The sequence below is a fragment of the Lutra lutra genome, chromosome 5 (assembly GCF_902655055.1).
Source record: "Lutra lutra chromosome 5, mLutLut1.2, whole genome shotgun sequence".
Classification (NCBI taxonomy): Eukaryota; Metazoa; Chordata; class Mammalia; order Carnivora; family Mustelidae; genus Lutra; species Lutra lutra.
The window spans coordinates 164,669,389-164,813,567 of NC_062282.1; the positions used below are offsets into that span (position 1 = coordinate 164,669,389).

The 144,179-nt window shown below is 48.9% G+C and overlaps 2 long non-coding RNA genes and 4 pseudogenes across 2 annotated transcripts; 2 read left to right on the top strand and 4 right to left on the bottom strand.

The window, feature by feature from the left end:
* The first annotated feature begins 1,730 nt into the window (after nucleotides 1–1,730).
* LOC125100400 (cytochrome c oxidase subunit 1-like) lies at nucleotides 1,731–3,426 on the top strand (annotated as a pseudogene).
* Nucleotides 3,427–43,187: 39,761 nt separating this feature from the next.
* On the bottom strand, nucleotides 43,188–44,118 carry LOC125100410 (cytochrome c oxidase subunit 1-like; annotated as a pseudogene).
* Nucleotides 43,246–44,983, bottom strand: LOC125100408 (cytochrome c oxidase subunit 1-like; annotated as a pseudogene).
* Nucleotides 44,984–48,644: 3,661 nt separating this feature from the next.
* On the bottom strand, nucleotides 48,645–61,977 carry LOC125100418 (uncharacterized). The gene is made up of 5 exons (XR_007127546.1): nucleotides 61,965–61,977; nucleotides 60,819–60,825; nucleotides 57,993–57,997; nucleotides 55,683–55,685; nucleotides 48,645–48,906 (listed from the first exon to the last, which is right to left on the bottom strand). It is a non-coding gene; the product is annotated as an uncharacterized LOC125100418 (long non-coding RNA).
* On the top strand, nucleotides 49,942–69,883 carry LOC125100420 (uncharacterized). The gene is made up of 3 exons (XR_007127547.1): nucleotides 49,942–50,144; nucleotides 69,239–69,250; nucleotides 69,873–69,883. It is a non-coding gene; the product is annotated as an uncharacterized LOC125100420 (long non-coding RNA).
* On the bottom strand, nucleotides 51,424–52,577 carry LOC125100403 (cytochrome b-like; annotated as a pseudogene).
* Nucleotides 69,884–144,179: the final 74,296 nt, after the last annotated feature.

The following is a 144,179-nucleotide window of genomic DNA, read 5'->3' on the forward strand; positions in this document are numbered from 1 at the left end:
TCATACATTTATTGTGAAAAAAAACTTTCTCCCCCTGACACTAGCCCTATGCATATGACATGTAGCCTTGCCCATTATAAGAGCAAGTATTCCTCCCCAAACATAAGAAATATATCTGATAAAAGAGTTACTTTGATTATAGAGGTTCGAGCCCTCTTTTTTCTAGAATTATAGGAATTGAGCCTCATCCTAAGAACTCAAAAATCTTTATGCTACTAGCATCAAATTCTACAGTATGGTCAGCTAAATAAGCTATCAGGCCCATATCCCAAAAATGTTGGTTTATCCCCTTCCCATACTAATTAAACCCCCCATCCTTACTATCATTATGTCAACTGTCATTTTAGGAAACATTATAGTACTAATAAGCTCTCACTGACTGACAATCTGAATTGGATTTGAAATAAATATACTAGCTATTATCCCTATTTAATAAAAAAAAAAAACTCAATCCATGAGCCACAGAAGCATCAATAAAATATTTTCTTACCTAAGCCACTGCATCTATACTCTTAATATTAGGAATTATTATTAGCCTACTATTGACAGGACAATGAACAATACCAAATACCCCTAACCCAATTGCATCAAACATAATAACAGTAGCTCTGGCAATAAAATTAGGACTATCACCTTTCCACTTCTGAGTACCTGAAGTAACCCAAGGAATCCCACTATCATCAGAAATAATTCTACTAACCTGACAAAAAATCGCCCCCTTATCTGTTCTATACCAAATCTCTGTGTCTATAAATACAAACTTATTAGTAGCCATAGCTATTATATCCATTCTAGCAGGAGGCTGAGGAGGTCTTAACCAAACACAACTATGAAAAATCCTAGCATACTCATCAATTGCCCACATAGGATGGATGATTGCTGTAACAACATATAACCCTACCCTAATAATAATAAAATTCATAATACATTAAAATAGCATTTGGAATATTCATACTGTTCACACTCAAGTTCATCTACAACCACACTATCACTATCTCATATATGAAACAAACTCCCATTAATTACCTCACTAATCCTAACAATCATACTATCACTAGGAGGCCTACCTCCCCTTTCAGGATTCATCCCTAAATGAATAATCATCCATGAACTCACAAAAAACAATATAATTGTTATATCAACATTTATAGAAATTACAGCCCTACTAAATATATACTTTTATATGTGGTTATCACACACAACAGCACTAACTATATTCCCCTCAATAAACACCATAAAAATAAAATGGCAATTTGAAAACACAAAAATGTAATTCCCCACTAAATGTACCTTCGAGCATATTACTCCCATTAACCCCAATAATACTAACACTGTTCTAGAAGTTTAGGTTAAAAACACCAAGGGCCTTCAAAGCCCTAAGTAAGTGCCATTCACTTAACTCCTGAATCTCACCTTAAGGACTGCAAGAGTATATCTCACATCTACTAAGCACAAATCACTTTAATTAAGCTAAGCCCTTTCTAGACTAGTGGGCTATCATCCCACAAAACTTTAGTTAGCAGCTAAATACCCTAGTCAACTGGCTTCAATCTACTTCTCCTGCTACAATGAAAAAAAAAAAAAAAGTTGGGAGAAGACCCGGCAGGGCTGAAGCTACTTCTTTGAATGTGCAATTCAATGTGATATTTCACCACAGAGCTTGGCAAAAAGAGGACTCAAACCCCCATTCTTCAATTTACAGTCTATTGCCTTTATCAGCCATTTTACCTATGTTCATATAGCGAAGATTATTCTCCACAAATCATAAAGACCCTTTACCTTTTATTTGGTGCATAAGCTGGAATGGTAGGTACTGCTCATAGCCTATTAATCTATGCTGAATTGGGCCAACCAAGTGCTCTGCTAGGAGATGACCAAATCTATAACGTGATTATAACTGCCTATGCATTTGTAATAATTTTCTTTATAGTAATGCCAATTATGATTGGAGGACTCAGAAACTGATTAGTACCCTTAATAATTGGCACACCTGACATAGCATTTCCACAAATAAATAATATAAGCTTTTGACTTCTGCCCCCCTCCTTTCTTCTCCTTCTAGCTTCTTCCATGGTAGAAGCAGGTGCAGGAACAGGATGAACTGTGTACCCTCCTCTAGCAGGAAATTTAACACATGCAGGAGCATCCATAGACGTAATAATCTTCTCCCTACACCTGGCAGGTGTCTCATCCATCCTAGGAACCATTAACTTTATTACTATCATTATAAACATAAACCCCTCTGCAATATCACAATATTAAACTCCTCTATTCTTATGATCTGTCCTGATCACGGCTATACTTCTCCTCTTATCATTACCAGTTCTAGCACCCGGTATTACCATAGTACTCACAGACCGAAATCTAAATACTACCTTCTCTGACCCAGATGGAGGAGGAGACCCTATTCTGTATCAACACCTATTCTGATTTTTTGGACATCCTGAATTATATAATCTAATTCTACCAGAATTTGGAATTATCTCACATGTTGTAACCTATTACTCAGGAAAAAAAAAAAAAAAGAAAGAACCATTTGGCTACATAGGAATAGCATGAGCACTGATATCTATTGGTTTCTTGGGATTTATTGTATGAGCCCATACTCATACTCATAAACACATGTTTATCATAGGAATGGATGTCGGCACATGAGCATACTTCACCTCAGCTACTATAATCATTGCAATTCCAATGGGAGTAAAAGTATTTAGCTGACTGGCCACTCTACACGGGGGGAATATTAAATGATCGCCAGCTATATTATGAGCACTAGGGTTTATTTTCTATTCACAGTGGGCGGTTTAACAGGTATTGTATGATCAAACTCATCATTAGGTATTGTTCTTCATGACACATACTACGTGGTAGCACACTTCCATTATGTCCTTTCAATGGGGGCAGTATTTGCAATCATAGGCGGATTTGTCCATTGATACCCACTGATCACAGCTTACACACTAGATGATATTTGAACAAAAATCCACTTTATAATTATATTCGTGGAAGTAAATATAACATTATTTCCTCAACATTTCCTAGGCCTATCAGGCATACCTCGACGATACTCCGATTATCCAGATTCTTATACGACATGAAACATGGTGTCTTCTATGGGTTCATTTATCTCATTAACGGTAGTAATATTAATAATCCTCATAATCTGAGAAGGCTTCACATCCAAAGAAGAGATGATAATAGGAGAACTTACTTCAACAAACATTGAATGATTACATGGATACCCTCCTCCATATCACACATTCGAAGAGGCAACCTATGTACTACCAAAACAAGAAAGGAAGGAATCAAACCCCCTAGAATTGGTTTCAAGCCAATATCATAACCAGTATGTCTTTCTTGATAAAGAGATATTAGTAAAAATTACATGACTTTGTCAAAGTCACATTATAGGTGGAAGTCCTATATATCTCTGGCATACCCTTTCCAAATAGGCCTTCAAGATGCAACCTCCCCTATTATAGAAGAACTATAACATGTCCATGACCATACATCAATAATCATATACTTAATCAGCTCTCTTGTTCTCTACATCAGTTAATTAATACTAACTACTAAACTAACACATATCAGCACTATAGATGCTCAAGAAGTTGAAACGGTATGAACTATCCTACCTGCTATCATTTTAATTTTAATTGCTTTACCTTCACAATGAATCCTCTATATAATAGAGGAGATCAATAGTCCTTCCTTGACCACAAAAAACTATGGATCACCAATGATACTGAAGTTATGAGTACACAGATTATGAAGACCTAAACCTTGACTCCTATATAACTCCAACTCAAAAGCTAAAACCTGGAGAACAATGACAATTAGAAGTAGACCATCGAGTAGTCCTCCCAATAGAAATAATAGACTGCATACTAATTTTGGAGCCACAACGCAGCACTCTGCCTACTCAGAAGAAGAAAAAATGCCCTATGGGGTTGCCCAAATATCCCAAATGAGGTATTTGCACGGCCTCAATGACACCCCAATCCCATAGGACCACCCTGTGTACTACTGCTGTCTGACACAGACTGAGCCAAGGCCTCCCATCAGCAACCCAGACAGCTGGCCACATATCCAGCAGAACAGACTTGCCATGGCCCTAGGCCATCATCTCTACCCAACCTTAGTATCCAGGCATCTGTCCCTAGACCTTATCTCAGATGCCTGCATAGGGAGGGATCTAATACAGAAAACAGAGCTTCTCCTTCCCCATGGCAGGAAACCTTCCTGTTGGGAAGGGTGTAATACCCTCAGAGAGAGGAAAACTGCATGACCCATGAGGCCACGTGCACTCTTGAGGGCTGCCTTGGCACAAACACACATTGTGACCCTCAGCCTGAGCCCCTATTTCAAATAAGGCCCTCAGGAGCCAGAACATGTGCCCGCATATGGGTTTGACATTCTCCTAGGCCCAAATCCTAACCCAAGGTGGAGTTTTCCAGGCGCCCATACCCAGAGCCCTGTTTTGGAATCCCTCTTCTTAGGGGACCACCGAGACAGAAAACAAGGAGACTAACATCCCCCAGAATGACACCAAACTATTGGGAGCTGGGAGGTGTCTAGCCCCAGAGCCAGGAGATCCAACCTGTCTTGTTCCTAGGTGCAAATGGAAATTCGAGGTGGGGTTTCTAGGCATCCAAAAATAGAGTCCTGCTTTCAAATCTTTCCATAAGGGGACACTTGAGCCATTAAACAGGACTCCACCTGTCCCACAGGAGGAAACCTTGCTGTTAGCGACCACAAACAACCCCCAGATTGGGAAAACCTCCATGGCCTCATGAGGCCACCCATCCATTAAGGGGCCATCATGGACACAAACTCCAGCCTGAGCAAACGTCCGGCTCTCACTTCAGATGCTGGAGATCTCACCTCAGCCTCTGCAGATTGGGGCTCCTGAGCCATCTACCCTATAAATAACCCTAGCTGGTGTTTTCAGATTTTGGTCCTCACACTCCTGGTCCACAAGCCCTCCAGATTGGGAATTCTGGAGCCATAATGCAGCACTCTGCTTGCCCACCAGAAGGAAAAATGTGCCCTATGGAGTTCCACAAAAACCCCAAATGATGATAGGCCACCCTGTGCACTAGTGTTCTGTTTGCCACAGCCTGAGTAACAACCTCCTTTCAGCCACCCAGGTAGCTGACCGCCTATCCACCAGATTGGACCTGCCATGCCCCTAGGTCTTTGTGACCCTAGGCCCAAATCCTAACCCAATTTTGGGTTTCCAGACAGACATACAAAGAGCCCAGCTCCCGAATCCCTCCTTATGGGGACCGCTGAAACAGATACCAGGATTCCTTCTTTCATCCACAATGACTCCATGCAATTTGGAGTTGTGCAAAACCCCAAAAGAGGGAGGATCTTCCATGGCCCCATGAAGCCACCTCTACATTCCGCAGCCATCCTAGACACCAAAACTAGAGGCAAAATCCTGAGCTTCCACTTCACATTCGCCCTAATGTAACATCCGTAGGAACTCGCTGCAGGGTCAGCAGATCGGGTCTGCCATACCCTTAGCACTAATCCTAACCTCTGTTGGTGCTTTCATACTTCTGTCCCCAGACTCCTTCCCCATAAACCCTCCAGGCTGGATATGCCATAGCCACACCACAGAACTGTGCCTGGACTCCAGAGGGAAGCTGGGCCCTATAGAGCTTCAAGAAACCTCAAGTTGAGGAGAAACCTGCAAGCCTCTAAGGCCACCACAATTTTGGAGGATGCTCTGGACAAAAACCTTGCTGTTTGGAGCTGTGCCCAACTCCCAGATTGGGAAAACCTCCATGTCTTCATAAGGCCACCCTTACATCAGATGGCCCTCATGGATACTAACTCTAGCCTGAGCAGCCGCCTGACACTCGCCCTTATTTCAGATGCCTGTGATCTCACCTGAGCCTCTGCAGATCGGTCCTGCCATGCCCTAGGCCCCAACCCTAACCGTAGCTTGTGTTTTCAGTCTTCTGTCTCCAGAGGCCTGGTGCACAAGCCCTCCACACTGGGAATTCTGGAGCCCAAACACAGCACACTGCCTGATTTCAGAAGGCAAAAAGTGGTCTATGTGATGGCACAAAAAACCCAAATGAGGATCAACCTTCATGGCCCTCAATGGCACTGCAATTTCATCAGCCGCCCTGTGCACTAATGTTCTGTCTGCCACAGCCTGAGCCCCGAACCCCTGTCAGCCACCCAGGTAGCTGGCCATCTATCCACCAGATCAGATATGCCATGCCCCTAGGCCATCATCTCTATGCACCTGGGTTCATAGGCATGTCCACAGAGGCCTAGTCTAAATTCCCTGCATTGGGAGGAACATGATCCAGGAAATGAAGTTCTCCTGCCCCCAGTAGGAAACCTTACTATTGGGATGTGTGTAAAACCCTCAGAGTATGAGAAACCTGCATGGCCCATCAGGGCCCTCCCATGGTTGAGGGCCGCCCTTGGCAACAACCTGCATTGTGACCCTCAGCCTGAGCCATGTTTTCAACTAAGTCACCTTTGGTAGCTCGAACTAGAGCCAACATCTGAGGCCTTCGTGACCCTAGGCCCAAATCCTAACCCAAGTTTGGGTTTCCAGACACCCATACACAGAGCCCTGCTCTCAAAGCCCTCCTAATGTGGACGCCTGAGTCAGAAAACAGGATTCCTCCTTTCCCCCACAATGACACAATGCTATTTGTAGCTGTGCAAAACCCTCAAAGAGGGAGAATCTCCATGGCCCCATTAGGGCACTCATACATTACTCGGCCATGCTAGACACAAAAAGCAGAGGTTAAAGCCTAAGTTTCCACCTCACACTCACCCTAATTTCAGATCCTGAGGGGCTCACCTCAGGGTGTGCAGATCAGGTCTGCCATACCCTCGACCCTAATCCTAAACCAAGTTTGTGTTTTCAGACTTCTGTCCCCAGAGTCCTGCCCCACAAACCCTCCAGCCTGAGTATTCCGTAGCCACATCACAGGACTCTGCCTACCCTCCAGAAGGAAGCTGGGCCATTTAGAGCTTCATGAAACCTCAAGAATAGGAGAAACCTACAAGAGCCCTGAGGCCACCCAAATTTCATAGGATGCTCTGGACAAAAATGCACATCTGATACATCCTGAGCAACTACCTCCCGTCACACACCCAGATGGATGGCCCCAGAGAGAGAAGATTGAACCTAACAGACCCTAGGCTCTAATCTGTACCCTCTCTTAGGTTGTCAGGCACGTGTCCCCAGAGGCCTTCTCTCGAATACCAACAGTTGGGGCATCCTGAGACACAGAACACAACACCTCCTGTCTCCAGAAGGAAATCTTGCTATTTGGAGCTGTGTCACAACCTCAGGGTAGTAGAATCCTGAATGGCCCCTGAGGCCAATGCCACATTCGAAGGTCGCCCTGAACACAAACTGCATTGTGACCCTCAACATGAGACACCTTTTCAACTCAGCCCCCTGGGTAGCACACCCCAGAGCCAGCAGATATGACCTACCATGTCTCTCATCTCCAATGGGAACCCTAGGTGGGTTTTTCAGGCATCCATATGTAGAGCCTGCTCTTGAATCTTTCCATATGGGGGAGCATTGAGCCATCAAACAGCACTCCCCCTGTCGAGGAATGGAATCTTGCTGTTTGGAGCTGTCCAACCCCGAGACTGGGAAAATTCCATGGCCTCATGAGGCCACCGGTACATTAGGCAGCCCGCATGGACAAAAACTCAGCCTGAGCATATGACTGACACTCGGCCTTATATTAGATGTCAGTGACTTCACCTCAGCCTCCCCAGGATGGGCCTGCAATGCCCCAGAGTCCTGCTGCATATGCCCTCCAGATTGGGAATTCTGGAGCCCCAACACAGCACTCTGTCTGCCTTTCAGAAGGCAGAAGTGGCCTATTGGACTGCATAAAATCCGCAAATGAGGATCAACCTGCATGGCCCTCGAGGGCACCTCAATTTCATAGACCGCCCTGTGCTCTAATGTGCTGTCTGCCACAGTCTGAGCCCAGACCTCCTGTCAGACACCCAGAAAGCTGGCTACATATCCAGGAGCTAGGACCTGCCATGGCCCTAGGCTATCATCTCTACCCAATATGGGTTTATAGGCATCTATCCCCCGAGGTCTGGTATCAAATCCTACATACGGGGGACCCTGATCCACAAAACAGAAGTCCTGTTGCCCTGTAGCAAGAAACCTTGCCATTGGGATGGGTTAAAACCCTCAGAGTATGGGAACACTTCCTGGCTCCTGAGGCCCCACCCACTGTTGAGGGTCGCTCTGGGAACAAACCAACATTGTGGCCCCCAGCCTGAGCCACGTTTTCAACTAAGCCCCCTCTGTTAGTTGACTTAGAGCCAGCATATGAGGCCTGCTGTGACCCTAGGCCCAAATCCTAACCCAAGGTTGGGTTTGCAGGCACCCACACATAGAGTCCTGCTCTCGAATCCCTCCTTATGGGCACCCCTGAATCAGAAAACAAGATTCCTCATTTCCCCCACAATGACACCATGTTTTTTTGAGTTAGGATAAATCCCAAAGATGTAGAATCTTCCATGGACCCATGAGGGCCACCCCTACATTCCGTGGCCATCCTACACACAAAAACCAGAGGCAAAAGCCTGAGCTTACACTTCACACTCACCCTAATTTCAGATCATGTGGGGCTCGCCTCAGTGTCTGTACATCGGGCCTGCCATACTCTGGGCCCAAATCCTAACCCTAGTTGCCATTTTCAGACTTCTGTTCCCAGAGTCCTGGCCCACAAACCCTCCCGCCTGGGTATTTCATAGCCACGCAACGGAACTGTACGTGCCTTCCAGAAGGAAGCTGGATGCTTTAAAGCTTCAAGAAACCTCAAGAATAGGAGAAACATGCAAGGTCCCTGAAGCCACCCTCAATTCATAGGACACCCTGGACAAAAATGCGCAATCTGACACACCATGAGCAACTCCTTCCCATCAGACACTGAGGTAGATGGCCCCAGAGAGAAGATTGAACCTGATATGCTTCCTAGGTTCTCATCTGTACCCTAGTTTAGGTTTTCAGGTATCTGTCCCCAGAGGTCTGGATACAAATACCAACAATTGGGGGATCCCTGAGCCAAAGAACCCAACACCTCCTGGCCTCATCAGAAACCTTGCTATTTGGAGCTGTGTCAAACCCTCAGGGTAGTAGAATCCTGCATGGGCCCTGAGGCGACCACCGCATTCGAAGGTGACGCTGGACACAAACCCGCATTGTGACCCTCAGCATGAGACTTCTTTCCAAAACAGACCCCTGGGTCGCTCGTCCCAGAGCCAGCAGGTAGGACCTGCCATGTCCCTCGGCACCAATGGGAACCCTAGATGGGGTTTTCAGGCATCCGTACGTAGACTCTGTTCACGAATCTTTCCATACGGGGGCCCTTGAGCCATCAAACAGCACTCCCACTGTCCTGGAGAAGGAAACTGCTGTTAAAACCTGAGCCTAACTCCCAGATTGGGAAAAATTCCATGTCCTAATGAGGCCACCCCTACATCATGCAGCCCTCATGGACACAAACTCCAGCCTGAGCAAATGTCTGACACCCCACCCCCTTATTTCAGATGCTTGTGATCTCGCCTCAGCTTCTACAGATCGGGACTGCCATGCCCTAGGCCCTAACCTAATCCTAGCTTGTGTTTCCAGTCTTCCACCCCCAGAGTCCTGGGGCATAAGCTCTCCACACTGGGAATTCTGGAGCCCCAACACAGCACTCTGCTTGCCTTTCAGAAGGCAAAATTGGCATATGGGACTGCACAGAAACCTCAAATGAGGATCAACCTGCACTGCCCTCAACGGCACTGAAATTCATAGGCCGTCCTGTGCACTAATGTTCTATCTGCCCCAGCCTGAGCCCCGACGTTCCTGTCAGCCACCCAGATAGTTGGCCACATATCCAGAAGATGGGACCTGCCATGGCCCAAGGCCGTCATGTCTACCCAACCTTAGTATTCAGGCATCTGTCCCCAGACCTTAGTTCAAATCCCTGACTATGGGGGAAACTCATGCACAAAAGAGTACTCCTCCTCCTTCCCAATGGCAGGAAAACTTTCTGTTGGGACTGGTGTCCAACCCTCTGAGTGGGATTCCCCTGCATGGCCCATGAGGCCATGAACCCTCATGAGGGCCACGCTGGGCACAAACACACATTGTAACCCTCAGCCTGAGCCCATTTTCAAACAAGCCCACTCAGTAGCTGGACCAGGAGCCCAAATACTGGGCCATGGTGCCAAACCTCAAGGACCAAAACCTAACCCTCAGTGGGGTTTTCCCAGCTCCCGGGACCCAGAGGCTGTCTCTGGAATCCCTGTTTTGGGGGGACCCCTGAGACAGAAAACAGGACTCTTCCCTTCTCCCAGAATGACACCAATCTATTGGGAGACAGGCATAATCCCAAAGATGGAGAATCATCCATGGCCCCACGAGGCCACCACAACATTACCCAGCCATCGTATACACACAGTCCAAAGACAAAATCCTGAGCTACCGCCTCCCACTCGGCCTAATTTCTGATCCTATGGAGCTCCCCTCAGGGGCTGCAGATCGGGCCTGCCATCACCTCGGCCCTAACCCTAAACCAAATTTGTGTTTGCAGACTTCTGTCCCCAAAGTACTGGCCCACATTCCCTCCAGGATGGGACATCCAGAGTCACACCACAGGACTGTGCCTGCCCTCCTGAAGGAAACTCTGTCCATCTCCATTGTCCAAAACCTAAGGATTAGGAGAAACCTGCAAGGCCCCCGAGCCAACGCCAATTTCATAGGCCACTCTGGACAAAAATGTGCACTCTGACTCAACCTGAGCACCTACCTCCAGGCAGACACGCAGGTAAATGGCCCAGAGTCAGGAGATCGAACCTTGACATACCCCAGGACCTCATCGGAAACCTAGCTTAGGTTTGCAGGCATCTGTCCCCAGAGGCCTGTTCTCAAACACCAACATATGGTCTAACATGTGGTCCCTGAACCACAAAACAGCACACCTCCTTTCCCCAGAAGGAAACCTTGCTCATGGGAGCTGTGTCAAACCCTCGGGGTAGGAGAATCCTGCATGGCCCCTGAGCCACCTCCACATTCTAAGGTCTCCTAGGACACAAACCACCATTGTGACCCATCAGCATGAGACTTCATGTCAACTCAGCCCCCTTGGAACTTCGCCCCAGAGCCACCAGATCGAACCTGCCATGTTCCTCGGCTGCAGTAATAATGTGAGGAGGGCTTGCCAGGCATCGATGCAGAGAACTGTGCTATCAAATCTTTCCACATGGGGACCCTGGAGCCATCAAAAAGGACTCCCCCTGTCCCACAGAAGGAAACATTGCTGTTTGGAGCAGCACACAAGGACCATGGCCTCTTGAGGCCACCCCTCCATTAATCGGCCATCCTGGACACAAACTCTAGCATGAGGAAATGGCTGGCACTCGCCCTTACCCAGATGCTGGAGATCTCGAATCAGCTGATGCATGTTAGGGCCGATTTAATATTAAAACCTGTTTAAGTATTAGGGCCTGCTTAACCAGAGCGACTCCATATTGCCTAGGTAACCATATTGTTGTTTACATCCACGGACTTCATTCACAGAATAAATGCCCCAGTAGTTCCTGGTATTGGTTCTGGGTATCAATTCCGGGGGTAAAAGCTCTAAAAATAGAAGCCACCTACCTTGAGGTCTGCAGTAATGCTTTATAAAACCAGCCTATGAGATCGGGATGGGGTCGCTCTCTTGGGGGGTGGCCCCAGCCGGTCAGTCTGACTTCTAATGCTTGGCATAGAATAAAGCTTTGCATAACTTTCCCATTGTCTCAGGATCCTACTGATGCCCGTTCAGTCTAACTTCTAATGCTTGGCACAGAATAAGACTTTGCTAAACTTCAACTTCGTCTCAGTCTTGTTCCTTTGATAATGGACCCCATCACTGCACATTAGAAATGCTATGGCCTCGGCCCTGAACCTAACCCTAGCTTCTGTATTCAGACTTCCGTCCTCACACTCCTGGCCCACAAGCCCTCCATATTGGGAATTCTGGAGCCACACACAGCCTTCTGCCTGCCCACCAGAAAGAAGTAGTGCCCTATGGGTCTGCCCAGAAACCCCACATGAGGATCAACCTGCATGGCCCTCAATGGCACTCCAATATCATAGGCCGCCCTGTGCACTAATGCTCTGTCTGACACAGACTGAGAACTCGACCTCTGTCAGCCACCCAGACGGCAGGGCCCCATATCCTGCAGGTGGGAACTGCCTTGGTCGGAGGCCTTCATCTTGACCCAACCTGCGTATTCAGGCATCTGTCCCCAGACCTTAGCTCAAATCCCTGCCTGTCGGAGAACCTGAAGCACAAAAGAGTACTACTCATTTGCCCATGGAAGGAACCCTGGCTGTTGGGATGGGTGTCCAACCCTCAGAGTGGGAGCCAGCTACATAGCCCATGAGACCACGCCCACTCATGAGGGCCGACCTGGGCACAAACAGGCATTGTGACCCTCAGCCTGAGGACATTTCCAAACAAGTCCCCTCAGGAGCTGGACCAGGAGCCCGATACTGGGCCTGCAAAACACCTAGGCGTAAATCCTATCCCTCCAGGGGGGTTTCCAAGCACCTGGACTCAGAGCCCGTCTCTGGAATCCCTGTTTTGGGGGGAACACTGAGAGGGAAAACAGGACTCTTCATTTCTCACAGAATGACACCAAACTCTTGGGAGCTGGGCATAATCCCCAGAAAAGGAGAATATTCCATGGCCCCAGGAGGCCACCCTACATTCCGAGACCATCTTAGACACACAATCCAGAGACAAAAGCCTGAGCAATCACGTCCCACTCGCCCTTATTTCAGGTCCCAAGCACCTCCCCTCAGGGTCTACAGATCGGCCTGCCATCACCTCGCCCCTAAATGTAACCCGAGTTTGTGTCTGAACTTTTGTTCCCAAAGCCCTGGCCCACATGACCTCCACCATGGGACCTGCAGCCAAACCGCAGGACTGTGCCTGCCCTCCCAAAGGAAAGTCTGCCTGTCACAGTTGCCCAAACCCTCCAGATTAGGAGAAACCTGCAAGGCCCCTGAGTTCACCCCAATTTCCTAGGCCGCTCTGGACAAAAATACACACTGTGACACAACCTGAGCACCCACCTCCAGGCACACACCCATGTAATTGGGCCTACAGATTTACACTGACATGCCCCTAGGACCTAATCAGAACCGTAGCTTAGGTTTAGACAGGCTTAGGCTTAGTCAGACCCTCATCTGTCCCCAGAGGCCTGTTCTCAAATACGAACATATGGTCCAATATGTGCTCCCTGAGCCACAAAAGAGAATACCTCCTCTCCTCAGAAGGAAACCTTGCTCTTGGCAACTGTGTCAAACCTTCAGTGTAGGAGAATCCTACATGGCCCCTGAGTCACCATCCACATTCCAAGGTCTCCTTGGACACAAACCAGCATTGTGACCCATCAGCATGAGACTCCATGTCAAATCAGCCCCCTTGGTACTTCACGCCAGAGCCACCAGATTGAACCTGTCATGTTCCTAGGCTGCAATCATAACGTGAGGTGGGCTTTCCAGTCATCCATGCAGAGAGCTCTGCTCTCCAATCTTTCCATACGGGGGACCCTGGAACCATCAAACAGGACTCGCCTGTCCCACAGAAGGGAACCTTGCTGTTTGGAGCAGCTCACAAGCCCTAGCGTGGGAAAACCTCCATGGTATCATGAGGCCACCCCTCCATTAGTGGGCCATCATGGACACAAACTCTAGCGTGAGCGAATGGCTGGCACTCGCCCTTACCCAGATGCTGGAGATATCCAATCAGCCACTGCAAATTGGAACTGCCATGCCCTCAGCCCTGAACCTAACCCGAGCTTGTGTTTTCAGGCTTCTGTCCTCACACCCTGGCCCAGAAGACCTCCAGACTGGGAATTCTAGAACCACAATACAGGATTCCATGTGCTCATCAGAAAGAAGTGCCATATGGGGCTGCACAGAAACCCCACATGAGGATAAACCTGCAAGGCCCTCGACCGCACACCAATTTCTTAGGCTGCCCTGTGCACTAATCCTCAGTCTGACAAAGCCTGAGCCCTGACTTCTGTCAGCCACCCAAATAGCTGGCCACATGCCAGTAGATGGGACCTGCCATGAACCTGAGGATGTCACCTCTACCCGACCTGGATATTCAGGCATCTGTCCCCAGACCTTATCTCAAAACCTACCTATGGGGGAACGTGATGCACAAAAGAGTACTGCTCCTTCCCCATGGCAGGAAACCTTGCTGTTGGGATGGGTGTCATACTTGCAGAGTAGGAGAATCCTGCATGGCCCCTGAGTCTCCTGCCACATTCCAAGGTCTCCATGGACACAAACCTGCATTATGACCCATCAGTCATGGTAGTCTATTTCAAATCAACCAACTGGGGAGTTCACCCCAATCCAGCAGATCGATATGCCTTGTCTCCTAGGAGTCAATGGGAAGGGGAGGTGGGGTTTCCAGGCATCCATCCTTAGAGCCGTGCTCTGGAATCATTTGTATGGGGCAGCCTTGAGCCATCCAACAGGAATCGCCTGTCCTGCAGAAGGAAAATTGCTGTTTGGAGCAGCTTACAACCTCCACAGTGAGAAAAACTCCATGGACTCATGAGGCCACTCCTCCATTCAGGGGCCATCAAGGTCGCAAACTCCAGCCTGAGCAACCGTCTGATACTTGCCCTTACTTCAGATGCGGAAGATCTCGATGTAGCCTCTTCGAGTGGGCCTGTCATGCCCTCAGCCCAAAACCTTACCCTAGTTGGGTTTTCAGACCTCTGTCCTCACACTTGTGGCCCACAAGCCCTCCAGATTGGGAATTCTGGAGCTAGCACTCTGCCTGTGCACCGGAAAAACAAATGTGCTCTATGGAATTGCCCAGAAACCCCATATGAGGATCAATCTGCAGGCCCTCGAACACACCCCAATTTCCTTGGCCACCCTGTGCACTAATGCTTTGGCTGACACACCCTGAGCCCAGACCCATTAGACACCCAGACAGTTGGCCTCATATCCAGCAGATCGAACCTGCCATGGCCCTTGGCTGTCATATCTTCCCAACCTGGGTTTTCAGGCATCTGTCCCTAGACCTTATCTCAAATCCCTGCACATGGGGAACCTGATGGACAAAACAGATCTCCTCCCCCCTCCCCCCGTGGCAAGAAACCTTACTGTTGGGATGGGTGTCAAAATCAAGCCTTCTGAGTAGGAGAAAACTGCAGTGGCCCATTAGGCCACACCCATACTTGAGGGCTGCCTTGGGCACAAACACGCCTTGTGACCTTCAGGATGAGCCGTGATTTCAAATGAGGCCTCTCGGTAGTGGACCAAGTACACGCATATTGGGCTTGCCATGCCACTAGGCCCCAATCCTAACCAAAGTTGGGGTCTACAGTCGCCCATACCTGCGGTTCTGCTCTGGAATCCCACATTTGGAGGGATCCCTGAGACAGAACAGGACTCATCCCTTCCCACAGAATGACACCAAACTAACGGGAGCCCAGCCAAATCCCAGATAGGGAGAATCATCCATGGCTCATGAGGCCACCCCTCCATTCCATGGCCATCCTTGATACCAAATCCAAAGACCAAAGCCTGAGCTGCACCTCAGACTAGCCCTTAAATCATATCCCGAGGAGCTCCCCTCTTGGTCTGTAGAAGGGACTTGCCATACCCTCAGTCCAAAACCTTCATGAGTTTCTGTTTTCAGAATTCTGTCCGCACAAGCCCTGGCCTACACACCCTCCAGGCTGGGGCCTCGGGAGCCACACTGCAGGGTGCTGCCTGCCCTCTTAAAGAAAATTGTGCCCATTACATTGGCCACAACCTTACAGTTTGGGAGAAACCTACAAGGTCCTGAGTACATCCCAATTGTGTAGTGTGCCCTGGACCAAAAGGTACTTTCTGACACAACTTGAGCAACCACCTCCCCTCAGACTCGCAGACAGATGTCCCCAGAGACAGAAGATTGAACCGGATAGGCCCCTAGGCCCTAAGCTGAACCCTAGCATAGGTTTGCAGACATTTCTCCTCAGAGGCCTGGTTTTGAATACCAGCATATGGGGGTTTCCTGAGGCACCAAACAGAAAACCTCTCGTCTACAGATGGGAACCTTACTATGTGGAGCTGTGTCAAACCCTCCAGGTAGGAGAGTCGTGCTGAGCCGATGAGCCACCACTACAAGGTCTCCATGGACACAAACCCACGTTAGGGCTTATCGGCATGAGAGTCCATTTGAAATCAGGCCCCAGGGGAGCTTGCAGCAGAGCCAGCAGATCAAATCTACCTTGTGCCTAGGAACTAATTGGAATTCGAGGTGGGTTTTCCAGGCACCATCCTTACAGACTTGCTCTTGAATCTTTCCATATTGGGCAGCCTTGAGCTGTCCTACAAGACTCGCTTGTACCACAGAAGGAAACCTTGCGGTTTGGAGCAGCTTACAAACCAAAGAGTGGGAAAACTTCCATGGCCTCATGAGGCCACACCTTCATTCAGGGCCCTTCATAGTCACAAACTCCAGCCTGAGCCAATGTATGATACTCTGTCCCCAGAGACAGAATATTGATCCAGACTTGCCCCAAGTCACTAATCTGAACCCTAGCTTTGGTTTCCAGTATCACTCCTCAGAGGCATGTTTTTGAATACAAGAATTTGGGGGATACTTCAGACACAAAACAGACCACCTCTCATCTCACATGGGAAGCTTGCTATTTGGAGCTGTGTAAAACCCTCCGGGTACAAGAATCCTGCAAAGTACCTGAGCCAAGGCCACTATCTCAGGTCTCTCTGGACACAAACCAGCATTGTAATGCGTCAGAATGAGTCTCCCTCTAAACTCAGTCCCCTTAGCACTTCGCCCCAGAGCCAGGAGATCTAAGCAGTCATGTACCTCAGCTTCAATGGAAACGCAATGTGGGCATTCCATGTGGAGAGTTCTGCTATCCAATCCTTGAATATAGGAGACCCTGGAGCCATCTAACTGGACTCTCTCTGTCCTGCAGAAGGAAGCCTTGCTGTTTGGACCAGCTCAAATGCCCCAGCGTGGGTAAACCTCCATAGCCTCAAGGGGCCACAAATCCATTCAATGGTCATCATGGACACAAACTCCAGCGTGAGCGGACATCTGCCCTTCGCCTTCACTCAAGTCCTGGAGATATCGAATCCGCCACTGGAAATTGGAACTGCGGTGGGCTCGGCACTGAACTTAACCATAGCTTGTGTTTTCAGACTTCCGTCCTCACATTCCTGGACAATAAGACCTCCATATTGGGAATTCTAGAGCCACACACAGACTTCTGCCTGCCCACCAGAAAGAAGAAGTGCCCTATGGGTCAGCCCAGAAACCCCACATGAGGATCCACCTGCACGGCCCTTGACGGAACCCTAATATCATACGCCGTCCTTTGCACTAATGGTCTGTCTGACACAGCCTGAGCCCAGACCTCCTGTCAGCCACTCAGATAACGGGTCTCATATCCTGCACTTGGGACCTGCAGTGGCCCGAGGCCGTCATCTCCACCCAAACTGGGTGTTCAGGCATCTATTCCAGAGCTGAGCTCAAATCCCTGCCTATGGGGGAACCTGAAGCACAAAAGAGTACTCCTCCTTCCCAATGGCAGCAAAGATGGCTGTTGGGATGGGTGTCCAAACCTCAGAGTGGGAGCCATTTGCATTTCCCATGAGACCACACCCATTCAGGAGGGCCAAACTGGGCACAAACAGGCATTGTGACCCTCAGCCTAGCCCACTTTCAAACAAGCCCCCTCCGTAGTTAGCTGGAACAAGAACCGGAAGAACAGGCCTGCCATGGCCCTAGTCCCAATTCCTAACCCTCAGTGGGGTTCTCCAGGCGCTCGGCCCCAGAACCCGTCTCTGGAATCCCTGTTTGGGCACGACCCCTGAGACAGAAAAAAGCACTCTTCCCTTCCCCCAAAAAGAAAACAAACTCTTTGGAAATGGGCAGAATCCCCAGATAGGAAGAATCTCCTATGGCCGCATGAGGCATCCCTCCGTTCTGTGGCCATTCTAGACACATAATCCAGACAGAAAAGCCTGTGCTACCGTCTCCCAGCAGCCCCAATTTCAAATCCTGAGGAGCTGCCCTCAGGGTCTATAGAACAGACCTGCCATCACCTCCCCTCTAACCCTAACCCGAATTGGTGTCTGCAGATTTCTGTCCCCAAAGCCCTGGCCCACATGCCTTCCAGGATGGGATCTTCAGAGTTACACTGCAGCACTGCGCCTGCCTACCTGAAGGAAACTCTGCCCAACACAGTTGCCCAAACCCTCCAAATGAGGAGAAACCTGCAAGTCCCCTGAGCCCACCCCAATTTCGTAGACCACTTTGGACAAAAATGTGCAGTCTGACACACCCTAGGCACCTACCTCTAGGCAGACACCCAGATCAATGGCCCTGAGTCAGAAGATTGAATGTGATATGCTCCTAGGACCTCACTGGAAACCTAGCTTAGGTTTTCAGGAATCTAGCCCCAGAGGCCTGATTTGGAATACCAATATATGGTCCAACATGTGTTCCTGGAGCCACACAATAGAACCCATCCTGTTCCAAGAAGGAAACCTTGTTCTTGGGAGCTGGGTCCAACCCTCAGTGTAGGAGAATACTGCATGGCCCATGAGCCACCGCTACAGCCACATTCTAAGGTCTCGGACACCAACCAGCATTGTGATGGTCAGCCAGAGGACCCCTGTCAACTTAGCCCCTTTGGAACTACACCCAAGAGGCAGCAGCTAGAAAATGCTCTGTTTCTCGGCTGCAAAGGTAATGTGAGGTGGGCTTCCCAGTCATCTATGTGGAGAGATAAGCTATTCAATCTTTCCATATGGGGGAACCTCAAGCCCTCTAACCAGACTTCCCTTATCCACAGAAGGACACTTGCTATTTGGAGCAGCTAACAAGACCCAGTGAGGGAAAGCCTCCATGGCATCTTGAAGTGACCCCACCATTCATCTGCCATCATGGACACAAACTTCAGCATGAGCGGACATCAGACACTCGCCCTTACTCAGGTGCTGCAGATCTCGAATCAGCCACAGCACATTGGAACTGTCTTGTGCTCCACACTAAATTGAATGGCGGCTTTTGTTTTCAATTCTGTCCTCACCCTCCTGGTCCCAGACCCTCTTAATTGGGAATTCTGGAGTTACACGCAGCCTTCTGCTTATCCGCCAGGAAGAAGAAGTGCCCTATGGTTCTGTCCAGACCCCACACGAGGATCAAAATGCACGGTCCTTGACGACACCTCAATATCAGGACATTAGTGCACCTTGTGCACTAATGCTTTGTCTGACAGAGCCAGAGCCCGGACCTCCTATCAGCCACCCAGATAGTGGGACCCATATCCTGCAGGTGGGACCTGCCTTGGCCCGAGGCTGTCATCTCGAAACAACCTGGGTATTCAGTTATTTGTAACCAGAACTTAGCTCAAATGCCTGCCCATGGGCGAACCTGAAACACAAAATAGTATTCCCCTGCACCATGGCAGGAAAAATGGATGTTGAGATGGTTGTCCAACCCTCAGACTACAAGCCAGCTGCATGGCCCATGAGACCCCGCCCACTCAGGAGGGCCAGCTGGGCACAAACAGGCTTGGTGACCCTCAGCCTGAGACACCTTTCAAACAAGCCCCCTCGGGAGCTCAACCAGGAGCCCACAAAGCGGGCCTGTCATGACACTTGGCCCAAATCCTAAACCTTGGTGGGGTTATCAAGGAGCCTGGACCCAGACCAGTCTAAAAATCCCTGTTTGGGCGGGACCCCTGAGCCAGAAAACAGCACTCTTCCCTTCCCACAGAATGACACCAAATTCTTGAGAGCCAGGGAGAATCCCCAGATAGGAAGTATCTCCCAAGGACCTATGAGGTCATCCCTCTATTCCGTGGCCAACCTAGACACACCGTCCAGACAGAAAAGCCTGTGCTACTGCCTCCCAGCCGCTCCAATTTCAAATCCCGAGGAGCGCCCTCAGGGTCTGCAGATCGGGCCTGCCACCACCTCGCCCCTAACCCTTTCCTGAGTTTGTGTTTGAAGACTTTGTTCCCAAAGCTCTGACCCACATGCCCACCAGGATGGGACCTCCAGAACCACATCCCATCACTGGGCCTGCTCAATTGAGGAAAACTCTGCCCATCTCAGTTGCCCAAACCCTCCAGATTAGGAGAAACCTGCAAGGCCCCTGAGACCAGCCCAATTTCATAGGCCAATCTGGAAAAAATGCACAGTCTGACACATACTCAGCAGCTACCTCGAGGAAGACACGCAGGTCAATGGCCCTGCATCCGAAGATTGAACCTGACATGCCTCGAGGACCTCATTGGAACCCTAGCTTAGGTTTTCAGGCCTCTGTCCCCAAAGGCCTGTTCTGGAAAACTAACATATGTTCCAGCATGTGGTCCCTGAGCCATACAACAGAACACCTCCTGTCCCAAGAAGGAAACCTGGCTCTCGGGAACTGGGTCCAACCCTTAGGATAGGTGAATCCTGCATAGCCCCAGAGCTGCCACCACATGTAAGGTATCCCTGGACACCAAGCAGCATTGTGACCCGTCAGACTGAGAACCTCTGTCAACTCAGATCACTTGGAACTTTGAACCAGAGCCAGCGGATTAAGCCTGCCCTGTTCCTCTGCTGCAACTGTAATGCTAGATGGGCTTTCTAGGCATCCATCGGAGAGCTCTGCTATCAAATATTTCCATATGGGGGACCCTGGTGCCCTCAAACCGGACTTCCCTTGACATGAAGAAGGACACCTTGCTGTTTGAAGCAGCTCACATGCTCCATTTTGGGAAAGCCTCCAAAGCTTCTTCAGGGCCACCCCACCATTTGTTGACCATCATGGATACAAACTCCAGTGGGAGCCGACATCTGAAACTCACCCTTACTCAGGTGCCGGAGATCTCGAAACAGCCACTGCACATTGGAACTGCCATGCGCTCGGCACTGAACTTAACCACAGCTTTGTTTTTAGAATTACGTACTCACATTCCTGGCCTGCAAGACCTGCATACTGGGAATTCTGGAGCCACAATGCAGCCTTCTGCCTGCCCACCAGTAAGAAGAAGTGCCCTATGGGTCTTCCCAGAAAACTCATATGAGGATCCACCTGAATGGCCCGCAATGGCAACCCAATATCATTGGCCGCCCCGTGAACTAATGCATTCTCTGACACAGCCCGAGCCACGACCTCCTGTCAGCCACCCAGATAGTGGGCCGCAAATCCTCAGGTGGGACATGCCTTGGCCCGAGGCCATTATCTCGAACCAACCTGTGTATTCAGGTATCTTTCCTCAGAACTTAGCTCAAATGCCTGCCCTTGGGGGAACGAGAAGCAAAAAAGTACTCCTTCTTCCCCATGGCTGGAAAATTGGATGCTTTGATGGTTGTCCAACCCTCAGAATGGGAGTCAGCTGCATGCCCCGAGACCACGCCAATTCAAGAGGGGCAGCTGGGCATAAACAGGCTTTGTGACCCTCAGCCCAAGACCCCTTTCAAACAAGCCCCCTCGGGAGCTGGACCAGGAGCCCACAGAGCGGGCCTGTCATGCCCCTAGGCCCAAATCCTAACCCTTGGTGGGGTTATCCAGGCGCCCAAACCCAAACCTGTCTCTGGAATCCCTGTTTGGGCGGGACCCCTGAGACGGAAAACAGCACTCTTCCCTTCCCCCAGAAAGACAACAAACTCTTGGGACCCGGACAGAATCCCCAGATAGGAAGAAACTCCCATGGACACATGAGACCACCCCTCCATTCCGTGGCCAATCTAGACACAAAATCCAGACAGGAATGCCTGTGCTACTGCCTCCCAGCAGCCCGAATTTCAAATTCCGAGGAGTTTCCCTCAGGGTCTGCAGATCAGGCCTGCCATCACCTCGCCCCTAACCGTTACCTGAGTTTGTGTCTGAAGACTTCGGTCCCAGAGCCATGACCCACATTCCCTCCAGGATGGGGCCTCCAGAACCACGCCACTTCACTGGGCCTCCTCTCGGAGGAAACTCTGCCATCTCAGTTGCCCAAACCCTCCAGATTATGAGAAACCTGCAGGGCCCTGAGCCCACCCCAATTTCATAGGCCGATCTTCAAAAAAATGTGCAGTTTGACACACCCTCAGCACCTACACCCAGTGATACATATAGGTCAATGGCCCTGAGTCCAAAGATTGAAACTTATATGCCCCTAGGACCTCATCAGAACCCTAGATTTCATTTTCAGGCCTCTGTCCCCACAGCCCTGTTCTGGAAAACCAACATATGTTCCAACATGTGGTCCCTGAGCCATACAACAGAACACCACCTGTCCTGAGAAGGAAACCTGGCTCTCGGGAACTGGGTCCAACCCTCAGGGTAGGTGAATCCTGCATGTCCCCAGAGGAACTGGCACATTCTAAGGTCTCCCTGGACACCAAGCAGCATTGTGACCCATCAGAATGAGAACCTCCATCAACTCAGATCACCTGGAACTTCGAAACAGAGCCAGCAGATTAAGCCTGCCCTGTTCCTCTGCTGCAATGGTTCCACGAGATGGGCTTTCCAGGCATCCATTCGGAGAGCTCTGCTATCAAATCTTTCCATATGGGGGACCCTGGTGCACTCTAACCGGACTTCCCCTGACCTGGAGAAGGACACCTTGCTGTTTGGAGCAGCTCACAAGCTCCAGCTTGGGAAAGCCTCCAAGGCTTCTTCAGACCACCCCACCATTCGTTGGTCATCATGGATACAAACTCCAGTGTTAGAAGACACCTGAAACTCGCCCTTACTCAGGTGCTGGAGATCTCAAATCAGCTGTCGCACATTGGAACTGCCATGCGCTCGGCATTGAACTTACCCGTAGCTTGTGTTTTCAGACTTCTGTCCTCACACACCTAGCCTGCAAGCCCTCCATATTGGGAGTTCATGAGCCACAATGTAGCCTTCTGCCTGCCCACCAGAAAGAAGAAGTGCCCTATGGGTCTGCCCAGAAACATCACATGAGGATCCACTTACATGGCCCTCAGCGGCACCCCAATATCATAGGCCGCTCTGTAAACTAATGCTGTCTGTCACAGGCAAGCCCTGACCTCCAGTCAGCCACCCAGATAGCGGGCCACCTATCCTAGAGGTGGGACCTGCCTTGGCCCTACCCTTCATCTTGAACCAACCTGAATATTCAGGTATCTGTCCCCAGAACTTAGCTCAAATGTCTGCCCATGGATGAACCTGAAAAGCAAAAGAGTACTCCTCCTTCCCCGTGGCAGAAAAACTGGATGTTGAGATGGCTGTCCAACCTTCAGAATGGGAGCCAGCTGGATGGCCCATGAGACCACGTCCACTCTGGAGGGGTAGCTGGGCACAAACTGGCATTGTGACCCTCAGCCTGAGACCCCTTTCAAAGAAACCGTCTCGGGAGCTGGACCAGGAGCCCACAGAGCATGCCCATCATGCCCCTAGGCCCAAATCCTAACCCTTGGTGGGGTTATCCAGGCGCCCGGACCCAGAACCCGTCTCAGAATCCCTGTTTGGGCAGGAACCCTGAGATGGAAAACAGCACTCTTCCCTTGCCACAGGAAGACACCAAACTCGTTGGAGCCAGGCAGAATCCCCAGATAGGAAGAATCTCCCATGGACCCATGAGGACACCACTCCATTCCGAGGCCATCCTAGACACAAAATCCAGACAGAAAACCCGGGGCTACTGCCTCCCAATCACCCGAATATCAAATCCCGAAAGCTGCCCTCAGGGTCTGCAGATAGGGCCTGCCATCACCTCGCCTGTAACCCTTACCCGAGTTTGTGTCTGAAGACTTCCGTCCCAGAGCCCTGACCCACATGCCCTCCAGGATGGGGCTTTTAAAACCACACCGCATCACTGGGCCTGCTGTACCGAGGAAACTCTGCCCGTCTCAGTTTCCCAAAACCTCCAGATTCGGGGAAACCAACAAGGCACCTGAGCCCACCCCAATTTCAAAGGCCGCTGTGGAAAAATGTGCAGTCTGACAGACCCTCAGTACCTACCTCCAGGAAGACATGCAGGTCAATGGCCCTGAATCCAAAGACTGAACTTGACATACCCCTAGGACCTCATCAGAACCATAGCTTACGTTTTCAGGCCTCTGTCCCCAGAGCCCTGTTCTGGAAAACCAACCTATGGTACAACATGTGGTCCCAGAGCCATACAACAGAACACCTCCTGTCCCGAGAAAGAAACCTGGCTCTCAGGAACGGGGTCCATCCCTCAGTGTAGGAGAATTCTGAGTGCACCCAGAGCCACCACCAGATTCTAAGATGTCCCTGGACACCAAGCAGCATCGTGACCCGTCAGACTGAGAACCTCTTTCAACTGAGATCACTTGGAACTTCGTACCAGAGCAAGTGGATCAAGCCTGCCCTGTTCCTTGGCTGCAGTGGGAACGCGAGGTGGGCTTTCCAGGCATCCATTCAGAGAGCTCTGCTGTCAAATCTTTCCATATGGGGGACCCTGGAGCCCTCTAACCAGACTTCCCCTGTACCACAAAAGGACACTTTGCTGTTTGGAGCAACTCACAAGCACCAGATTGGGAAAGCCTGCAAACCTTCTTCAAGACACCCCACCATTCGTTGACCATCATGGATACAAAATCCAACAGGAGCCAAAATCTGACACTCACCCTTACTCAGGTGCTGGAGTTCTCAAAATAGGCGCTGCCTGTTGGAACTGCCCTGTGCTCGGCACTGAACTTAACCATAGCTTGTGTTTGTAGAATTACATCCTCACACTCCTCGCCTGCAAGCCCTCCATATTGGGAATTCTGGAGCCACAATGCAGCCTTCTGCCTGCCCACCAGAAAGAAGGAGTGCTCGATGGGTCTGCCAAGAAACCTCACATGAGGATCCACCTGAACGGCCCTCAATGGCACCCCAATATCATAGGCCACCCTGTGAACTAATGCTCTGTCTGACAGAGTCCAAGCCTCGACCTCCTGCCAGCCACCCAGATAGTGGGCCCCATATCCTGCAGGTGGGACCTGTCTTGGCCCGAGGCCATCATCTCGAACTAACCTGTGTATTCAGGTATCTGTCCTCAAAACTTAGCTCAAATGCCTGCCCTTAGGAGAAGGAGATGCACAAAAGAGTACTCCCTCTTCCCCATGGCAGGAAAACTGGATGTTTCGATGGTTGTCCAACCCTCAGACTTGGAGTAGCTGCATGGCCCGAGACCATGCCAACTCAGGAGGGGCAGCTGGGCACAAACAGGCTTAGTGACCCTCAGCCCAAGAGCCCTTCCAAAAAGGCCCCTTTGGGAGCTGGACCAGGAGCCCACAGAGCGGGCCTGTCATGGGCCTTGGCCCAAATCCTAACCCTTGGTGGGGTTATCCAGACGCCCAGACCCGGAACCTGTCTCCGGAATCCTTGTTTGTGTGGGACCCCTGAGATGGAAAACAGCACTCTTCCCTTCCCCCAGAAAGGCCCCAAACACTTGGGACCCGGACAGAATCCTCAGATAGGAAGAATCTCCCATGGACCCATGAGACCACCCGTCCACTCTGTGGCCATCCTAGACAAACAATTCAGACAGAAAAGCCTGAGCTACTGCCTCCCAGCCGCCCGAATTTCAAATCCCAAGGAACTACCCTCAGGGTATCCGTATCAGGCTTGCCATCACATAGCCCCTAACCCTTACCCTAGTTTGTGCCTGAAGATTTTGGTCCCAGAGCCCTGACCCACATGCCCTCCAGGATGGGCCCTCCAGAACCACACCGCTCCACTGGGCGTCCTCTCCCAGGGAAACTCTGCCCATCTCAGTTGCCCAAACACTCCAGATTATGAGAAACCTGCAGGGCCCCTGAGCTCTCCCTGATATCATAGGTCGATGTGGAAAAAATGCACAGTCTGATACACCCTCAGCACCTACATGCAGGAATACAAGCAAGACAATGGCCCTGAGTCCAAAGATTGAAACTGACATGCCCCTAGGACTTCACCGGGACCATAGCTTATGTTTCTGGCCTCTGCCCACACAGCCCTGTTCTGGAAAACCAACATATAGTCCAACAGGAGGTCCCTGAGCCATACAACAGAACACCTCCTGTCCCGAGAAGGAAACCTGGCTCTCGGGAACTGGATCCAACCCTCAGGGTAGGTGAATCCTGAATGTCCCTAGAGCCACCACCACATTCTAACATCTCCCTGCCCACCAAGCAGCGTTGTGTCCCGTCAAACTGAGAAACTCCGTCGACTCACATCACTTACAACTTCGAAACAGAGCCAGCTTATTAAGCCTGCCTTGTTCCTCGGCTGCAATGGTAACGTGAGGTGGACTTTCTAGGCATCCATTGGGAGAGCTCTGCTATTGAATCATTCCATATGGGGGACCCTGGTGCCCTCAAACAGGACTTCCCTTGACATGAAGAAGGACAGCTTGCTGTTTGGAGCAGCTCAGAAGCTCCAGCTTGGGAAAGCCTCCAAGGCCTCTTCAGGCCACCCTACCATTCGTTGGCCATCATGGATACAAACTCCAGCGAGAGCCGACATCTGACACTCGCCCTTACTCAGGTGCTGGAGATCTCGAAAAAGCCACTGCACATTGGAACTGCCATGCGCTCATCATTGAACTTAACCATAGCTTGTGTTTTCAGGCTACCATCCTCACACTCCTCGCCTGCACGACCTCCATATTGGAATTCTGGAGCCATAACACAACCTTCTGCCTGCCCACAAGAAAAAAGAAATGCCTTTTGGGTCTGCCCAGAAACCTCATATGAGGATCCACCTACACGGCCCTCAATGGCACCCCAATATGGTAGGCCAACCTGTGAACTAATGCTCTGTCTGACACAGCCCGAGCCACGACCTCCTGTCAGCCACCCAGATAGCGGGCTCCATATCCTGCAGGTGGGTCCTGCCTTGGCCTGAGGCCGTCATCTCGAACCAAACTGTGTATTCAGATATCTGTCCCCATAACTTAGCTCAAATGCCTACTCTTGGGGGAACGAGAAGCACAAAAGTGTACCCCTCCCTCCCCATGTCAGGGAGACTAGATGTTGAGATGGTTGTCCAACCATCAGAGTACAAGCCAGCTGCATGGCACATGAGACCATGCCCAATTTGAAGGGGAAGCTGGGCTTAAACTGGCTTTGTGACCCTCAGCCTGAGACACCTTTCAAACAAGCCCCCTTGGGAGCTCGACCAGGAGCCCATAAAGTGGGCCTGTCATGACACTTGGCCCAAATATTAACCCTTGGTGGTGTTATCCAGGCGCCTGCACCCAGAAACTGTCTCAAAATCCCTGTTTGGGCATGACCCCTGAGACAGAAAACAGCACTCTTCCTTTCCCCCAGAATGACACCAAACTCTTGGGAGCCAGGAAGAATCCCCCGATAGGAAGAATCTCCCATGGACCCATGAGGCCACCCCTCCATTCCGTGGCTATCCTAGACACACAATCCAGACAGATAAGCATGTGTTACTGCCTCCCAGATGTTCGAATTTCAAATACCGAGGAAGACCCTTGTAAGGGCCTGGTTGGCCAGAGGGAGCCATTTTGTTGCAGTGAACTTAGATTGACGCTGCCCCTCCCAGAGGAACTTACTTACAAAGCCTAGATACAAGGGCAAGTCTGGCCAGGTGAAGACATCCAATCAGTGGGGCGGGCATATATTTACTTAGGTGAGATCTCATTGGCCACCTGTGTGTGGGCATGGCTCAACCACTCCTATAAAGGTTAGTCTGCAAGGCTGAGGCTGGGGGAGGAGTAGAAGAGTCCTTGGAGGAGTAGAAGAGGCGCCGGAGGAGTAGAAGAGTCGTTGGAGGATTAGAACAGCCGAGAAACAGAGCATTTTCTAGCTGCTGCCTCTTGGGTGTAGTTCCAAAGGGGCTAAGTTGACAGGGGTCCTCTGACTGACCATCACAATGCTGGTTGGTGTCCGAGACCTTAGAATGTGGCTGTAGCGGTGGCTCATGGGCCATGCAGTATTCTCCTACACTGAGGGTTGGACCCAGCTCCCAAGAACAAGGTTTCCTTCTTGGAACAGGATGGGTTCTATTGTGTGGCTCCAGGAACACATGTTGGACCATATATTGGTATTCCAAATCAGGCCTCTGGGGCTAGATTCCTGAAAACCTAAGCTAGGTTTCCAGTGAGGTCCTAGGAGCATATCACATTCAATCTTCTGACTCAGGGCCATTGATCTGGGTGTCTGCCTAGAGGTAGGTGCCTAGGGTGTGTCAGACTGCACATTTTTGTCCAAAGTGGTCTACGAAATTGGGGTGGGCTCAGGGGACTTGCAGGTTTCTCCTCATTTGGAGGGTTTGGGCAACTGTGTTGGGCAGAGTTTCCTTCAGGTAGGCAGGCGCAGTGCTGCAGTGTAACTCTGAAGATCCCATCCTGGAAGGCATGTGGGCCAGGGCTTTGGGGACAGAAATCTGCAGACACCAATTCGGGTTAGGGTTAGAGGGGAGGTGATGGCAGGTCTGTTCTATAGACCCTGAGGGCAGCTCCTCAGGATTTGAAATTGGGGCTGCTGGGAGACGGTAGCACAGGCTTTTCTGTCTGGATTATGTGTCTAGAATGGCCACAGAACGGAGGGATGCCTCATGCGGCCATAGGAGATTCTTCCTATCTGGGGATTCTGCCCATTTCCAAAGAGTTTGTTTTCTTTTTGGGGGAAGGGAAGAGTGCTTTTTTCTGTCTCAGGGGTCGTGCCCAAACAGGGATTCCAGAGACGGGTTCTGGGGCCGAGCGCCTGGAGAACCCCACTGAGGGTTAGGAATTGGGACTAGGGCCATGGCAGGCCTGTTCTTCCGGTTCTTGTTCCAGCTAACTACGGAGGGGGCTTGTTTGAAAGTGGGCTAGGCTGAGGGTCACAATGCCTGTTTGTGCCCAGTTTGGCCCTCCTGAATGGGTGTGGTCTCATGGGAAATGCAAATGGCTCCCACTCTGAGGTTTGGACACCCATCCCAACAGCCATCTTTGCTGCCATTGGGAAGGAGGAGTACTCTTTTGTGCTTCAGGTTCCCCCATAGGCAGGGATTTGAGCTCAGCTCTGGAATAGATGCCTGAACACCCAGTTTGGGTGGAGATGACGGCCTCGGGCCACTGCAGGTCCCAAGTGCAGGATATGAGACCCGTTATCTGAGTGGCTGACAGGAGGTCTGGGCTCAGGCTGTGTCAGACAGACCATTAGTGCAAAGGACGGCGTATGATATTAGGGTTCCGTCAAGGGCCGTGCAGGTGGATCCTCATGTGGGGTTTCTGGGCTGACCCATAGGGCACTTCTTCTTTCTGGTGGGCAGGCAGAAGTCTGTGTGTGGCTCTAGAATTCCCAATATGGAGGTCTTATTGTCCAGGAATGTGAGGACGGAAGTCTGAAAACACAAGCTATGGTTAAGTTCAGTGCCGAGCCCACCGCAGTTCCAATTTCCAGTGGCGGATTCGATATCTCCAGGACTTGAGTGAAGGCGAAGGGCAGATGTCCGCTCACGCTGGAGTTTGTGTCCATGATGACCATTGAATGGATTTGTGGCCCCTTGAGGCTATGGAGGTTTACCCACGCTGGGGCATTTGAGCTGGTCCAAACAGCAAGGCTTCCTTCTGCAGGACAGAGAGAGTCCAGTTAGATGGCTCCAGGGTCTCCTATATTCAAGGATTGGATAGCAGAACTCTCCACATGGAATGCCCACATTGCGTTTCCATTGAAGCTGAGGTACATGACTGCTTAGATCTCCTGGCTCTGGGGCGAAGTGCTAAGGGGACTGAGTTTAGAGGGAGACTCATTCTGACGCATTACAATGCTGGTTTGTGTCCAGAGAGACCTGAGATAGTGGCCTTGGCTCAGGTACTTTGCAGGATTCTTGTACCCGGAGGGTTTTACACAGCTCCAAATAGCAAGCTTCCCATGTGGAGATGAGAGGTGGTCTGTTTTGTGTCTGAAGTATCCCCCAAATTCTTGTATTCAAAAACATGCCTCTGAGGAGTGATACTGGAAACCAAAGCTAGGGTTCAGATTAGTGACTTGGGGCAAGTCTGGATCAATATTCTGTCTCTGGGGACAGAGTATCATACATTGGCTCAGGCTGGAGTTTGTGACTATGAAGGGCCCTGAATGAAGGTGTGGCCTCATGAGGCCATGGAAGTTTTCCCACTCTTTGGTTTGTAAGCTGCTCCAAACCGCAAGGTTTCCTTCTGTGGTACAAGCGAGTCTTGTAGGACAGCTCAAGGCTGCCCAATATGGAAAGATTCAAGAGCAAGTCTGTAAGGATGGGTGCCTGGAAAACCCACCTCGAATTCCAATTAGTTCCTAGGCACAAGGTAGATTTGATCTGCTGGCTCTGCTGCAAGCTCCCCTGGGGCCTGATTTCAAATGGACTCTCATGCCGATAAGCCCTAACGTGGGTTTGTGTCCATGGAGACCTTGTAGTGGTGGCTCATCGGCTCAGCACGACTCTCCTACCTGGAGGGTTTGACACAGCTCCACATAGTAAGGTTCCCATCTGTAGACGAGAGGTTTTCTGTTTGGTGCCTCAGGAAACCCCCATATGCTGGTATTCAAAACCAGGCCTCTGAGGAGAAATGTCTGCAAACCTATGCTAGGGTTCAGCTTAGGGCCTAGGGGCCTATCCGGTTCAATCTTCTGTCTCTGGGGACATCTGTCTGCGAGTCTGAGGGGAGGTGGTTGCTCAAGTTGTGTCAGAAAGTACCTTTTGGTCCAGGGCACACTACACAATTGGGATGTACTCAGGACCTTGTAGGTTTCTCCCAAACTGTAAGGTTGTGGCCAATGTAATGGGCACAATTTTCTTTAAGAGGGCAGGCAGCACCCTGCAGTGTGGCTCCCGAGGCCCCAGCCTGGAGGGTGTGTAGGCCAGGGCTTGTGCGGACAGAATTCTGAAAACAGAAACTCATGGAAGGTTTTGGACTGAGGGTATGGCAAGTCCCTTCTACAGACCAAGAGGGGAGCTCCTCGGGATATGATTTAAGGGCTAGTCTGAGGTGCAGCTCAGGCTTTGGTCTTTGGATTTGGTATCAAGGATGGCCATGGAATGGAGGGGTGGCCTCATGAGCCATGGATGATTCTCCCTATCTGGGGATTTGGCTGGGCTCCCGTTAGTTTGGTGTCATTCTGTGGGAAGGGATGAGTCCTGTTTCTGTCTCAGGGATCCCTCCAAATGTGGGATTCCAGAGCAGAACCGCAGGTATGGGCGACTGTAGACCCCAACTTTGGTTAGGATTGGGGCCTAGTGGCATGGCAAGCCCAATATGCATGTACTTGGTCCACTACCGAGAGGCCTCATTTGAAATCACGGCTCATCCTGAAGGTCACAAGGCGTGTTTGTGCCCAAGGCAGCCCTCAAGTATGGGTGTGGCCTAATGGGCCACTGCAGTTTTCTCCTACTCAGAAGGCTTGATTTTGACACCCATCCCAACAGTAAGGTTTCTTGCCACGGGGGGAGGGGGGAGGAGATCTGTTTTGTCCATCAGGTTCCCCCATGTGCAGGGATTTGAGATAAGGTCTAGGGACAGATGCCTGAAAACCCAGGTTGGGAAGATATGACAGCCAAGGGCCATGGCAGGTTCGATCTGCTGGATATGAGGCCAACTGTCTGGGTGTCTAATGGGTCTGGGCTCAGGGTGTGTCAGCCAAAGCATTAGTGCACAGGGTGGCCAAGGAAATTGGGGTGTGTTCGAGGGCCCTGCAGATTGATCCTCATATGGGGTTTCTGGGCAATTCCATAGAGCACATTTGTTTTTCCGGTGCACAGGCAGAGTGCTAGCTCCAGAATTCCCAATCTGGAGGGCTTGTGGGCCACAAGTGTGAGGACAGAGGTCTGAAAACCCAAACTAGGGTAAGGTTTTGGGCTGAGGGCATGACAGGCCCACTCTGAAGAGGCTACATCGAGATCTTCAGCATCTGAAGTAAGGGCAAGTATCAGACGTTGGCTCAGGCTGGAGTTTGCGACCTTGATGGCCCCTGAATGGAGGAGTGGCCTCATGAGTCCATGGAGTTTTTCTCACTGTGGAGGTTGTAAGCTGCTCCAAACAGCAATATTTCCTTCTGCAGGACAGGCGATTCCTGTTGGATGGCTCAAGGCTGCCCCATACAAAATGATTCCAGAGCACGGCTCTAAGGATGGATGCCTGGAAACCCCACCTCCCATTCCCATTGGCTCCTAGGGACAAGGCATATTCGATCTGCTGGATCTGGGGTGAACTCCCCAGTTGGTTGATTTGAAATAGACTACCATGCTGATGGGTCATAATGCAGGTTTGTGTCCATGGAGACCTTGGAATGTGGCAGAGACTCAGGGGCCATGCAGGATTCTCCTACTCTGCAAGTATGACACCCATCCCAACAGCAAGGTTTCCTGCCATGGGGAAGGAGCAGTACTCTTTTGTGCATCACGTTCCCCCATAGGTAGGTTTTGAGATAAGGTCTGGGGACAGATGCCTGAATATCCAGGTCGGGTAGAGGTGACATCCTCAGTTCATGGCAGGTCCCATCTACTGGCATGTGGCCAGCTATTTGGGTGGCTGACAGAAGTCAGGGCTCAGGCTTTGTCAGACTGAGGATTAGTGCACAGGGCAGCCTAAGAAATTGGTGTGCGGTCGAGGGCCTTGCAGGTTTATCCTCATGTGGGGTTTCTGTGCAACCCCATATGGCACTTCTTTCTGATGAGCACATGGAATCCTGTATTGTGGTTCTAGAATTCCCAGTCTGGAGGTCTTCTGGGCCAGGGTGTGAGGACAGAAGCCTGAAAACACAAGCTCGGGTTAGGTTCAGGGCTGAGGGCATGGCAGTTCCAATTTGCAGTGGCTGATTGGATATCTCCAGCATCTGGGTAAGGGCGAGTGCCAGCCATTCGCTCACGCTAGAGTTTGTGTCCATGATGGCCCACTAATGGAGGGGTGGCCTCATGATACCATGGAGGTTTTCCCACGCTAGGGCTTGTGAGCTGCTCCAAACAGCAAGGTTCCCTTCTGTGGGACAGGCAGAGTCCTGTTTGATGGTTCCAGGGTCCCCCGTATGGAAAGATTGGAGAGCAGAGCTCTCTGCATGGATGACTGGAAAGCCCACCTCACGTTATGATTGCAGCCTAGGAACATGACAGGTTCAATCTGGTGGCTCTGGCGTGAAGTACCAAGGGGGCTGATTTGACATGGAGTCTCATGTTGATGGGTCACAATGCTGGTTTGTGTCCAAGGAGACCTTGGAATGTGGATGGTGACTCAGGGGCCATGTAGGATTCTCCTACACTGAAGGTTTGACACAGTTGCCAAGAGCAAGGTTTCCTTCTGAGGAGAGGAGGTATTCTCTTTTGTGGCTCAGGGAGCACATATTGGACCATATGTTCGTATTTGAGAACAGGCCTCTGGGGACAGATGAGGGTCTGACTAAGCCTAAGCCTGTCTAAACCTAAGCTACGGTTCTGATTAGGTCCTAGGGGCATGTCAGTGTAAATCTGTAGGCCCAATTACATGGGTGTGTGCCTGGAGGTGGGTGCTCAGGTTGTGTCACAGTGTGTATTTTTGTCCAGAGCAGCCTAGGAAATTGGGGTGAACTCAGGGGCCTTGCAGGTTTCTCCTAATCTGGAGGGTTTGGGCAACTGTGACAGGCAGACTTTCCTTTGGGAGGGCAGGCACAGTCCTGCGGTTTGGCTGCAGGTCCCATGGTGGAGGTCATGTGGGCCAGGGCTTTGGGAACAAAAGTTCAGACACAAACTCGGGTTACATTTAGGGGCGAGGTGATGGCAGGCCCGATCTGTAGACCCTGAGGGGAGGTGCTTGGGACCTGAAATAAGGGCGAGTGGGACGTGATTGCTCAGGCTTTTGTCTCTGGATTGTGTGTCTAAGATGGTCTCGGAATGTAGGAGTGGCCTCCTGGGGCCATGGAATATTCTCCTTTTCTGGGGATTATGCCCAGCTCCCAAGAGTTTGGTGTCATTCTGTGAGAAATGAAGAGTCCTGTTTTCCCTCTCAGTGTTCCCCCCAAAACAGGGATTCCAGAGACGGGCTCTGAGTCCAGGTGCTTGGAAACCCCCCTGGAGGGATAGGATTTACGCCTAGGTGTTTTGCAGGCCCAGTATCGGGCTCCTGGTCCAGCTCCTGAGGGGACTTGTTTGGAAATGTCCTCAGGCTGAGGGTCACAATGCCTGTTTGTGCCCAGGTTGGCCCTCATGAGTGTGTGTGGTCTCATGGGCTATGTAGCTGGCTCCCAATCTGAGGGTTGGACACCCATCCCAACATCCAGGGTTCCTGCCATGGGCAATGAGTAGTACTCTTTTGTGTTTCAGGTTCTCCGACAGGCAGGGATTTGAGCTAAGGTCTGGGTGCAGATGCCTGAATACGCAGGTTGGGTCAAGATGAAGGACTCCGACCAAGGCAGTTCCCACCTGCAGGATATGGGGCCCGCCGTCTGGGTGGCTGACAGGAGGTCGAGTCTCAGTCTGTGTCAGACAGAGCATTAGTGCACAGGGCGGCCTATGATATTGGAGTGCTATTGAGGGCTGTGCAGGTTGATCCTCATGTAGGGTTTCTGGGCAGACCCGTAGGGCACTACTTCTTTCTGGTGGGCCGGCAGAAGGCTGTGTTGTGGCTCCAGAATTCCCAATATGGAGGGCTTGTGGGCCAGGAGTGTGAGGACGGAAGTCTGAATACAGAAGCTAGGGTTAGGTTCAGGGCCGAGGCCATAGCAGTTCTAATGTGCAGTGATGGGGTCCATTATCAAAGGAACAAGACTGAGACGAAGTTGAAGTTTAGCAAAGTCTTATTCTGTGCCAAGCATTAGAAGTTAGACTGAACGGGCATCAGTAGGATCCTGAGACAATGGGAAAGTTATGCAAAGCTTTATTCTATGCCAAGCATTAGAAGTCAGACTGACCGGCTGGGGCCACCCCCCAAGAGAGCGACCCCATCCCGATCCCCATAGGCTGGTTTTATAAAGCATTACTGCAGACCTCAAGGTAGGTGGCTTCTATTTTTAGAGCTTTTACCCCCGGAATTGATACCCAGAACCAATACCAGGAACTACTGGGGCATTTATTCTGTGAATGAAGTCCGTGGATGTAAACAACAATATGGTTACCTAGGCAATATGGAGTCGCTCTGGTTAAGCAGGCCCTAATACTTAAACAGGTTTTAATATTAAATCGGCCCTAACATGCATCAGCTGATTCGAGATCTCCAGCATCTGGGTAAGGGCGAGTGCCAGCCATTTCCTCATGCTAGAGTTTGTGTCCAGGATGGCCGATTAATGGAGGGGTGGCCTCAAGAGGCCATGGTCCTTGTGTGCTGCTCCAAACAGCAATGTTTCCTTCTGTGGGACAGGGGGAGTCCTTTTTGATGGCTCCAGGGTCCCCATGTGGAAAGATTTGATAGCACAGTTCTCTGCATCGATGCCTGGCAAGCCCTCCTCACATTATTACTGCAGCCGAGGAACATGGCAGGTTCGATCTGGTGGCTCTGGGGTGAAGTTCCAAGGGGGCTGAGTTGACATGAAGTCTCATGCTGATGGGTCACAATGGTGGTTTGTGTCCTAGGAGACCTTAGAATGTGGAGGTGGCTCAGGGGCCATGCAGGATTCTCCTACCCCGAGGGTTTGACACAGCTCCCATGAGCAAGGTTTCCTTCTGGGGAAAGGAGGTGTGCTGTTTTGTGGTTCAGGGACCACATGTTAGACCATATGTTGGTGTTTGAGAACAGGCCTCTGGGGACAGATGCCTCCAAACCTAAGCTAGGTTTCCGATGAGGTCCTGGGGTATGTCAAGTTCGATCTCCTGACTCGGGCCATTTACCTGCGTGTCTGCCTGGAGGTAGGTGCTCAGGTTGAGTCAGAGTGCACATTTTTGTCCAGAGTGGCCTATGAAATTGGCGTTGGCTCGGGGGCCTTGCAGGTTTCTCCTAATCCTTAGGTTTTGGACAATGGAGATGGACAGAATTTCCTTCAGGAGGGCAGGCACAGTCCTGTGGTGTGACTCTGGATGTCCCATCCTGGAGGGAATGTGGGCCAGTACTTTGGGGACAGAAGTCTGCAAACACAAATTTGGTTTAGGGTTAGGGCCGAGGTGATGGCAGGCCCGATCTGCAGCCCCTGAGGGGAGCTCCATAGGATCAGAAATTAGGCTGAGTGGGAGGCGGTAGCTCAGGATTTTGTCTTTGGACTGTGTGTATACGATGGCTGGGTAATGCTGTGGTGGCCTCGTGGGGCCATGGATGATTCTCCATCTTTGGAATTATGCCTGTCTCCCAATAGATTGGTGTCATTCTGGGAGAAGGGAAGAGTCCTGTTTTCTGTCTCAGGGGTCCCCCCAAAACAGGGATTCCAGAGACAGCCTCTGGGCCCGGGAGCTGGGAAAACCCCACTGAGGGTTATGTTTTGGTCCTTGAGGTTTGGCACCATGGCCCAGTATTTGGGCTCCTGGTCCAGCTACTGAGTGGGCTTGTTTGAAAATGGGCTCAGGCTGAGGGTTACAATGTGTGTTTGTGCCCAGCGTGGCCCTCATGAGGGTTCATGGCCTCATGGGCCATGCAGGGGAATCCCACTCAGAGGGTTGGACACCAATCCCAACAGAAAGTTTTCCCTCCATTGGGAAGGAGGAGGAGTACTCTTTTGTGCATGAGTTTCCCCCATAGTCAGGGATTTGAACTAAGGTCTGGGGACAGATGCCTGAATACTAAGGTTGGGTAGACATGACGGCCTTGGGCCATGGCAGGTCCCATCTTCTGGATATGTGGCCAACTATCTGGGTGGCTGACAGAACGTCGGGGCTCAGGCTGGGGCAGATAGAACATTAGTGCACAGGACGGCCTATGAATTTCAGTGCCGTTGAGGGCAGTGCAGGTTGATCCTCATTTGAGGTTTCTGTGCAGTCCCATATGCCAATTTTGCCTTCTGAAAGGCAAGCAGAGTGCTGTGTTGGGGCTCCAGAATTCCCAGTGTGGAGAGCTTATGCCCCAGGACTCTGGGGGTGGAAGACTGGAAACACAAGCTAGGATTAGGTTAGGGCCTAGGGCATGGCAGTCCCGATCTGTAGAAGCTGAGGCGAGATCACAAGCATCTGAAATAAGGGGGTGGGGTGTCAGACATTTGCTCAGGCTGGAGTTTGTGTCCATGAGGGCTGCATGATGTAGGGGTGGCCTCATTAGGACATGGAATTTTTCCCAATCTGGGAGTTAGGCTCAGGTTTTAACAGCAGTTTCCTTCTCCAGGACAGTGGGAGTGCTGTTTGATGGCTCAAGGGCCCCCGTATGGAAAGATTCGTGAACAGAGTCTACGTACGGATGCCTGAAAACCCCATCTAGGGTTCCCATTGGTGCCGAGGGACATGGCAGGTCCTACCTGCTGGCTCTGGGACGAGCGACCCAGGGGTCTGTTTTGGAAAGAAGTCTCATGCTGAGGGTCACAATGCGGGTTTGTGTCCAGCGTCACCTTCGAATGCGGTGGTCGCCTCAGGGCCCATGCAGGATTCTACTACCCTGAGGGTTTGACACAGCTCCAAATAGCAAGGTTTCTGATGAGGCCAGGAGGTGTTGGGTTCTTTGGCTCAGGGATCCCCCAATTGTTGGTATTTGTATCCAGACCTCTGGGGACAGATACCTGAAAACCTAAACTAGGGTACAGATGAGAACCTAGGAACATATCAGGTTCAATCTTCTCTCTGGGGCCATCTACCTCAGTGTCTGATGGGAAGGAGTTGCTCATGGTGTGTCAGATTGCGCATTTTTGTCCAGGGTGTCCTATGAATTGAGGGTGGCTTCAGGGACCTTGCATGTTTCTCCTATTCTTGAGGTTTCTTGAAGCTTTAAAGCATCCAGCTTCCTTCTGGAAGGCACGTACAGTTCCGTTGCGTGGCTATGAAATACCCAGGCGGGAGGGTTTGTGGGCCAGGACTCTGGGAACAGAAGTCTGAAAATGGCAACTAGGGTTAGGATTAGGGCCGAGAATATGGCAGGCCCGATGTGCAGACACTGAGGCGAGCCCCACATGATCTGAAATTAGGGTGAGTGTGAAGTGTAAGCTCAGGCTTTTGCCTCTGGTTTTTGTGTGTAGGATGGCCACGGAATGTAGGGGTGGCCCCATGGGTCCATGGAAGATTCTACATCTTTGGGATTTATCCTAACTCAAAAAAACATGGTGTCATTGTGGGGGAAATGAGGAATCTTGTTTTCTGATTCAGGGGTGCCCATAAGGAGGGATTCGAGAGCAGGACTCTATGTGTGGGTGCCTGCAAACCCAACCTTGGGTTAGGATTTGGGCCTAGGGTCACAGCAGGCCTCATATGCTGGCTTTAAGTCAACTAACAGAGGGGGCTTAGTTGAAAACGTGGCTCAGGCTGGGGGCTACAATGTTGGTTTGTTCCCAGAGTGACCCTCAACAGTGGGTGGGGCCTCAGGAGCCAGGAAGTGTTCCCATACTCTGAGGGTTTTAACCCATCCCAATGGCAAGGTTTCTTGCCAGAGGGCAACAGGACTTCTGTTTTGTGGATCAGGGTCCCCCGTATGTAGGATTTGATACCAGACCTCGGGGGATAGATGCCTATAAACCCATATTGGGTAGAGATGATAGCCTAGGGCCATGGCAGGTCCTAGCTCCTGGATATGTAGCCAGCTTTCTGGGTGTCTGACAGGAGGTCTGGGCTCAGACTGGCAGACAGCACATTAGAGCACAGGGCGGCCTATGAAATTGAGGTGCCCTCAAGGGCCATGCAGGTTGATCCTCATTTGCGGATTTTATGCAGTCCAATAGGCCACTTCTGCCTTCTGAAAGGCAGACAGAGTGCTGTGTTGGGGCTCCAGAATTCCCAATCTGGAGGGCATATGCAGCAGGACTCTGGGGCATTGCAGGCCCATCCTGGGGAGGCTGAGGTGAAGTCACTGACATCTAATATAAGGCCGAGTGTCAGTCATATGCTCAGGCTGGTGTTTTTGTCCATGCGGGCTGCTTAATGTACCGGTTGCCTCATGAGGCCATGGAATTTTCCCAGTCTCGGGGTTGGACAGCTCCAAACAGCAAGATTCCATTCCTCGACAGGGGGAGTGCTGTTTGATGGCTCAATGCTCCCCCATATGGAAAGATTCAAGAGCAGGCTCTACATATGGATGCCTGAAAAACCCACCTAGGGTTCCCATTGGAGATGAGAGACATGGTAGGTCATATCTGTTGGCTCTGGGGCGTGCTACCCAGGGGGCTGAGTTGAAAAGGTGTCTCATGTTGAGGGTCACAATGCAGTTTGTGTTCAGGGCGACCTTCGAATGTGGCATTTGCCTCAGGGGCCATTCAGGATTCTACTACCCTGAGGTTGTGACATAGCTGCAAATAGCAAGATTTCCTTCTGGAGACAGGAGGTATTGTGTTCTGTGTCTCAGGATGCCCCAACTGTTGGTATTCGAGAGAAGGCCTCTGGGGACACGTGCCTGACAACCTAAGAGAGGGTACAGATTAGAGCCTAGGGTCTGTTAGGTTCAATCTTCTCTCTCTGGGGCCATCCATCTGGGTGTGTGACGGGAGGTAGTTGCTCAGGATGTATCAGATGTGCATTTTTGTCCAGAGCATCCTATGAAATTTGGGTGGCCTCAGGGCTCTTGTAGGTTTCTCCTATTCTTGAGGTTTCATGAAGCTCTAAATGGCCCAGCTTCCTTCTGGAGGGTAGGCAGAGTCCTGTGATGTGGCTACGGAATACTCAGGCTGGAGGGTTTGTGGGGTAGGACTCTGGGTACAGAAGTCTGAAAACACAAACTTGGTTTAGGATTAGGGTCGAGGATATGGCACCTGATCTGCACACCCTGAGGTGAGCCCCTCAGGATCTGAAATTAGGGTGAGTGTGAGGTGGAAACTTAGGCTTTAACCTCTGCTTTTTGTGTCTAGCATGGACGAGTAATGTATGAGTGCCCTAATGGGGCCATGGAGATTCTCCCTCTTTGAGGGTTTTGCACAGCTACAAATAGCATTGTGTCATTGTGGGGGAAAGGAGGAATCCTGTTTTCTGATTCAGGCGTCCACATTAGGAGGGCTTTGAGAGCAGGGCTCTGTATATGGGTGTCTGGAAACCCAAACTTGGGTTAGGATTTGGGCCTAGGGTCACGAAGGCCTCAGATGTTGGCTCTAGTTCGAGCTACCAAAGGTGACTTAGTTGAAAACATGGCTCAGGCTGAGGGTCACAATGCAGGTTGTTGCCAAGGGCGGCCCTCAACCATGGGAGGGCCCTGATGGGCCATGCAGGTTTCTCATACTCTGAGGGTTTTACACACATCCCAATAGTAAGGTTTCCTACTGGGGGCAGGAGAACTTCATTTCCTGGATCATGTTCCTCCCAATGCAGGGAATTTAGACTAGGCCTCTGTGGACATGCCTATGAACCCAGGTGCATAGAGATGATGGCCTAGGGGCATGGCATATCTGATCTGGTGGATAGATGGCCAGCTACCTGGGTGGCTGACAGGGGTTCGGGGCTCAGGCTGTGGCAGACAGAACATTAGTGCACAGGGCGGCTGATGAAATTGCAGTGCCATTGAGGGCCATGAAGGTTGATCCTCATTTGGGTTTTTTGTGCCATCACATAGACCACTTTTTGCCTTCTGAAATCAGGCAGTGTGCTGTGTTTGGGCTCCAGAATTCCCAGTGTGGAGGGCTTGTGCACCAGGCCTCTGGAGACAGAAGACTGAAAACACAAGCTACGGTTAGGGTTGGGGCCTAGGGCACGGCAGGACCGATCTGCAGAGGCTCAGGTGAGATCACAGGCATCTGAAATAAGGGCGAGTGTCAGGCGGCTGCTCAGGCTAGAGTTAGTATCCATGAGGGCCATCTGATGTAAGGGTGGCCTTATGAAGACATGGAGGTTTTCCCAATCTGGGAGTTGGGCACAGCTCCAAACAGCAAGGTTTTTGTCCAGAGCATCCTCCAAAATTGGGGTGGCCTTAGAGGCTTGCAGGTTTCTCCTCAACTTGAGGTTTCTTGAAGCTCTATAGGGCCCAGCTTCCCTCTGGAGTCCAGGCACAGTTCTGTGGTGTGGCTATGGCATACCCAGCCTGGAGGGTTTATGGGGAAGGAGTCTGGGGACAGAAGTATGAAAGCACCAACAGAGGTTAGGATTAGTGCTAAGGGTATGGCAGACCCGATCTGCTGACCCTGCAGCGAGTTCCTACGGATGTTACATTAGGGCGAATGTGAAGTGGAAGCTCAGGATTTTGCCTCTAGTTTTGGTGTCTAGGATGGCTGCGGAATGTAGAGGTGGCTTCATGGGGCCATGGAAGATCCTCCCTCTTTTGGGGTTTTGCACAACTCCAAATTGCATGGAGTCATTGTGGATGAAAGAAGGAATCCTGGTATCTGTTTCAGCGGTCCCCATAAGGAGGGATTCGGGAGCTGGGCTCTTTGTATGTCTGTCTGGAAACCCAAAATTGGGTTAGGATTTGGGCCTAGGGTCACAAAGACCTAGGGGCATGGCAGGTCCAATCTGGTGGATAGGCGGTCAGCTACCTGGGTGGCTGAAAGGAGGTTGTTACTCAGGCTGTGACAAACAGAACACTAGTGCACAGGGTGGCCTATCATCATTTGGGGTTTTTGTGGAACTCCATAGGGCACATTTTTCCTTCTGGTGGGCAAGCAGAGTGCTGCATTATGGCTCCAGAATTCCCAATCTGGAGGGCTTGTGGACCAGGAGTGTGAGGACCAAAATCTGAAAACACCAGCTAGGGTTATTTATAGGGTAGATGGCTCAGGAGCCCCAATCTGCAGAGGCTGAGGTGAGATCTCCAGCATCTGAAGTGAGAGCCGGACGTTTGCTCAGGCTGGAGTTTGTGTCCATGATGGCCCCTTAATGGATGGGTGGCCTCATGAGGCCATGGAGGTTTTCCCAATCTGGGGGTTGTTTGTGGTCGCTAACAGCAAGGTTTCCTCCTGTGGGACAGGTGGAGTCCTGTTTAATGGCTCAAGTGTCCCCTTATGGAAAGATTTGAAAGCAGGACTCTATTTTTGGATGCCTAGAAACCCCACCTCGAATTTCCATTTGCACCTAGGAACAAGACAGGTTGGATCTCCTGGCTCTGGGGCTAGACACCTCCCAGCTGCCAATAGTTTGGTGTCATTCTGGGGGATGTTAGTCTCCTTGTTTTCTGTCTCGGTGGTCCCCTAAGAAGAGGGATTCCAAAACAGGGCTCTGGGTATGGGCGCCTGGAAAACTCCACCTTGGGTTAGGATTTGGGCCTAGGAGAATGTCAAACCCAATATGCGGGCACATGTTCTGGCTCCTGAGGGCCTTATTTGAAATAGGGGCTCAGGCTGAGGGTCACAATGTGTGTTTGTGCCAAGGCAGCCCTCAAGAGTGCACGTGGCCTCATGGGTCATGCAGTTTTCCTCTCTCTGAGGGTATTACACCCTTCCCAACAGGAAGGTTTCCTGCCATGGGGAAGGAGAAGCTCTGTTTTCTGTATTAGATCCCTCCCTATGCAGGCATCTGAGATAAGGTCTAGGGACAGATGCCTGGATACTAAGGTTGGGTAGAGATGATGGCCTAGGGCCATGGCAAGTCTGTTCTGCTGGATATGTGGCCAGCTGTCTGGGTTGCTGATGGGAGGCCTTGGCTCAGTCTGTGTCAGACAGCAGTAGTACACAGGGTGGTCTATGGGATTGGGGTGTCATTGAGGCCCGTGCAAATACCTCATTTGGGATATTTGGGCAACCCCATAGGGCATTTTTTCTTCTTCTGAGTAGGCAGAGTGCTGCGTTGTGGCTCCAAAATTAGTATGCAGTCTATTATTTCTATTGGGAGGACTACTCAATGGTCTACTTCTAATTGTCATTGTTCTCCAGGTTTTAGCTTTTGAGTTGGAGTTATATAGGAGTCAAGGTTTAGGTCTTCATAATCTGTGTACTCATAACTTCAGTATCATTGGTGATCCATAGTTTTTTGTGGTCAAGGAAGGACTATTGATCTCCTCTATTATATAGAGGATTCATTGTGAAGGTAAAGCAATTAAAATTAAAATGATAGCAGGTAGGATAGTTCATACCGTTTCAACTTCTTGAGCATCTATAGTGCTGATATGTGTTAGTTTAGTAGTTAGTATTAATTAACTGATGTAGAGAACAAGAGAGCTGATTAAGTATATGATTATTGATGTATGGTCATGGACATGTTATAGTTCTTCTATAATAGGGGAGGTTGCATCTTGAAGGCCTATATGGAAAGGGTATGCCAGAGATATATAAGGGCTTCCACCTATAATGTGACTTTGACAAAGTCATGTAATTTTTACTAATATCTCTTTATCAAGAAAGACATACTGGTTATGATATTGGCTTGAAACCAATTCTAGGGGGTTTGATTCCTTCCTTTCTTGTTTTGGTAGTACATAGGTTGCCTCTTCGAATGTGTGATATGGAGGAGGGTATCCATGTAATCATTCAATGTTTGTTGAAGTAAGTTCTCCTATTATCATCTCTTATTTGGATGTGAAGCCTTCTCAGATTATGAGGATTATTAATATTACTACCGTTAATGAGATAAATGAACCCATAGAAGACACCATGTTTCATGTTGTATAAGCATCTGGATAATTGGAGTATCGTCGAGGTATGCCTGATAGGCCTAGGAAATGTTGAGAAAAGAATGTTATATTTACTTCCACGAATATAATTGTAAAGTAGATTTTTGCTCAAATATCATTTAGTGTGTAACCTGTGAACAGTGGGAATCAAAGGACAAATCCACCTATGATTGCAAACACTGCCCCCATTGAAAGGACATAATGGAAGTGTGCTACCACGTAGTGTGTGTCATGAAGAACAATATCTAATGACCAGTTTGATAATACAATACTTGTTAAACCACACACTGTGAATAGAAAAATAAACCCTAGTGCTCATAATATAGCTGGCGATCATTTAATATTCCCCCCGTGTAGAGTGGCCAGTCAGCTAAATACTTTTACTCCCATTGGAATTGCAATGATTATAGTAGCTGAGGTGAAGTATGCTCATGTGCCGACATCCATTCCTATGATAAACATGTGTTTATGAGTATGAGTATGGGCTCATACAATAAATCCCAAGAAACCAATAGATATCAGTGCTCATGCTATTCCTATGTAGCCAAATGGTTCTTCTTTTTTTTTTTTTTTCCTGAGTAATAGGTTACAACATGTGAGATAATTCCAAATTCTGGTAGAATTAGATTATATAATCAGGATGTCCAAAAAATCAGAATAGGTGTTGATACAGAATAGGGTCTCCTCCTCCATCTGGGTCAGAGAAGGTAGTATTTAGATTTCGGTCTGTGAGTACTATGGTAATACCGGGTGCTAGAACTGGTAATGATAAGAGGAGAAGTATAGCCGTGATCAGGACAGATCATAAGAATAGAGGAGTTTAATATTGTGATATTGCAGAGGGGTTTATGTTTATAATGATAGTAATAAAGTTAATGGTTCCTAGGATGGATGAGACACCTGCCAGGTGTAGGGAGAAGATTATTACGTCTATGGATGCTCCTGCATGTGTTAAATTTCCTGCTAGAGGAGGGTACACAGTTCATCCTGTTCCTGCACCTGCTTCTACCATGGAAGAAGCTAGAAGGAGAAGAAAGGAGGGGGGCAGAAGTCAAAAGCTTATATTATTTATTTGTGGAAATGCTATGTCAGGTGTGCCAATTATTAAGGGTACTAATCAGTTTCTGAGTCCTCCAATCATAATTGGCATTACTATAAAGAAAATTATTACAAATGCATAGGCAGTTATAATCACGTTATAGATTTGGTCATCTCCTAGCAGAGCACTTGGTTGGCCCAATTCAGCATAGATTAATAGGCTATGAGCAGTACCTACCATTCCAGCTTATGCACCAAATAAAAGGTAAAGGGTCTTTATGATTTGTGGAGAATAATCTTCGCTATATGAACATAGGTAAAATGGCTGATAAAGGCAATAGACTGTAAATTGAAGAATGGGGGTTTGAGTCCTCTTTTTGCCAAGCTCTGTGGTGAAATATCACATTGAATTGCACATTCAAAGAAGTAGCTTCAGCCCTGCCGGGTCTTCTCCCAACTTTTTTTTTTTTTTCATTGTAGCAGGAGAAGTAGATTGAAGCCAGTTGACTAGGGTATTTAGCTGCTAACTAAAGTTTTGTGGGATGAGAGCCCACTAGTCTAGAAAGGGCTTAGCTTAATTAAAGTGATTTGTGCTTAGTAGATGTGAGATATACTCTTGCAGTCCTTAAGGTGAGATTCAGGAGTTAAGTGAATGGCACTTACTTAGGGCTTTGAAGGCCCTTGGTGTTTTTAACCTAAACTTCTAGAACAGTGTTAGTATTATTGGGGTTAATGGGAGTAATATGCTCGAAGGTACAATTAGTGGGGAATTACATTTTTGTGTTTTCAAATTGCCATTTTATTTTTATGGTGTTTATTGAGGGGAATATAGTTAGTGCTGTTGTGTGTGATAACCACATATAAAAGTATATATTTAGTAGGGCTGTAATTTCTATAAATGTTGATATAACAATTATATTGTTTTTTGTGAGTTCATGGATGATTATTCATTTAGGGATGAATCCTGAAAGGGGAGGTAGGCCTCCTAGTGATAGTATGATTGTTAGGATTAGTGAGGTAATTAATGGGAGTTTGTTTCATATATGAGATAGTGATAGTGTGGTTGTAGATGAACTGAGTGTGAACAGTATGAATATTCCAAATGCTATTTTAATGTATTATGAATTTTAATATTATTAGGGTAGGGTTATATGTTGTTACAGCAATCATCCATCCTATGTGGGCAATTGATGAGTATGCTAGGATTTTTCATAGTTGTGTTTGGTTAAGACCTCCTCAGCCTCCTGCTAGAATGGATATAATAGCTATGGCTACTAATAAGTTTGTATTTATAGACACAGAGATTTGGTATAGAACAGATAAGGGGGCGATTTTTTGTCAGGTTAGTAGAATTATTTCTGATGATAGTGGGATTCCTTGGGTTACTTCAGGTACTCAGAAGTGGAAAGGTGATAGTCCTAATTTTATTGCCAGAGCTACTGTTATTATGTTTGATGCAATTGGGTTAGGGGTATTTGGTATTGTTCATTGTCCTGTCAATAGTAGGCTAATAATAATTCCTAATATTAAGAGTATAGATGCAGTGGCTTAGGTAAGAAAATATTTTATTGATGCTTCTGTGGCTCATGGATTGAGTTTTTTTTTTTTATTAAAATAGGGATAATAGCTAGTATATTTATTTCAAATCCTATTCAGATCGTCAGTCAGTGAGAGCTTATAAGTACTTTAACGTTTCCTGAAATGACAGTTGATATCATAATAGTAAGGATGGGGGGTTTAATTAGTATGGGAAGGGGATAAACCAACATTTTTGGAATATGGGCCCGAGAGCTTATTTAGCTGACCTTACTGTAGAATTTGATGCAAGTTGGGTAGCACAAGGATTTTTGAGTTCTTAGGATGAGGTTCAATTCCTATAATTCTACAAATAAGAGGGCTCGAACCTCTATAATCAAAGTAACTCTTTTATCAGATATATTTCTTATGTTTGGGGAGGAATACTTGCTCTTATAATGGGTAAGGCTACATGTCATATGCATAGGGCTAGTGTCAGGGGGAGAAAGGTTTTTCACAATAAATGTATGAGTTGATAATAACGGAATCATGAATAGGATGCTCTAATTCATAAGAAGGAAGTTGTTATTAGAAGTGTTTTTATGGTAAATTTGATGAAGAATAGTTCCGGTAAGTATGGGGTGTGGAATGCACCAAAAAACAGGATAGTTGTAAAGATATTTATTATAATAATTGTGGCATATTCAGCTAGCAAAAATAGGGTGGAAATAATAGGATGGAATAAATAGGAAAAATGGTCCGGCTGCCTATTTGACGTTGAATCTGGAAACTAATTCTGATTCTCCTTCTATTAAGTCAAATGGGGCGTGGTTGGTTTCTGCTAGGGTTGAGATAAATCATATTATAGCTAGGGGTCACATGGGGAGGATTAGACATAGGTGTTCTTGTGTAGTAATAAGTGTGGATAGGATAAAAGAGCCATTTATTAATAGTACTGATAGGAGGATAATGGCTAGTGTGACTTCGTAGGAAATTGTTTGGGCTACAGCTGGAAGGGCCCCAATAAGGGCATATTTTGAGTTTAAGGCTCATCTGGACCGTAAAATAGAGTAAACAGCTAGGCTTGATATTGCTAGTATGAATAGGATTCCTAGGTTTATATTGATGAGAGGGTAAGATATTGGTAATGGGATTCATATGGTTAAGGCTAGTGTTAGGGCTAGGATTGGGGCTATTACAAATATAGTGATAGGTGAGGTTAAGGGTCATAAAGGTTCTTTAGTGAATAGTTTTATGGCATCTGTAATTGTTTGCAAGAGTCCAAAGGGTCCTATGATGTTTGGGCCTTTATGGAGTTGAATATACCCTAGGATTTTTTTGTTCCACTAATGTTAGAAAGGCTACAGCAAGTAGGATAGGTACAGTTAGTGAAATGATATTCATTGTAAACATAATGTTAGGAAGAAGATTTGAACCTCTGAGTATAAAAGATTAAGTTTTTGGCAATTTCTGGGCTCTGCCACCCTAACAAGTCCTATCTCTAGGGCTATGAAATGAAGGTGGACTATTAAGATTAAGATTATATCCTCTATTAGTCCTAAGGCATTCCGATATAATAGGTCTTACTTCTCTTGTCCTTTCATACTGGAAGAAGTTGTTGTAATATATAGAAACCAATCTGGATTGCTCCTGTCGGAACTCAGACACATAGAACTTTAATAGTTGAACAAACGAAACTTTAGTAGCTGTTGCACCATTGGGATGTCCTGATCCAACATCGAGGTCATAAACCCTATTGTTGATATGGACTCTCAAATAGGATTGTGCTGTTATCCCTAGGGTAACTTGTTCCATTGATCAAATTTCTTGGATCAATAACTGATACTATACTTCAACTGGTTTGTCTATATTTGCATCAGTCAGAGGTATTTTATTCTCCGAGGTCACCCCAACCTAAATTGATTTTTTTTAAGATTTTATTTATTTATTCAACAGACAGATCACAAGTAGGCAGAGAGGCAGGCTGAGAAAGAGGAAGGAAAGCAGACTCCCTGCTGAGCAGAGAGCCCGATGTGGGGCTTGATCCCAGAACCTTGGGATCATGACCCGAGCTGAAAGCAGAGGCTTTAACCCACTGAGCCACCCAGGCACCCCCAACCTAAGTTGTTAATCCATTAATAAGATTGTGTTATGCCTAATTGATGATTAAATAGACTTATTATGGACTAGTTAATTGAAGCTCCATAGGGTCCTCTCCTCTTATTAGTGTATTCCTGCCTCTTCACGGGAAGGTCAATTTCACTGATTTGAAGTAAGAGACATTAAACCCTCGTGTAGCCATCCATACAAGTCCTTATTTAGAGAACAAATGATTATGCTACCTTTGCAAGGTCAGGATACCGGGGCCGTTTAACTGGTGTCACTGGGCAGGAAGTGCCTCCACTACTGGGCATGCAGGAGATGATGATTTTGGTAAACAGGCAGGGTTTGTGTTTGACGAGTTCCTTTTACTTCTTTTAATCTTCCCTTTTTGCATACCTGTGTTGGGCTAACAATTGATTTCACAGGTGTTTTATTAGTAGTTTATTTTTTATCATGTTGTTAACTATTAGTGGATATTTGTTGACTGTTATATGTTTATGCAAGGAGAAATGTTTCTTGTTACTCATACTAGCATTATTGCTTCTATTATTAAATAGATTAGCAGTAGAACGTTAGGAGTTGGTTTAAGATTTTTGGAATTAAGAGGGTTGGGTTGTTGAGCTTGAACGCTTTCTTAATTGGTGGCTGCTCTTAGGCCTCCTGTGGTTTTATTTAACTTTACTCTCTAAGTAAAGTTGCATCCTTATACTAAAAAGCTGTATCCTTTTAGATTATATTTTAAATTTACATTATAATTTTGGGATTTGTTGGGTAAATTAAAGTTGAACTGAGATTCTATTCTGGGCAAGTGGCTATCACCAGGCTCATTAGGTTTTTCACCTCTACATATAAATCTTCTATTTTGCAACATAGGTGAGTTTATCCCTTCGGTTTGTTCATGGGTAGCTCGTCTGGTTTGGGGAGAGTTAGCTTAATATCTCTTTGTTAAATTATTCTAGCTAGCTCATTATGCAAAAGGTATAAGGGGTGATCTCTGCTATTTATTACTTTAAACTTTCTTTCATCATTCCCTTATGGTACTTTCTCTATAGCTCCAAGTAAAATTTATATCTCCTATACTATAATGATGTAATTGAATGTTTTGATTAGAGGCTTATTGTAGTTGTTGAGTTAGTGGTTGGTTGGGCTAGTTTTGGTTCAATGTGGTCATTGGTGTATGACATCTTCTGGGTGTAAGCCAGATGCTTTAATTAAGCTACACTTTGATTTATCCAAGCACACTTTCCAGTACACGTACCTTGTTACGACTTATCTCCTCTTGAGTTGGTTTAGTCTATATTATGTAGTGTTTGGGTATATTGCTTAAGGAGGGAGATGGGCGGTGTGTGCATGCTTCATGGCCCTATTCAATTAAGCTCTCTATTCTTAATTTACTACTAAATCTACCTTTAGTTTTTAGTTTTCATAAAAACTTTGGTGAGCATATTCTTGATTAGAAAATGTAGCCCATTTCTTCCCACTTCATGGGCTACACCTTGACCTAACTTTTTTATGTATAATTATGCTTGCTTTTCTTCCTTTTGAGGGTTTGCTGAAGATGGTGGTATATAGATTGACTTAGCTAGAAGTGGTGAGGTTTATTGGGGTTTATCGATTATAGAACAGGCTCCTCTAGGTTCTCTTCAAAGGTAAATTGAGTTTTAAGCTGTTGCTTAATTTGTTGTACAAATTATTTATGTTTAAGTAGTGGGGTATCTAATCCCAGTTTGGGTCTCAGCTATCCTGTGGTCAGAAATAATAAAGTCACTTTCGTGGTATATTTTATGTTAACCATAGCTTTTTATGGCTTATTTAAATTTTAACTTTAGTATGATGTAGTACTTAACAGGTTTTACACTGTGGGCCTATTAATTTGGGTTAATCATATGACCGCAGTGGCTGGCACGAATTTTACCAACTCTTAATACTAACATGACTTAGTCAAACATTCGTTCACTGCTGTATCCCATGGGGGTGTGTTTGAACAAGGTGATATGAGCTACTTATTTAGTGTGCTTGATACCAGCTCCTTTTTATCAGTTTAGGGATTTAGCGGGCGTTTTCACTGGGATGTGGAGACTGGCACGTGTAATTTTGTTAATAATCAATCAATAGGAAGGCTAGGACCAAACCTTTAGGTTTATGGAGTCTTACGACTCTTCTAGGCATTTTCAGTGCCTTGCTTTATTTAACAATCTACATTAACAGGTGTAGGATTAGATTATTTAATGTTAAGGTGTTTAGGCAAGGTAATTTAATTATGAGTATTAAATGTAAGTTGATAGGGGGTATTAGAGGTGGAGTATTACATCTATAGATAGCTTTCTTGAATAGAGTACTCTGGGTAAATTAGTGATAGAGATTAATGTATGGAGTTTAAGTGCCTTCTTATATATATTGCATGTGCTTAGTTCTGTTTTTGGGGTTTGGCAGGGAATTTTAAGTGTTTGTATACTTTTGAAATTATGGTGGTAAAGAGGGTTTGATTTAGCTAGTTTCTATCTGTTGAATACACGTACATGTGTGTGTATGTGTATACTTGTGTATGTCCTGTAACCATTGGCTGAATTGCAACTTATGGTTGTGCGATGTAAATAAATGATGATGATTAAGCCCAGCTACAAGTTATTTGAATGCAACGAGGCCTTTACAGCCATAGCTGATTGATACCAGTCCCCTCCCCTAAAAATTAAAAAAAAATACCAATTGCATGACACCACAGTTATGTGTGATCATGGGCTGATTAGTCATTAGTCCATTGATATGTCCCATTTGAAGTGTTAGTAGGACTGGATTGAGGACTATCAAGGCCCTGAAGTAAGAACCAGGTGCCAGTATAATTTCACTGTAGACACCCCCAAATTCGATGGGCCTGGAGTGAGAAGAGGTACACATCGTGCAAGGATTGAGGGTTTCTCGAGGCCCGGTAATCAAGCTCATGGTCAAGGTGAGGTACACATATGTAAAATCAATCATAGTATGTACATGCTTATATGCATGGGGCAAACCATTAATGCACGATATATATAGGATTGGGGGAAAATACATACTGGAGGAGCACAGTAGATGTTTTTAAATATATGAATTGAAATAATGGGATGAGGAAATCAGGGAATAGTTTAGTTAGAATGTCAGCTTCGGGTGCTGATAGTGGGGCTATTACTTCTTCCTTGAGTCTTAGGGCGATGGAATTCTCCATTTTGGTTTACAAGACCAAAGTAATTGATATAGTACAAAGGCTCTTCATCTTAATAAGTTCCTCTCGATAATGCTGATAGTTGTTATTAGAATTAGGAGGATTATGAAGTAAAGGATTGAGGCTAATTGACCAATGGTGAGGAAGGGGTGTTCTACTGGTTGACCACCAATTCATGTTAAGGTAAGGAGATCAGCTACTAGTAATCGAAATAGGCACTGACTTAGTGGGCAGAATATCATCCCTCGTTCTATTGAAGTATGTAATACTGGAATAATGGCTAGGGCTAGAGTGGAGAAGACTAGGGCTAGTACTCCTCCTAGTTTATTAGGAATGGATCATAGGATTGTATATGCAAGTAGGACATATCATTCATGTTTGATATGGGGTGCTGTGTTAAGTGGGTTGGCAGAGATGTAGTTGCCAGGGTCCTCTAGTAGGTCGGGTGAGACTAGTGCTAGTATTACGAGTACTATGATTAGGAATAGTGCACCTATGATGTCTTTAGTTGTGTAGTATGTGTGGAATGGAATTTTGTCTGAATCAGATGGGATTCCAGAAGGATTGTTGGATCCTGTTTCATGAAGAAATAGGAGAAGACTTGCTGGTAGTGCCCAGATGATGAATGGTAGGATAAAGTGGAAGGCAAAGAATCGTGTTAAGGTGTCTTTGTCTACTGAAAAACCTCCTCAGATTCACTCTATGAGGTTGGTTCCAATGTATGGGATGGCTGATTGTAAGTTGGTAATTATGGTTGCACCTCAAAAGGACATTTGTCCTCATGGTAAAATGTAACCTATGAATGCTGTTGCTATAACTGCAAATAGTAGGATAATGCTGATGTTTCATGTTTCGGGGAATATATAAGATCCATAGTATAAGCCTCGTCCTATATGTAGGAATAGGCAGATGAAGAATATGGAGGCTCCATTGGCATGTATATATCAGATGATTCAGCCCTAACTGGCATCTCGACAGATGTGTGTAACTGATGAGAAGGCTGTGGTTGTGTCTGACGAGTTGTGTATAGCTAAGAATAAACCTGTAAGGATTTGAAGGATTAGGCAAATTCTGAGACAGGAGCCAAAATTTCATCATGCTGAGATGTTTGATGGTGCGGTAGGTTGATAAATGAGTTGTTGATAATTTTAGTTAGTGGGTGGGTCTTATGAATGTTGGTCATTAGTGCTCTTATAGTTGAAATACAACACTGATTTTTTCGTGTCACCAGTCATGGTTAGATTCCATGTAGGAATAATGATGACATACACTGTATTCATTTTAAATATTATTTTTATAGTTAGTGTGAGGACAGAAGTCTGAAAACAAAAGCTCATGTAATTTTTAGGTCCTAGGGCATGGCAGGCCCAAAATGCAGAGGCTGAGCTGAGAATCCGATCATTTGAAATAAGGACAAGGGTCAGACATTTGCTTAGGCTCAAGTGTGTGTCCTTTATGGCTGCCTAATGCAGCAGTGGTGTCATGATGCCATGGAGGTTTTCCCAAGCTGGGGGTTGAGCGCAGCTCCAAACATCAAATTTTCCTTCTGCAGGACAATAGGCATCTGCTTGATGGCTCATAGGTCCCCAATATAGAAGATTCAAGAGCAGGGCTCTAGGTATGGATGCCTGGGAACCCCACCTAGGGTTACCTTTGGATCCTATGGACATGGGAGGTTCGATCTGCTGGCTCTGGTCATAGCTACACAGGGGACTGAGTGGAAATGGAGTCTCACACTGATGGGTCACAATCTGGTTTTGCATCCGGGGAGACCTTGGAATGTGGTGGTGGCTCAGAGGCCATGCAGGATTCTATTGCCTTGAGGCTTAGACACAGCTCCAAATAGCAAGGTTTCCTTATGGGACAGGAGGTTATCTGTTTTGGGCCTCAGGATCCCCACCCACATGTTGGTATTTGAGACCAGGGCTCTGGTTACAGATGCCTGAAAACCACAGCTAGTGTTCAGATTAGGGACCAGGGGCATGTCAGGTTCAATCTTCTGTCTATGGGGCCATCTACCTGGGTGTCTGACTGCAGGTCCATGCATAGGGTGTGTCTGACTGCTTATTATTATCCAGGGTGGCCTAGAAAATGAGTGGCTTGGGGACCTTGCATGTTTCTCCTAATCTGGAAGGATTTGGCAACTTTAAAGAGCACAGTTTCCATCAGGAGGGCAGGCACAGTCCTACAGTTTGGCTCCACATGCTCCAGCCTTGAGGGTGTGTGGATCAGGGCTCTGGGAACCGAAGTCTGAACAGACAAAATGGGTTACGGTTAGGGCTGAGGGTATGGCTTTCCTGGTCTGCAGACCCCGAGGGAGCTCCTTGGGATCTGAAATTAGGGTGATTGTGAGATGGTAGCTCAGGCTTTTGCCACTGGATTTTGTGTCTAGGATGGCCATGGAATGTAGGGGTGAACTCAGCAGGCATGGAAGTTTCTCCCTCTCTGGGGATTTTGCATGGCTCCCAATAGTTTGATGTCATGATGGGGGAAGGGAGGAGTCCTGTTTCTGTCCCAGGGGTCCCCCAAAAAGAGGGATTCCAGATCATGTCTCTGTGAACAGGCACCTGGAAAACCCTTCCTTGGGTTCATATTTGAGCTTATGGGCATGGCAAACCCAATTCGCAGGCTCTTGGTCTAGGAACCAAGGGGCCTTATTTGAAAATGGGGTTCAGGCTGAGGCTCACAATACGTGTTTGTGCCCAAGGCAGCCCTCCATTGTGGGTGTGGCCTCATGGACCCTGTAGGATTCACCAATTCGGAGGGTTTGACACCCATCCCAACAGTAAGGTTTCCAGCCATGGTTTCCAGCCATGGAGAAGAAGAGTTCTGTTTTGTACATCAGGTTCCCCCATATGCAGGTATTTAATATAAGGTCTGGGGACAGATGCCTGTAAACCTCAGCTAGGGTTCAGATTATGGCATAGGGGCATGTCAGGTTCAATCTTCTGTCTCTGGAGCCATCTACCTGGGTGTCTGACTGGAGGTCATTTTTCAGGGTGTGTCAGACTGCGCATTTTTGTCCAGGGTGGCCTATTAAATTGGAGTGGCCTCGGAGGCCTTGCAGGTTTCTCCTAATCTGGAGGGTTCGGGCAAATTTAAAGGGCACAGTTTCCAGTGGGAGGGCTGGCACAGTCTTTCAGTGTGGCTCTGGAGGCTGGAGCCTGGAGGGTGTGTGGGACAGGGCTCTGGGGACAGAAATCTGAAAACACAAACTCGGTTTAGACTTAGGGCCGAGGGTTTGGCATGCCTGATCTGCACACTGCGAAAGGAGCTCCTCGGGATCTGAAATTAGGGTGACTGTGAGACGGTAGCTCAGGCTTTTGTCTATGGATTGTGAGTTTAAGTTGGCCGCAGAATGTATGGGACCTCATGGGGCCATGGGAGATTCTCCCTGCCTGGGGATTTTGCCCAGGTCCCAGTAGTTTGGTGTAATACTGGGGGAAGGGAGGAGTCATGTTTTCTGTCTCAGGGTCCCCCAAGAAGAGGAATTCCAGAGGAGGGCTCTGGGTACGGGCAACTGCAAAACACCACCTTGGGATTTGTGCTAGTGGCATGGCAAGCCTGATAGGCGTGTTCCTTGTTCAGCTACCGAGGGGCCTTATTTGAAAAGGGCTAAGACTGAGGGTCAAAAATGCATGTTTGTGCCCAGGGCAGCCCTCAAGAGTGTGCATGGCCTCATAGGCCCTGAAGTTTTCTCCAACTCTGAGGTTTTGACACCCTTCCAAACAACAAGGTTTCCTGCCATGCAGAAGGAAGAGTTCTCTTTTGTGCATCAGGCTCCCGCAAATGCAGGAATTTGAGATAAGGTCTGGGGACAGATGCCAGAAAACCAAGGTTGGGTAGAGATGCAGCTCCATGGGCATGGCTGGATATGCAGCTAGATCCCTGGGTGGCTGACAGGATGTCTAGGCTCAGGCTGTGTCAGACAGCATTAGTGCACAGGATGGCCTATGAAATTGAGGTGCTATGATGGGCTGTGCAGGTTTATCCTCATTTGTGGCTTTTGGGCAGCCACATAGGGCACTTTGTCCTTCTGGTGGGCAGGGTTGGCCCAGGTGGCCATGGAAGTAACTCCCTCTCTGGGGAATCTGCCCAACTCCCAATAATATGGTGTCATTCTGGGGTAAGGGAAGAGTCCTGTTCTCTGTGTCAGGGGTCCCCCAAAAACAGGGATTCCAGAGATGGGCTTTGGGTCGGGTGCCTGGAAAACCCCACTGTGGTTTAGGATTTGGGCCTAGGGGGATGGCAGGCCTGACATGCGGGTGCCTGGTTCAGCTACCAAGGGGGCTTATTTGAAAACGGACTCAGGCTGTGGGTCACAATGCATGTTTCTGCCCAAGTTGGTCCTCAAGAGTGGGTTCGGCTTCATGGGACATCCCTTTTCTCCTACTCTGAGGGTTTGAAACCTATCTCAACAGCACGGTTTCCTGCCATGGGGAATAAGGAGTCTTGTTTTGTGCATCAGGTCCCCCATATGCAGGAAATTGAGATAAGGTCTGGGGATAGATGGCTAAAACCCAAGTTGGGTAGAGATGATTACTAGATCCATGGCAGGTCCCAACTGCTGTGTATGCGGCCAGCTGTCCGGGTGGCTAATGGGAGGTCTGGGCTCAGGCTTTGCCAGATGGAGCAATATTGCACAGGGCGGCCCATGTAATTGGGATGCCATCGTCTGCCATGAAGGTTGATTTTCATTGGGGTTTTTGGGCAGCCCCTAGGGCACATTTTCCTTCTGGTGGGCAGGCAGAGTGTTGCATTGTGGCTCCAGAATTCCCAATCTGGAGGGCTTGTGTGCCAGGAGTATAAGGATGGAAGTCTGAAAATACAAGCTCTGGTTAGGTTTAGGGCCTAGGGCAAGACAAGCCTAATCTGCTGAGGCTGAATCGAGATCTCCATCACCTGATGTAAGGGCAAGTGTCAGACATTCGCTCAGGCTGGACACTGTGTCCATGATGGCTGCCTAATGGAGGTGTGGCCTCATGAGGTCATGGAGGTTTTCCCACACTGGGCATTGTGAGCTGCTCCAAACAGGAAGGTTTCCTTCTGCAGGACATAGGGAGTCCTGTTTGATGGCTGAAGGGATCCCCATATGGAAACTTTCGAGAGCAGGGCTTTATGTATGGATGCCTGGAAACCCTACCTGGCATTCCCATCATTGTCTAGGAACAAGGCAGGTTCGATCTGCTGACCCTGTGGAGTGCTACCCAGTGTGCTGAGTTGAAATGGAGTCTCATGCTGATGGGTCACTATGCGTGTTTGTGTCCAGGGAGAACTTGGAATTTTGTGGTGACTTAAGGGCTATGCAGGATTCTCCTACCCTGAGGGCTTTACACAGCTCCAAATAGCAAGGTTCCCTTTTGGGGACAGAAGGTGTTCTGTTGTGTCCCTCAGGGACCCCTTGTATGTAGGATTTGAGACGAGGCCTCTGGGGACAGATGCCTGAAAACCTATGCTCAGGTTCAGATTAGGACCTAGGGGCATGTCAGATTACATCAACTGTCTCTAGGGCCATTTACCTGGGTGTCTGAGTGGAGGTAGGTGCACAGGTTGTGTCAGACTGTGCATTTTTGCCTAGGGCAGCCTACGAAATTGGTATGGTCTCGGGGGCCTTGCAGTTTTCTCCTAATGTGGAGGGTTTTGCAACTGTAAAGGGCAGAATTTCATATTGGAGGGATGGACAGTCCTGCAGTTTAGCTCCAGAGGTCCCAGCCTAGAGAGTGTGTGGGCCAGGGCTCTGGGGACAGAGGTCTTAAAACACAAACGTGGTTTAGGATTAGGGTCGAGGGTATGGCAAGCCCGATGTGCAGCCCTTGAGGGGAGCTCCTCATTAAATCAGGGTGATTGTGAGGCGGTACTGCAGGTTTTTGCTCTGTATTTTCTGTCTAGAATGGCTGCGGGTTGTAGGTTTGGGTTCATGGGCCGTGGAAGATTCTCCCTCTCTGGGAATTTGCCTAGCTCCCAATAGTTTGGTGTCATGCTGGGGGAAGGGAGGAGTCATGTTTCTGGTTCAGTGGTCCCCCAAAATGAGGAATTCCAGAGCAGGGCTCTGGGTACAGGCACTTGCAAAACCTCACCTTGGGTTAGGATTAGGGCCTAGGGGCATGTGTAGCCCAATATGCGGGCTCATGGTGCACCTACTGAGGGGCCTTATTTAAAAATGGGGCTCATGCTGAGGGGCACCATGTGTGTTTGTGTCCAAGGCGACTCTAAATAGTGGGCATGACTTCATGGGCAATGCACGTTTTGCGGACTCATGGTGCAGCTACCGAGGCACCTTATTTAAAAATGCGGCTCAGGCTGAGGGGAACAATGCGTCTTTGTGTCCAAGGGGGCACTCAAGAGTAGGCGTGGTTTCGTGGTCAATGCAAGTTTCTCCTACACTGAGTGACACCCAATCCAAACACAAGGTTTCCTGCCATGGGGAAGGAGTTCTGTTTTGTGCATCAGGTTCCCCCATGTGCAGGGATTTCAGATAACTTCTGGGGACAGATGCCCGAGGACCCAGGTTGGGTAGGGAAGATGGCCTATATCCATGGCATACCCGATCGCTGGATTTGCAGCCAGCTCTCTGGGTATCTGATAGGAGGTCTGGGCTCAGGCTGTGTTAGACAGAGCCTTAGAGCACAGGACAGCCTATGAAATTGGGGTGCCATCGAGGGCCGTGCAGGTTGACCCTCATTTGGGGTTTTTGGGAACCCCCATAGAGAACGTTTTCCTTCTGGTGGGGCGGCAGTATTCTGGATTGTGGCTCCAGAATTCCCAATCTGGAGGGCTTGTGGGCCAGGAGTGTGAGGACAGAAGTCTGAAAACAGAAGCTAGGGTTAGGCTTAGGTCCTAGACCATGGGAGGCCAATATGCCAAGGCTGAATCGAGATCTCCAGCATCTGAAATATGGGCAAGTGTCAGATATTCGCCCAGGCTGGAATTTGTGTCCATGTTGGCTGTCAAATTGAGGTATGACCTCATGAGGCCATGGAGGTTTTCCCACTCTGGGTGTTGTGAGCTGCTCGAAACAGTAATGTTTCCATCTTTGGGACAGGGCTAGGCTTGTTTGATGGCTCATGGCTCTCCCATAGGGAAAGATTCAAGAGGAGGGCTCTACATATGGATGCTTGGAAACCCTACCTCCTGTTCTCTTTGGCCCCTAGGAACAAGGCAGGTACAATCTACAGGTTCTGGGGCGATCTATCCAAGGGAACATATTGAAATGGAGTCTCATGCTGATGCATCACAATGCCAGTTCATGTCCAGGGAGAACTTGGAATATGGTGGTGGCTCAGGGGCCTTGCAAGATTCTACTCCCCTGAAGGTTTTACATAGTCACAAATAGCAAGGTTCTGGGGACAGTGTGTGTTCTGTGTGCCTCAGAAATGCACCATATGCTGGTATTGGAAATCAGTCCTCTGGAGAACGATGACTGAAAACCTAAGCTAGGGTTCAGATTAGAGCCTAGAGGTATGTCAACTTCAATCTTCTCTCTCTGGCACCATGTACCTGGGTGTCTGGCAGGACCATATGAGACCTGTGGCATCCCTAGACCAAAATCCTAACCTAAGGTTGGGTTTCCAGCCTTAATACCCAGAGCCCTGCTTTCAAAGCCCTCCTCATGGGGACCTCTGAATCAGAAAATAGGATTCTTACTTTCCCCCACAATGACACCATGGTATTTGGAGCTGTGCAAAACCAAGGGAATGTGTTGAAATGGAGTCTCATGCTGATGCATCACAATGCCAGTTTGTGTCCAGGGAGACCTTGGAATGTGGTGGTGGTTCAGAGGCCATGCAGGATTCTACTGACATGAAGGTTTTACATAGCTACAAAAAACAAGGTTACCTTCTGGGGACAGTGTGTGTTCTGTTGTGTGCCTCATGGATGCACCATATGCTGGTATTGGAAATCAGGCCTCTGGGGAATGATGCCTGAAAACCTAAGCTAGGGTTCAGATTAGAGTCTAGAGTTATGTCACTCCAGAAGGAAAATATGCTCTATGGAGCTGCACACAACCCACTGATTTGTAGAAAGCTGCACGAACCCAAAAAGCCACCCTCATTTATGGAAGCTGGCCCTGGACACTAAAACACATTCTATCCCTCACTTGAGCCCACACCTCCAGACAGCGACCTACATAGCTGGCACTAGAGTCAGCACATCATAGTGGCCATTCCCCTAGGCAGGAATCATAACAGTAAGTTGGGTTTTCAGGCATCGATCCGCAGACCCCTTCTCTCAAATCCGTCCACATGGGGGACACCTGAGTCACAAAACAGAACTCCTTTTGTCCCCCAGAAGCTTTCTGGAGATATGTATATCCCCAGAGGTGGGCGAAATCTGCATTGCCCTTGAGGACACACCCATTAATGCTGGCCTAGCCTGAGCCCCATTTTCAACACAACCCCATGGGTAGCTTGGTCCAGAGCCAGAACCTAAGGCCTACGATGGCACTAGGACCTAATCCTAAACCTAGTTTGAGTTTTCAGGCAACCGTACCCAGAGCCCTGCTCTTGAATCCCTCCATATGGGGGATCCCTGAGCCATAAAGCAGGACAGATCCTATTCCCCAGAATAGACCAAGCTATTTTTTAACTATGCAAAATTTCCAGAGTGGGAGAAAACTCCATGTCCCCATGATGCCCCTCCCATTTTCGAAGGATCTCATGGACACAAACTCCAACCTGAGCGACCTCTTCACGCTCGCCTTAAACTCAGATCCTGGGGAGCTTGCCTCAGTGACTGCAGATAAGTCCTGTTATGCCTTAGGCCCTAAACATACTCCTAGATTGGCTTTAAGAACTTCCGTGCTCAGAGTCATGGTCTATAATCCCTCCAGCTAGGGAACCCCGGAGCCACACCACAAGACTCTGCCTGCCCTCCAGATGCAAAACCTGTCCTATGGAGCTGCATGCAAACCCTGGATTAGGAGAAAGCTGCACGATACCCCTAAGCCATCCACATTTGCAGAAGCCAACCTTCGACACTAATATACATTCTGTCCCTCAAGCTGAGCACCGACTTCCAGTCAGCCACCCTAGTAGCTGGTGCCAGAGTCAGCAGATCGGACTTCCAATGCCCATGCCTTAAGCCGAACCCTAGATTCAGTTTTCAGGAATCCATAACCAGAGCGCTGTTCTGGAATCCCTTCATTTGGAGGACTCTAGAGCCATACAACAGGACTCCATCTGTCCTCCAGATTGAAACCATAGTATTTGGAACTGTGCAAAGTGTCCTGAGCAGGAGAAACCTCCATGCCCCAGCAGGACACCCACAACTCCAGCGTCCCTAGGACACCAATTCTAGTGTGAGGGAATGCCTGACACTCTCCTTCAATTCAGAATCCAGTGACCTTGCCTCAGCATCTATAGATCAGAGATCCATGGCCTAGACCATACACATAAACCTAGCTTGGGCTTTCAGATATCGGTCCTCAGATTCATGGAACACAAGTCCTCCAGACTGGGGACTCAAGAGCCCAACCACTGGATGATCCCTGCACTCCAGATTAAACCGTGCCCTATGGAGCTGCACAAAACCCCTAGATTAGGTCAAACATGCAGTGCCCCGATACCACCGCTCTTTTGAATACCACCCGCTCATTTGAATACCACCCTGGGTCCTAATGCACAGGAGGGCACAACCTGAGTCCCAAACACTGATCAGCCATCAATGCAGCTCGACACAGAGGCAGCTGATTGGACCTTCCATGACCCTTGGCTGAAATCCTAACCCTAGCTTGGGTTTTCAGACATCCATACACAGAGCCCTTCTCTAGAATCCCTCTACTGGGGCGGGGGGAGCTGATTCATAAAAGAAATATCCTCCTGACCCCGAGAGGGAAACCTTGCTTTTTGGAGCTATGGAAAATCCTAGGATGGAAAAAATGTGCTTTGACCCTGAGGCCACATCCACATTTACATGCCGCCATGGATACAATAACCTATTGTGACCCTTATCCTGAGCCCCATTTTGAACATAGCCCCATGAGTACCACAGCCCAGAGCCAGGGTATAAGGCTTGTGGTGCCACTAGGACCTAATCATAACACTTAGTTGGGTTTTCATGTATCAATACCCAGATCGCTGCTCTTAAATCCCTCAATATGGGTGAATCCTGAGATATAAAACAAGACACCACCAAGAGCCAGGAATAAACCAAGTTATTTGGAACAGCAAAATCCCCAGAGTGGGAGGAAACTCCATGTCACCATGAGGCAACTAATGAGTTTGGCGGGAGTCATGGACACAAACTGAGCCTGTGTGACATTCTAACACTTGCCTTCACCTCAGATCCCATGGGACTTGCCTCAGCATCTATAGATTGGGACTACCATGCCCTAGCCCCTAACCCTAGGCCTAGCTGGGTTTCTCAGACTCCCATCCTCAAAGTCCTGCTCCACAAGCCCTCCTGATAGGGAAAGATGAGCCACATCACTGGATTGTGCCTGCCCTCCAGAAGGAAAATGTGCTAATTGAGCAGCATGCAACCCCCATACTAATACTACAAGAGAGCTGCATGAATCCCCAAAGCTATCCCATTGATAGCAGCCTGCCTTGGACAATAATACACATTCTACCCTCAATGATAGCACTGACCTCCAGTCAGCCAACTAGTAGCTGGTGCCAGTGGGAATATTTCAGACTTTTCATGCACACAGGCCCTACCACAAACCCCAGGTTGAGTTTCAGGTATATGTACCAAGGCACCTGCTGTAGAATCCATCAATATGGAGTACCCTAGAGCCATATACAGGACTCAACTCCCCCCAAATTGAAAACAAATTATTTGTTTTTTCAATTATTATTTGTTATTTGTTAAATCCCCAGAGCAGGAGAAAACTCCATGGCCCCAGGAGGCCAAGCACACACAGGAAGGCCCTAGGGGAACCAAATGGTTGTCTGAGCAAATTCCTAACATTCGACCTAACTTCAAATCCAGGACCTCACCTCAGCATCTGCAGATCAGTGATTCATGCATTGGACCAAACCATAAACGTAGCTTGGGTCAGACTTCCGTCACCAGATTCCTGAAACACAAGCTCTCCAGACTGGGAATTCTGGAGACAGAATGCAGCACTCTGCCTCTGCACCAGAATAAAAAAGTGTCCTTTGGGTCAGCCCAGAAATCCCAAGTGAGGATGAACCTTACATAGCCCTCTACCGCACCAGAATTTCATAGGCAGCGCTGAGCACTAATGTTTTGTTTGACACAGCTTGAGCCCAGACCTGCCCTCAGACACCAAGATAGCTGGCTGCATATCCAGCAGATTGGAACCACATTGGCCTTTGGCCGTCATCTCCTCCCAACCTGGATACTCAGGCATATATACCTAGACGTTATCTCAGAACCCTGCACCAGAGAGAACTTGATGCACAAGTCAGAACTCCTCCTTCCTCATGGCAAGAAAACTTGCTGTTGGGATGTTGATGGGTATCAGGGTCAAACCCTCAGAGTAGGATGATCCTGCATGCCCATGAGGCCACGCCCATGCTTGAGCGCCGCCATGGGCATAAACACGCATTGTGATGCTCAGCATGAGCCCCGTGTTCAAGTAAGGCCTCTCAGTGGGTGGAACAATAGCCCAAATATAAGTCATGCCATGCCCCTAGGCCACAATCCAAACCAAAGGTCAGGTTTTCCAGTCGCCCATACCCATGGCTCTGCTCTGGAAGGCCTCCTTGGAAGGGACCCCTGAGACAGAAAACAGGACTCTGCCCTTCTCACAGAATGACCCAAAACTATTTGGAGCAGACCCAAATCCACAGAGAGGGAGACTCGTCCATGGCACATGAGGCCACACATCCATTCCATGGCCATTCTTGACACAAAATCCAGAGACAAAAGCCTTTGCTACCACCTCACATTCGTCCTTATTCCTATACCGAGGAGCTCCCCTCATGGCCAGTAGGTCAGGCCTACCATACCCTCGGCCCCAAACCCAAGGCGAGTTTGTGTTTTTAGACTTCTGTCCCCACAGCCCTGACCCACACACCCTCCAGGCTGGGGCCTCTAGAGTCACTGCATAGGACTGTGCCTGCCCTTTTGAAGGGAACTGTGCCCATTCCATTGGCTACAACCCTACAGATTAGGAGAAACCTACAAGGCCCCTGAGGCCATCCCAATAGCGTAGACCGCCCTGGAAAAAAGGCACATTCTGACAACCTGAGCAACCATCTCCACTCGGACACCAGACAGATGTCCCCAGAGAAAGAATATTGAACCAGACAAGTCCCAAGGCCCTAATCTGAGCCCTAGTCTTGGTTTCCAGGCATCTCTCCTCAGAGGCCTGGTTTCGAATATCAGCATATGGAGGTTTCCTAAGGCACAAAACAGAAAACACTTGACTCTACATGGGAATCCTGCGATTTGGAGCTGTGTCAGACCCTTCTGTAGGAGAATCCGGCAGGGCCCCAGAGCCACCACCACATTCCAAGGTCTCCATGGACACACACCCACGTTATGACCCATCCTCAGGAGAGTCCATTTCAACTCAGCACCCTGGGTAGCTCGCCCCAGAGCCAGCTGACTGAACCTGCCTTGTCGCTAGGAGCCAATGGGAATGCAAGGTGGGGTGTCGTATCCTTTATCCTTAGAACACTGCTCTCCAGTCTTTCTGTATGGGCGTCCTGGAGCCATCCAACAGGACTCAACTGTCCCACACAAGGCAATCTTCGGTTTGGAGCAGCACACAACACCAGCGTGGGAAAAACTCCATGGCCTCATTAGACCCGCCCTTCATGAAGGGGGCATCATGGACACAAACTCCAGCCTCACCCAACGTCTGATTCTCGCCATGACTTCAGATGCAGGAGATCTCGATTCAGCCTCTTCAGAGTGGGCCTACCATGCCCTGGACCCCAAACATAAGACTAGCTTGTGTTTTCAGACTTCCGCCCTCATGCTCCTGGCCCACAAGCCCTCCAGACTGGGAATTTCAGATCCACAATGCAGCACTCTGCCTTCCCACCTGAAGAAAAGTGGTGCCCTCTGCGGCTGCCCAGAAACCCCAAATGAGGATCAACCTGCATGGCTCTCGACCACACCCCAATTGCATAGGCTGCCCTGGGCACTAATGCTCTGTCTGACAAAGCCTGAGCCCAGAACTCCCGACAGAAACCCAGACAGCTGGCCGCACACCCAGCACATCGGACGTGCCACGACCTTAGGCTGTCATCTCTTCCCAACCTGGGTTTTCAGGCATCTGAACCTAGACCTTATCTCCAATCCCTGCACTCAGGGAACCTGATGCACAAATCAGTACTCCTCCTTCCCCATGGCCAGAAACCCTGCTGTTGGCATGGTGTCAAACCTCCAGGGTAGGAAAAACCTGCATGACCCATAAGGCCATGCCCTTGTTTGAGGGCCGCCTTGGGCACAAACATGCATTGCAACCCTCAGAGTGAGCCCCGTTTTCAAAGAAGGCCTCTCAGAGGCTGTAGCAAGTCCCCACATATGGGGCTTGCCACGGCCCTAGACCAAAATCTTAACCAGAATTCAGGTTTTCCAGTCATCTGTACCCAGGGCTATGCTCTGGAGTCCCACCTTTGGAGGGACACCTGAGTTCGAAAACAGGACTCCTCCCTTTTCATAGTATAATCCCAAAGTCTGGGGAGCCAGGCCAAATCCCAAGAGAGGGAGACTCGTCCATGGCCCATGAGGCCACCACGCCATTCCATGGCCATTCTTTTTTTTTTTTTTCCTTTTTTTAAAAGATTTTATTTATTTATTTTTTTAATATTTTTTTTATTTTTTCAGCATAACAGTATTCATTATTTTTGCACCACACCCAGTGTTCCATGCAATCCTGGCCCTCCACAATACCCACCACCTGGTGCCCACAACATCCCACCCCCCACCCCTTCAAAATTCTCAGATCGTTTTTCAGAGTACATAGTCTCTCGTGGTTCACCTCCCCTTCCAATTTCCCTCAACTCTCTTCTCCTCTCCATCTCCCCTTGTCCTCCATGCTATTTGTTATGCTCCACAAATAAGTGAAACCATATGATAATTGACTCTCTCTGTTTGACTTATTTCACTCAGCATAATCTCTTCCAGTCCCGTCCATGTTGCTACAAAACTTGGGTATTCATCCTTTCTTTTTTCTTTTTCTTTTTTTTTTTTTTTTACAGCTTTATAAACATATATTTTTATCCCCAGGGGTACAGGTCTGCGAATCGCCAGGTTTACACACTTCACAGCACTCACCATAGCACATACCCTCCCCAATATCCATAACCCCACCCCCCTCTCCCAACCCCCTCCCCCATCAACCCTCAGTTTGTTTTGTGAGATTAAGAGTCACTTATGGTTTGTCTCCCTCCCAATCCCATCTTGTTTCATTTACTCTTCTCCTACCCCCTCAACCCCCCATGTTGCATCTCCTCTCCCTCATATCAGGGAGATCATATGATAGTTGTCTTCCTCCGATTGACTTATTTCGCTAAGCATGATACCCTCTAGTTCCATCCACGTCGTCGCAAATGGCAAGATTTCATTTCTTTTGATGGCTGCATAGTATTGCATTGTGTATATATACGACATCTTCTTTATCCATTCGTCTGTAGATGGACATCTAGGTTCTTTCCATAGTTTGGCTATTGTAGACATTGCTGCTATAAACATTCGGGTGCACGTGCCCCTTCGGATCACTACGTTTGTATCTTTAGGGTAAATACCCAGCAGTGCAATTGCAGGGTCATAAGGTAGTTCTATTTTCAACATCTTGAGGAACCTCCATGCTGTTTTCCAGAGTGGTTGCACCAGCTTGCATTCCCACCAACAGTGTAGGAGGGTTCCCCTTTCTCCGCATCCTCGCCAGCATCTGTCATTTCCTGACTTGTTAATTTTAGCCATTCTGACTGGTGTGAGGTGATATCTCATGGTGGTTTTGATTTGTATTTCCCTGATGCCGAGTGATATGGAGCACTTTTTCATGTGTCTGTTGGCCATCTGGATGTCTTCTTTGCAGAAATGTCTGTTCATGTCCTCTGCCCATTTCTTGATTGGATTATTTGTCTTTGGGTGTTGAGTTTGCTAAGTTCTTTATAGATTTTGGACACTAGCCCTTTATCTGATATGTCATTTGCAAATATCTTCTCCCATTCTGTCAGTTGTCTTTTGGTTTTGTTAACTGTTTCCTTTGCTGTGCAAAAGCTTTTGATCTTGATAAAATCCCAAAAGTTCATTTTTGCCCTTGCTTCCCTTGCCTTTGGTGATGTTCCTAGGAAGATGTTGCTGCGGCTGACGTCGAAGAGGTTGCTGCCTGTGTTCTCCTCGAGGATTTTGATGGATTCCTTTCTCACATTGAGATCCTTCATCCATTTTGAGACTATTTTCGTGTGTGGTGTAAGGAAATGATCCAATTTCATTTTTCTGCATGTGGCTGTCCAATTTTCCCAACACCATTTATTGAAGAGGCTGTCTTTTTTCCATTGGACATTCTTTCCTGCTTTGTCGAAGATGAGTTGACCATAGAGTTGAGGGTCCATTTCTGGGCTCTCTATTCTGTTCCATTGATCTATGTGTCTGTTTTTGTGCCAGTACCATGCTGTCTTGATGATGACAGCTTTGTAATAGAGCTTGAAGTCCGGAATTGTGACGCCACCGACTTTGGCTTTCTTTTTCAATATTCCTTTGGCTATTCGAGGTCTTTTCTGGTTCCATATGAATTTTAGGATTATTTGTTCCATTTCTTTGAAAAAAAATGGATGGTACTTTGATAGGAATTGCATTAAATGTGTAGATTGCTTTAGGTAGCATAGACATTTTCACAATATTTATTCTTCCAATCCAGGAGCATGGAACAGTTTTCCATTTCTTTGTGTCTTCCTCAATTTCTTTCATGAGTACTTTATAGTTTTCTGAGTATAGATTCTTAGTCTCTTTGGTTAGGTTTATTCCTAGGTATCTTCTAGTTTTGGGTGCAATTGTAAATGGGATGGACTCCTTCATTTCTCTTTCTTCTGTCTTGCTGTTGGTGTAGAGGAATGCAACTGATTTCTGTGCATTGATTTTATATCCTGACACTTTACTGAATTCCTGTACAAGTTCTAGCAGTTTTGGAGTGGAGTCTTTTGGGTTTTCCACATATAGTATCATATCATCTGCAAAGAGTGATAGTTTGACTTCTTCTTTGCCAATTTGGATGCCTTTAATTTCCTTTTGTTGTCTGATTGTTAAGGCTAGGACTTCTAGTACTATGTTGAATAGCAGTGGTGATAACGGACATCCCTGCCGTGTTCCTGACCTTAGTGGAAAAGCTTTCAGTTTTTCTCCATTGAGAATGATATTTGAGGTGGGTTTTTCATAGATGGCTTTGATCATATTGAGGTATGTGTCGTCTATCCCTACACTTTGAAGAGTTTTGATCAGGAAGGGATGCTGTACTTTGTCAAATGCTTTTTCAGCATCTATGGAGAGTATCATATGGTTCTTGTTCTTTCTTTTATTAATGTGTTGTATCACATTGATTGATTTGCGGATGTTGAACCAGCCTTGCAGCCCTGGAATAAATCCCACTTGGTCGTGGTGAATAATCCTTTTAATGTACTGTTGAATCCTATTGGCTAGTATTTTGGCGAGAATTTTTGCATCTGTGTTCATCAAGGATATTGGTCTGTAGTTCTCTTTTTTGTTGGGATCCTTGTCTGGTTTTGGGATCAAGGTGATGCTGGCCTCATAAAATGAGTTTGGAAGTTTTCCTTCTATTTCTAATTTTTGCAACAGTTTCAGGAGAATAGGAATTAGTTCTTCTTTAAATGTTTGGTAGAATTCCCCCGGGAAGCCGTCTGGCCCTGGGCTTTTGTTTGTTTGGAGATTTTTGATGACTGTTTCAATCTCCTTACTGGTTATGGGTCTGTTCAGGCTTTCTATTTCTTCCTGGTTCAGTTGTGGTAGTTTATATGTCTCTAGGAATGCATCCATTTCTTCCAGATTGTCAAATTTGTTGGCGTAGAGTTGCTCATAGTATATTCTTATAATTGTCTGTATTTCTTTGGTGTTCGTTGTGATCTCTCCTCTTTCATTCATGATTTTATTTATTTGGGTCCTTTCTCTTTTCTTTTTGATAAGTCTGGCCAGGGGTTTATCAATCTTATTAATTCTTTCAAAGAACCAGCTCCTAGTTTCGTTGATTTGTTCTATTGTTTTTTGGTTTCTATTTCATTGATTTCTGCTCTAATATTTATGATTTCTCTTCTCCTGCTGGGTTTAGGGTTTCTTTCTTGTTCTTTCTCCAGCTCCTTTAGGTGTAGGGTTAGGTTGTCTACCTGAGACCTTTCTTGTTTCTTGAGAAAGGCTTGTACCGCTATATATTTTCCTCTCAGGACTGCCTTTGTTGTGTCCCACAGATTCTGAACCGTTGTGTTTTCATTATCATTTGTTTCCATAAATTTTTTCAATTCTTCTTTGATTTCCTGGTTGACCCATTCATTCTTTAGAAGGTTGCTGTTTAGTCTCCATGTATTTGGGTTCTTTCCAAATTTCCTCTTGTGATTGAGTTCTAGCTTCAGAGCATTGTGGTCTGAAAATATGCAGGGAATGATCCCAATCTTTTGATACCGGTTGAGACTTGATTTAGGACCAAGAATATGATCTATTCTGGAGAATGTTCCATGTGCACTAGAGAAGAATGTGTATTCTGTTGCTTTGGGATGAAATGTTCTGAATGTATCTGTGATGTCCATCTGGTCCAGTGTGTCATTTAAAGCCTTTATTTCCTTGTCGATCTTTTGCTTGGATGATCTGTCCATATCAGTGAGGGGAGTGTTAAAATCCCCTACTATTATTGTATTATTGTCGATGTGTTTCTTTGATTTTGTTATTAATTGGTTTATATAGTTGGCTGCTCCCACGTTAGGGGCATAGATATTTAAAATTGTTAGATCTTCTTGTTGGACAGTTCCTTTGAGTATGATATGGGGTCCTTCCTCATCTCTTAGTATAGTCTTTGGCTTAAAATCTAATTGATCTGATATAAGGATTGCCACTCCTGCTTTCTTCTGATGTCCATTAGCATGGTAAATTCTTTTCCACCCCCTCACTTTAAACCTGGAGGTGTTCCATGGCCATTCTTGACACGAACCCCAGAGACAAAACCTGAGCAAACGCCTCACACCCACTCTTATTTCATATCCCGAGGAGCTCCCCTCACGGTCTGTAGATCGGCCTACCATACCCTCGGTCTGAAACACAAGCCGAGTTTGTGTTTTCAGATTTCTGCCGCCACAGCTGTGGCCCAAACACCGTCCAGGCTGGGGCCTCTGGAGCCAAATCGTAGGACTGTGCCTGGTCTCGCCAAAGAAACTGTGCCCATTCCATGGCCACAACCCTACAGATTAGAATAAACCACCAAGGTCCCCGGGGCATCCCAATAGTGTAGACCACCCTGGACTAAAAGTGGCATTGTGACACACCCGAGGCATCTATCTCCAGTCAGAAACGCATGTTAATGGCCCTGAGATAGAAGATTGAAACTGACATGACCCTACGTCCCCAACAGAAAAGTAGCTTAGGTTTTCTGGCATCTCTCCTCAGAGGCCTGCTCTTGAATAACAACATATGGTCCAATATGTGGTCCCTGAGCCACACAACAGAAACCTTCCTGTCCCCAGAAGGAAACCTTGCTCTTGGGACCTGAGTCCAACCCTCAGTTTAACAGGATCCTGCATAGCCTCTGAGGCACTGCCACATTCTAAGGTCTTCCTGGACACCAACCTTGCATTTTGACACATCAGCTGAGAACCCCTGAAATTCAACCCCTTGGAAATTTGCCCCAGAGTCAGCAGATCGAACCTGCCCTGTTCCTCAGCTGCAATAGTAAAGCGAGTTTGGCTCTCCATGAATCCATGGGGAGAGCTCTGCTATCCAATCTTTCAATATGGGGGAAACTGGAGCCAACCAACTGGACTCACCTGTTCCACAGAAGGACACCTTGCTATTTGGAGCAGCTCACAGGCCCCAGTGTTGGAAAGCCTGCATGACCTCTTGAGGCCACCCCTCCATTCGTCTGCCATCATGGACACAAACTCCAACGTGAGCAGATATCTGACACTCGCCCTTACTCAGGTGCTGGAGATCACGAATCAACCACTGCACATTGGAACTGCCATGCGCTCGGCACTGAACTTAATTGTAGCTTGTGTTTTCAGCATTCTGAGTTCACATTCTTGGCCCACAAGTCCTCCAGATTGGGAATTTAGGAGCCACAACGCAGGCTTCTGCCTGTCCACCAGAAAGAAGACGTGCCTATTGGTCTGCCCAGAAAGCCCACATGAGGATCCATCTGCTCGGTCCTCGATGGCACCCCAATATCATAGGCCGCCCTGTGAACTAATGCTCTGTCTGACACAGCCCGAGCAATGACCTGTCAGCCACCTAGATAGTGGGCTCCATATCCTGCAGGTGGGACCTGCCTTAGCCCGAGGCTGTCATCTCAAACCAACCTGTGTATTCAGGCATCTGTCCCCACGTTAGCTCAAATCACAGCCTATGGGGTATCCTGAAGCACAAAAGTGTATTCCTCCTTCCACATGGCAGGAAACCTGGCTGTTGGGATGGGCATCCAACCCTCACAGTGGGAGCCAGCTGCATGCCCCATGAGACCATGCCCACTCATAGGGGCTGCCTTGGGTACAAACAGGCATTGGGACCCTCAGCCTGAGCCTGCTTTCAAACAAGACCCTTTGGAAGCTGGACCAGTAGTCCGCATAGCGGGCCTGCCAGGCCCTTAGGCCCAAATCCTAAACCTCGGAGGGGTTATCCAGGCGCCCAGAAACAGAACATGTCTCTGGAATCCCTGTTTGGGCAGGACCCCTGAGGTGGAAAACAGCACTCTTCCCTTCTCCCAGGAAGACACCAAACTGCTGGGAGCTGGGCAGAATCCCCAGAGACAAAGAATCTCCCATGGCGCCATGAGGCCACCCCTACATTCCATGGCCATCCTAGACACACAATCCAGACAGAAAAGCCTGTGCTACCGCCTCCCAGCCGCCAAAATTTCAAATCCCGAGTATCTGCCCTCACGGTCTGCCAATTGGGCCTGCCATCACCTCGCCCCTAACCCTAAGCCGAGCTTGAGTCTGCAGACTTCTGTCCCTAAAGCCCTGGCCCACATGCCTTCCAGGATGGGGCCTCTGGAGCCACACCAGACGAATGTGCCTGTCCTCACGAAGGAAACTCTGTCCATCACAGTTGCCCATATGCTGAAGATTAGGAGCAATGTACAAAGACCCTGAGCCCACCTCAATTTTGAGGAAGGCTCTAGACCCAAATGTGCAGTCTGACACAAAGTGAGCACATGCCTCCAGGCAGACATCCAAGTCAAAGGCTCTGAGTTAGAAGATTGAACCTGACATGCCCCTAGGACTTCATCAGTACCCTAGCTTAGGTTTTCAGGCACCTGTCCCCAGAGGTCTGTTCTCCAATTCCAGCTTATAGTCCAACATGTGGTCCCTGAGCCACACAACAGAACCCCCATGTCCCCAGATGGAAAGCTAGCTCTTGGAGTCTGTGTCCATGACTCAAGTTAGGAGAATTCTGCATGGACCGTGAGCCACCCCCACATTCTATCGTCACCCTGGTCACAAACCAGCATTGTGTTTCAATAGCATGAGACTCCATGTCAACTCAGCTCCCTTGGTACTTCACCCCAGAGCCATCAGAGCAAACCTGCCATGTTCCTCAGCTGCAATGGTAAATCAAGGTGTGCTTTCCAGGCATCCATGAGGGAGAGCTCTGCTACGCAAACTTTCCATATGGGGGACCCTGGAGCAATCAAACCTGACTCCTCCCATCCAGTAGAAGGAAACCTTGCTGTTTGGAGCATCTCACAACCCCCAGCGTGGGAAAACCTCCATGGCCTCTTGAGGCCACCCATCCATTTGTCAGCCATCATAGACACAAACTCCAGCGTGACCGAATATCTGACATTCTCCCTTACTCAGGTGCTGGATATATTGATTCAGCCACTGCACATTGGAACTACCTTCTACTCGGCACGGAATTTAACCGTAGCTTGTGTTTTCAATTCTGTCCTCACCCTCCTGGCCCCTAAGCCCTCTTGATAGGGAATTCTGGAGCCACAACACAGCATTCTGCCTTCCCCCAAGAAAGAAGAAGTGCCCGATGAGTTTCCCCAGAAACCCCACATGAGGATCAATCTGCTCTGCCCTCGAAAGCACCCCAATATATAGGCTGCCCTGGCCACTAGTGCTGTGTCTGACAGAACCTGAGCCCCGACCTCCTGTCAGCCACCCAGAGAGCAGGGCCCATATCCAACTGGTGAGACTGACCATGGCCCAAGACTGTCATCTTTACCCATCCTTGGTATTATGGCATCTGTCCCCAGACCTTTGCACAAATCCCTGCCAATGGGGGGACCTGAAGCACAATATAGAACTCCTCCCTCCCTATGGCAGGAAAACTTTCTGTTGCAATGGATGTCCAACCCTTAGATTGGGAGCCAGCTGCATGGCCCATGAGACCACACCCACTCACGAGGGCCACCCTGGGCACAAACAGGCATTGTGACCCTCAGCCTGAGCATGCTTTCAAACAAGCCCTCTCAGCTGAACCACCAGGATCCCGCATTGCAGGCCTGCAATGCCCCTAGGCCCAAATCCTAACCCTTGGTGGGATTTTCCAGGGGCCCAGACCCAGAGCCTGCCTCTGGAATCCGTGTTTGGGGGGCACCCCTAAGATGGAAAACAGCACTCTTCCCTTCCCCGAGAAAGACACCAAACTATTGGGAGCCAGGCAGGATCCTTAGAGAGCAATAATCTCCCATGGACCTGTGAGTCCACACCTGCATTCCGAGGCCATCATGGACACACAATCCAGGCATAAAAGCCTGTGCTACTGCTTTCCAGTCACCTTAATTACACTTCCTGAGGAGCTGCCCTCCGGGTCTACACATTGGGCCTGTGATCACCTCGCCCCTAACCCTAACCGGTGTTTGCATTTGCAGCCTTCTGTCCCCAAAACCCTGGTTTCATGCCTTCCAGGATGGGGTCTCTGGAGCCACACCACAGGACTGTGCCTACCCTCCCCAAGGAAACTGTGCCCACCAGAGTTGCCCAAACCGTTCAGATTAGGAGAAGTCTGCAAGGCCCCTGAGCCCTCCCCAACTTTGGACGCTGCTCTGGATGCAAATGCGCAGTCTGAAACACCCTAATCACCTACATCCAGGCAGACACCCAGGTCAATGGTCCTGAGTCAGAAGATTGAACCTGACATGCCTCTAGGACCTCATCTGAACCCTAGCTTAGTTTTGCAGGCATCTGTCCACAGAGACCTGTTCTGGAATATCAACATATGGTACAACATGTGGTCCCTGAGCCACACAACAAAACATCTGTTCCCAGAAGGAAAGCGTGCTTTTTGAACCTTTGTCAAACCCTCAGAGTAGGAGAATCCTCCACGGCCCCTTAGCCACTGCTACATTCTAAGGTCTCCCTGGACAAAAACCAGCACTGTGACCCATCAGCATGAGACTCCATGTCAACTCAGTCTCCTTGGTACTTTGCCCCATAGCCACCAGAACGAACCTGCCATGTCCCTCAGCTTTAATGGTAACGTGAGATAGGCTTTCCATGTATCCATGCAGAGAACCCTGCTATCCAATCTCTCCATTTGGGGGACACTGGAGCCATCAAACTGGACTCCCCCTGTCCCTCAGAAGGAAACCTAGGTGTTTGGAGCATCTCATAAGCCCCAGCATGGAAAATCTCCATGGCTTCATGAGGCCACTCCTCCATTAGTAGGCCATCATGAACACAAACTCCAGCATGCACGAACATCTGACACTCGCCCTTACTTAGTTGCTCGAGATCTCGAATCAGCAGCTGCACGTTGAAACTGCCATGCACTCGACACAAAACATAATCATAGCTTGTGTTTCTAGACTTCCATCCTCACACTCCTAGATTGCAAGCTCACCAGATGGGAAATTTTGGTACCACAATGCAGCACTCTGCCCGCCCACCAGAAAGAAAAAGTGCCTTATGAGTCTGCCCAGAAACCCCACATGAGGATACACCTGCAGAGACCTCAAGGGCACCCCAATGTCATAGGCTACCCTGTGCACTAATGCTCAGTCTGACACAGCCTGACCCCCGACCTCCTGTCAGCAACACAGATAGCGGGCCACATATCCAGGATGTGTGACCTACCATGGCCTGAGGCTGTCTTCTCTACACAACCAGGTTATTCAGGCATCTGTCCCCAGAATGTAGCTCAAATCCCTGCCTACAGGGAGAACCTGAAGCACAAAAATGTACTCCTCCTTCCCCATGACAGGAAACCTTGCTGTTGGGATGTGTGTCCAACCCTCAGAGTGGGAGCCAGCTGCATGGACCATGAGACCACACCCACTCATTAGGGACGCTCTGGACACAAACAGGCTTTGTGACCCTCAGCCTGAGCCTGCTTTCAAACAAGCCCACTTGGTAGCTGGACCAGAAGCCCACATACAGGGCCTGCCACCCCCCAGGCCCATATCCAAATACTAGGTGTAGATTTCCAGGCGCCCAGACCCAGAGCCCCCTTCTGGAATCCCTGTTTTGGGGGGACCTCTGAGACAGAAAACAGCACTCTTCCCTTCCCTAAGGAAGACACCAAACTATTGGGAGCTAGGCAGAATCCCCAGGGAGGAAGAATCACTCATGGCCCCATGAGGACTCCCCTGTATTCCACGGCCATTCTGGACAAACAATCCAGAAATAAAACCTTGTGGTACTGCCTCCCAGGCGCCCTAATTTCAGATCACGAGGGTCTCCGCTCAGGGTCTGCAAATGGGGCCTGTGATCACATTGCCCCTAACCCTAACCTGACTTTGCGTTTGCAGACTTCTGTCCTCAAAGCCCTGGCCCACATGCCCTACAGGATGGGTCCTCTGTAGGCACACCACAGGACTGTGCCTGCCCTCCTGAAGGAAACTCTGCCCATCACAGTTGCCCAAACATTCCAAAATACAAGAAGCCTGCAAGGCACCTGAGACCCCCCAAATTTGGAGCTGCTCTGGAGCCAAATGCACAGTCTGACACACCCTGAGCACCTACCTCCACGCAGACATGCAGGTCAATGGCCCTGAGTCAGAACATTGAACCTAACATGCCCATAGCACCTCATTGGAAACATATCTTAGGTTTTCAGGCATCTGTTCCAAGAAGCCTGTTCTGGAACACCAACATATAGTCCAACATGTGGTCCCTGTGCTACAAAATAGAACACCTCCTGTCCCCAGAAGGAAACCTTGGCTGGGAGCTGGGTCCAACCCTCAGGGTAGGAGAATCCCGCATGGCCCCTGAACCAACACCACATTCTAAGGTCTCCCTGGACACAAACCAGCATTGTGACCCATTGGTATGAGACGTCATCTCAACTCAGTCCCCTTGGTACCTGACACTAGAGCCACCAGAACTAACCTGCCATATTCTTCCACTGCAATGGTAATGCGAGGTTGGTTTTCCAGGCATCCATGCAGAGAGCTCTACTACCCAATCTTTCCATATGGAGCCATCAAACCCAATTTCCCCTGTCCTGCACATGAATACCTAGCTGTTTGGAGAAGCTTACAAGTCCCCGCATCGGAAAACCTCCATGGCCTCATGAGGCCACCCTTTCATTAGTTGGCCATCATGGACACAAACTCCAGCGTGAGCGAAACATCTGACACTCGCCCGTACTCAGGTGCTGGAGATCTCGAATCAACCACTCCATATTGGAACTGCCATGTTTTCAGCACTTAACTTAAACATAGCTTGTGTTTTCAAACTTCCATCCTCACATTCCTGACCCACACGGCCTCCAGTTTGGGAATTCTGGAGCCACAACAAAGCATTCTGCATGCCCACCTGTTAGGAGAAGTGCCATATAGGGCTGCCCAAAAACCGCACATGAGATTCAACATGCATGGCCCTCGAGGGCTCCTCAATATCATAGACCACCCTATGCACTAATGCTCTGTCTGACACAGCCTGACACTCGATCTCCTGTCATTCACCCATGTAGTGGGCCCCATATCCAGCAGGTGGTTCCTGCCATGACCTGGGGACGTCATTTCTACCCAACCTGTATTCAGTCATTTGTTCCAAGACCTTAGCTCAAATCCCTGCCCACGGTCGGAACCTGAAACACAAAAGAGTACTCCTCCTTCCCCAGGACAGGAAACCTTTCTGTTGGGATGGTTGTCCAACCTTCAGTTTTGGAGCTAGCTGCATGGATCATGAGACCACCCACACCCATGAGGGCCGCCATGGGCAAAAACACACATTGTGACCCTCAGTCTGAACCTGTTTTCAAACGAGCCCCCTCAGTAGCTGGACCAGGAGCCCGAATACCAGTCCTGTCACGTCCCTAGTCCCAAAACTAACCCTTCAGCAGTTTTGCAGGCACCCAAACCCATAGCCCAACTCTGGAATTCCTGTATTGGGGGGACCCCTGAGACGGAAAATAGCACTCTTCCTTTCCCTCGATAAGACAACAAACTATTGAGAGCTGGGCAGAATCCCCAGAGAGGAAGAATCTCCCATGGGCCCATGAGGCCACCCATGCACTCGGCAGCCTTTCTGGACACATCATCCAGACATAAAAGCCTGGGCTACTGCCTCCCAGTCACCCTAATTTCTGATCCTCAGGAGCTCTCCACAGTGTCGGCATATCAGGCCTATGATCACCTCGTCCCGAACCCTAAGTGGAGTTTGTGCTTGCAGAATTCTTTCCCGAAAATCCTGGCCCACATGCCCTCTTGGATGGGGCCTCTGGAGTCACACTGTAGGATTGTGCCTGCCCTTCTGAAGGAAACTCTCCCCGTCACATTTGCCCAGACCCTCCAGTTTAGGAGAAACCTGCAAGATCCCTGAGCCCACCCCAAATTCGTTGGCTGCTCTGGATAAAAATTCAGTCTGACACACGCTGAGAATCTAACTCCAGGCATACAACCAGGTCAATATCTCTGAGTCTGAAGATTGAACATGACATGCCCCCTAAGAAATCATCTGAAACCTAGCCTATGTTTCCAAGCATCTGTCCACAGTGGCCTGTTTTGGAATACCAACATATGGCCCAACATGTGGTGCCTGAGCCACAAAACAGAACCCCTCCTGTCCCCAGAAGGAAACCTTGCTCTTGGGATCTGGGTCCAAACCTCAGTGTAGGGGAATCCTGCAGGGCCCCTGAGCCAACGCCACATTCTAAGGTCTCCCTGGACACCAACCAGCATGGTGACCCATCATCATGGGAATCCATGTCAAGTCAGCCCCCTTGGTACTTCACCCCTGAGGCAGCAGATAGGACCTGTCATGTTCCTCGGCTGCAGTGCTAACCTGAGGTGGGCTTTCCAGGCATGCATGCTTAGAGCTCTGCTAACCAATCTTTCCATATGTGTTAACATGGAGTCATCAAACAGGACTCCCCCTGTCCCACATATGGAAACCTAGCTGTTTGGAGCAGCTCACAAGCCCCAGTGTGGGAAAACCTCTATGGCCTCATGAGGCCACACCTCCATTAGTTGGGCATCAGGGACACAAAATCCAGTGTGAGTGAATGTCTGACACTTGCCTTACTCAGGTGCTGGAGATCTGGAATCAGCCGCTGTTCATTGGAGTTGCCAAGTCCTCGGCCCTAAACCTAACCCTAGCTTGTGTTTTCAGAATTCAGTCCTCACACTCCTGACCCACAAGCCCTCCATATGGAAAGTTTGGAGCCACTAGGCAGAATTCTGCCTTCCAGCCAGAGAGAAATAGTGCCTTAGAAGTCTGCCCAGAAACCCGACATGAGGATCAAACTGCATGGCCTGTAAGGACTCCCCAAAATCAGAGGCTGCCCCGTGCACTCTTGCTCTGTCTGACACAGCCTGAGCCTGGACCTCCTGTGAGCCACCAAGTAACTGGCCACCTACCTACCAGATCGCACAGGCCATTACCCTAGGCCGTCATATCTACCCAACCTGGATTTCAAGGAATGTCCCCAGAGGACTGTTTGCAAATCCCTGCATTTGGGGGAACATGGTCTACAAAATGAAGTCCTCCTGCCCCCAGCAGGAATCCTTGCTATTGGGATGTGTGTAAAACCCTCAGAATAGGAGAAACCAGCATGGTCCATGTGGCCAAGCCCACTGTTGAGGGGAGCCCTGGGCATAAACCCGCACTGTGATCCTCAGCCTGAGGCAGGTTTTCAACTATGCACCCTCAGTACCTTGACCTAGATCCAGCTTATGAGGCCTGGCATGACCCAGACCCAAATGCGATCCCAAGGGTGGGTTTCCAGGCACCCACCCACAGAGCTCTGTTCTCAAATCCCTCCTTATGGGGAGCCCTGATCAATAAAACAGAATTCCTCCTTTCCCCAACAATGACAACGTGCAATTTGGAGCACTGCTATACCCCCAAAGAGACCATCTCCCATGGTCTATGAGGACATTCCTACATTTCACAGCCATTCTACAGCCACTATCTTAGGCCTGCCATTACCTTAGGCCCAAATCGTATTGGAAGGTTGGGTTCCCAGGCACCCATACAAGGAGCCCTGCTCTCGAATGCCTCCTTGAGTCCATTTCAACACGTTCCTCTGGCTAGCCTGCCCCAGAGCCATCAGATCGAACCTGCTTTTTTCCTAGGCTCCATTGGGAATGCCAGGTGGGGTTTCCAGGCATCCATATGGAGAGTCTACTCTCCAGTCATTCTCTATGGGGGGCAATTTATGATTAAACAGAACATGCCTGTCCTGCAGAAGAAAACCATGTTGTTCGGAGCAGCTCAAAACCCCCACTATGGGAAAACATCCATGGCCTCACTACACCACCCCTCCATTAGGCAGCCATCATGGACACACACTCCAACCTGAGCAAATGTTTCACAGTCGCCCTTATGTCATATGCTGGAGATCTTGATTCAGCCTCTGCAGATTGAGCCTGCCATGCCCTAGTCCCTGAACCTAACTGTAGCTTGCGTCTTCAGACTTCTGTCCTCACGGAAGTCCCATAAAACCCATAAAGCCTCCAGATTTGGAATTCGGGAGCCACAACGCAGCACTCTGCCTGCCCACCATAATAAGGCAAAGTGCGCTATGGGGATTCCCAGACACCCCACATGAGGATACACCCACATGGCCCTCAAAGGCACTACAATTTCATAGGCCGCCCTCTGCTCTAATGCTGTGTCTGACACAGCCTGAGACCAGCCATCCCATCAGCAATTCAGACCGCATATCCAGCAGATCAGAACTACCACTGACCCAGGTCGTCATTTCTACCCAACCTGGGTTTTCAGGCATCTGTCCCATAACTTATGTCAAATATCTTCATGTGGGGGAACCATAGGCACAAAACAGAACAGGAGTTGGACTGTGTGTCAAACTCTCCGAGTTGGTGAAACCTCCTTAGCCTATGAGGCCACGCCCACTCTGGAGCGCCACCTTGGGAACCAACACACATTGTGACCCTCAGTCTGAGCCCCATGCTCAAAGAAGACCCCTCGGAGCTGGACCCAGAGCCCACATATCGGGCTGGCCATGCCCCTAGGCTGAAATCTATGCCAAGTTGGGGTTTTCAAGGAGACGGTATCTGGAGCCCTGCTCTGGAATCTCTGTATTTGGGAGACCTCTGAAACAGAAAAGGGGACTCCTCCTTTCTCCCAGAATGACAACAAACTATTGCAGGCTGGGAAGAATCTACAAGAAACCAGTTCCTCGAGAGGACAGGAACAGCCCTGAGGTGTGACACCAGAGACCCCACTCTGCAGGGTGTGTGATCCAGGGATGTACGGACAGAAGTCTGAAAACACAAACTCAGGGAAGGTTTTGGGTTGAGGGTATGGCATACTCAATCTACAGACCCTGAGGGGAGTTCCTCAGGATATGAAATCAGTGTGAGTGTGAGGCAGTCGCTCAGGCTTTTGTCTCTTGTTTTTGTGAAAAGGATGGCCGTGGAATGTATAGGTAGCCTCATGGGCCAAGGACAATTCTCCCTCTCTGGGGATTTAGCTGGCTCCCAATAGTTTGGGGTCATTGTGTGGGAAGGCAGGAGTCCTGTTTTCTGTCTCAGGGGTCTCTCCATAAGAGGGATTCCAGAGCAGAGCCCCAGGTACAGGCGACTGGAAACACCCAAGTTTGGTTAGTTTTGGGGCCTAGGGGAATAGAAAGCCCAATATGCGGGCCCTTGGTCCAGCAACTGAGAAGCTTTACTTGAATACGGGGCTCACGCTGAGGGTCACAATGCGTGTTTGTACCCAGGGAGGCACTGAAGTTTGGGCTCGCCCCTCATGGGCCATGCAGGATTTTCCTACTCTGAAGGTTTGAACTTTGACACCCTTCCCAACAGCAAGGTTTCTTGCCATGGGAGAAGAGGAGTCTATTTTCTGCATCAGGTTTCCCCATGTGTGGGTATTTGACATAAGGTCTGGGGACAGGTGCCTGAAAACCCAGGTGGGAAGATATGTTAGCCTAGGGCCATGGTGGGTCTGATCTGCTGCATATGCGGCCAGCTGTCTGGGTGTCTGATGGGAGGTCTGAGCTCAGCCTGTGTCAGAAAGAGCATTAGTGCACAGGGTGGCCTAGGAAACAGGGTGCGTTTGAGGGCCATGCAGGTAGATCCTCATTTGGGGTTTCAGGGGAGCCCCATAGGGCAATTTTTTCTTCTGGTGCTCAGACAGAATGCTGCATTGTGGCTCAAGAATTCCCAATCTGGAGAGCTTGTGGGCCAGGAGTGGGAGGATGGAAGACTGAAAACACGGGAGAGGGTTACGTTTGGGTCCGAGGTGATGGCAGGCCCCACTCTGCAGAGGCTGAATCCAGATCAGAAGAATCTGAACTAAGGCGAGTATCAGACATTGGCTCAGGCTGGAGTTTGCGAGCATGATGGTCATGAATGGAGGGGTGCCTTCATGAGGCCATGGAGGTTTTCCCACACTGGGGGGTGTGAGCTGCTCCAAACATCAAAATTTCCTTTTGTGGGACAGGCGAGTCCTCTTGAATGGCGGGAAGGGTGCTCTGTACAGAAAGATTCGAGAGCAGGCCTCTAAGCATGGAGGCCTGGAAACCTCACCTCACATTGCCATTGGCTCCTAGGGACGGTGGCTCTGGGGCAAGGTACACAAGGGGCTGACTTGAAATGAACTCTCATGCTGATGGATCATAAGGCGAGTTGTGTCCCTGGAGACCCTGGAATGTGGCGGTGGCTCAGGGGCCCTGCATGATACTCCTTCCCTTAGGATTTTACACAGGTCCCCATAATGAGGTTCCCATGTGGAGACAGGAGGTGTTCTGTTTGGTGCCTCAGGAAACTCCCATATACCGGTATTCGAAACCAGTCCTCTGAGGAGAGATGGTGCAAACCTAACCTAGGGTTCAGATTAGGGCCTAGGGACATGTCTGGTTCAATCTACTGTTCCGGGGGACATGTGTCTGCATGTCTGAGTGGAGGTAGTTGCTCACGTTGCATCAGAAATGCCTTTTTGTCCAGGGTGGTCTACGTAATTTGGATGGGCTCAGGGGTTTGTAATTTTCTCCTAATCTCTAAGGTTGTGGCCAATGGACGGGGCACAGTTTCTTTCAAGAAGGCAAGCACAGTCCTGTGTTGTGGTTCCAGAGGCCCCAACCTCGAGGGTGTGTGGGCCATGGCTCTGGGGACAGAAATCTGAAAACACAAGCTCGGGTTAGGCTTCAGGCAGAGGGTATGGCAGACTCGATCTACGCACCATGAGGGGAGCTCCTCGGGTTATGAAAGAAGGGCTATTGTGAGGCAGTAGCTCAGGCAATGCATGTTTGTGCCCAAGTGGGTCCTCAAGGATGAGAGTGGCCTCATGGGCCGTACAGGTTTCTCCTACCCTGAAGTTTTGAGACACTGCCAACAGCAAGGTTTCTTGCCATGGGGAAGGAGCAGTTCTGCTTTGTGTATCAGGTTCCCCCAATTGCAGTGATTGGAGATAAGGTCTAGGTTGAGATGCCTGAAAACCAAGGTTTGGAAGAGATGATGGCCTAAGACCATGGCAGGTCAGATGTACTGGGTTTGCCGCTACATGACTGGGGGTCTGACGGGAGGTCCAGGCTCAGGCTGTGTCAGAAAGGGCATTGGTGCCCATGGCAGAATATGAAATTGGGGTGTGGTAGAGGGCCATGCAGGTTGATCCTCATTTGGCGTTTCTGGGGACCCCATAGGGCAACGTTTTTCTTCTGGCAGGTACAGTGCTGTGTTGGGGCTCCAGAATTCCAAATCCAGACGGATTATGTGCCAGGAGTGTGAGGATGGACATCTGAAAACACATGCTAGGGTTAGGTTTCTGGCCAAGGGCATGGTAGGTCCAATCGGAAGATGCTGAATCAAGATCTCCTGCATCTGAAGTCAGGATGAGTATCAGACATTGGCCCAGGCTGGAGTTTTTGGCATGATGGCCCCTTCATGGAGGGCTGGCCTCATGAGGCCATGCAGGTTATCGCACGCTGGGGGTTATGAGCTGCTCCAAACCACAAGGTTTCCTTTTGCATGCCAGATGTGTCGTGTTGGATGACTGCAGGACGCCCAATACTGAATGACTCGAGAGCAGGGTTCTAAGAATGGATGTCTGGAAACCCAAATCCAAATTCCCATTGTCTCCTAATGAAAAGACAGCTTCACTCTCCTGGTTTTGGGGAGAGCTACCCAGGGGCCTGAGTTGAAATTGACTCTCCTGAGGATGGGTCCTAATGGGGGTTTGTGTCCATGCACACCGTGGAAAAATGTGCTGGTAGCTCAGAAGCCCTGCAGAGACCTCCAACCTGAAGGGATTGACACAGCTCCAACAAGAAAGCTCCCCATGTGGAGACAAGAGAGACTCTGTGTGGTGCCTCCCAAAAGCCCCATATGCTGGTCTTTGAAACCCGTCCTCTGAGGAGAGACACCTGGGAAAAAAAAGGTAGGGTTCAGATTAGGGCCTAGGGGCCTATCCTTTTCAATCTTCTGTCTCTGGGGACACTGTCTGCATGTCGAAGTGGAGATAGTTGCACAGGTTGTGCCAGAGTGCCCCTCTTATTCCAGGGCGGCCTACACTATTGGGATGGCCTCGGGGCCTGGAGGTATCTCCGAATCTCTAGGGTTGTGTCCTATGGATTGGGAACAGTTTCCTTGGTGAGGACAGGCACAGTCCTTCGGTGTGGCTACAGAGGCCCAAGCCTGGACGGGGTGTGGGCCAGGGCTGTGGGGACAGAAATCTGAAAACACAAAGTCAGCTTAGGTTTGGCACCGAAGGTATGGCAGGCCGGATCTACAGGCATTGAGGGGAGCTCCATGGGTTATGAATGAAGGGCGAGTGGGAGGTGAGCACTCAGGCTTTTATCTCTGCATCTTGTGTCCAGGAAGCCGTGGAACGTAGGGGTGGCCTCATGGGCTATGGACGAGTGTCCCTCTCTGGGCATTTGGCCCAGCTCCCAAGACTTTGGGGTCAATTTGTGGGAAGGGTGGAATCCTGTTGTCAGGCTGAGGTGAGTCTCCAAGAGAGGGATTCCAGAGCAGAGCCCTGGTTCTGGGCGACTGGAAAACTCGAACTCTGGAGAGGATTGGGAGCATAGGGGCATGGCAAGCCCCATATGCGGGCTCTTGGTCCAGGCCCTGAGAGGCCTTATTTGAACATGGGGTTCACGCTGAGGTCACAATACGAGTTTGTGCTCTAGGAGGCACTCAAGTTTGGGCGTGGCCTCATGGGCCATGAAGGTTTCTCCTACCCTGAAGGTGTGACTCCATGCCAACAGCAAGCATTACTGCCATGGGAAAGAGGAGTTCTGATTTGTGCTTCAGGTACCCATCTGTGCAGGAATTGATGGAATTTTAGTTTCAGATGTCTGAAAACCCAGGTTGGGAAGAGATGACGGCCTAAGGCCATGGCGTGTCTGATGTGCTGGGTGTGCGAACAGCTGTCTCCTTGTCTATCGGGACGTCTGTCCCCAGGCTGTGTCAGACAGAGCATTAGTGCTCAGGGCAACTTATCCAATTGGGGCACGGTCGAGGGCCGAGAAGGTTGATCCTCATTTGGGGTTTCTGGGCAGCCCCAGAGGGCAACGTTTTTCTTCTGATGGGCAGGCAGAGGGCTGCGTTGTGGTTATGGAATTCCTATTCTGCAGGGCTTGTTTGCCACGAGAGTGTAGAAGGAAGTCTGAAAACACAAGCTAGGGTTAGGTTTGGGGCCATTCACCGCAGGCCCACTCTGCAGAGGCTGAATCGAGGCCTCCTGCATCTGAGGTCAGGGTGAGGATCAGACGTTGCCTCAGGATGCAGTTTGTGTCCATGATGGCCCCTTCCAGAATGGGGTGGGGTCATCATGAGGCCAGGGAGGTTTTCCTCCGCTGGGAGTTGTGAGCTGCTCCAAACCTCAAGGTTTCCTTCTGCGGGACAGTCGAGACGTATTTGATGGTTCCAGGATGCCTCATACGGAAAGACTCGAGAGCAGGGGTCTAAGCATGGATGCCTGGAAACGCCACCTCACATTCCCATTGGCTGGTAGGGACAAGGCAGGTTGAATCTGCGGGCTCTTGGGCGAGCTACCCAGAGGGCTGAGTTGAAATGGACTCTGCTGAGGATGGGTCATAATGTGGGTTGGTGGCCATGGAGACCTTGGAATGAGGCGGTGGCTCAGGGACTCTGCAGGATTCTCCAACCCGAAGGGTTTGACACAGTTCCAAGAAGGAAGCTTCCCATGTGCACATGAGAGGTGTTCTGTTTGGTGCCTCAGGAAAGCCCCATATGCTGGTATTTGAACCCAGGCCTCAGAGGAGTGACACCTGGAAACCAAAGGAGGAGTTGAGATTAGGGCCTAGGGGCCTGTCCAGTTCAGTCTTCTGTGTCTGTGGACATCTGTCTGAGTGTCTGCATGGAGGGAGCTGCTCAGCTTGTGTCAGAATGTCCCTGTTTGTCTAGGGTGGCTTACAGTAGTGGGATGTCCTCGGGAGCCTTGAGGTTTCTCTCATTCTGTAAGGTTGTGGCCAATGGTATGGGTAGTTTCCTAGGAGAGAGCAGGCACAGTTCTGTGGTGTGGCTCCAGAGGCCCCAGCCTGTGTGGGCCAGGGCTGTGGGGACCGATGTCTGAAAACACAAACTCAGCTCAGGTTTGGGTCCGAGGGTTTGTCAGACCCAATCTACAGACCATTAGGGGAGCTCCTCGGGAATGAAAGGAGGGCGAGTGAGAGGCGGTCGCTCAGGCTTTTGTCTCTGAATGTTGTATCCAGGACGGCCGTTAAATGTAGGGGTGGCCTCAATGACCATGTTTGAGTCTCTCTCTCAGGAGATTTGCCCAGCTCCCAAGAGTTTGGGGCCATTCTGTGGGAACGGAGGATTCCTGTTTTCTGCCTCAGGTGTCCCCCCAGTAGAGGGATTCTAGAGCAGGGCAGTGGGTACTGGCCACTGCAATACCCGAGCTCTGGGTAGGACTGAGGCCTACGGGTATGGCAAGCCCCATATGCGGTCTCTTGTGCCAGCCCCTGAGAGGCATTACTTGAATCCGGGGCTCATGCTGAGGGTCACAATGCGTGTTTGTGCCCAAGGTGGCCCTCAAGCGTGGGTGTGGCCTCATGGGCCATGCAAGTTTCTCCTACCCAGAAGGTGTGACACCATGTCAACCTCAAGGTTTCCTGACATGATGAAGGAGGAATTCTGACTTATGCATCAGGTTCCCCCCTGTGCAGGGACGGGAGATAAGTTCTACTTCCCATGGCTGAAAACCCAGGTTGGGAAGGGATGATTGGCCTAAGGCCATGGCGGGTCTGATGTGCTGGGTGTGCGGCCAGCTGTTTTGGTGTCTTTCGGAAGGTCTTGGCTCAGGCTGTGTATGACAGAGCATTAGTGCTTAGAGTAGCTTATGCAATTGGGGTGTTGCCGAGGGCCGAGCAGGTTGATCCTCATTTGGGTTTTCTGAGCAATCCCACAGGCAATATTTTTCTTCTGGTGGGCAGGCAGAATGCTTCGTTGTGGCCCCAGAATTCCCAATCGGGAGGGCTGGTGGGCCAGGAATGTGAGGATGGAAGACTTAAAACACAAGCTAGGGTTAGGTTTGATGTAGAGGGCATGGCAGGCCCACTCTGCAGAGGATGAATGGAGATCTCCTGCACCTGAAGTCAGGGTGAGGATCTGACGTTGGCTGAGGCTAGTTTGTGTACATGATGGCCCCTTCATGAAGCGGGGGCCTCATGAGGCCACGGAGGTTTTCTCACGCTGTGTTTGTGATTTGCTCTCAACCTCAAGGTTGCCTTCTGCGGGACAGTCGAGTTCTGTTGGATGGCTCCAGGAGGTCCCATATGGAAAGATTGGAGAGCAGGTTTCGAAGGATGGATGCCTGTACACCATACCTCGCATTCGCATTGGCTATTAATGACAAGACGTTTGATCTACCTGCTCTGGGGCGAGTTCCCCTGGGGACTTAGTTGAAATGGAATCTCCTGAGGATGGGTCATAATGGGGCTTTGTGTCCATGGAGACCTTGGAATGTGCTTGCATCTCAGGATCCCTGCAGAGTTCTCCTACCTGAAGGGTTTCACACAGCTCCAACAAGAAAGCTCCCAATGGGGAGATGAGAGAGACTCTGTTTGTTGCCTCTGAAAAGCCCCATACACTGGTTTTCGAAACCAGTGCTCTGAGCAGAGACACCTGGAAACCAAAGCTAAGGTTCAGATTAGGGCCTAGGGGCCTCTTTGTTTTAATCTTCTGTCTCTGGGGACACTGTCTGAATTTCTAAGAGGAGACAGTTGCTTTCCTTGTGTCAGAGTGTCCCTCTTAGTCCAGGGCGGCCTACACTATTTGCATGGCCTCGGGGGCCTGGAGGTTTCTCCTAATCTCTATGGTTGTGTTCTATGGATTGGGCACAGTTTCCTTGGTGAGAACAGGCACAGTCCTTCTGTGTAGCTCCAGAGGCCCTAGCCTGGAGGGTGTGTGGGCCAGGGCTGTGGGAACAGAAGTCTGAAAACACAAAGTGGGCTTAGGTTTGGCACCGAGGGTATGGCAGACCAGATCTACAGATCATGAGGCGAACTCCTTGGGTTATGAAATAAGGGCGAGTGGGAGGCGATTCCTCGGGCTTTTGTCTCTGCATCTTGTGGCCAGGAGTGTCGTGAAATGTAGGGGTGGCCTCACGGGCTATGGACGAGTCTCCCTCTCTGGGGATTTTGCCTAGATCCCAAGATTTTGGCGTCATTTTGTGGGAAAGGTTGAGTCCTGTGTTCTGGCTCAGGTGTGTCCCCAGGAGAGGGATTCCAGAGCAGAGCCTTGGGTTCGGGCGACTGGAATACTCGAACTCTGGAGAGGATTGGGAGCATAGGGGCATGGCAAGCCCCGTATGCGAGCTCTTGTTCTAGGCCCTGAGAGGCCTTATTTGAACATGGGGTGCACGCTGAGGTCACAATGCGAGTTTGTACCCTAGGAGGTACTCAAGTTTGGGGGTGGCCTCATGGGCCATGAAGGTTTCTCCTACCCTGAAGCTGTGACTCCATGCCAACAGCAAGCTTTACTGCCATGGGGAAGGAGGAGTTCTGATTTGTGCTTCAGGTACCCACCTGTGCAGGAATTTGATAGAATGTCTAGGTTCAGATGTTTGAAAACCCAGGTTGGGAAGAGATCACAGACCAAGCCATGGCTGGTCCGATGTGCTGGTTGTTTGGAAAGCTGTCTGGTTGTCCTTTGTGAGGTCCAGGCTCAGGCTGTGTGTTACAGAGCTTTAGTTCCCAGGACATCCTATATAATTAGGATGCAGTCGAGTGGCATCAAGTTGATCCTCATTTGGTGATTCTGGGCAGCCCCATAGGACAAAGTTTTTCTTCTGGTAGGCAGGCAGAGGGCTGCATTGTGGCTCCGGAATTCCCAAGCTGGAGGGTTTGTGAGCCAGGAGTATGAGGACAGAAGTCTGAGAACACCAGCTAGGGTTACGTTTTGGGGTGAGTGCCCAGCAAACCCACACTGAAGAGGCTGATTCAAGATCTCCTAGATAGTTGGACAGGACAAGGATCAGACATTGGCTCAGGTTTTATTTAGTGTCCGTGATGGCCCCTTCATGAAGTGGTGGGGTGTGGTCTTGAGGCCATTGGAGGTTGTCCCTCGCTGGGAGATGTGACGTGATCCAAACTGCAAGGATTACTTCTGCGGGGGAGTCGAGGCCAGTTGGATGGCTACAGGAAGCCCCATAGGGTAAGACTCGAGAGCAGGGTTCTAAGGATGGGTGCCTGTGCACCCCACCTCATATTCCCTTTCTCTCCTAGCAACAAGGCTGGATCGATCTTCTGGCTCTGGGGCAGCTACCCAGGGGGCTGAGTTGAAATGGAATCTCCTGAGCATGGGTCATAATGGGTGTTTGTGTCCATGGGGAACTTACAATGTAGCAGTGGCTCGGTGACCTGAAGGATTCTCCTAACCAGAGTTATTGACAAAGCTCCAAAGAGCAAATTTCCCATGTGGAGACGAGAGGTGTTCTGATTGGTGCTTCAGGAAATGCCTATATGATGGTATTTGAAAGTAGGCCTCTGAGGAGAGATGCCTGGAAACCAGAGCAATGGTTCTGATGAGGGCCTAGGGGCTTGTCCCGTTCAATCTTCTGTCTTGGGGACTTTTATCTGTGTGTCTGAGTGGAGGTAGATGCTCAGCTTGTGTCAGATCGCCCGTGTTTTTCCAGGGCGTCCTACACTATTGGGAGGGCCTCGGGGGCCTTGGAGGTTTCTCCTAATCTGTAGGGTTGTGGCCAATGGAATGGGCTGACTTTCCTTGGATAGGGCAGAAACAGACCTGCAGTGTGGCTCCAGCGGGGGGCGGGAACCTGGAGTTTCTGAGGGCCAGTGCTGTGGGGACAGAAGTCTGTAAACACAAACTCTGCTTAGGTATGGGGCCGAGGGTATGGAAGTCCCAATCTAGAGACCGTGAGTGGAGCTCCTCCGGATGTGAACAAAGGGGGAGTGTGAGGCGGTTGCTCAGGCTGCTGTCTCTGGATTTTTTGTCAAGGATGGCCGTGGAATGTAGGGGTGGCCTCATGGGCCATGGACGAGTCTCCCTCTCTGTGGATTGGGCCCAGCTCCCAGGAGTTTGGGGTCATTCTGTGGGAAGGGAGGAATCCCGTTTTCTGCCTTCAGTGTCCCTACAAAAGAGAGATTTCATAGCAGAGCCCTGGGTACAGGCAACTGGGAAACCCATCCTCTGGTTAGGATTGGGGGCCTAGGGGCATGGCAAGCTCCATATACGGGCTCTTGGTACAGCCACTCAGACACCTTACTTAAACATGACGCTCTCACTGAGGATCACAATGCGTGTTTGTGCCCAAGGCGGCCCTCAAGCATGGGCGTGGCCTCATGTTCCATGCTGGTTTCTCCTACCCTGAAGGTTGGACACCATGCCAACAGCAAGGATTCTAGCCATGGAGAAGGAAGAGATCTGATTTCTGCATCAGGTTCACCCCTGTGCAGTGATTGGAGATAATGTCTAGGTACTGATGCCTGAAAACGTAAGTTGGGAAGAGATGATGGCCTAAGGCCATGGTGGGTCCGATGTACTGGGTGTGCATCCCGCTGTCTGTTTTTCAGTCTGGAAGTCCAGGCTCAGGCTGTGTCAGACAGATCATTAATACCCAGGGCAGCCTATATAATTGGGATGCAGTCGAGTGGCGTGCAGGTTGATCCTCATTCGGGGATTCTGGGCACCTCCTGAGGGCTACATTTTTCTTCTGGTGGCCCGGCAGAGTACTGCGCTGTGTCTCCTGAATTCCCAATCTGGAGGGCTTGTCGGCCAGGAGTGTGAGAACGGCAGTCTGAGAATACAAGCTGGGGTTAGGTTTTGGGACGAGAGCATGGCATGCCCATGCTCAAGAGGCTCAATAGAGATCTCCTACATCTGAAGTCAGGGTGAGGATCAGACCTTGGCTCAGGTTGGAGTTTGTGTTCATGATGGCCCCTTCATGAAGGGGGGGTTGCTCATCAGGCCATGGAGGTTTTCCCACGCTGGGAATTGTAAGATGCTCCAAACCACAAGGATTCCTTCTGCGGGACACTCGAGTCCTGTTGGATGGCTCCAGGATGCCCCATCCAGAAAGACTGCAGAACAGGGTTTGAAGGATGGATGCCTGGGCACCCCACCTCACATTTCCATTGTCTCCTAGTGACAAGGCAGGTTCAATCTGCTGGCTCTGGGGGAGCAACCCAGGGGGCTGAGTTGAAATGGACTCTCTTGTGGATGGGTTATAATGTGGGTGTGTGTCCATTGAGACGTTGGAATGAGGCAGGAGCTTGGGGGCCCTGAAGGATTCTCCTTACCAGAGGGTTTGATGCATCTCCAAAAAGCAAGATTCCCATGCGGAGAGGAGAGGTGTTCTAATTGGTGCCTCAGGAAACCACCGTATGCTGGTATTGGAAACCAGGCCTCTGAGGAGAGATGCCTGGAAACCAAAGGAAGGGTTCAGATTAGAGCCTAAGGGCCTGTCCTGTTCCATCTTCTCTGTAGGGACATTCTTCTGCTTGTTTGAGTGGACGTAGTAGCTCAGCTAGTGTCAGATCGCCCCTGTTTGTCCAGGGCAGCCTACACGATTGGGATGGTTTCGGGGACTGGGGACGTTTCCCTAATCTGTAGCGTTGTGGCCAATGGAATGGGCAGAGTTTCCTTGGGGAGGGCAGGCACAGTCCTGCGGTGTGGCTCTAGGGGCCTCAGCCTGGAGGGTGTGTGTGCCAGGGCTGTGGGGACAGAAGTCTGAAAACACAAACTTAGCTTAGGTTTGTGGAGGGCATTGCGGGGCTGTTCTAGAGAATTTGAGGGGAGCTCATCAGTATATGAACAAAGGCCGAGTGGGAGGCAGTTGTTCAGGCTTTTGTCTTTGGATATTGTGTCAAGGATGGTGTGGAATGGAGGGGTGGCCTCATGGGTGTTGGTGGAATCTCCCTCTCTGGGGATTGGGGCCGGCTCCCACGAGTTAGGGGTCATTCTGTGTGAAAGGGGGAGCCCAGGTTTCTGCCTCAGGTGTCCCTCCAAAAGAGGGATTCCAGAGCAGAGCCCTGGGTACCGGTGACTGGAAAACCTGAACTCTGGTTAGGATTGGGGACCTAGGGCATGGCAAGCCCCATATGCGGGCTCTTGGAGCAGCCACTGAGAGGTCTTCCTTGAGCACGGGGCTCACGCTGAGGTTCACAATGCGTGTTTGTGCCCATGGCGTCCCTCAAGCAAGGGTGTGGCCTCATGAGCCATTTTGGTTTCTCCTAACCTGAAGGTGGGAAACCGTGCCAACAGCAAGGATTCCTGCCATGGGGAAGGAGGAGATCTGATTTCTTCATCGGGTTCACCCCTGTGCAGTAATTGGAGATAAGGTCTATGTTCTGATGCCTGAAAACGTAAGTTGGGAAGAGAGGACAGCCTAAGGCCATGGTGGGTCCGATGTGCTGGGTGTGCATCCAGATGTCTGGTTTTCAGAGGGGAGGTCCAGGCTCAGGCTGTTTCAGACAGAGCATTAGTACGCAGGGCAGCCTATGAAATTGGGATGCAGTTGAAGGCACAGCAGGTTTCAGCCGCATTGTGGGATTCTGGGCTGCTCCAAAGGGCAACATTTTTCTTCTGCTCGCCAGGCAGAGTGCTGCATTGAGGCTCCAGAATTCCCACTCTTGAGGGCTTGTGGGCCAGTTATGTGAATACAAATGTCTGAAAACACAAGCTAGGTTTATATTGTGGGCCGAGGGCAGTGTACTCCCACTCTGCAGAGGCTGTGTTGAGATCTTCTGCATCTGAAGTCAGGGCGAGTATCAGACATTGGCTGAGTCTTCAGTTTGTGTCCATTATGGCCTCTTCATGAAGGGGGTTCTAATGAGTCCATGGAGGTTTTCCCAAGCTGGGGCTTGTGTGCTGTTCCCAACTGCAAGTCTTCTTTGTGTGGGAAAGTTGAATCGTGTTGGATGACTCCAGGATGCCCCTTACGGAAAGACTCCAGGTTAGACTTTTAAGGATCCATCACTGGACTCCCCAGGTATCACATTCCCATTGGCTCCTAGCGACAAGGCAGGTTCCATCTGCTGGCTCAGGGGCGAGCTACCAGGGGGCTGAGTTGAAATGGTTTCTCAGGAGGATGGGTCATAATGTGGGTTTGTGTCCATGGAGACCTTGGGATGTGGCGGTGGCTCAGGGGCCCTGCAGGATTCTCCTACACGGAGGGTTTGACAAAGCTCCAAAGAGCATCTTCCCATGTGGGAATGAGACTTGTTCTTTCAGGTGTCTCTGTAAACCCTCATATGCTGGTATTTGAAAGCAGGCCTCTGTAGAGAGACGTCTGAATACCAAAGCTAGGGTTCAGATTTGGGCCCAGGGGCTATCCAGTTCAATCTTCTGTCTCTGGGGGCATCTGTCTGTGTGTCTGTATGGAGGTAGCTGCTCATCTTGTGTCATAATGCTCCTGTTTGTCCAGTGCAGCCTTCAGGATTGGGATGGCCTTGGGGTCCTTGTAGGATTCTCCTACCCTGTAGGGTTGTGGCCAATGGAATGGGCACAGTTTCCTTGGAGAGGGCACGCATAGATATGTGGTGTGGCTCCAGAGGCCAAGCCTGGAGCGTGTGTGGGCCAGGGCCATGGGGACAGAATTCTGAAAACACAAAGTGGCCTTTGGTTTGGGGCCGACGGTATGGCAGGCCTGATCTACAGGCTGTGAGGGGAGCTCCTCTGTATATGAAAGAAGGGCGAGTGGGAAGCGGTCTCTCAGGCTTTTGTCGCTGGATTTTGTGACAAGGATGTCAATGGAATGGAGGGGTGGGATCACGATCCATGGAAGAGTCTCCCTCTTTGTGGATTTGGCCTGTCTCAGAAGAGTTTGGGGTCATGCTGTGGGAAAGGAAGATTTCTGTTTTCTGCCTCAAGTGTCCCTCTAAAAGAGGGATTCCAGAGGAGAGCCCTGGGTATGGGTGACTGGAAAACCTGACCTCTGTTGAGGATAAGGGGCCTAGGGGTATGGCAAACCCCATATGTGGGCTCTTGGTCCCATCACTGAGAGGCCTTCCTTGAACACGGGGCTCACACTGAGGGTCACAGTGTGTGTTTGTGCCAATGCCGGCCCTCAAGCATGGGCGTGGCCTCATGGGCCATGCAGGTTTTTCCTACCCTGAAGGTTTGACACCATTCGAACAGAAAGAATTCATGCGATGGGGAAGGAGGAGTTCTGATTGGGCATCGGGTTCTCCCCTGTGCACAGATTGGAGATAAGTTCTCGGTTTAGATACCTGAAAAACCAGGTTAGCAATAGATGACAGCCTAAGGCCACAGTGGGTCTATTGTGCTGGGAGTGCGGCCAGCTTTCTGGGGGTCTGTCGGGAGTTCTGGTCTCAAGCTGTGTCAGACAGAGCATTAGTGCCCAGGGCAGGCTATGAAATTGGGGTGCGGTCAAGGGCACTGAAGGTTTCAGCCACATTTTGGGATTCTGGGCATCTCCACAGGGCAAAGTTTTTCTTCTGCTCGGCAGGCAGAGTGCTGCATTGTGGCTCCAGAATTCCCACTTTTGAGGGCTTGAGGGCAAGGAGTGTGAGGTCAAATGTCTGTAAACACAAGCCAGGGTTACGTTGTGGGCCGAGGGCATGGCAGTCCTACTCTGCAGAGGCTGTGTCGAGATCTTCTGCATCTGATGTCAGGGCGTGTATCAGATGTTGGCTGAAGCTGGAGTTTGTATCCATGATGGCCCCATCATGAATGTATGTCTACTGAGGCCATGGCGGTTTTCCCACGCTGGGGTTTTTATGCTGTTCCCAACAGCAATTCTTCCTTCTGCGGGACAGGCAGTCCTGTTGGATGGCACGAGGACGCCCCATACAGAAAAACTCCAGATTAGGCTTCTATGGATGGATGCTTGGACACCCCAGGTATCGCATTCCCATTGGCTCATAGCAACAAGGCTGGTTGAATCTGCTGGCTCTGGGGTGAGCTACCCAGGGTGCTGAGTTGAAATGGTTTCTCAGGAGGATGGGTCATAATGTGGGTTTGTGTCCATGGAGGTGGCTCAGGGGCCACCTTGGAATACGGCGGTGGCTCAGGGGCCCTGCAGGATTCTCCTACACGGAGGGTTTGACACAGCTCCAAAGAGCAAGCTTCCCATGTGGGGATGAGAGGTGTTCTTTCAAGTGCCTCAGGAAACCCCCATATGGTGGTATTCGAAAATAGGCCTGTGAGGAGAGATGCCTTGATACCAAAACTAGGGTTGATACCAAAGTTAGGGTTGATATTTGGGCCCAGGGGCATATCCGGTTTAATCTTCTGTCTCTCGGGGCATCGATCTGTGTGTCTGAGTGGAGGTGGTAGCTCAGCTTGTGTCAGAATGCCCCTGTTTGTCCAGGGCGGCCTACAGGATTGGGATGGCCTTGGGGGCCTTGTAGGATTCTCCTAATCTGTAGGGTTGTGGACAAGGGAATGGGCACAGTTTCCTTGGAGAGGGCAGGCACAGTCGTGTGGTATGGCTCCAGAGGCCCGAGCCTGGAGCGTGTGTGGGACAGGGCAGTGGGAACAGAATTTGAAAACACAAACTCGACTTAGGTTTGGGGCCAAGGGTATGGCAGGCCCGATCGACAGGCTGTGAGGGGAACTCCTCGGTATATGAAGGAAGGGCAAGTGGGAGGCGGTCGCTCAGCCTTTTGTCTCTGGATTTTGTGTCAAGGACGTCAATAGAATGGAGGGGTGGCCTCCCGGTCCATGGTCAAGCCTCCCTCTCTGGGGATTTGGCCCGGCTCCAAAGTGTTTGGGGTTACTGTGTGGAAAGGAGGAGTCCTGTTTTCTGCCTCAGGTGTCCCTCTACAAGAGAAATTCCAGAGGAGAGCCCTGGGTACAGGTGACAAAAAACCCAACTTCTAGTGAGGTTTCAGGGCCTAGGGTCATGGCAAACCCCAAATGTGGGCTCATGGTCCAGCCACTTAGAGGCCTTCCTTGAACAAGTGGTTCACGTTGAGGTCACAATGCGTGTTTGTACAAAGGCAGCCCTCAAGAATGGGCGTGCCCTCAGGGGCCATGCAGGTTTCCCCTACCCTGAAGGTCTGACACCATGCGAACAGCAAGAATTCCTGCCATGGGGAAGGAGGAGGTCTGATCGGGCCTCAGTTTCTCCCCTGTGCATAGATTGGAGATAAGGTCGAGGTTCAGATGCCTGAAAACCCAGGTTGGCAAGAGATGACAGCCTAAGGCCATGACTGTCCATTGTGCTGGGAGTACAGCCAGCTGTCTGGGTGTCTGTTGGGAGTTCTGGTCTCAGGCTGTGTCAGACAGAGCATTAGTACACAGGGCAGCCTATGAAATTGGGGTGCAGTCGAAGGCACTGCAGGTTTCAGCCCCATTGTGCGATTCTGGGCAGCTCCACAGGGCGACGTTTTATCTGCTCGGCAGGCAGCGTACTGCGTTGTAGCTCCCGAATTCCCAGTCTTGAGGGCTTCTGGGCTGGGAGTGTGAAGACAAATATCTGAATACAGAAGCCTGGGTTATGTTGTGGGCCGAGGGCACTGCATTCCCACTCTGCAGAGGCTGTGTCAAGATCTTCTGCAACTGAAGTCAGGGCGAGTATTAGACATTGGTTGAGGGTGGAATTTGTGTCCATGATGTCCCCTTCATGAATGGGGGGGGGGTCTAATGAGGCCATGGATGTTTTCCAAACCTGGGACTTTTGTGCTGTTCCCAACCCCAAGTGTTCCTTGTGGGGGAGAGTCGAGTCCTGTTGGATGGCTCCAGCATGCCCCTATGGAAATACTCCAGGTTAGGTTTCTAAGGATGGATTCCTGGACACCACAGTTATCTCCTTCCCATTGGCTCCTAGAGACAAGGCAGGTTCTCTCTGCTGGCTCTGGGGTGAGCTACCCAGGGGGGATGAGTTAAAGTGGTTTCTAACAAGGATGGTTTGTGTCCATGGAAAGCTTGTAATGTGGCATTGGCTCAGGGGCCCTGCAGGATTCTCCTACATGGAGGGTTTGACACAGCTCTAATGGTAAGCTTCCCATGTGGGTATGAGAGATGTTCTGTTTGTTGCGTCGGGAAACCAATATATCCTGGTATTCGAAACCAGGCCTCTGAGGAGAGATGCCTGGATACCAAAGCTAGGGTTCTGATTTGGGCCTAGGGGGTTACCCGGTTCAATCTTCTGTCTCTGGGGGCATCTGTCTGTGTGTCTGCATAGATGTAGTTTCTCAGCTGGTGTCAGAATGCCCCTGCTTGTCCAGGGTGGCTTCCAGGATTGAGATGGCCTTGGGGGGTCTTTTAGGATTCTCCTAATCTGTAGGGTTGTGGCCAATGAAATGGGCACAGTTTCCTTGGAGAGCGCAGGCACAGTCGTGCAGTGTGGTTCCAGAAGCCCCAGCCTGCAGCGTGTGCGGGCCAGGGTTGTGGGGACAGAAGTCTGAAAACACAAATTGGCCTTAGGTTTGGGGCTAAGGGAATGGCAAGCCCGATCTACAGGCTGTGATGGGAGTTCTTAGGTATATGAAAGAAGGGCGAGTGGGAGGCGGTCGCTCAGGCTTTTGTCTCTGGATTTTGTGTCAAGGATGTTGATGGAATGGAGGGGTGGCCTCACGGTCCATGGACGACTCTCCCTCTCTGGGGTCTTGGCCCTGCACCCAAAAGTTTGAGGTCATTCTGTGCAAAGTAGGAGTCCTGTTTTCTGCCTCAGCTATCCCTCTTAAATAAGAATTCCAGAGCAGAGCCTTGGGTACGGGTCACTCGAAAACCCGACCTCTGGTGAGGTTTGGGATCCTAGGGGCATGGCAAACCCCATATGTGGGCTCTTGGTCCTGCCACTGAAAGGCCTTACTTGAAAACATGGCTCACACTGAGGGTCACAATGCATGTTTGTGCCCAAGGCGGCCCTCAAGAATGGGCATGGCCTCATGGGCCATGCAGGTTTCTGTTGTCCTGAAGGTCTGACACCATGTGAGCAGCAAGGTTTCCTGCCATGGGGAAGGAGGAACTCTGATTGGGCCTCAGATTTTCCCCTGTGCGGGGATTGGAGATAAGTTCTAGGTTCAGATGCCTGAAAACCCAGGTTGGAAAGATGACGGCCTAAGTCCATAGCGGGTCCATTGTGCTGGGTGTGCGGCCAGCTGTCTAGATGTCTGCTGGGAGTTTGGGGCTCAGGCTGTGTCAGACAGAGTAATAGTGCCACGGGCACCCTATGAAATTGGGGTGTGGTCGAAGGCACTGCAGATTTCAACCACATTGTGGGATTCTGGGCAGCTCCACAGGGCAACTTTTTTCTTCTGCTCGCCAGGCAGAATGGTGTGTTGTAGCTCTGGATTTCCCTGTCCTGAGGCCTTGTGGGTTAAAAATGTGAGGACGGAAGTCTGAAAACACAAGCTAGGCTTAGGTCTGGAGTCGAGGGTATGGCAGGCCCATTGTGCAGAGGCTGAATCGAGATCTCAAGCATCTGAAGTCAGGGCAAGAATGAGACGTTGGCTGAGGATGGAATTTGTGTCCATGCTGGCCCCTTCATGGAGGCGTGGCATCTAATGAGTCCATGGAGGTTTTCCCATGCTGGGGCTTGTTTGCTGCTCTCAATCAGAAGATTTCCTTGTGAGGGACAATCGAGTCCTATTTTCTGGCTCCAAGAAGCCCCATACGGAAAGACTCCACAGCAGGATTCTCAGGATGGATACCTGGATACCCCATTTCTCATTCCCATTGGCTCGTAGCAACAAGGCAGTTTCGATCTTCTGGCTCTGGGGCGAGCTACCCAGGGGGTTGTGTTAAAATGGATTCTCATGAGGATTGGTCATAATGTGGGTTTGTTTCCATGGAAACCTTGGAATATGGCGGTGGCTCAGGGGCCCTGCAGGATTCTCCTACAATGAGGGTTTGACCCAGCTCCAAAGAGCAAGCTTCCCATGTGGGGATGAGAGGTGTTCTGTTTGGTGCCTCGGGAAACCCCCATGTGCTGGTATTCGACACCAGGCCTCTGAGGAGAGACTCCTGCCCAGGGTAGCCCTCAAATGTAGGTGTGGACTCATGGGCCATGCAGGTTACTCCTAGTCTGAGTGTTTTACAACCATACCAACAGTATTTCAACTCAGACCCCATGTTGCTCACATCAATGCCACCACATCTAACCTACAAAGTCCCTAGGCTCCAATATTAACCCTAGGTAGGCTTCCCAGGTATCCATATGGAGAGCCCCGCACTCGAATCTTTCTGCATAGGGAAACTTGAGCCATCAAATACGATTCCCCTGTCCTGCAGAAGAAAACCTTGTTGTTTGAACCTTCACACAACCTCCAGAGTGGGAAAACCTTCATGGCCTTATGAGGACAACTCCAAATTACATGGCCATCATGGACAAAAACTCCAACATGACTGAATGGCGGACACTTGGCAGACAATGCCCTTACTTAAGATAGAGGGCTCTTGCCTCAGCCTCTGCATTTCGGCCTGCCATGTCCTAGGACCTAAAGCTAAGTCTAGCTTCTGTTGTTAGACCTCTGTCCTAACACTCCTGGCCCACAAGGCCTACAGATTGTGAATTCTGGAGCCACAACACAGCATGTTACCAGTCCACCAGAGGGAAAAAGTGCCCTACGGGCCTACACAAAAACCTCAAAAGATGATCAACCTGCACTGCTCTCAAGGGCACCCAAAAATCACATGCCACCCTGTGCACTAATGCTCTGTCTGACACAACCTGAACCCCAACCTCCTGGCTGCCACCCAGATAGCTGGCTGCCTATCCAGCAGATCATACCTCCCATGGCCTTAGACCATCATCTCAACCCAACCTGTGTATTCAGGCATCTGTCCCCAGACCTTATCTCAAATCCCTGAACATGGGGAAACCTAATGCACAAAACGGAACTCCTCCTTCCCCTTGGCACAAAACCTTGATGTTGTGATGGGTGTGATATCCTTGGAGTAGGAGAAACTGCACAGTGTATGAAGCTAGGCCCACTGTTCAGTGCCATCCTGGGCACAAACGCTCATTTTGACCATCATCCTGGGTCAGTTTTGAAATATGGCCCCTCAGTAGATTTACCAAGAGCACGAATATCGGGCCTGCCATGACCTTAGGCCCAAATCCTAACACATGTTGGGATTACCAAGCACTTGCACCCAGAGACCTGATCTGGTATCCCTCCTTTTGTGGGACCCTTTACACAGACAGCAGGACACCTCCTTTCCCCCAGAATGACACAAAACTATTGAGATCCAGACAAAACTCCCAGAGAGGGAGAAACTTCAATGCCCCATGAAGCCACCCTTATATTCTGCGGACATCCTAGATCCTAGACACAAAATCCAGAGACAATAGCTTCAGTTAGCACCTCACACTCACACTAATTTCAGATCCCAATTTAGCTCACCTCAGGATCTGCAGATCAGGCCGGCCATACCCTCCGCCCTAACTTTAGCCCTAGTTTCTGTTTTCAGACTAATGTCTGCAGAGCCTTAGCTCACAAAAAGCTCAGGCTGGGGTCCCTGGAGCAGCACCACAGGACTGTGCCATCCCTCCAGAAGGAAACTGTGCCCGTTAGAGCTATTAAAACACTCCAGATTAAGAGAAACCTGAAAGGCACCCAAGGCCGCAATAATTTCGTAGGTCGCCCTGGACAAAAATAAGCATTTTGACATACCCTGATCACCTACCTCCAGTCAGACACCCAAGAAGATGGCACCAGAGATGGAAGATTGAACCTGACATGCCCCTGGGCCCTAATATGAACCCCAGCTTAGGTTTTTAGGCATCTGTCCCCAGAGGCCTGGACTCGATTACCAACATATGGGGGATCCTTGAGCCCCAAAACAGAACACGTCCTGATCCCAGAAGGAAACCTTGCAATTTGGAGCTGTGTCACACCTGCAGGGTAGGAGAATCCTGCATATCACCTGAGCTCTCTCCACATTCCAAGGCCGTCCTCGACATACACCTGCATTGTGACCCATCAGCTCGAGACTCCATTTCAACTCAGCCCCCTTTTACATCATCCCAGACCCAGGAGATCGAACTTACCATGCTCCAAGGCAACAATGGTAATGCTAGGTGGGGTTTCTAGGCATCCATATGTAGAGTCCTGCTATCGAATCTTTCCATATGGGGCAGCCTTGAGGCATCAAACAGGATTCCCCTTGTGCTTCAGAAGGAAACCTTGCAGTTTGAAGCAGCTCGCAATCCCCGGAGTGGGAAAACCTCCATGGCATCATGGGGTCACCCCTACATTAGGCGCCCTCATTGACACAAACTCCAGCCTGAGCAAAAATCTGACACTCACCCTAACATCAGATTCTGATGATCGAGGTTCAGCCTCTGCAGACTGGGCCTACCATGCCCTAGGCCCTAAACCTAAACCTAGCTTGTATTTTCACATTTTTCATCCTTAAATTCCTGGCCCAAAAGCCCTCAAGATTGGGAATTCTGGAGGTACAAAATAGCACTATGCCTGCCCACCACAAGAAAAAGTTCCCTATGGGCTGCCACAAATCACCAGATGAGGATCTACCTCCATGGCTCTCGAAAGCAACTCAATTTCATAGGCGGACTTGTATACTAATGCTCTGTCTGACACAGCCTGAACCCAGACCTCCTGTCAGCCACCCAGATAGCTGGCCCCATATCCAGCAGATGGGACCTGCCATGGCCCTAGGCCATCATCGCTACCCAACCTAGCTTTTCAGGCATCTGTAATCTAACCTTATCTCATATCCCTGCATATGGGGGAAGCTGATGCACAAAAGAGTACTTCTCCTTCCCAATGGCAGGAAACTTGCTGTTGGGATGGGTGTATAACCCTTGGAGTAAGCAAAACCAGCATGGCCCATTAGTCCACGCCAACTCATGAGGACCGCCCTGGGTACATACACGCATTGTGACCCTCAGCCTGAGCCTATTTTCAGTAAGGCCCCCTCAGGAGCTGGACTAAGAGCCCACATATCTAAGAGCCCACTTATAGGACCAAGGCCTTCCTTGGTCCTAGGCCCAAATCCTAACACACAGTGTTTTGTTCCAGGCCCCTGTACCCAGGTCCATCTCTGGAATCCCTCTATTTGGGGGACCCCTGAGACAGAGAACAGGACTCTTCCCTTCCCCTAGAATGACACCAAACTTTTGAGAGCCTGATAGAGTCCCCAGAGACAGAGAATCTTCCAAGGTCCCATGAGGCCACCTCTACACTGCTCCTAATCCTACACACACAATCCAGAGACAAAAGCCTAAGCTACAACCTCACACTTGCCCTAATATCAGATACTGGAGAGCTACCATCAGGGTCTCTAGACCGTACCTCCACAACCTTGGCCCTGACCATAACCCGAGTTTGTGCTTCCAGACATCTTTTCCCAAAGCCATGGACAAACACACACTGCAGGTTGAGGCATCCAGAGCCACACCACAGGACTGTGCCTGCACTCCCAACGGAAACCGTACCATTTACAGTTGCCAATTCCTTCCAGATTAGGAGAACCCTGCAAGGCCTCCGGAGCCTCCCCAGTTTTGTATGCCACCCTTGACAAAATTCACAGTCTGAAACACCCTGAGCACCTACCTCCTGGCAGACACCCAGGTAAATGGCCCTAGAGACAGAAGATTGAACCTGATATGCCCCTAGGCCTTAATCTGAATCCTAGCTTAAGTTTTCAGGCACCTGTACCCAGAGCCCTGGTCTCGAATACCAACATAGTTGGTCCCTGAGTGTTAGGGTCCATGATCAAAGGAACGGGACTGACACAAAGCAAAAATCAAACAAAGCTTTATTTCGCATCAAGCATCGAAAATCAAACTGTCTAGTAGGGGCCATCTCTTATGGAGAGACGACAATGATGACCCCGACAAGGTCACTCCCAAGAAGGCCATCCCGGATGAGGCCACTCTGGACGAGGCTGCTCCCAGGATGAGGCCACTCCCCAAACGGGGCCGCTCCCAAGAAGAGGCCACTCTGGACGAGGCCGCTCTCAGGACGAGGCCACTGCTGACAAGGTCGCTCCCCAGACAGGGCCACTCCCTGGAATGAGGCTGCTCTGGCAAGGCCGCTCCCTAGACAGGACCTCTCCCAAGAAGAGGCCATGCTGGACAAGGCCGCTGCTGATGAGGTCGCTCCCCAGACGGGGCCACTCCCCCAAATGATGCCACTCTGGCATGGCTGCTCCCCAGGCGGGGCAACTCCCTTAAATGATGCAGCTCTGGCTCGGCCGCTCATGGCGGCACCATGACCCAGGGCGGCAAGGCCGCTCACGGCGGGCCGAGGCCTGGGGCAGCGCGGCCGCTCACTGTGGTGAGGCTGATGGTGGCGAGGCTGCTGGCAGCGAGGCAGTTTGCCGTCGCGGCACTGCCTATGACTACAATGACCAGGACAACCACAACGCTCCCGACGACCATGATGACCACGATGCTCCTACTCTCTGGATGACTACCTTAATGGCTATCCCAATGGCTATTCTAAAAGCTATCCTAACAGCTATTCTAACTCCTCCTACTACTCCAATGGCTATTCTGACTCCTCCTACTACTCTAACGGCTATTCTAACCCCTCCTACTACTCACCCCACCCCAGCCTCACAGACTAACATTTATAGAGGTGGTTGAGCCCGGCCCACACACAGGTGGCCAATGGGATTTCAACTCACCACAGTAAATATATGCGCACCCCACTGATTGGATGTCTCCATCTGGCCTGACCCGCCCCTATATCCGGGGTTTGCAACTACATTCCTCTGGCTAACCAGGCCTTTACATTTGAACACAAAACAGAACACCCTCTGTCCCCAGAAGGGAACCTATTATGTGGAGCTGTGTCAAAGCCTCAGGGCATGAGAATCCTGCATGGCCACTGACCTCCACCACATTCCAAAGTCTCCATGGATACAAGCCCGCATTGTGACGCAAACGCCTGAGACCCATCCTTCTCAGTTGCTCGCCCCAGAGGCAGCAGATGGAACCTTCACTATTCCTAGGCACCAATGGGAATGCTAGGAGGGGTTTCCAAGCATCCAACATAGAGCCCTGCTCTCGAATATTTCAATATGGGGAAGCATTGAGCCAACAAACAGAACTCCCCATGTCCTGCAGAAGGAAACCTTGTGCTTTGGAGCAGCTCACAAGCCCAGAATGGGTAAAGCTCCATGGCCTCATGAGGCTACTGCTCCATTAGGCAGCCATCATGGACACAAATTCCAGCCAGAGGGCACTTATGCTACTCACTATTACTTCAGATGCAGGAGATCTCGATTGAGCCATGGGTGATTATGGAGCCACAACACAGCAGTCTGCCTGCACATGAGATGAAAATAAGTGTCCAATGGGGCTGCCCAGAAACCCCCAATGTGGATCCACCTGCACAGTCCTCAACCACACCCCAATATCCTAGGCCGCCCTGTGCACTAATGCTCTGTCTGATACAGCCTGAGCCCAGACCTCCCATCTCACCCCCCAGACAGCTGTCCGCATATATAGCAGATCGAACCCACCATGAAGCTCTGCAGTCATCTCTTCCCAACCTGGGTTTTCAGGCATTTGTCCTTAGATTTTCTCTCAAATCCGTGCATATGGGGGGGCCTGATGCACAAAACCGGACTGCAACTTCCCCATGGAAAGAAATGTTGCTATTGCGATGGGGGTCAAAGTCAAACTCTCAGAGTCCAGAAACCTGTGTGGCCCATGAGGCCATGCCCATGTTTGAGGGCCGCTTGGGTACAAACACACATTGTGACCCTCAGCCTCAGCACCATTTTCAAAGGAGACCTCTTGGTAGCTGTTCAAGAGCCCGCATATTGGGCTTAACATGCTCCTAGGCCCTAATCCTTACCAAAGTTGGGGTTTTCCGATTGCCAGTACCTTGGACACTGCTTTGGAATTCCTCTTTTGGAGGGAGCCCAGAGGCAGAAAAAGGACTCCTGCCTTCCCACACAATGACCCCAAAAGATGGGGAGCTGGGCCAAATCCCCAGAGAGGGAGAATCGTCCATGGCCCATGAGGCCAACTCTGCATTCCTCAGCCATTCTTGACACAAAATCCAGAGACTAAAGCCTGAGCAACTGCCTCACACTCGAACTTCTTTCATATCCCGAGAACCTCCCATCATGGTCTGTAGATCAGGCCCATCATACCATCTGCCCGAACACTAACCCAAGTTTGTGTTTTCAGATTTTTGTCCCTACAGCCCTGGCCCACACACCTTCGAGGCTGGGGCCTCTGGAGCAACACAGCATACTTTTCCTGACCCCGTGAAAAAACTGTGCCCAGTCCACTGACCACAAACCTACAGGTTAGGAGAAACCTACAATGCTCCCGAGCCCATCCAAATTACGTAGTCCACCCTGCACAAAAAGGCATTTCTGACGCAACCTGAGCAACCACCTCCACTCAGACACACAGACAGATGTCCCCAGAGACAGAAGATTGAACCGTACATGCCCTTAGACCCTCATCTGAAACTAGCTTAGGTTTGCATGCATCTCGCCCTGAGTTCTGGTTTCAAATAACAGCATATGGGGGTTTCCTGAGGCACAAAACAGAGCACTTCTGGTCTCCACATGGAAACCATGCTATTGGGAGCTGTATAAAACACTCCAGGTAGGAGCACCCTGCAGGGCCACTGGGCGACCACCACATTCCAAGACATCGATGGACACAATCCCATATTAAGACCCATCGTCATGAAAGTCCATTTCAGCACAACCTCCTGGGTAGCTCGTCCCAGAGCCAGCTGATCTAGCCTGCCTTGTCCCTAGTAGTCAATGGGATACAAGGTAGGGTTTCCAGGCATCCATCCTTAGAGCCTTGCCTCGAATCTTTCCATATGGGGCAACCTCGAGGCATCCAACAAGAATCGCTTGTCCCGAAGAAGGAAACCTTGCAGTTTGGAGAAGCTCACAACCCCCAGTGTGGGAAAACCTCCATGGACTCAAAAGGCCCCCCTTCATTAAGGGGCCATCATGGACATAAAGTCCAGATTGAGCCAACATCTGATACTACCCATGACATCAATGGCAGGAGATCTCAATTTATTCTCTTTAGAGGGGGCCTGCCGAGACTGTGCCCAGGGAGGACCTCATGAGTGGGCGTGGTCTCATGGGCCATGCAGCTGGCTCCCACTCTGAGTGTTGGACAAACATCCCAACAGCCAGGTTTACTGCCACGGGGAAGGAGGAGTACTCTTTTGTGCTTCAGGTTCCCCCATAGGCATGAATTTAATCTACGTTCTGGGGAAAGAAGCCTGAATACCCAGGTTGGTTCCAGATGATGGCCTCAGGCCAAGGCAGGACCCACGTGCAGGATATGGGCCCCGCTATCTGCTGGCTGACAGGAGGTCGAGGCTCGGCCTGTTTCAGACAGAGCATTAGTTCTCAGCTTGGCATATGATATTGGGGTGCCTTTTTGGGCTATGCAGGTGGTTCCTCATGTAGTGTTTCTGGGCAGGCCCATAGGGCCCTTCTTCTTTCTAGTGGACAGGCAGAAGGCTGCGTTTTGGCTCCAGAATTCCAATATGGAAGGCTTGCAGGTGAGGAATGTGAGCATGGAAGTCTGAAAACACCAGCTACACTTAAGTTCAGTGCTGAGCTCATGGCAGTTCCAATGTGCAGTGGCTGTCTCGAGAGCTCCAGCACCTGAGGAAGGGTGAGTGTCAGATGTCTGCTCACGCTGGAGATTTTACCCATGATGGCCAACGAACAGTGGGGTGGCCTCAAGAAGCCTTGCTGGCTTTCTCAAGCTGGAGGTTGGCATCTGCTCCAAACAGCAAGGTTTCCTTCTGCGGGAAAGGGGAAGTCCGCTTAGAGCACTCCAGGGTCCCCCGTATTGAAAGATTCAATAGGAGAGCTCTCTAAGTGGATGCCTGGAAAGTCCACCTCGCATTACCATTGCAGCCGAAGAATAGAGCAGGTTTGATCCGCTGTCTCTGGTTCGAAGTTCCAAGTGATCTGAGTTGATGGAGGTTCTCAGTCTGACAGGTCACAGTACTGCTTGGTGTCCAGTGAGACCTTAGAATGTGGCGGTGGCTCTGGGGCCATCCAGGATTCTCCTACCCTGAGGGTTGTATCCAGTTCCCAAGAGCAAAGTTTCCTTCTCGGGACAGGACAGATTCTGTTGTACAGATCTGGGACCACACGTGGATCATAGGTTGGTTTTCCAGAACAGGCCTCTTTGGACAGAGGCCTGAAAACCTAAGCCAGGGTTCCAATGAGGTCCTAGGGGCATGTCAGGTTCAATCTTCTGACAGGGCCAGTGACCTGCGTGTCTTCTGGGAAGTAGGTGCTGAGGGTGTGTCAGACTGTGCATTTTTTCCAGAGCGGCCTATGAAATTGGGGTGGGCTTAGGGACCTTGCAGGTTTCTCCTCATCTGGAGGGTTTGAGCAACAGAGAAAGGCAGAGTTTCTTTGGGAGTGCAGGCTCAGTGATGCTTTGTGGTTCTGGAGGCCCCATCCTGGAGGACATGTTAGTCAGGGCTTTAGGACTGAAGTATTCAGCCAAAAACTTGGGTAATGGTTAGGTGCGAGGGGATGGAAGGCCCGATCTGCAGATCCTGAGGGCAGCTCCTCGGGATTTGTAATTCGGGCGGCTGGGCGGCAGTGGCTCAGGATTTTCTGTGTGTATTGTATGTCTAGGATGGCCTCGGAATGGAGTGTTGTCCGCATGGGTCCATGGGAGATTCTTCCTCTGTGGGGGTTCTGCCCAGCTCCCAAGAGTTTGGTGTCTTTCTCAGGGAAGGGAAGAGTGCTTTTTTCCGACTCATGGGACCCGCCCATACAAGGATTCCAGAGATGGGTTCTGGGTCCTGGCACAAGGATAACCCCACCAAGGATAAGGATATGGGCCTAGGGGCATGACATGCCCGCTCTGTGGCCTCTGGACCAGCTCCCAACGGGGCTTGTTTGAAAGGGGTCTCAGGCTGAGCATCACAATGCCTGTTTGTTCCCAGCTGTCCCTCCTGAGTGGGCGTGGTCTCATGGGCCATGCAGCTGGCTCCCACCCTGAGGGTTGGACATCCATGTCAACATCCAGTTTTCCTGCCATGGGGAAGGAGGAGTACTCTTTTGTGCTTCAGCTTCTCCCATAGGCAGGAATTTGATCTAATTTCTGGGGACAGAATCCTGAATGCCCATGTTGGTTTGAAATGATGGCCTCAGGCCAAGGCAGGACCCAGCGTGCAGGTTATGGGGCCCTCTAAATGGGTGGCTGAAGGAGGTCGAGGCTCTGGCTCTTTCAGACAGAGCATTAGTTCTCAGGGCGACATATGATATTTGGGTGCCTTTGAGGGCTATGCAGGTGGTTCCTCATGTAGTGTTTCTGGGAAGACACATTGGGCACTTCTTCATCCTGGTTGACAGGCAGAAGGCTGTGTTTTGGCTCCAGAATTCCCAATATGGAGGGCTTGCAGGCGGGGAATGTGAGGACAGAAGTCTGAAAACACAAGCTACACTTAAGTTCAGTGCCGAGCGCATGGCAGTTCCAATGTGCATTGGCTGTCTTGAGAGCTCCAGCACCTGAGGAAGGCGAGTGTCAGATGTCTGCTCATGCTAGAGATTTTATCCATGATGGCCAACGAACAGTGGCGTGGTCTCAAGAAGCCTTGGGGGCTTTCGCAAGCTGTAGCTTGGCAGCTTCACCAAACAGCAAGGTGTCCTTCTGTGGGACAGGGCAAGTCCGCTTAGAGGGTTCCAGGGTCTCCCGTATTGAAAGATTCGATAGCAGAGCTCTCTGAGTGGATGCCTGGAAAGTCTACCTCACATTACCATTGCAGACAAGGAACAAAGCAGGTTTGAGCCGCTGGCTCTGGTTCGAAGTTCCAAGTGATCTGAGTTGACCGAGGTTCTCAGTCTGACGGGTCACAGTGCTGCTTGGTGTCCTGGGAGACCTTTGAATTTGGCGGTGGCTCTGGGGCCATGCAAGATATTCTCCAACCCTGAGGGTTGGGCCCAGTTCCCAAGAGCAAGGTTTCCTTCTCTGGACAGGAGGGGTCGTTGTATGGCTCTGGGACCACATGTTGCACAATAGATTGGTTTTCCAGAACAGGCCTCTTTGGACAGAGGCCTGAAATGCTAAGCCAGCGTTCTGATGAGGTCCTAAGCACATGTCAGGTTCAATCTTCTGACTCAGGGCCACTGACCTGCGTGTCTTCCTGGAGGTAGGTGCTGAGGGTATGTCAGACTGTGCATTTATTCCAGAGCAGCCTATGAATTTGGGCTCCGCTTATGGGCCTTGCAGGTTTCTCCTCCTCTGGAGGGTTTGGGCAACAGAGAGCAGCAGAGTTTCTTTGGGAGTGCAGGCCCAGTGATGGGTGTGGTTCTGGAGGCCCCATCCTGGAGGGCATGTTAGTCAGGGCTTTGGGACCGAAGTCTTAAGACACAAACTCAGGTAATGGTTAGGTGTGAGGGGATGGAAGGCCCGACCTGAAGACCCTGAGGGCAGCACCTTGGGATTTGTATTTCGAGCGGCTGGGCGGCAATGGCGCAGGATTTTCTGCCTGTATTGTGTGTCTAGGATAGCCTTGGAATGGAGGGGTGGCCGCATGGGTCCATGGGAGACTCTTCCTCTGTGGGGATTCTGTCCAGCTCCTAAGAGTTTGGTGTCTTTCTGGGGGAAGGGAAGAGTGCTGTTTTCTTACTCGTGGGTCCCAACCAAACAGGGATACCAGAGACGGGTTCTTTGTCCTGGCACCTGGATTACCCCACCAATGGTAAGGTTATGGGCCTAGGGGCATGACAGGACCACCCAGTGGGTTCCCGGACCAGCTTCTGAGGGGGCCTGTTTGAAAGGGATCTCAGGATGAGGGTCACAATGGCTTTTTGTTCCCAGCTGTCCTCCTGAGTGGTCGTGGTCTCATGTGCCATGCAGCCGGCTCCCACACTGAGGGTTGGACAACCATGTCAACATCCAGTTTTCCTGTCATGGGGAAGGAGGAGTACACTTTTGTGCTTCAGGTTCCCCCATAGGCAGGAATTTGATCTAAGTTCTGGGGACAGATACCTGAATATCCAGATCAGTTCCAGATGATGGCTTCAGGCCAAGGCAGGTCCCACTTGCAGGATATGTGGCCCGTTATCTGGGTGGCTGACAGGAGGGCAGGGCTTGGCCTGTTTCAGGCAGAGCATTAGTTCGCAGCACGTCATATGATATTGGGGTGACTTTGAGGGCAATGCAGGTGGTTCCTCATGTAGTGTTTCTGGGCAGAGCCTTAGGGCACTTCTTTACAGTGGAGAGGCTGAAGGCTGCGTTTTGGCTCCAGAATATCCAATATGGAGCACTTGCAAGCGAGGAATGTGAGGATCGAAGTCTGAAAACACAACCTATGGTTAAGTCCAGTGCCGAGCGCATGGTAGTTCCAATGTGCAGTGGCTCTCTCGAGAGCTCCAGAACCTGAGGAAGGGCATTGTCAGTTGTCTGCTCACGCTGGATATTTTATCCATGATGGCCAACGAACTGTGGAGTGGCCTCAAGAAGCCTTGGGGCTTTCCCAAGCTGGAGCTTGGCAGCTGCTCCAGACAGCAAGGTGTCCTTCTGCGGGACAGGGGAAGTCCACATAGAGGGCTCCAGGTTCCCCCTTATTGAAGGATTCGATAGCAGAACTCTCTGAGTGGATGCCTGGAAAGTCCACATCACATTATCATTGCAGCCGAAGAACAGAGCAGGTTTGATCCTCTGGTTCTGGTTCGAGGTTCCAAGTGATTTGAGTTGACGGCGGTTCTCAGTCTGAAGGGTCACAGTGCTGCTTGGTTTCCAGGCGGATCTTAGAATGTGGAGGTGGCTCTGGGGCCATGCAGGATTCTTCTACCCTGAGGGTTGGACCCAGTTCCCAAGAGAAAAGTTACCTTCTCAGGATAGGAGGGGTTCTGTTGTATGGCTCCGGGACCACATGTTGGACCATAGATTGGTTTTCCAGAATAGGCCTCTTTGGATAGAGGCCTGAAATCCTAAGCCGGGCTTCAGATAAGGTCCTAGGGGCATGTCAGGTTCAATCTTCTGACTCAGGACCACAGACCTGCGTGTCTTCCGGGAGGTAGGTGCTGAGGGTGTGTCAGACTGTGCATTTTTTTTCCAGAGCGGCCTATGAAATTGGAGTGGGCTCATGGGCCTTGCAGGTTTGTCCTCATCTGGAGGGTTTGGGCAACACAGAGAGGCAGAGTTTCTTTGGGAGTGCAGGCCCAGTGATGCAGTGTGGTTCTGGAGGCCCCATCCTAGAGTGCATCTTAGTCAGGGCTTTGGGACTGAAGTCTTCAGACACAAACTCGGGTAATGGTTAGGGGCGAAGGGATGGAAGGCCCGATCTGCAGACCATGAGGGCAGCACCTCGGGATTTGTAATTCGGGCAGTTGGGCGTCAGTGGCGCAGGATACCCTGTCTGTATTGTGTGTCTAGGATTGCCTCGAATGGAGGGGTGGTGGCATGGGTCCATGGGAGATTCTTCCTCTCTATGGATTCTGCCCAAGTCCCAAGAGTTTGGTGTCTTTCTGACGGAAGGGAAGAGTGCTGGTTTCTGACTCATGTGTGCCACCAAAACAGGGATTCCAGAGAAGGGTTCTGGGACCTGGCACCTGGATAACTCCACCAAGGGTAAGTATATGTGCCTAGGGGCATGACAGGACCGTTCTGTGTGTTCCAGGGCCAGCTTCCGAGTGGGCTTGTTTAAAAAAGTTCTCAGGCTGAGGATCATAATGGCTGTTTGTTCCCAGCTGCCCTCCTGAGTGGGCTTGGTCTCATGGGCCATGCAGGTGGGTCCCACTCTGAGGGTTGGACAACCATGTCAACATCCAGTTTTCCGGCCATGGGGAAGGAGGAGTACACCTTTGTGCTTCAGGTTCCCCCATAGGCAGGAATTTGATCTAAGTTCTGGGGACAGAAGCCTGAATACCCAGGTCAGTTCCAGATGATGGTCTCAGGCCAAGGCAGGTCCCACTTGCAGGATATGGGGCCTGCTATCTGGGTGGCTGAAGGAGGTCAGGGCTCGTGCCGGTTCTGACAGAGCATTAGTTCTCAGCACAGCATATGATCCTGGGGTGCCTTTGAGGGCTATGCAGGTGGTTTACCATGTAGGGTTTCTGGGCAGACCTATAGGGTACTTCTTCTTTCTGGGGGACATGCAGAAGGATGCATTTTGTCTCCAGAATTCCCAATATGGAAGGCTTGCAGGCGAGGAATGTGAGGACGGAAGTCTGAAAACAAGAGCTACGTTTAAGTTCAGTGCCGAGCGCATGGCAGTTCCAATGTGCAGTGGCTGTCTCGAGAGCTCCAGCACCTGAGAAAGGGTGAGTGTCAGATGTCTGCTCACGCTGGAGATTTTATCCATGATGGCAATGAACGGTGGGGTGCCCTCAAGAAGCCTTGGGGGCTTTCCCAGACTGTAGCTTGGCAGCTGCTCCAAACAGCATGGTGTCATTCTGGGGGACAGGGCAAGTCCACTTAGAAGGCTCCAGGGTCCCCAGTATTGAAGGATTCGATAGCAGAGCTCTCTGAGAGGATTCCTGGAAAGCCCACCTCGCATTACCATTGCAGCCGAGGAACAGAGCAGGTTTGATCCGCTCGCACTGGTTCAAATTTCCAAGTGTTCTGAGTTGACGGAGGTTCTCAGTCTGATGGTCAAAGTGCTGCTTGGTGTCCAGGGGTATCTTAGAATGTGCAGGTGGCTCTGGGCCATGCAGGATTCTCCTACTCGGAGGGTTGGACCCATTTCCCAAGAGAAAGGTTTCCTTCTCGGGACAGGAGGGGGTTCTGTTGTATGGCTCTGGGACCACATGTTGGACCATAGTTTGGTTTTCCAGAACAGGCCTCTTTGGACAGAGGCCTGAAAACCTAAGCCAGGGTTCCAATGAGGTCCTAGGGGCATGTCAGGTTCAATCTTCTGACTCAGGGTCACTGACCGGCGTGTCCTCTGGGAGGTAGGTGCTGAGGGTGTGTCAGACTGCACATTTTTTCCAGAGCGGCCTATGAAATTGGAGTGGGCTTAGGGGCCTTGCAGGTTTCTCCTCATCTGGAGGGTTTAGGCAACAGAGAGAGGAAGAGTTTCTTCGGGAGAGCAGGCCCAGTGATGCGGTGTGTTTCTGGAGGCCCATCCTGGAGGGCATGTTAGTCAGGGCTTTGGGACCAAACTCTTCAGACACAATCTCCGGTAAGGCTTAGGGGAGAAGGGATATAAGGCCCAATCTACAGACCCTGAGGGCCGCTACTCCGGATTGGTATTTCGGGTGGCTAGGCGGCAATAGCGCAGGCTTTTCTGTCTATTGTGTGTCTAGGATGGCCTCGGAATGGAGGGGTGGCCACATGGGTCCATGGGAGCTTCTTCCTCTCTGGGGATTCTGCTCAGCTCCCAAGAGTTTGCTGTCTTTCTGGGGGAAGGGAAGAGTGCTGTTTTCTGCCTCAGGGGTCCCGCACAAGCAGGGATTCCAGAGATGGGTTCTGGGTCCTGTCGCCTGGATAAACTCACCAAGGGTAAGGATATGGGCCTAGGAGCATGACAGGCCTGCTCTGTGGGCTCCTGGAGCAGATCCCGAGGGGGCTTGTTTGAAAGGGGTCTCAGGCTGAGGGTCACAATGACTGTTTGTTCCCAACTGCCCCTCCTGAGTGGGCGTCATCTCATGGGCCATGCAGCCAGCTCCCACCCTGAAGGTTAGACAACCATGTCAACATCCAGTATTCCTGTCATGGGGAAGGAGGAGTACACGTTTGTGCTTCAGGTTCCCCCATAGGCAGGAATTTGATTTAAGTTCTGGGGACAGAAGCCTGAATACCCAGGTTGGTTCCAGATGATGGGCTGAGGCCAAGGTAGGACCCACATGCAGGATATGGGGACTGCTATCTGGGTGGCTGACAGAAGGTCCGGGCTCAGGCTGTTTCAGACAGGGTATTAGTTCTCAGCACGGCATATGATATTGGGGTTCCTTTGAGGGCTATGCAGGTGGTCCCTCATGTAGTGTTTCTGGGCAGAACCATAGGGCACTTCTTCTTTCTGGTGGACAGGCAGAAGGCTGCGTTTTGGCTCCAGAATTCCCAATATGGAGGGCTTGCTGGAGAGGAGTGTGAGGACGGAAGTCTGAAAACACAAACTACGCTTAGCTCATGGCAGTTTCAATGTGCAGTGGCTGTATCGAGAGCTCCAGCACCTGAGGAAGCGCGAGTGTCAGATGTCTGATCACGCTGGAGATTTTATCCATGATGCCATGGAAAGGTGGGGAGGCCTCTAAAAGCCTTGGGGGCTTTCCGAAGCTGGAGCACGGCAGCTGCTCCAAACAGCAAGGTGTCCTTCTGTGGTAGAGGGGAAGTCCGCTTAGAGGCCTCCAGGGTCCACCATATTGAAAGATTCGATAGCAGAACTCCCTGGGAGGAATCCTGGAAATCCACCTCACATACCATTGCAGCCAAAGAACAGAGCAGGTTTGATCTGCTGGTTCTGGTTCGAAGTGCCGAGTGATCTGAGTGGACGGATGTTCTCAGTCTGACGGGTCACAGTGCTGCCTGGTGTCCAGAGAGACCCTAGAATGTGGCGGTGGCTCTGGGGACATGCAGGATATTCATACCCTGAGGGTTGGGCCCAGTTCCCAATAGCAAGGTTTCCTTCTCAGGACAGGAGTGGTTCTGTAGTATGGCTCCAGGACCACATGTTGGACCATAGCTTCGTTTTCCAGAACAGGCCTCTTTGGACAGAGGCCTGAAAACCTAAGCTAGGGTTCCAATGAGGTCCTAGGGGCATGTCAGGTTCATCTTCTGACTCAGGGCCACTGACCTGCATGTCCTCCTGGAGGTAGGTGCTGAGGGTGTGTCAGACTGTGCATTTTTTCGAGCGTGGAATCTGAAATTGGGGTGGGCTTAGGGGCCTTGCAGGTTTCTCCTCATCTGGTGGGTTTGGGCAAAAGAGAGAGGCAGAGTTTCTTTGGGAGAGCAGGCCGAGTAATTGGTGTGGTTCTGGTGGTCCAATCCTGGAGGGCATGTTATTCAGGGCTTTGGGATCCAAGTCTTCAGACACAAACTCGGGTAATAGTTAGGAGCGAGGGCATGGAAGGCCCGATCTGCAGACCCTGAGCGCAGCTCCTCCCAATTTGTATTTTGGGCGAATGGGCAGCAGTAGCGCAGGTTTTTCTGCCTGTATTGTGTGTATAGGATGGCCTTAGAATGGAGGGGCGGCTGCATGGGTCAATGGGAGATTTTCCTTTCTGGGGATTCTGTCCAGCTCCCAAGAGTTTGGTGTCTTTCTGGGGGAAGGGAAGAGAGCTGTTTTCCGACTCAGCGGTCCTGCGCAAACAGGGATTCCAGAGACGGGTTCTGGTTCCTGGCATCTGGATCACCCCACCAAGGGTAAGGATATGGGCCTAGGAGCATTACAGGCCCGCTCTGTAGCCTCCTGGACCATCTCTCGATGTGGCTCGTTTGAAAGGGGTCTCAGCTGAGGGTCACAATGCCTGTTTGTTCCCAGCTGCCCCTCCTGATTGGGCGTGGTCTCAAGGCCATGCAGCTGGCTCCCACCCTGAGGGTTGGACAACCATGTCAACATCCAATTTTCTTGCCATAGGGATGGAGTAGTACACGTTTGTGCTTCAGGTTCCCCCATAGGCAGGAATGTGATCTAAGTTCTGGGGACAGAAGCCTGAATACCCACTTTGGTTCGAGATGATGGCCTCAGGCCAAGGCAGGACCCACATGTAGTATTTGGGGCCCACGATCTGGGTAGCTGGCAGGAGGTCTGGGCTCGGGCTGTTTCAGACACAGCCTTAGTTCTCAGCACTGCATATGATACTGGGGTTCTTTGAGGGCTATGCAGGTGGTTCCTCATGTAGTGTTTCTGGGCAGACCCATAGGGGACTTCCTCTTTCTGGTGGACAGGCAGAAGGCTGCGTTTTGGCTCCTGATATCCCATATGTAGGGAGTGCAGGCAACGAATGTGAGGACGGAAGTCTGAAAACACAAGCTACGGATAAGTTCAGTGCCAAGCACATGGCAGTTCCAATGTGCATTGGCTGTCTCGAGAGCTCCAGCACCTGAGGAAGGGCTAGTGTCAGATGTATGCTCACGCTGGAGATTTTATCCATGATGGGCAACGACCAGTGGGATGGACTCAAGAAGCCTTGGGGGCTTTTCCATGCAGGAGCTTGGCAGGTGCTCCAAACAGTAAGGTATCCTTCAGTGGGACAGCGGAAGTCCACTTAGAGGTCTCCAGGGTCCCCTGTATTGAAAGATTCGAGAGCAGAGCTCTCTGAGTGGATTCCCGGAAAGCCCACCTCGCATTACAATTGCAGCCGAGGAACAGAGCAGGTTTGATCCCCTGACTCTGGTTAGAAGTACCAAGTGATCTGAGTGGATGGAGGTTCTCAGTCTGACGGGTCACAGTGCTACTTGGTGTCCAGGGAGACCTTAGAATGTGGTGGTGGCTCTGGGGCCATCCAGGATTCTCCAACCATGAGGGTTGGACCCTAGTTCCCAAGAGCAAGGTTTCCTTCTCGGGCCAGGAGGGGTTCTATTGTATGGCTCAGGGACTACATGTTGGACCATAGGTTGGTTTTCCAGAATAGGCCTCTTTGGACAGAGGCCTGAAAACCTAAGCCAGGCTTCCAATGAGGTCCTAGGGGCATGTCAGGTTCAATCTTCTGACTCAGGGCCATTGACCTGCATGTCTTCTGGGAGGATGGTGCTGAGGGTGTGCCAGACTGTGCATTTTTTCCAGAGCGCCCTATGAAATTGGGGTGGGCTTAGGGGCCTTGCTGTTTCAGACATAGCATTAGTTCTCAGCACGACATATGTTATTGGGGTGCTTTTGAGGGCTATGAAGGTGGTTTTTAATGTAGTGTTTCTGGGCAGAACCATAGGGCACTTCTTCTTTCTGGTGGATAGAAGAAGGCTGCGTTTTGGCTCTAGAATTCCTAATATGGAAGGCATGCAGGCGAGGAATGTGAGGACAGAAATCTGAAAACACATGCTACGCTTAAGTACAGTGCCGAGCTCATGGCAGTTCCAATATACAGTAGTTGTCTCGAGAGCTCCAGCACCGAGGAAGGGCAAGTGTCAAATGTCTGCTCACACTGGAGATTTTATCAATGATGGCCAACGAATGGTGGGGTGACCTCAAGAAACCTTGGGGGCTTTCCCAAGCTCGAGCTTGGTAGCTGCTCCAAACAGCAAGGTGTCCTTCTGCGGGACAGGGGAAGTCCGCTTAGAGGGCTCCAGGGTCCCCCGTATTGAGAGATTCGAGAGCAGAGCTCTCTGAGTGGATGCCTGGAAAGCCCACCTTGCATTACCATTGCAGCCGAGGAACAGAGCAGGTTTGATCCGCTGGCTCTGGTTCAAAGTTCCAAGTGATCTGAGTGGTCCGAGGTTATAAGTCTGCCGGGTCACAGTGCTGCTTGGTGTCCAGGGAGACCTTAGAATGTGGCGGTGGCTCTGGGGCAATGCAGGATTCTCCTACTCTGAGGGTTGGACTCAGTTCTCAAGAGCAAGATTTCCTTCTAGGGCCAGGAGGGGTTCTATTGTATGGCTCCGGGACCACATGTTGGACCACAGGTTAGATTTCCAGAACAGACCTCTTTGACAGAGGACTGAAAACCTAAGCTAGGGTACCAATGAGGTCCTAGGGCCATGTCAAGTTCAATCTTCTGACTCAGGGCCACTGACCTGCGTGTCTTCTGGGAGGATGGTGCTGAGGGTGTGTCAGACTGCGCATTTTTTCCAAAGCCGCCTAAGAAAGTGTCGTGGGCTTGGGGTCTTCCAGGTTTGTCCTCATCTGGAGGGTTTGGGCAACAGAGAGAGGCAGAGTTTCTTTGGGAGAGCAGGACCAGTGATGCAGTGTGGTTGTGGAGGCCACTCCTAAAGGGCATGTTAGTAAGTGCTTTCGGACAGAAGTCTTCAGACACAAACTCAGGTAAGGGTTAGGGGAGGGGATGGAAAGCCCGATCTCCAGATCCTGAGGGCAGCTCCTCGGGATTTGTAATTCGGGCGGCTGGGCGCAGTAGCGCAGGCTTTTCTGTCTGTATTGTGTGTCTAGGATGGCCTCAGAATGGAGAGGTGGCCGCATGGGTCCATGGGAGATTCTAGCTATCTGGGAATTCTGCCCAGTTCCCAAGAGTTTGCTGTTTTTCTGGGGGAAGGGAAGAGTGTTGTTTTCTGACTCAGGGGTTCCGCCCAAGCAGGGATTCCAGAGATGGGTTCTGGGTGCTGGCGCCTAGATAAAACCACCAAGGGTAAGGACATGGGCCTAGGGGCATGTGAGGCCCGCTCTGTGGGCTCCTGGACAAGCTCCCGAGGGGGCTTGTTTGAAAGGGGTCTCAGAATGAGGGTCACAATGCCTATTTGTGCCCAGTTGCCCCTCCTGAATGGGCGTGGTCTCATGGGCCATGCAGCTGGCTCCCACCCTGAGGGTTGGATAACCATGTCAACATCCAGTTTTCCTGCCATGGGGAAGATGGAGTACACCTTTGTGCTTTAGGTTCCCCCATACGCAGGAATTTGATCTACGTTCTGGGGACAGAAGCCTAAATACCAAGGTTGATTCCAAATGACGACCTCAGGCCAAGGCATGACCCACGTGCAGGATATGGGGACCGCTATCTGGGTGGCTGACAGGAGGTCCGGGCTCGGGCTGTTTCAAACAGAGCATTTGTTCTCAGCATTGCATATGATATTGGGGTGCCTTTGAAGGCTATGCAGGTGGTTCCTCATGTAGTGTTTCTGGGCAGACCCATAGGGCACTTCTTCTTTCTAATGGACAAGCAGAAGTCTGCGTTTGGGCTCTAGAATACCCAATATGGAAGGCTTGCAGGCGAGGAATGTGAGGACGGAATTCTGAAAACACAAGCTATGCTTAAGTTCAGTGCTGAGCACATGGCAGTTCCAATGTGCAGTGGCTGTCTTGAGAGCTCCAGCACCTGAGGAAAGGCAAGTGTCAGATGTCTGCTCACGCTGGAGTTTTTAGCCATGATGGCCAAAGAACTGTTGGGTGGCCTCAAGAAGACTTGGGCGCTTTCACAAGCTCGAGCTTGGTAGCTGCTCCAAACAGCAAGGTGTCCTTCTGCGGGACAGGGGAAGTCCGTTTAGAGGGCTCCAGGATCCACTGTATTGAAAGATTCCAGAGAAGAGCTCTCTGAGTGGATGCCTCGAAAGCCCACTTCGCATTACCATTGCAGCCGAGGAACAGAGCAGGTTTGATCTGCTGGCTTTGGTTCGAAGTTCCAAGTGATCTGAGTTGACGGAGGTTCTCAGTCTGACGGGTCAAAGTCGGCTTGGTGTCCAGGGAGACCTTAGAATGTGGCGGTGGCTCTGGAGCCATGCAGGATTCTCCTAACCTGAGTGTTGGACCCAGTTCAAAAAAGCAAGGTTTCCTTCTCGGGACAGGAGGGGTTATGTTGTATGGCTCTGGGAACACATGTTGGACCATAGGTTGGTTTTGTGGGCTTAGGCGCCTTGCAGGTTTCTCCTCATCTGGAGGGTTAGGGTAACAGAGAAAGGCAGAGTTTTTTTTTTTTTTTTTTTTTTTTTTTTTTTTTTGGAGAGCAGGTGATGTGGTGTGGTTCTGGAGGCCCCATCCTGGAGTGTATGTTAGTAAGGGCTTTGGGATAGAAGTCTTCAGACGCAAAATTGAGTAATGGTTAGGGGAGAGGGGATGGAAGGCCGATCTCCAGATCCTGAGGGCAGCTCCTCGGGATTTGTAATTCGGGTGGCTGGGCAGCAGTAGTGCAGGCTTTTCTGTATTGCGTGTCTAGGATGGCCTCGGAATGGAGGGGTGCCCGCATGGTTTCATGGGAGATTCTTCCTCTCTGGGGATTCTGCCCAGTTCCCAAGAGTTTGGTGTCTTTCTGGAGGAAGAGAACAGTGCTGTTTTCCGACTCAGGGGTCCCTCCCAAACAGGGATTCCAGAGACGGGTTCTGGGTCCTGGCGCCTGGATAACTCCACCAAGGGTAAGGATATGGGCCTAGGGGCATGTGAGGCCCGCTCTGTGGGCTCCTGGACCAGCTTCCGAGGGGGCTTGTTTGAAAGGGGTCTCAGAATGAGGATCACAATGCCTGTTTGTTCCCAGCTGCCCCTCCTGAGTGGGCGTCGTCTCATGGGCCATGCAGCTGGCTCCCACCCTGAGGGTTGGACAACCATGTCAACATCCAGTTTTCCTGCCATGGGGAAGGAGGAGTACACTTTTGTGCTTTAGGTTCCCCCATAGGCAGGAATTTGATCTAAGTTCTGGGGACAGAAGCCTGAATACCAAGGTTGGTTCCAGATGATGGCCTCAGGCCAAGAGAGGACCCACGTGAAGGATATGGGGCCCGTTATCTGGGTGGCTGACAGGAGGTCGGGGTTTGGACTGCTTCAAACAGAGCATTAGTCTCAGCACGGCATATGATATTGGGGTGCCTTTGAAGGTTATGCAGGTGGATCCTCATGTAGTGTTTCTGGGCAGGCCCATAGGGCACCTCTTCTTTCTGGTGGACAGGCAGAAGGCTGCGTTTGGGCTCCAGAATTCCCAATATGGAAGGCTTGCAGGCGAGGAATGTGAGGACGGAATTCTGAAAACGCAAGCTACGCTTAAGTTCAGTGCCGAGCGCATGGCAGTTCCAATGTGCAGTGGCTGTCTTGGGAGCTCCAGCACCTGAGGAAAGACAAGTGTCAGATGTCTGCTCACGCTGGAGTTTTTAGCCATGATGGCCAAAGAACTGTGGGGTGGCCTCAAGAAGACTTGGGGGCTTTCTCAAGCTGGAGCTTGTGAGCTTCTCCAAACATTAAAGTGTCCTTCTGTGGGACAGGGGAAGTCCGCTTAGAGGGATCCAGGGTCCCCCGTATTGATTCGATATCAGAGCTCTCTGAGTGGATGCCTAGAAAGCGCACCTCTCATTACCATTGCAGCCGGGAACAGATCTGCTGTTTGTTTGATCTGCTGGCTTTGGTTCGAAGTTCCAAGTGATCTGTTTTGACGGAGGTTCTCAGTCTGAAGGGTCACAGTGCTGCTTGGTGTCCAGGTAGACCTTAGAATGTGGCTGTGGCTCTGGGGCGATGCAGGATTCTCTTACGTTGAGGGTTGGACCTAGTTTCCAAGAGCAAGATTTCCTTCTCAGGACAGGAGGGGTTCTGTTGTATGGCTCCGGGACAACTGTTGTACCATAGGTTGATTTTCCAGAACAGGCCTCTTTGGACAGTGGTCTGTAAAATTAAGCTAGGTTACCGATGAGGACCCTGGGGCATGTCAGGTTCAATCTTCTGACTCACGGCCTCTGTCCTGCATGTCTTCCTGGAGGTAGGTTCTGAGGGTACGTCAGACTGTACATTTTTTTCAGAGCGGCCTATGAAATTGGGGTGGGTCACAGCCACCCGGCATCCACGTTAGCCTGACCTGTTGGTCACAGCCCCTTCTCAGGTCTGAGAAAGCCACGTGGCTCATTGTTTATCATTGGTCTCATTGGGTCATCATCTCTGACCCAAGGGCCCTTTCCCTTCTCCCCTCCTCTGCTGGGGCTCCTTCTCAGGTCATCTGGAGCAGTTAGAGGGTCATGGCTCTGATCAGCAAAGATGGGAATTCCCTCTGCAGGCAGAGTCCCAGGCTGGCAAGAGATGTGGGCGTGGTCACTGGGCCAGCCCTCAGAAATGGGTCAGGTGACCTTTCAAAACCTGGGGATGTTAGGGGCACCTGGGTGGCTCAGTGGATTAAAGTCTTTGCCTTTGGCTCAGGTCATGATCTTAGGGTCCTGGAATCGAGCCCCGCATCGGGCTCTCTGCTCAGCGGGGAGCCTGCTTCCCTTCCTCTCTCTCTCTACTTGCCTCTCTGCCTACTTGTGATCTCTGTCAAATAAATAAGATCTTAAAAAAAAAAAAAAACCTGGGTAGGTTAAGGTTTCTAAACATAACAACAGCACCTGGGCTATAACTTAGCTGGGTTTTTCTGGAACCATCAAACAACCTCTGCAAAACATCAGGACGAGTGAAATGCTCTGCCTGGTGGGTAGGTTGTTTTGGCATCTCAGGCTTCTGTCCCCAGAGCTTATTCAGGCTGGTGGGGTGGGGGCTCAGGGGCAGGTTATTTGGGGCCAATGTGCCTGCTTCAGAGGAACCCCCTGTGTTTGAGAAGGAAAGTGGGGGCTGTAGTCCAATATGGCACCTGGGCCCACATTGGTCACCACGGTGGTTGGGTTGAGGGTAGCACAGGGCTGGCCAGCTGGAGTCTGTGGCTCCTCAACTGTCTTTTGATGGCCTGCCCCTAGGGCCTGGGGCACCTGGGGCAGAGCCAGAGTCACAGGGCCCAAGCAGATGCTCATAGGAAAGGACTAGAGCCAGGGAGGGAGGCAGGCAGGCCCAGACAGCCACGTCAACCAGCCAGGTGGCTGGGGTGCTGACGCCTGGCTCTGTGATCTGTGCTTTATTGGAGGGTTTGCGTTTATCATGGCAAAAAGCACACAGTGTGAAGTCTGCCATAGCCACGACCCTGAAGTGGAAGGGTGTTGTGGAAGTGGAAGGTAGTTGTTGTTGTTTTTCTTTTTTCTTTTGAGTTCCAGGGTCCATGAGAGGCATGTCTTAGGAAGGAAAGACGAGAGGCCCATTTCAGCCAAATAGAGATTTTGTGGGTGGCATAGCTTAGACTTTCCACTCAGTATGTGCTAATGCATTTTGACGGTTGAATCTCCCAGAATCCCATTTAAGAGTGTGATACTACTTTACTGTGTTACTCATCTCAAGGTATACTTGTACAATTTAAAAAAATTGTGTACTCATCCTTTGAGTAAAATATAAGCCAAAAATTAAGAAAAATATTTAATGACTGCTAAGATGTTTTTGAATAGAGAGTTGTGAAAGAAGAAAGGAAGCAAGACTAAGAGGGTCACTCACATAGAGTAGAAAAGACATTGAAGAGGTAGAGTGTAAGCACATCTCCTCCAGGAGTTCCCTATCACTGAAGTTACAGGTAGATGAATGAAGATGCATGTCAAAAGTAAAGGATGATTCAAGGAGAAGTAAGCCTCCCTAGGACGGTCATGCAAAATTCAGTTGAAATAGGGTTTCTGCAGATCTTCTTTTTGGCATCAGGGCTTTTGGCAAAAGGGACTTTATTTAGACTCTTGTCACTAGTTGAAAATGGTGATTGACCTCTGGGCCTCCTCCTGGCCCACATCCTCCAGCTTGGGTCAGGTCTGGACATCATGGAACGTCTGGCAGCCAAATCGCCAACCATGTATTAAGTGAAGGTCTGCCAGCAGCAATGCTAAGTCTTTCACAAATTGCGAGGCCCTATGGTTTTGGCCTCATTTAGCCTGCAATTCCTGCTGGGATGGAGAGACTTGCTTTCCTTTATGGGTGACTCTGTGTCTCCCCAAGTGTGGGTCCTGAGACCTCAACTAAATGCTCTCCTTGTTTTTACAAGTGGTGCTTCAAGGCTCAGGGGACGTGGCCTCATGGGCAGCACCCAAAGTGTCTGGCCTCTGTCTCTTCAGAGCAGATTCCAGTGCAACACATACAGGAGCGTGGCCCCTGTCATCTCCCTGATGGATGTGAATCATAGTGGTAAGTTGTCTTGGTTCTGAACCTCCCGCCGGGTTGAGGTTCAGGCCTTGACTTGGATGTCTTCATTTACTGTCTTCTGTCTTTCTTCCAGAGGGAAAGCTATCCTCTTCTTGTCGATAAAATTGGAGATGTACTCTTAACCATAATATCTAGAGTTTGCTGCTTGGGGAAAATTACTTAGTGGCACATATGGAGATGGTTTTGCAAGTCCCTGCCCCACACAAAACTTCTGAACTCCAGGTTGCCTCTGGTAGCAGAATCCTGAGTTATTGCAGGCTGACCTTAAAAATGGACATTCTCTCTACGATCGACTTTCTGCCCACACTTGCTTTATTGGGCCACTCATCTACAGCAAAGAATATCAGGCATCTTTACAAATGGATGTCTGAGTGGACTTCTGTGCACCTTCTCTCTCTGTCTCTCTCTCTTTATCTCCTTTTTTTTTTTTTTTTTTTTTTTTTGGTGGGGGAGTGGGAGCTGCAGAGGATGAGAGAGACCCTTAAGCAGGCTCCACATGCCTTGCATAGCATGACACGGGGCTCAATCCCATAACCCAGACATCATAATCTGAGCCAAAAACAAGAGTTGGTCCCTTAACTGAAAGAACCACACAGGAATTCCTGGCCATGCTTTGTCTTCATTCAAGGGAGCATAAGAACTCCCTCCTGTTCTAAAATCTTCCAAATCAGGGAGTATTTCCAAATCTGCAGTGATCTTACACCATCTCAGGCCCAGAGATATGTAGCTGTTCTTGGTGGTGGGGAAAACCACTTGGCTCCCAAGTTCTCATAGTCGGGGAGGAAGTCCTCATTGCCTGATGTTGAACTGTAGAGGTTTTCCTGCCCTGGTACTGACAGTTCTTCCAGAAAAGCACCTTTATAAAAGATGAAATTAATTTGCAAGCTCCTGGGCGGCACAGTTGGATAAGCATCTGCCCTTGGCTGAGGTCAGGATCCCTGGATCCTGGGGAATCAAACCCTGCATTGGGCACCCTTCTCAATGTGAAGCCCGCTTCCTCTCCCTCTTCCCCGGCTGCCTGACCCTGACTGTTTTTCCTCCCTCTCTAGCTCTCTCGCTCTAAAATAAGTAACTAGAAATATTCCTAAGCATGTAATAAATTTGTAAATCCTTTCCAATTTATGAGGACGATATTAATAGAATTAAGGACACATGAGAGGTAGATCACAAACCATGTGTTTGTTGAATGTTGTGGTCATTCATCCTTGCGATCTACATACATCGATTAATGTTTTCATGAACATACATCAATCACCTTGTTTCCTAAGATACTGAGTTAACCCTCCAATTGATGTTCTCATGGATCACAGGCAGTGTTACTTCCTGTGATCAAACTTCCCACCAAGAGAGAGTACTTGTGTCAGTTGTTTGAGTTAGTAAAGGAAAGTTCCCCCATTCTTACTTGGTGCAGTGTGCACGGTTGTGAGACCCTGCCTGTTCGGTGATACTGGCCTTTATGCATGTACTGATGGATGGGAGCAGATTTGCTTTATTTCTAGCTATTGGTTACAGTAATAGTGCATTCAACATGTCTCAGAACATGACTCAGTTGTATGTGTTGGTGGTGAAAAATTGTCAGTGTCTGAGTTTGTATCTGAATTTCACCCTAATAAATTCCTTGGAAGTTATTTGCCCAGTGATTTTCTGATGTGAGTGTCTGGGGAAGATTTTTCCCCCATTGCGTTGGGATGAGTGTTTCCTCAGTCTGAGGGTGTCGTTGCTCGCTAAGGAAGAAGGGATACCTGAGAACATTTCTTTCCTCATGACACTGGGAGGATTTTCTTCTGTGGAAATCCTCCCATGTCCTTCGTGTGTTGGCTCCATGAGAAAAGGGATTCCTACATGGATTTCATTGGCATTCAGCAGCAGCGATGATGCAGGGTGTCTCAGGAGGTCCCTGCACCTTCTCTCCTGTGTGAGAGATGACACCCACTCTGAGATGGTAGCAGAACCTCCAGACAGAGCCCCAGTTGATGCTTCTCCCACCAAGATACAGCACCAAGATACAAGATACAGTGGTTCTCCCCATGTGAGTTATCTGGTATTGGGAAAGGGACCACTTCTGGCAGAAGGCTCTGACTCAGTGATTGGAAACAGGGTTTGTGTTGGGTGATTTCTGTGGAGGTGAGAAAGACAGCCACTCTGGGTAAAGGCGGGGACCGCCTGGTGACGACAGACACAGGTTTCTCAGCTCTGAGTTGTATGGTGTCTCCAAATGTGAGAACTGTATCTAAAGGCTCTTCCACATTGACTGCATTTGTCGGGGTTCCCACCAGTATGGATCCTCAGATGCTGGCTAAGGGTGTGGCTGGACTAAATGCTTTCCCTTGAAGATGGCATTCAACCAGTTTCTGTCTGTGGGAACATGCCCATGGCCTCGAAAGGATGCATGTTGCTGCGAGCTCTGCTACGGCAACCCCACACATGGTTCTACTCTGCGTGAGGTCATTGGTGTGAATAAGAGCAGAGCTCTCTGAATGAAGGGTCTGCCACCTACGTTCCATCCATAAGGTGACTCTCCAGTGGTTTTGCTGTGTACAGAGGTGAGCACTGCCATGGAAATTGTTTCCTCCATGCGTGTCATGTCTACTTTCCTCAGAAGGGTGAGTAATCTCATGTCTCCTGAGGTTAGAGTCCCGACAAAAGTCTCCCACACTGGGGAGATGTGTATGGTGCAATCCAGGTTAAACGAGCTCTGATGTCACTTGCACTTGCCCTTCCACATTGTCTGTAAATACAAGGTTTCTCTTCCCTGTGTGTTAGAACATGTGGAGTGAGGTGAGGTACATGTGAAATCTTCCTCCTGTGCCCCAGCATTAGCCGGGTTCCTGTGCAGTGTGTACCCTCTGCTAATCACCAGAATAGGAGAGGCTGTGGAAGGATTGCTCACTCATGTTCCTTCCTTCCTGACTCGTAGTAATTCCAGACTCCTCCTTCAGGTATAGGCTCTGTATAAATTCTGTATGTCACTTCTGTTTGAGTGCAATGTTTCTTTCCTGAATTCAGATAAATCTTTCTACATGGTGATGGCTTGACTTGAGGCCCATTTCAGCCAAGAAATGAAACTACTCAGATTTTTGGTGGGACAACTCATTTGCTCAGTGTCTTGGAAGAGAGAAGATTGTGGTGAATTCTTAGTGTATCCCATGTCCTGCTGAAGTGTGGAAGATGAGGGCTCATTACCATGAAGCTTACCATTGACTTGCAGAGAATCAGACCTTTGAGATGCACCCGTGTCGGTATCACTTCATCATTTTTAGTAGGGAATGTATTGCAGTGAGCACTTGGGTCTTATATGCAAACAATGAGTCATGGAACACTATATGAAAAACTACTGAAGTACTCTATGGTGACTAAGACAACAGAACAAAAGAAAGAAAGGGGGGAGCGAGGAAGGAATACAATGAAGAAAAAGATATGAAGGGAAGGAAGAAAGGAAGCAAGAGAGGGAGGGTTTGAAAAAGGGGAGAAGAGAAACTGGTAGAGAGGCATTAGGGGAAAGAAGAATTTTGAAAGTTGTGAGACAAACATCTGAGAGTTAAGATATGAGCTTGATGACAAAGGAAGGACATGGAGTCATCTACTAAGGAGCAGAAATATGTTATAGGGTATTGGTGATTAGAACCTACTGACCAGATAAACATGTGAGAAAAAGAAAGTGAGGATGGGATGCTGGGGAGATTAAGATGGGCAAACTCCACAAAGGCGAGGACTGAAAGAGGTTCCACGTGATAGTTTCGGTCCAGAATCACAGAAGTGTCTTGTGATCAGAGGACACAGAATGTGCAGTGGGTTAGGTGGACAGAGATGGAAGAGTTGACAGAAATGGGACTGTGTTGCAGGGTTATTTCCACTGGAGCCTTACAAGAGACAGGACTGATGTACGAAAGCCATTAGAGTTCAAGGCTGATGGTCAAGAAAGAAGTCTTGAGACAGCTTTGCTGGCAAAAATGATTTTATTAAAGCACAGGGACAGGACGAATGGGTAGAGAGGGTTGCTATTCTGGGGTCATGACGGGAGGCTGACTCTCTAGGATGGCAATGGGGGAGGTCAGGGAAAAGGGAGGTTTTGTAAGAACGTTCCAGTAGGTCAGTCGACACACAGGATACAGGAGCTTGCTCTTGTCAAGTGAAGGTGGTTTTTCCTTCTAGGAAGACATTAATAGAAAAATAGTTGGGAACTACCTGGAGGAATGTTACCTTCTTCATCTCACAGGTTCTTCTCAAGGGACAGCAGGTTTGGGAATAAATTCAGTTTTATTGACATTTAATTCAGCCTCAACTTCCCTCAGTGTGATGGAGGAGAGGGAGATGTTACGTCTTCAGGAAATGGATTTACAGGTCTCTGGAAGGTAGCTAGCCTATTGACAATCAAGCCTCTTCCTTTGCAATCACTAGGACTTTTGTAAACTGAGGGAGGCTCAGGTCTTGCAGTGTTTTGATCTCTATTTGTGAAGAATCTGTTTTTTTTTTTTTTCTCACTTCCTTAGCTTTAGGGCAGCCAGAGTGCCTGAGGATTATCACCCATATCACATGTTGTGGAAGGGTGGTGTGGTGTGCCAGCTTCTGCTTTGTCCTCATCTAGCCTTCTCCACCCTTGTCATGACCTCCTAAAGAGTTTAGACCCTTCAGTCATTAAGGTTGTTGAAGGAGGATGGTCTTATCTTCTGTATCTTCTTCCCGCTGAATAGGGGCATGATGATGTCCCCACCTATGGGTCAGTATTGGTCATTTAGGGCCTCTATGTGTGAGAGTTGTGAATTGCAGAGACCACTGAGAGCAGGGGAGAAATTCTGTTCGGGTTTTCCTGAGTGGAAAGGACCATCTGTCCTCTGGAAGTTACTGCAGTGAAGGATTCCTGGCACCACCCAGGGAATTTGTCAGGCCCTGGGCTCTTGTTTTTGGGAGGTTTTTGACTACTGCTTCAATCTCATTACTAGATATCCCTCGATTCAGGTTGTCAATTTCTTCCTGGTTCAATTTTAGAAGTTTATAGTTTTCCAGGAATGCATCCATTTCATCTAGGTTACTTCACTTATTGGCATATAACTGTTGATAATAATTTCTAGTGATTGTTTCTATTTCCTTGGTGTTAGTTGTGATCTCTTCCTTTTCATTCATAATTTTATTAATTTGTGCCTTCTCTCGTTTCTTTTGGATTAGTCTGGCTGATGGTTTATCGATCTTATTGATTCTTTCAAAAAATCAGCTTCTAGTTTCATTGATGCATTCTACTGTATCTCTAGTTTCTATCTCATTGATCTCTGATCTAATCTTGATTATTTCCCTTCTTGTGTGTGGAGTTGGATTAATTTGTTGTTGATCCTCCAGTTCTTTAAGGTGTAGAGACAGCTGGTGTATTCTGGATTTTTCCATTTTTTTGAGGGAGGCATGAATGACTATGTATATCCCCCTTAGGACTGCCATTGCTGTATCCCATAGGTTGTGGACCAAAGTGTTTTCATTCTCATTGGTTTCCATGAATTTTTTAAGTCCTTCTGTGTTTCTGGGATGATCCAAACATTATTAAACAAGGTGGTCTTTAGATTCCAGGTGTTTGCATTCCTTCCAAACTTTTCCATGGGATTGAGCTCCAGTTTCAAAGCATTGTGATCTGAGAATATGCAGGGAATAATATCAGTCTTTTGGTATCGGTTGAGTCCTGATTTGTGACCCAGTATATGGTCAATTATGGAGAAGTTTCCATGTGCACTTGAGAAGAATGAGTATTCTGTTGTTTTAGGGTGGAATGTTCTGTATATATCTATGAGGTCCATCTGGTCCAATATGTCATTCAATGCTTTTGTTTCTTTATTGATTTTCTGCTTGGATGATCTATTACTGAGAGAGGCGTGTTAAGATCTCCTACTATTAATGTATCCATATCAATATGATTCTTAATCTTGATTAATAGTTTTCTTATGTAATTGGGTGCTCCCATATTGGGGGCATAGATATTTACAATTGTTAGATCATTGTGGTGGATAGTCCCCTTAAGAATTATGTAGTTTCGGAGCGCCTGGGTGGCTCAGTGGGTTAAAGCCTCTGCCTTCGGCTCAGGTCATGATCCCAGGGTCCTGGGATCGAGCCCCGCGTTGGACTGTCTGCTCTGCGGGGAGCCTGCTTCCTCCCCTCTCTCTCTCTGCCTGCCTCTCTACCTGCTTGTGAAATCTCTATCTCTGTCAAATAAAAAACAAAAATTATGTAGTGTTCTTCTGTATCTCTGACTACAGTCTTTAGTTTAAAATCTAATTTATCTGATATGAGAATTGCCACCACAGCCTTCTTTTGAGGCCCATTTTCATGAAAGATGATTCTCCATCCCCTCACTTTCAGTCTGGATGTATCCTTAGGTTCAAAATGGGTCTCTTGTAGACTACATATGGATGGGTCCTGTCATTTTATCTAATCTGCAACCCTGTGTCATTTAATGGGTACATTTAGGCCATTCACATTGAGAGTGATTATTGAGAGATATGTTTTTATTGATATCATGTTACCTGTGAAGTCTTTCTTTCTATATATTGTCTCCATAAATTTCTGTTCAATTATACTCTTAGTTTTTTTTTTTTTTCCTCTTTTATAGAAACCTCCTTAATATTTCCTGCAGTGTTGGCTTGGTGGTTGCATACTCTTTTAAAACTTGCTGGTCTTGGAAGCTATTTATCTCCCCATCAATTCTGAATGTCAGTCTTGCTGGATAAAGTATTCTTGACTGCATGTTCTTCTCATTTAGTGCCCTGAATATGTCTCACCAGCCTTTCCGGCTTGCCAGGTTTCTGTGAACAGGTCTGATGGTATTGTGATGGGCTTTTCCTCTGTACATAAGGAATTTATTTGCCCTAGCTGCTTTCAAGAGCTCCTATCTACAATTACAATTCATCATTTTGACTATCAGGTGTCTCTAGGTCTTTGTAGATTCTATGATCTTGGGGGGATACCTTTCTGCATCTACTACATGAACGCTGGTTCCATTTGCGAGATTGGGAGATTTTTCATGGAGAATTTGGTCAACTATATTTTCTAGTCTTCTTTCTTTCTCCTCCCACCTCAGGTATTCCACTAATTCTGTTGTTGGAACTTTTCATGGTGTCATTCATTTCCCTAATTCTGTTTTCGTGACTTCTAAGCTGTTTGTTCCAGGCTCCTCCTGATCCGTTTTCTCTATGTGTTTATCCTTCAGATCACTAATTCTATCTTCTGCCTCAGTTACCCCAGCTTTTAGAGAATTCAGATTAGATTGGAACTCATTGAGAACATTGAACATCATCCCTGGTGGCTTTCACTTCTCCCCTAATCAATTCTATTTTGTCATCAAAGGCTTTTTAGAACCTAGCTATTGCCTGGATAATTGTTAGCCTGAATTCCCTTTCCGACATACTGTCTATGTCCGTATCCAATAGCTCTTATACAGAAGGCCCAGTGTCTGAATTTTTCTTCTGTTGGGCATTCCTCCTCCTAGTTACTTTGGTGAGAGATGGCTGAACTGATGTGTAGCGGAATGTATTGACTGTGGTGCAGGCAAGGTGCACCCTGGAATGCTTCTGAGCAATCATGAGTCTCCACCAAAAAGAAAGAAAAAAAAGAGAGGGAGAGAGAGAGAGACAGGAAAAAGGAGAAAGATAAAATAAAGGAGAAGGCCCAGCCCATATTGGCCCCAAGGTAAGATTTATGAAGTATACAAACATAAACAGACTAACAAAAAACTGACAAAAGTAGATGACAAGAGAAAGAAAAATAAAAAAAAAATTAGAACCTCGTCAAAAGAACCCCAATATAAGATTTATATACTACCTGTACAAAAACAAATACACAGAATTACTGACAGAAGAAAAAGATGGGAGAGTGGTTATAAATTCTCAGTGTGGGCGAGGAAGGTTAACTTGATTCTTCCTGGATGTATCTTGATATCTTTGTTAAAGGACTCAACTTTCCTAAGATAAAGGGGGATTAAAACTGGTTTACCTATAGGAGTAGCATTGATTGGGGAAAGGGGATTACCTTGAAGCTTATCTGTATATGAATATTTAAAAAAATAATAAATAAAATAAAATAGAAAATGAAAAAATAGAAAAGCACAAGAGAAACACAGGTATATGTATCAAAAAGTTCAGGTTAAAATGTTATTATGGGATTAGATGTACTGAATATCTCATTCTGATGGTAAATAGGTTAAAAATTTTATATATAGACAAAAATGAAAAGAACCAGAATAGTGGGTATGAATTAAAAATAAAAGTTGTATCTATGAAGTAGTGGTGGTTGTCCTCTTGTCTATTTTTTTGTTTTGTTTTGTTCTGTTTGGCTTTCTGGGGGAGGGGCCTGCAGCGTGGGTTTTCAGTCAATGATGTTCCTAGAGTTAAGTCCTCCTGTCCCCATCAAGGGAGTGGGCTCTGAGGAAATCTATTTTACAGGTTTTTATTCTCTGCAGGTTTTATTGTTCGTTTGTTCATTTGTTTTCTCTCCCCTTGGTGGCTCTTGATGGTTTTTGGAGGTTTAGAAGAAAGCAAACTGCACCTAGACCTCCCTCTCAGAGAGAATCCTCAGTCTGGCTCCCTCTGGGTGCTTCAGAGCACATAAATTCCCCCTCTGCCACTGGCAGAGCACATTCCCAGTCACGGTCTTCAGGGCCACAGGAACTCCCGCTTGTACCCAAAACCATGAGAAATAATAGCCAGGGCTGTCTGGGCAGTTCCAGACCACCAGAGAGGTCCCAAGCAGAGATACCACACTGAGATTTTCACACTGGCCCAGACTGGGAGTGCTCAGACTCTCTGGGTCTGAGAGAGGACCGGCTGGCGCCCTCATGCACCTCTCTCAGAGGAGGGTGTACGGGGCAACTTAGACTCTGGTCATGCAGCGTGAGCACAGAGAGTGAAAAAGGCTGTGGTTCTGCTGGCTGGCTGGCGAGGCTCCCTCACCCTCCTAGGTGCTACCACCCAGACACTCTCAGGCTCGCCTGTGGCTCAGGAACCAAGACCTTGCTTCTTCGCTGCACTCTCTGGCTCAATGCCAGCAGTGGTGTCCTGGGTTGGCAGACTTAAGCCCCTGTCCCTATCCGCCCGATTCCCCCAATTTCCGCCTATGATCTTTGCTCTTTTTGAGTGCTTTCAACCAGAATCTCAGTTAATGCTGGTCCCCAGTCGTATGACACTCTTGTATTGGGGTATTACTTTCCATTGAGTCTCTTCTGGTGGCTCCCTAACCTTTTGTTTAACTTCTGATATCAGTCAATGTTCCCACTCCACTTTACTTGCCACTGGTGTCTTCTGCCCCCATAGAGATACAGAAGTGTATAATTCTAATCTCAGGCTGATTTCATGGGTAATCAGAGTTCTTTGGTAGGTAATCAGCTCACTTTAGGGGACAGGTTGAAATGGTGCCTCCTCCTACTTCTCCGCCATCCTGTCTCCCCTAGAATTGTCTAGTTATATATTTTTAAAGATTTAGTGCGAAGAGTGTTTGTTTTTTTACATTTTTGAGCTCTTTTTTTTTTACATTTATATTTTAGATTTTTTTAAATTCAAGTTAGCTAACATACACTGTATTCTTAATTAGGGGTTAGAATTTAGGGATTCATGAGTTCTATATAGCACCCAGTGTTCATGACATCAGGGTCCCTCCTTAATGCCCATCAGGCAATTACCCGATCACCCAACCCACTTCCCCTCCAGCAACCCTCAGTATATACCCTATTTAGTTAAGGGTCTCTCACAGTTTGTCTTTCCCTCTGATTTTAGCTTGTTTTATTTTTCTTTCCTTTCCCCTATATTCATCAGCTTTGTATATTAAATTCCACATTGGAGTGAAGTGTTATGGTATTGGTCTTTCTCTAAGTGACTTATTTCACTTAGCATGATACCCTCCAATTCCATCCACACTGTTGCAATGAAAATATTTCCATTTTTTGTTTGTTTGTTTGTTTTTGGTTTTTGTTATTGTTGTTGTTCTTGGCTGAGTAATATTCCATTGAGTATATATACCAAGTCTTCTTGATTCATTCATCAGTGAATGGATATCAGAGCTCTTTCCATAGTTTGGCTTTTGTGGACATCGCTGAAATAACACTGGGGGCAGGTGCCTCTTCTAATCACTATATTTATATCCTCTGGATAAACCTAGTAGTGAACTGCTGGATCATAGTGTAGTTCTATTTTTATCTTTCTGTGGAACCTCTGTACTATCCCCAGAATAGCTGCACCAGTTTACATTCACACCAGCAGTGTAAGAGGGTTCCCCTTTCTCCGCATCCTTACTAACATAGGTTCTTTCCTGAGCTGTTCATTTGAGCAATCTGATTGGTGTGAGGTGGTATCTCATGATGGTTTTGATCTGTATTACTCTGAAAAAGAGTGATGTCGAGGATTTTTTTTTTTCATGTGTCTGTAAACCTTTTATGTGTTCTTTGCAGATTTGTCTGTTCATTTCTTCTGGCAATTTCTTGATTGGATTTTTATGGGTTTTGGGTATTGAGTTTGATGAGTTCTTAGATTTTGGAGACTACACGTTTATTTAGGTCACTTGCAAATGTTTTCTTCCCTTCTGTATCCTGCCTTTCAGTTTTGTTGATTGTTTCTTTTGCTGTGCAAAAGCTTTACTTTCCTGACGAAGTCCCAGTGGTTCATGTTGTTTTTTTTTTTTTTTTTTCCCTTGCCTCTGGCAAGAATTTGTATTGGCCAAGATCAAAGAGGTTTTTGCTTATGTTTTGCTCTGATATTTTGATGGATTCCTTCCTCACAGTTAGGTCTTTCCTCCATTTTGTTTGTTTTTGTGTATGGTGTAAGAAAGTGGTCCAGGTTCATGCTTCTGCCTGTGGCTGTCCAAGTTTCACAACATCATTTGTTGAAGAGACTGTCTTTCTTTTTTATTGGATATTCATTCCCTAATGTCAATGACTGGGAGACCATAGAGTTGAGGGGAGGGTCAGTTCCTGGGTCTTCCAATATGCTCCACGGATATAGGTATCTGGTTTTATGCGAGTACCATACCCTCCTAGTAATTACAGCTTTGAAATACAGCTTGAGGTCTGGAATTGTGATGCCTCCCATTTTCATTCTCCTTGTCAACATTCTGTTGGCCTCTTGGATTGTTTTTTTTTTTTCTTGGTTTTACACAAATTTTAGGATTGTTTGTTCCAGCTCTCTGAAAGGTGTTGAGGGTATTTTGATAGAGATTGCATTGAATGAGTAAATTTCTTTGTGTAGCATAATTATTTTAATAACATTTGTTCTTCTAATCCATGAGCATGGAATATTTTTCCATTTTTTGGTGTCCCCCTCAACTTCTCTCATAAGAGTTCAATAATTTTCAGAATACAGATCTTTTACCTCTTTGGTCAGGGTCAATCCTGGGTATCATATGTTTTTTTCATGAAAGTATAAATGGAATCTATTCCTTGATTTTTCTTTTTTCTGGCTCATTGTTAGTGTACAGATATGCAACAGACTTCTGCAAATTGGTTTTATATCCTGGGACTTACTGAATTGCTGTATAGGTTCTTAGTAATTTTTGGGTGGAGTCTTTTGGATTTTCTACATAGATTAGCTTGTCAACTGCAAAGAGGAAGAAAATTGATTCTTTTTTGCCACTTTGGGTGCATTTATTTATTTATTTTTCTCTGATTGCTTAGGGTAGGATTTCCAGTAACATGTTTCACAATAGTGGTGAGAGTGGACATCCCTGTTGTGTTACTGACCATAGGGGAAAAAATCTCACATTTATTCTAATAAGGATGGTATTTGCATGGTCTTTCATTATATTGAAGCATTTTCTTCCTTCCTTACATGGCAGGTTGTTTTTATCAAGAAAAGGTACTGTATTTTGTCAAATGCTTTCTCTGTACCTGTTGAGGGGCCATATGGTTCTTATGTTGTAACATATTGGTTGATTTACAGATGTGGAACCATGCCTGCATCCCAGGAACAAATCCCCCTTGGCTGTGGTGAATAATCCTTTGAGTACATTCAACTATTTTCTTGGGGAACAGGTTTCCATCCATGTTCATCATGGATATTGGTCTGAAATTCTTTATGGTGGGGTCAGTGTCTGGTTTAGGGATCAAGTTAATGCCGCCCTCCTAGAATGAGTTTGGAACTCTTCCTTCTGTTTCTATTTTTTGGAACAGTTTCAGAAGGGTAGGTATTAATTCTTCTTTATATATTTCCCAGAATTCCCCTGGGAAGCCATCGGGGCAAAACTGGTTTGTTGGGATGTTTTTGATTCAATTTCTTTGCTGATTGTGGGTCTGTTTCAGTTTTGGTAGTTTATAGATTTCTAAAAAGGCATCGATTTCCTACACATTGCCTAATTTCTTGGCATTTAATTGTACATAATATTTTCTTGTTTGTTCCATGTTGGTAGATAGCTCTCCTTTTTCATTCTGGATTGTATTTATTTGGGTCTTTCTCTTTTATTTTCAAGAAGTCTGCCTACGGTTTCATCCATCTTATTCATTCTTTCAAAAAACCAGCCCTTATTTTCATTTACCTGTTCTACTTTTTTAAAAAAATTCTGTATCATTGATTTGCACTCTAATCTTTATTATTTCTCTTCACCTGCTGGATTTAGGCTTTATTTGCTGTTCTTTCGTCAGATACTTTATGTTTAAGGTTAGGTTGTGTATTCGAGAATATAATTTGTTTCTTAAGAAAGGCTTTTATTGTCATTACTTCCCACTTGGGACCACCGTTGCTGCATCCCAAAGACTCGGAGTTGTCCTACATTCATTTTCATTTGCTTCCATGTATTTTTAAATTGTTGTTTAATTTGCTGATTCTCCATTCATTCTACAGTAGGATGTTTTTTATCCTCCACATAGTTGTGGTCCTTCCACATTCTTTCTTGTAATTAACTTCAAGATGCATAGTACCATCGTATAAAAATATTCACGCTACGATGTCAATATTTTGGTACTTGTCACACCTAATTTCTCAGCTAGTAAGTGATCTCTTCTGGAGAATATTAAATGTAACCCCCCAAAGTATGTTTTTTTTTTTTTTTCTGATATTTTCAGAGGCAGTGCTCTGCATATCTCCATGAAGTCCATCTGGTCCTGTGTGTCTTTCAAAGCTCATGTTTCCTTGTTGATCTTCATTTTTTTGTTGTTGTTTTTTGTTTGTTTGTTTGTTTTTGTTTTTTTAGATTTGATTTATTTATTAGACAGACAGAGATCACAAACAGGCAGAGAGAGAGAGAGGGAAGCAGGCTCCCCGCTGAGCAGAGAGCTCGACTCAGGGCTCGATCCCAGGACCCTGAGACCATGACGCAAGCCAAAGGCACAGGCTTTAACCCACTGAGCCACCCAGGCACCCCCCTTGTTGAACTTCTGCGTAGATGATCTGTTCTTTGCTGTGAGTGGGTTCTTAAAGTCCTCTTGCATTACTGTTTTCTTATCAAGGAGTTTCTTTAATTTTGAAATTTATTGGTGTGTATATTTGGCACCTCCCAAGTTAGGGGCATATATATTTACAATAGTTAGATATTTTCATTGGGTAAATCTTTTTTTATTATGCTATAGTCTGCTTCTTCATCTCTTATAATAGCTTTCAGTTTAAAATCTAGTTGTCTAATATAGAAGGATGGCTCCCCCAGCATTCCTTACATGCCCATTAGCACAATGAATGATTCTCCATGCCTTCAATTTCAATCTCCACGTGTCCTTGCCTCTGCAGTGAGCCTCTTGTTAGCAGGATATTGATGGTTCTTGTTTTTCTTTTAATCCATGTTGATACACTATATCTTTTGATCGGGGCATTGAGTACATTTCCACTCAGAGTGATATTGAAAGGTCTGAATTCAGTGCCATTGTATTACCTGTAAAGTTGCTGTTTCTGTCGATTGTCTCTGTTCCTTTCTGGATTATTTTTTACTTTTGGGCTCTCTCTACACTCAGAGGATGCCCAGAAATGTTTCTTTCGGGTTGGTTTAGTGTTGACAATCCTTAAATTTTGTTTGCCCTGGAAAACTCTTTATCTCTCCTTCTACTCTGAATGAAGGCTCCCTGGACTAAGTATTCTTGGCTGCACAATTTACACATTTAGCACATTGAATATATCATGCATTCCTTTCTGGCCTTCCTGATGTCTGTGGGGCAGGTGTGCTGCCACCCTTATGTATCTACCCTTAGTGGTTAAGTTTCTCTTGTCCTGAACTGCTTTCAGGATTTTCTCTTTATCACTGCACTTTGAAAGCTTGACTCTTATGTGTCAAGAAGTTGACATATTTTTATTGATTCTGAGAGGAGTTCTCTGTACCTCCTGGGCTTGAGTACATGTTCTTTCTGCTAGGTGGGAAATTCCTCATCTCCAATTTGTTGAAATAAACCTTTCCCCCGTCTGTCCCTCTTGTCATCTTCTCGTACCTCTATTAACTGGACATTATTTCACTTTATGGAAGTGCTGAGTTCTCAAAATATCCCTTGGTGATCCAATAGTTTTCTTTCTCTCTTTTTCGGCTTCCTTATTTTCCATTATTTTATCTTCTATATCACTGACTTCCTCTTCTGCCTCATTCACAGTCCTTCCCATAGTCTTCATTTCAGACTTAACTCTGTAATAGCATTTTTAATCTGGGTCTGTCTAGATTGGTGTACTTTTATTTCTACAGTGAGGGACTCTCTATTGTCTTGTATGCTTTTATTAGTGTGCCTAGTATTTTTGAATCATTGTTTTAAGTTCTAGTTCAGATATTTGAATTATATCCATAGTGACATAATCCCTGGTAGTGAGTACTGCCTCCAGTTCTTTAATTTCAGGTGAATTTCTCCATCTCATTATTGTGTCCAGAAATAAAAAGAAGAAAGAAAAAAATAAAATATAATGAAATGAATAAAACTAAATAAAATAAATTGTAAAATGAATAAAATTATTAAAAACAGATGAAAAATAAGAAAAAAAACCTGAAAAACTAAATAAAAGGCTAAAAAAAACACAAAGAATGCTACCTAGTATTTTCCCTCAGAGTTGAAGTTTTGCAGCCCTCTGTGATCAGTAAACTTGACAGAAGTGAGTTGTTTGTGATGGTCTTCCGGGGGGAGGGTTCTGTGGCACTATTTCTCAGGTGTACTTCAGCTGGAGCAAATGTACCTCTTCTAAGCAGAGGCAGACCTCCAGGTAATCCACCCTGGATTCCAGTATGTGGCCCTTTATTACTCCCTGAAGGCTTAGAGAAACAGTGGGTGGGATGAATATGGCTTCACCCTGCTTTCTCCCCAGAAGCTGAAAATTCATCCCCCAACTTTTCAGTGAGCTCTCACAGGAAGGGATTCCATCAGTCTTATCTCCTTGGTTTCTGTCAGAATTCTGTGTTCACCCAGCCAGAGACAAAGCATGTGACTGAATTCCAACTCAAATTTCTATGGGTTTCTGTGGCACAGAGTCATGCTGTACCTCCTGGAAGTTGGAGGTCTTGCCATGCTTCTGATTTTTTTTTTTTTTTTTTTTTTTTTTGTGGACTTCTCGCAGGAATGCTGTCGCCCAACTGTGCTATGATTTGAAGTTTAGGACTACATAGAGCAAAAAGCCTGCACCTAGCATCACAGTTTTCGGCCAGCTTTCCCAAATGATATGTGAGGACTCTGAAGCATTCAGGCCCCAACTGTACTTCTCGTGACCCCCAGGATCTTCATGCTGCCACACCTGGGATTCTACCCTGCTTCACCACATGAACACCTTTAATCCAGGGACATCCCTCACAGTATTAAACTTAAAAGTTTCAGTTGTGTACTTCTTTGCTGATAAAACTTTCCCGTAGCCTACTTAACCCAGGTTCCTCCCCTCTGCTATATCCACAGCTATATCACCCACACAACTTTTTCCCACCCACGCCACTCAAACTCTGAAGCTACAGCATGCATCACAGTGGGATATGGAGGTAGCTCTTGAAGTGCATCAGGATCTTGTTCTGGGGCTGGTGCTGTAGCTTCATGAAGAGAAAATATCCACGCCATGATTGACATTTTGTGTCCTTCTAAATAAAGGAAACTTTCCTCATCACTCAATATTGTCTGAGCCCATGAAGGAATCCCTGTGAGGTCTCTCCTGATGGCTGGTCATGGGCACAGGGATCTGAGTTTACTCATTACTCCCAGCCTACCACAGTTGGTAGAGACTTGCTCTGTTTGGCCCAAGCTGTTCCAGTCCATATAAGGCACCCCTTGTCCTCCTCACCTCAGCAACTCTCTGGTTATCCCCCCTCTGCAACTCCCCCCTTATTGTGTTCTTTACTCTCTAATAAATAAAATCCTAAAAAAATAAAGAAAAGATTGAGCATAAAAGTGTATATATAGGCCTTCAAAACCTGAATGGAAACAACCTTCTATGTGTATTTGTCATCTTCCCCCTAGTGCTGATGGAGTCAGAGGTGCAAGACAACCCATGGAGTGAGAAGGCCCATGGTGGAGGGACTCTTGTTCTTGAAAGACCACATGAAGGAGCTTTGTCTCCAAACTAAAGATTCACTCAGCACTCTCATGTGGGGAAATTTATGGTGATATGCTACCAAAGTTTGGGGAGTTATTTGGTTATTCAGCATAACATAATACACCTACAACATGTTGAAATCAACAAGTAAACTTCAATCATTAACAGCCTAGAACCTATGAAATATGACCAAAGAAGCACCAGCTTCCTCAGCCAGTAGGGAATATGGTACTTGATCTCAGGGTCATGAGTTTGAGGCCAACATGGAACATAGAGTGTCCTTGCGAGGTGGGAGGAGAAGGTCTTACACATTACAAGAATCAAATAGGCTTCGGCAATAGAGCTGGTCATTGGTGGGCTGGATCCTCTAGGCTGTTCATTCAGCCACTGGGCCCTGAGCACTTAGATGGTACCAGTGTTTATTAGGCAACCAGTTTCTCCCTCTAAGAGCTCAGGTCTAGTGGGGAAGATGGAAAAACATGAACCAAAAAGGTGAATGAAAAGAGCATTTGCCCCATAAGAAAAGATCAAGGGACTATAACTGGGTCCTGAGCTCCACCAGGTGTGTGGTGTGAGAAGGCTGTGCTGACATGAAATTGATAATTCCTATGGCAGGAAAAGAAGGAGACAGCCCTGTACAAATCAGAGTATATGTAGCCTGGCAGAGGGCACCATGGTGCAGAGGATTGGAAACAGAATATGATATTCCTGCAGTGGAGGTTAGAAATAAGGCCAGGGGGATTGACAGAAGCTGAAGAGAGGAGCAGAGAGGAAGAGGAGGAGGGCCTAGCACTGGGGCAGATGGACAGTATCAGTACCACGCTCCTAGTTCTGTGTGACCACATTACCCCACACTCAGTAGTTTAACCAACAAACCATTTTTCACAGTCTCACAGGATCAGGAATCCATGAATGCTTAGCTAGGGGTCCATGCCAGGGCTGCTCAGTACTTTGGGGCAGTTGAAAACACCAAGGCACGACCTGATTCACTGAGAACCTGAGCTCACTTAGGATTGTTGGCAGAATTCAGTCTGACTCAAAGGCCTGAGTTCTTTTTTTCTCTGTTGTTGGCCCTCATTGGGATGTAAAGTGCATGTGTCTGGATCATGGTCCACCATAGGGGCTTGTACTCCTAAGTGAAGATCTGACAGAGAATAGGGGTCAGAGTCAGCATGGGACTGGGCAATGAGTTTTAATAACTAAATCTCAGAAGGGGCTTGTGGGTCATGTTGCTATGTTCTGTGGAATGGTAGGAATCACTAAGTCCAGACCACACTCCAAGTGACAGGGTTACACAAAGATGTATAAACAGGATATGGGATTTTAGGGAACCACTGAGAGGAGAAGGTGAAAACCTCAACAGGGTTAGGGCATTGCCCAGAATGGTTAGAAGGCTGAAACAGGCATGAACCCAGCTCTTTGAGTGTCCTCAAAGTAGGGACCCTGGATGCATGTAGCCATTCACTGGAGGGCTTTGGGAAAAGTTGTGTTGAAAGAAGTGGCTACAGTCATGGAAATGGTATAAGGGTGAGTGTGAGCCTTGATATGCTGGATAAGAGGCATTCCAGAAAGTACTTGTCTGAGGGGTAGTCCTGGTCATGGCAATGCACTGGGTGAAACCCTATCCACATCACACCCATTGGAAAGGATGTAATGGCTCTCAGTACAGGATATGCAGTCTCTAGGCATAGGGGTGAATTCTGAACTTCAGAGGCCAAGGCTCCAATCCCTTCTTGCTTTTAAAATTAGAAAGCATATCATCTTGGGAAGCTTTCATCTACCCCTCTATAGGTGAGGCTGTCATCTTCTGGGGCTCCACAATTTGAGCACCAATGAATACAGGTGTACACACATGAGAGAGTGTGCATGTGCGTGCACACGTGCACACACACACACACACACACACACACACACACACACGCCCCAGTAGGAAATGTAGAGTGAGATCTGACCAATAGCAGACCCAGAGAAGATAAGAAGATGAAAAAAATATGGTTGGGAGCTATTTCTTTCATGTGACACAATTCCTTCAATATTACAAATATTATCCCACACATGCCTAAGGACATCTGGAGGAAGTCCATGCTACAGTCATCTGTATTGTACAGACAAGATGCAGACTACCCCTGAGAGGGATAATGTCTTATCCAGGGACACAAACAGGTAAGATTGGAGATCTGTTCCTGAACACATGTGTGTTTCCAAGCTGGGGCCCTAGCTGCACACAGACATTCCTTAGGGGCCTGTGAAGAGGGGTGTGTTGGTGTCACTGTGTACAGATGTGGCCTTGCATGCAGAATGGGGATGAGCAGATGGCAACCCTGAGCACTGTTTGTGTAGGTGTCAATCAAGGAATGGGCTTGGGAAGGCGAACTCAGGATGTGAAATTACTTCCTTGACTGCAGACCCCATCGGAATTTGGAAGCCCCGAAATCATGCTTCCACATTCTAGTGCAGTCTAGCTCCACGGTTACTTGGCTAGAGACATCCAATAATGAAAGATGTTTTCTTGCAGTGTGCATGCTTCCCAGGACTCTGGCTCCCAGAAAACCCAGGGGGATGGATTTTTCACATACTGCAGATATTGGCTCAAACCTCATGCGCAAAGCCTCAGGGCATTTGGCAGTAGGTTCCATAAGGTAATACAGAACAGTTTATGCCAGGCCTAGCCACACCTCTGAGCCATCCCAGGGCAGGCTCGTCCTCTCCTCTGGAATTTCTGGCAAAGAGGGATATGTGGGCTTCCTGCCACTGGGATGGAGGGGGTTGCAAGATAGTGGATACCCTGGTGGTCTCTTAATGTTCACACCAATGTCACGGTGGGCAGGGTGGAAAGGATTCCTGAGTTGCATCCTACCTCTCTCAGAGCTCATCCAAGGCCCTGAAGCTGTGTCACATTTCTCTCCTTTTTAGAGGTGTGTGCATCCTGGGGTATGGTGTGTCTGGAATGGAGTGCCCTCGGTATGAGGACCAGCAAAGGCAGCCAGATAAGGCTCTGATGCCTCCTGCCTAATTGCTGGGCACTGTCTTCACAGAGCTCCACACAGGAGTTCGGTCAGGAGCTGAATGTTGACATCCTCTGCTCTACGTCCTTGAAGGACAAAAGGTGCCCTCAAATGCCAACAGAGTCCAGCGCTGGCTCAGGGTGAGCACAGGTGCCGGGGAGATCCATCCTCCAGGATCCCAGTGGAGCAGAAAGGGAGCCATGTCCCAGAAGCCAGCCTAGTATTGCTGTGGGCTTCCTGCTATAGTTCTGAACCCACATGAATCTGCCTCACCATCTCCTTTTCAAACTTGCCCTCATTGCCCTGCCCCTTCCTTGGCCAGATGTAGAGTCATTGTCCACATATTTGTAATAATATCAGAAAAGAGACTTTACACTATGTCTCATTCCATTCATCTAGAATGTTCCCAGGTTTCCCCACTGGCCTGACAGTCCTCCCCAAATTCTGCATGTCTTGCACATGATCATGGTGAGTTGGAAGACTTTTACCCAAAGGGACATGTTGCTAATGGTACTATGTCTCTTGCTCTGCCTTTTGGTTTTGAGGAAACACATCCCTGGGGCCCCTCCAGGGTCAGGATCAGGGGCTTCATTCTGCTGCACAACATTCCAGAAGGCCAGTCTTTTGTCACAGCCACTGAGCCCTTCAATGATGCAGGACTTTGATGTGATTCTCTTTTGTTGCTAAGTCAAAGTGCTACACTAAACATCCTAATTGCCATAATATCCTGAGCTGTCTCACCTGAGAAAATGTCTCTGTGCTCTCATCTCAAGGATGGAATCTGTTATCAGAAACCACAGGATCGATACCATTCATGCAGGGGTTTGCTATCAATACTCAGTTCACAATCTGACCTGAGATACTATCAAGGTCAAACTTCACTGACTTCAATTCTGTGTATGTCTACCAAGAAATGTTTTTCTTTTTCCTTAAAGATTTGTTAATTGGTTGGTTGATTGACTTATTTGAGAGAGGCAGGGGGAGAGTCAGGAGAAGTAGAGAGGGAGGCAATATCCTCAAGCCAACTCTGTCCTAAGAATGCAGCCCTACAAGGAGCTACATCTCAAGAAATTGAGGTGATGACCTGAGCCAAAACCATGACTCCTAGGATTAAGCCAAGGAACCACCCAGTCACCTGATTGTTTTTATGACCGTGAGACCTCCTGTCCCATCTCTTGCCATAAGCCACTGACATCTTGGGGTTTCAATCTGAGCTACAACACCTAAACCCTCCTGCTGGCTACAGAACTGACCCATGTCTCCTCTGTTTCACATCAGGCTAAATATCAATCACTGATGAAGAGGAGTGAGACCTGTGTGCTTTGGACAAACTGGGCCAACCTGCTAAAGAAGCAAATACAACATCTGGTGCCTAATTTCCGAGGAAGAGACCTCAGCTATGCCTACATATTCCTGGGCACATACGGAGCTATTGCTACCACGCAGGAGGTGTAGGACTTCCTGTTATCAAGGAGAACACTGTATCCCCAATGGTCCAGTTGGATTTGGCCACTACTTGCTGTGAGTCTTGAAAATGTCCCCAAACTTCCTGAGCCTCAGTTTGCTCCTCTGACTTGGCCAGAGGTATGTTAGGGACTCATGAATTCTTGAAAGGAAAGTGCACCTAGGTGCCTGGGCCTGTGCAAAGGTCTGCTAGAGAGCCTGTGGTTTTACTCATTTATTATTGTCCTGCTTGCCATGATGAAGCCTCTGTCTCATTCCTCACTATCACTATGATCTTGAGTTGGGCTGTTTTGCCATTTGAAAGAGAGAACTGAGACTCCATTTGGGGTCTGTGTCTGGGAGAAAGCTGGGATCCCCGGGGTTCAGAGGTGTTCCCAGGCCCACTGAAATACCTGTGATGGGTTGATTGGGGCCATTTCATTCAGCAAGTATTCAGGAAGCCCCACTAGGTGCTGGTGCTTCTCTAGGACTTGACTGTGATCCCTGCACAGAGGAGACAGCAGCCCAGGTCTCCAGAGTAGTCAGGAGTCAGTGATACTGGACACAATGAGAGGTAGCATCCACAGGACATTTCAT